The 108,432-nt window shown below is 40.8% G+C and overlaps 2 protein-coding genes across 3 annotated transcripts in view; both read left to right on the forward strand.

Moving 5' to 3' along the window:
- Positions 1-25,833: 25,833 nt before the first annotated feature.
- Positions 25,834-96,000, forward strand: pear1.L (platelet endothelial aggregation receptor 1 L homeolog). 2 transcript variants are annotated; one of them, XM_041573536.1, is made up of 24 exons: positions 25,834-26,194; positions 56,260-56,373; positions 58,017-58,121; positions 58,687-58,787; positions 68,469-68,561; positions 70,302-70,548; positions 73,067-73,184; positions 74,675-74,811; positions 76,725-76,937; positions 77,816-77,990; positions 78,209-78,329; positions 79,490-79,653; positions 79,904-80,006; positions 82,190-82,336; positions 83,597-83,725; positions 84,125-84,253; positions 86,304-86,432; positions 88,124-88,252; positions 88,626-88,844; positions 90,953-91,071; positions 92,322-92,457; positions 92,577-92,633; positions 94,107-94,319; positions 95,183-96,000. In XM_041573536.1, exons 2-24 carry the CDS (start codon positions 56,261-56,263, stop codon positions 95,344-95,346), a joined length of 3,261 nt encoding a protein of 1,086 aa, XP_041429470.1. In that variant the 5' UTR covers positions 25,834-26,194; position 56,260; the 3' UTR covers positions 95,347-96,000. The 2 variants fall into 2 exon arrangements, with proteins under 2 accessions (XP_041429470.1, XP_041429469.1); XM_041573535.1 differs by having other exon boundaries at positions 25,836-26,194; positions 95,180-96,000.
- A 5,589-nt stretch (positions 96,001-101,589) lies between these two features.
- Positions 101,590-108,432, forward strand: part of LOC108699390 (leucine-rich repeat-containing protein 71) — a 33,318-nt gene continuing 26,475 nt past the window's right edge. The window contains exons 1-4 of the mRNA XM_018231427.2: positions 101,590-101,658; positions 104,477-104,571; positions 105,571-105,606; positions 108,062-108,202. Coding sequence (XP_018086916.1) covers positions 104,496-104,571; positions 105,571-105,606; positions 108,062-108,202 — 253 coding nt within the window. The 5' untranslated portion in view covers positions 101,590-101,658; positions 104,477-104,495. The remainder of the gene's footprint in view (positions 101,659-104,476; positions 104,572-105,570; positions 105,607-108,061; positions 108,203-108,432) is intronic.

Here is a 108,432-nt window from a genome sequence, read left to right on the forward strand (position 1 = left end):
CACAGTATTTAGTAGGGCAGTTATTCTAGTCAGTGATACAGAAACTGATAGGGTCCATAAATATTTTAAAGGCTGGAGACTGGCTATGGCAAGGTTTGGTACAGCACAGAAGTAGTCTTGGAGGTGGCTATGCGAAAAGGTTATTATAGATGAGGACAATAGAAGGTCATTGATGTTTACTTCATCTTCCCTGAAAAATTGATTTTATGGTCATCCAGACATCCCCCATCAGGCTTAGACCAGCACATGCGCAGTATCTTGCAGGCAAGACTCCAGTTCCCACAATGCCATGCACCTATTATGATTAACAGGCCTGTCAAGAAGCATGCAAGGAATTGTGGGAACTGGACTACTGGCCGAAGGATAGCTTGCTTCTGATACTTAGTTTTAACAGTACGGACAAGCCGAAGGGAGACTAGAAATGGCCAGATGAATTCCAATTCCAGTGGAACATACATTAACACATCACACACAAACCATTTAAACATTTGAATTAATGTATATTGAGAAATTAAAACACATAAAATTTCATATTTATTTCATGATTTAGGTTTTTGGCACCATGAGAACAGTGTACAGCACCATGAGAACAATGGATTTGTCAATCATACATGATGAAGCAGTTAATATTTAAGAGAATGGGCACTGTAAAAACGACTACAGGCATTCTGCGTGTCCTGTCCAATTTAGAGTCCGAATTTCTGATGTAACTCTGCTATTGGTGAGACCCAGAAAGAGGTTTTAATGGTCGTGATATGTCATATACTGTAAGAGAGGCACTTGTTAAGATATTGCCTGGACATGGCCAGATCACCTATGCACTTGGTCATCTGCCCAACAGTAGCCACAAAATAAAAACTTTATGCTGAGGAAACCAAGAGAGATTTCAACTCTTGAGGGCCACAATCAAAACGTTCATCAAATAAATACTAAAACCCCTTAAAGAGATACTGACACCAGAAATTGTCATCTATCATAGTATTGGCTTTGTTTGTTACTTATAATTTTGCCATAAAGTATTTGCTCAAAGCTCGTCTATGAGGGGGCGGCCATATTTGTGCAGCAGAAGTCCGTTAGCATTAGAAACTCTAACTGACAGACTGAGATGGGAGAGTCAGGTTGGCAAAACAGTCAGGTTTAGAAACATCAACTAATAAGTATTTACAAAAACAAACCTCTCAGCAAAAAAAAGGATCAACATGACCTATAGGTCACTTTAAGGGGCACATTTACTTAGGGTCGAATATCGAGGGTTAATTAACCCTCGATATTCGACTGTTGAAGTTAAATCCGTCGACTTCGAATATCGAAGTCGAAGGATTTACCGCAATTCATTCAATCGAACGATGGAAGGAAATATCATTCGACAAAACGATTAAATCCTTTGAATCAAACCATTCGAAGGATTTTAATCCATCGATCAAACGATTTTCCTTCGATCAGAAATTTGTTAGAAAGCCTATGGGGACATTCCCCATAGGCTAACATTGATGTTCGTTAGGTTTTACCTATCGAATGGTCGAATAGTCGAACAATTTTTAGTTCGAAACGTTAGATTCGAAGGTCGAAGTAGCCAATTCGATGGTCGAAGTAGCCAAAAAAAACGTTTCGAAATTCAAAGTATTTTTTCTTCTATTCATTCACTCAAGCTAAGTAAATGTGCCCCTTAATGTTCATTCATATTTTAAAAAGTAGTTTTTTAGTATCAGTATCACTTTAAAATAATACAATTGCATTGGCCTGAGGCTCCTCCCCTCTGAATGCCTCTCCTCAATCTTGACTGATTTACAAGGATCCCGTGTGGTTTACCAGGACCACAAGGTTACTGTTTCCATCATGCCCTACTTTTGGCTTTATATTCTCATAGACCTATATAACCTCACTCTTCTTCTCACTGTTACCTTAAAGGGAAGTTACCCAGGACAGGGAGGTGGATTATGATGTCAAGTCCTTTTTGAAAACGGAAAAAGCAGAAGAGTAGTTGAGCAGATATTCTTATACCATCTGCATGTGAGAAGGTGCCCTTGCAGTGCCAATCGGTTCCCCCTTGTGCCATTATCTTTTCAGACTGGTAGAACGAGACACGCCAGCCCTCAGCACTACATTAATATCTTGACAATGAGAGTAGATCAGTCATGATTACCTGTAGAACACAAAGTGCTCCAGGGAGAGAGGCTATGTCGCCAGTGGTGACTGTAGAGAAGCAGATGGCCTTGGCTCATCATCTTACATCATGGTTTTAATGACTGTCACTAAGATTTAGTGGCAAATGAAAGTTAAGTTTCGCCAGGAGCTCATCAAGAGACTGAAGGAAAGCTCCTAGGTATGGTGTGCTGGTCACAATTCAAAATAAGATCCTTCTCTCCCCTGGCCATGGTGTCAGAAGCTCTTAGTATCAACTGAGGGACATGAGAACTCTCCCACATTATATAGATAACTAGTGATGGGCGAATTTGTTCTGTTTCACTTCGCTGAAAAATTTGCAAAACGGGGAAAAATGTGTGAAACGGATTGAAGTCAATGGGCATCAAAATTATTTTGAAGTGTGTCAATTTCAAAGCCTGCAACAATATTTTTTGACGATGTGGATTTTTCACCCCGGCAAATTGTTGGCTCAGTTTCGCAAATGTTTTTGCCGGTGGCAAAACACAGAATTTCACCATAATTTTGCGCCCATCACTATAGATAATCAAGAATCTCCACTCTACAGTAGGTTTTCCGTTTTCAAGAATGAAGCATAGATTAACTTACATTTATATTTACAAGCACATTAGAACAATTTATTTGGAAGTTCACAGCATCTATCTGCCTATTGGTATTCCCTTCACCAATAGTCCTGACTACATGCACCAATGAAACATTATTGCAACAATGGCTTCCCCCATCCAAGACTCCAGTTCCCACAATGCCTTGCACACTTCTCTTTACGGGTCTGCTGGTTTCCCCAAGGGACCGAATAGAAGGAAGGAGGACCAAGGAGGAGATACTTCATGTAAGGAGGGCGCTGCCCTTTCTGAGCTTATAATTTCATGGATGGGGTCATAGCGTATCATGGAGGGTTTAGATCCCCTTTAAACAATACAATCCTGTCTGCTTTTTCACTTTCCCCCTTGAGCTTTATTTAAAGTGCCTGCATGTTTACGCTGAATTTAGTAATCAAGCAGCCCTAACCCAAGCACCACCCCATCCCCCATTGTAGCATATGGAAATTTTGATGGGATCCATTAAAACTGTTTCCATTTGGAAAAAAAAAACAAGTACTTAAGACCATATCACATTGTGCAAGTGGTGCCCGGGAACATCAATACCAATGTGGAAAAATCCTTAACCTGTGAGCTGCTCTTATGGTAAACATTTGCTCTGATCGATAAGTCTGAAAGGGTTAAACCCAACTCTTTTTTTATTTCATATTCAGGTGAAAAATATAAACACACTGTATATACATTGCCCACATTTGCAGGAATTACAATCAATTTGCTTTAATCAAGGTTCTGTGTTTTTATGGACTCATAAATCTGTAATTCTATTCTACAGCAATTCATAAGCGAGCAGTCGGGTTAATGTGCCCTCTACTGTCAATAAAAAAGATTATTAGAAGCCAGGCAGGAGTTAGGTGGCTATATAGGGAGATGCTTTTACAGAATCATGTCATGAGGGTCCATGAGTAGGTCATGGGGGTCCATAAGGAAGCCTTAGGCATTGGACCCATTAACTTTTAACTATTAATTTACCTTCTCTTCTATCTTCTCTGTTCTATTCTTCTTAAATCTTGTTTTCTGGTACCTGTACTTATATTTACATATTTTTTTACATATTTCCCATTGCTCACAAATATTGTGTCTCATCTTCTTTTGTCTCTACTTCCAAAGCCCCATGTCCCTTTACTTCTCATTCCATATCTCCTCTTCTTTTTCATTTTCTCTTTAATGCCCCCTTTCTCCCTCCCTGACCTGTCCAGATGGTGGGCCAAATTGGGCCAAATCTAATAATTCAGCCCTCAGGCCAACAGTTAGATTACAAGAGGACCATCTAGCTGCTGACCATATTTGCAAGGGCAAATTTTAGGATCAAGTGTAGATAGTGACCCACAAGCAGCCCACATGGACATCTAACTCTTCTGAGATTGAGAAAAGAGGCTGGTGGAGTAAAGAGAGGCCAGTGAGGTCTGAGCAATGCAAGGTACCAAGCAGTAGAAGAGTCATGATCAGATGGCTCCAGTCATGGTCATAGTTGGCTTCATGGCATCCTCAACACTATCAAACATGGCAACGTTCAAGGAATGTGGCAATAAACAGAAGTCAGGTTCCGGGGAAGCAACCAGGATGCCAGGCTTCAAGGAGGCTTGATAACCAAGTACTGTTCCCTAGGGTTGGTGTCTTTAAATACATTTATGGGCAAAAGCATCAAGATGCACACAGCAACATTGTGCAGGAATGGTTATGTTGGCATACATGCATTGAGAAGCCGAGGTGAGAATGACAATGCTCTAAAACACGTACACGTGAGTGAGAACACAAAGTCATGTGCTGCTAAGTTCTCTTAAAATATGCTTTTTGCAGTATGGTCCTAAACTCAAGAGTTTTTCAATCAATGAATATCTGAACATACCATGTGTTTGGGAACCTTAATGTGAGAGTATCAATGTGCTCTGCAGAATGAAGTGAGGCTGCAACCCAAGGCCATGAGCACAATGGAGTCATAGGAAGTAAAATCTGATGCAGGGCCACCTTCCATTCCTTACCAGAACACAGTTTGCATATTAATTGTTCTGAATGTTTATTATTGAGTATAGTACTATGAAATGAGTGCACGGCATCATTGTATACATCTAGGTCAGGGATTACCAACCTTTTTTTTACCCGTGAGCAACATTCAGATGTAAAAAGAGTTGGGGAGCAATACAAGCACAAAAAAGTCAAACAAGGGCTGTGATTGGCTAATTAGTAGCTCCTATGTGGATTGGCAGCCTACGGGAGTCTCTGTTTTGCAATACACCAGGTTTTTATGCAACTTAAACTTGCCTCCAAGCCATGAATTCAAAAATAAGCACCTGTTTTGAGGCCACTGGGAGCAACATCCAGGGGGTTGGGGAGCAACATGTTACTCACAAGCTACTGGTTGGGAACCACTGATCTAGGTTCTCAACCTTTTGGGGGGACAACACAGAACCCAAATTAAGAAAGCTGTTTTTTCCCTCAAAGGACACAGACTATGAGTAAAAAGCTGAGTAATATGGTACTCACAGTATTATAGTGTATAAATAATCATCACACACTCAAAAATGGGAATATTTTCAATGTATCTCTTTCTGGTAAAACACTATATAAATAAGTAATGCTATGATATTGTTAAATGGATATTCTAGGATAACTGTACTATAGGGCTGCCCTGAACATGCATTATGAATCCCAAACAAGTTTTAAAGCTGAAGATAAAATCTGTGGACAAGACTGGGAAACTGGTAACAGAAAATACTTTGTTCACACAGATGCATTACAGGAAGATTATAACAGAGAGAACAATTTGTAACTCACCCAAAAATTCACACCATAGCCATTAAACTATCTCCACAAAGTGCGCCAAATAACTGAAATTCTAGATTTTAACTGTATGTTCTGGATTACAGTACAGATATGTCTACGGAATCAGTGGGCGTCATAAAAAATGGCAGCAGCTATTCCAGAGCAATCTAAGTCATATTATTATGTAATTATATTTTCAGGTGTGATGAACTGAAAGTGGGCAAAGGTCAAACAAAGGAAAGAGATCTAAGACATGTGTATGCCTTTACCCTGTACCAGGCACAATTTCAGTTGGTTAAAAGCTCTATAAAAGTCTAATGGCTGGTTCTAGACCTGTTGAATCGACTCACTGGCTTCAATTTGGTCCAGGCCATATGAAAGTTCTAATACTTTTATAATGTATTAATAGGTTGGTTCTGTATTTTAAAGCTTTAATATTTGTATTGGCTGTGGGTGGTTTCTTTCTCTAAAGTGTTCTTTGTCCACAGGAGGGTTCTAATATGATAATTCTCCAAACGCTTGTTGCCTTCAGGATGCTTCTAGCATGATGCGCTTCCTACTACCAGGTTGGTTCTGGTTCCATAACTTCTCTAACGTGTACCTTGCCAATAGTTTAATTAACCATATTTAATTCTCTAATAGTATGATTCTAACATGCTGTAGTCTTTAATATGTTTGTCACCTACAGATTAGATCTAGAGTGATACATTCTCTAATGTGCCTGTTTCCTTTAGATTAGTTCTAGCGGTTCTGGAACCATTAATTCTCTAAAATGCACCGATTGTTTGATTTAGCACAATTAATTATCTAATAATATAATAACTTGGGTTGAAAAAAAGACATATGTCGATTAAGTTCAAACATTTATGTCTATATATAACCTGCCTAACTGCTAGTTGATCCAGAGGAAGGCAAAAAGCCCAATTTGAAGCCTTTGAAATTCCTTCCTGACACCAAGATGGCAATCTAACCACTTTATACTAAGAGTTACTGTATGTTCAATAACCCTGTATTCCCTCACTTGCTAAACACCATCCAACCCCTTCTTATACCTATCTAATGTATCAGCCTGTACCACTGATTCAGGGAGACAATTCCACATCTTCACAGCTCTCACTGTAAAAAAACCCTTCCAAATATTTAGGTGGAACCTCCTTTCTTCTAATCAGAATGGGTGACCTTGTGTCAGCTGGAAAGCCCTACTGGTAAATAAAGCATTAGAGAGACTATTATATGATCCCTTTTATATTTATACATAGTTATCATATCACCCCTTAAGCGCCTCTTCTCCAGCGTTTCCATACATTTTACCAGCTTAGTTGCCCTTCTCTGTACCCTCTCTAATACAATAATGTCCTGTTTGAGTGATGGAGACCAAAACTGTACGGCATATTCTAGATGGGGCCTTACCAGTGCTCTATACAGTGGAAGAATGACCCCCTCCTCCCGTGACTCTATGCCCCATTTAATACAGCTCAAGACCTTATTTGCCCTTGATGCTGCTGACTGGCATTACTTGCTACAGACAAGTTTATCATCTACAAGGACTCCAAGGTCCTTTTCCATAATGGATTTGCCTACTGCAGTCCCATTAAGGTTATAAGTGGCTGCATATGTTTACATCCAAGGATTGAATCTTATTTGCCACTTAGCTGCCCAGATTGCCAGTTTGTCAAGATCCTACTGCAAGGATCCTGGATGGAATTAATTGGGCTGGATAGTTTTGTGTCATCTGCAAACACTGATACATTACTTACATTACTTAAGTCATTAATGAACAAGTTAAATAAAAGTGGACCCACTACAGAACCTTGAGGGACCCCATGAAGAAGCTTACTCCAAGTAGAGAATATACAATTGATAATGACTATAGTATGAGTCTAGTATGATACATTATCTAATGTGCTTCTGCCCTACAGTTTGGTAGTAGCACAATTAACCTTCTAATGTGCTTCTTGCCTACAAATCTTTTTACAATACATTTTACAGCACCTTTACAACACATAATAAAATGAAAAAATCTAACCTAGCATTAAAATCAGCTTTAGGTAAACGTTCCCTTTAAATATTACATTTGCTTAGCAGTCATGTTTCTCTCTCTCACACTCTCTCTGATTTTAAAGTGTAACTGTAAATCTGCGTCTGACTTTGTCTCATGTAAAATTCATTTATTGGCAATAACAATATCTATTTAAGAGGAGCATAAATGCTTGGCGCGCTAGCAAGGCCAGGGCTGATGATGAAGCTCGGCTCATGAAATTAACATTTATCCTATTTAACAAGTGAGCTGGTGATACATCTGTTAATGAGACATTAGAGAAGCAGAATTTATTGAACCGAATCTGCTTCCCTGAATCCTTTTCTCTACCTTTATCCCTGTATGCCCCCAGGTGGTTGGACAAAGGATTTCACACACTTGGCATTCCCTTGGGGAGAAAAATGGTCTTCCAGCATAGAATTGGCTGAATACATAAAACTACCAGGTCCACTTCCAGCAGCTCTTGGGGCAAGACAATGAAGTTGATTCACTTACCAAACATTATATTGAATAGAACATGAATAAGGGAAAGTAAAGCCCCATATAGCGTAATAGTATCTCTGTGTACAAACTGTGAGCAAACCATTGAGCTGTAAGAGAACAAGACACAAGCAATTGGTGAAACAAAATAATGCAGAATCTACAATTAAACATATATCTGTAACTTTGTTATAAGCTAAGGGGGCCCATCCTGAAGGCCAGTTAGGGGGAGATTTGGGGTGAGTGCTTATTTGTACCCTGGAACTATAGCAGGGTGACTGTTACCCCAATGTTTCTATATATCTGTAACCTTGTTATGAGCTAAGGGGGCCCAGCCTGAAGGCCAGTTAGGAGGAGATTTGGGGTGAGTGTTTATTTGTGCCCTGGGTACCCCTGGAACTATAGCAGGGTGACTGTTACCCCAATGTTTCTATATATCTGTAACCTTGTTATGAGCTAAGGGGGCCCAGCCTGAAGGCCAGTTAGGAGGAGATTTGGGGTGAGTGTTTATTTGTGCCCTGGGTACCCCTGGAACTATAGCAGGGTGACTGTTACCCCAATGTTTCTATATATCTGTAACCTTGTTATGAGCTAAGGGGGCCCAGCCTGAAGGCCAGTTAGGAGGAGATTTGGAGTGAGTGTTTATTTGTGCCCTGGGTACCCCTGGAACTATAGCTGGGTGACTTTAACATCATTTTTCGTATATGTTACCTGTTAAGATAAAGGAGTCCTGATTAAATATGACTGCAAAAGGGACCTCCCCTATGGCATAAATACAGTACCTCTGGTCTATTGCCTACATTTTTGGCTTAGGTGGATGGTTTAGCATATTAATACCTGGTTCATATAACACAATTGTATATACTACTCTATATGCCCTAGTGAATCAGTTAACTCATGATATAATTGTTTTGTTTCCCCAAAATGCAGGGGCCTGTTGGTCCATGGAAACCTCAATACTAATTAGGGGACTATATTGTCAGCCCCATTATTCCTGCTCTCGTCTTGCTCACCCTTATCTGTTCCCTCCCTTCGTTCTTCTGACCAATCAATACACAGCTGGATTTATAGGCATTAATACTGTTGTCTCTGTAAATGGAGTGCATTATCTCTGACCACAATGAACTTAGGGCGTCTAAGGCTGATGATGGGACACGGTGAAGGGAAAAAAATAAAGACTTCTTCTTTGTCTGCAGTGCTACTCATCATAATTTAGAACAGCAAAGTCTTGACTTGGGTCCCAGCAGAGTTGTAATAGGGAAAAAAGATACCTTTACTTACATATGTATCTATGTGCATGCTCAGAGCAATCCATACTGTATTTAATCATCTAACAATGCATCAGGAGGGTTTCTTCTCTGCTGTAAAGAAACAATGGGGCTAATTCAGGGGCGTAGTTAGAGATATCTGGTAGCTGGTGCAAAATGTTAAAGACTCTTAGGTACCCATGCCCCCAATCACCACCAGTTACCAGTTACTGTAAATGAGCTTCCACCAAGTGCAGACTGAACTTGTATCCCCCAACTGTTGTGGAACTACAACTTCAAATGCTTTCGTAGCCTTCACCTCAACAAGACCTGGTGGGCAAAGCTTTGTGCATCTACCCTGTACATGGTGCTCTTAGTATTAAGGAGTTGCAGTAGGCAAAACTGCAAACAGTAACGACATTTTATTTCCTCTCACACTTAAAGGAGAACTAAACCCTAAAAATTACGAGTGGACTAAAAATGCCATATTTTATATATTGAATTTATTGCACCGGCCTAAAGTTTCAGCTTGTCAATAGCAGCAATGATCCAGGACTTCAAACTTGTCACAGGGGGTCACCATCTTGGAAAGTGTCTGTGACACTCACATGCTCAGTGGGCTCTGATTGGCTGTTGAGAAGCTAAGCTTAGGGCTCGTCACTAATTATCCAGCAGAAAATGAGCTTCCCCTGTAATATAAGATGATGCTACAGGTTTGCTGATTATTAAATTCTGATGCTAATTGCACTGGTTTCTGTGCTGCCATGTAGTAATTATCTGTATTAATTACTAATCAACCTTATATTGTGACATTTCTATTCTATGTGTACTGTATATTGTGAGTGGGTCCCTAAGCTCAGTAAGTGACAGCAGCACAGAGCATGTGCAGTGAATCAGCAGAAAAGAAGATGGGGAGCTACTGGGGCATCTTTGGAGACATAGATCTTTACTGCTAAAGGGCTATGGTTGCCTTGGGCTGTTACAGAAGTCCAGAACATATTGTACAATGTTTCTAGCCTACTTCGTTAGTTAAGCTTTAGTTCTCCTTTAACTTGTGCCACTCCCACTTGTTTAACAACAGGACTCTATGATGGGCTGCCCACAACATTAAATATAATGTCCGGGCTGGTGTCTCTGATAATGAGGTATGAGATGGATTTTGGCCCAGGGAAATAACGGATACCAGAGATGTCAAGCTCTTGAAATCTGACATATGGGATGTTCTAGGCTCTATAAACTCAGCTTAGTTGACATTCCTGGAGTACTCCCTCCCTAGTCCCTAGGGATGCCCAGTTGTTTTTACCCTTGAGTCATAAAGTATAAAAAATGTTGGGGAGCAACACAAGCATGAAAAAAGTTCCTAAGAGGTGTAATTGGTTATATGGTATTCCCTTTGTGGACTGACAGACTACAGGTGGGTCTGTTTGGCAGTACACGTGCCTCCAAGTTAGAAATCCAAAAGTGAGTAACTGCTTTGAGGCCACTCAGAGTAAAATCAGAGGGCTTGGTGAGCAACATGCTGCTCATGAGCCACTGGTTAAGGATGACTGCCCTAGTCTATAACAGGGAAGGAATACTAGAATTAGATCTCTTTGGCCTACGCTGTATGGCAGACAGTACAAGGAAACCTAAAGGAGGACTCTTAGGTGGGAGAGCACCTCAAAGGAAGTCAGGGAAAAGGACCCTTTAAATGAGGACTATTAAAGGGGACCCGTCGCCCAAACCAAATTATTCCAAATCCTATTTTATTATGTTAGTCAAGCAAAATGAACTTTAATTACACTGTATACATTATTTGAATATTGTTTCCATCAGTCTGGGAACTCATAATTATAGCAACCAGGAAGGAGCCATTTTGTGGACATTGTTATTAAGACAAGCCTTGTATCATCTCAGAATCTTGTTTGTGCACCAGGGGACAGGGACCCAATGTCCATCCCCATGCCCTGGTTACACAATTAAATCGTTAAGAGAGCTGGGGAATGTGGGGAGAGCAGTGACATGTAGGAAGTGCTGAATGGAAAGTGAAAGTAATTGTCTGCCCCGCCTCTATGCCATTGGCATAGAGGAGGGGCAGACAATATTTGATTGACAGCTGATATTTTTAAATGAGTTTACAACAGCTATGAATGCTGTAATAAAAAAAAGAAATTGGATTTCATATTTAATTTAAAAAGGACTTTTATTATACAGATTTTTATGTCTGGGTGACGGGTCCACTTTAAGGTGTAAAGAGGTGAAATATATTTTTGTACATAGTTATAGTAAAGTTTCATTTACCAGCTGATGAGGTGATGGCAGTAACCTCTAAGGCCAAATCTCCTGGGAAGTTTCTAGAACTTCTGGTTCTGCCCTTTATTAGAGAATGAAAAGAACTTAAACCTCTTTGGCCACAATACATCTAAGAGTAAAGGTTTGAGAAGCCTACAGAACCCATTCAGGTGAAGGGAAATCAGGCTGTTAGGGGGCTGTTAGCCACTGATAACTCGCCTCAGAGGTGACAGAGAGCTCGGCTAACTAGTAAGGGCAACTAGGTTAGATATGCATAAGGAAAACAGGAACTGTGAATGAGCCACTGAAGCAGTACTAGCTGCAAAAAGTGTTTATTCAAACAACATGTTTCGGGCACACAGGCCCTTTATCAAGTTACTAGGTTAGATAGTAAGGACAGCTCTGGCCCATTAAAGGAGGTTTCTGGGGCAATGACCTCATAGCCCATAGAAACCAGATGCACTGCAGAAGACTTATCCATTAATCTGAAGTGATGTTATTTCTGAGTTGTGGTGTTTATAGGTTGTTAATTGTACCAATTGCCAGATTGGGTCTAGTAACCCTTAGCAACCTTCTAAGACAACTTATTGTTTAGTAGCCAGACCAGAAACAAAGCCTTACAGTACAATCAAGGGATATACAGTAAATATTAAAAAATCATTGCAAGTATTGGTCATTATATTATAGAGTATAGATAGATTATTATTATAGATGTAGATGTATATACTGAGAGCTATTTCTTATATGATTGGCTGAGCTGTAATATTTTTTTAAAGAAGTCAAAGTCTATTTTCCTTCTTTATCAGAATATAGATACCTGTATATAGGAATTATGTTTAATGGGTACTAGCTGGGATAAGCTCTAAAAATGGTTGATAAACACTGACGTACAAGATCCATGGGAATTATCTCAACAAAGACTGTTTTTTTCAGATTCTCTACTATGCTAAGTGAAACCTTACTAAACTGCAGTAAGATGGAGAGACAGCCAAATAAATTACTATACAGAGAACGTCTGTTCCTTTCACCTGTTATTACCAATTTCGTCCCTCCTCTCTCTCTCTCTCTCTCTCTCAGACTCATATACCTGGTGTATATCAGGTGTCTTGCGGAGACTGGGAAAAGCCTCATTAACAGAGCAGGGAGACATCTAAGTGCAGCCCTCTGTCTCCTGAATGGCATTCAAACTCTTGTACATTATAGAGAGATCATTTAGCGCCTCACTAGCCCATTTATATGGCGGGCAACCCTCTGCGGGACTATTTCACAAATGCTTTGGGGGTGAGTTTGCTTCCGATGCCAGCCTGCTCCGAAGCCGTCCATCCTGGCCGCTGTCCGAGAAATCAATTCTCTTTAAGAACTCCTAATGTGCTCCTATATTATTCTTATTTATTATGAAAGGACAAAGCCATTGGGTGTGAGAGGGGGGCTCTTTATAGCCAAGTTTTACCTGCTCAGTAAATCAGTCATTTCCTAGAACTAGACAGCAGCCATTTATTTTCCCTTTATTGTGTTTGTACCCTTCTCATTTCATGTATTTCTGCCACTCAAAAAGGTTACAGCCATAGGTTTCATTATTAAAAGTTGCTGATTTTAACTTTGGGGGAACCGAAGCTGCATAAGGAAAGAAGCACTGGCCTAGTCCTTGTATGAAACAAACCCTTTACCAAAAAAAAACCCTACCCCACGTAGAACCCCCCTCCCTCCTCCACCCAGCCTAGCTCCCCCCTCCCCAGGGGAAATTCCCCCTAAATTTCTACTTACCCCTTGGTGCAGAGCTCAGCATTGGAGTTCACGACAGCCATCTTCCGGGTCTTCGGTAAGCTGAGATGGAGACCAGCGAAGCGGCGCATGCTCAGTTGGAGCAATTTTCCGTTTTTAGACAATAGCGCATGCACCGAAATAGACGGAAATTGCCGAAGTGCCGAAAGAAGACACGAAGACCCGGAAGATGGCAGCTGTGAACTCTGATGCTCAGATTATTGGTAAAGGAGACAAAGGCAGTGATGTTACGAGCAGCCAAAAAGTGCACGTATTTAACATAAATGGGTGACTGTTTTGCCCCGTTCCCACAATTATGGACAGTTGAGGGCTGCATGCTGTTTAGTGGAAGGCGAAAGGGAGAAGGTATACACACAGGCGATAGTTTCCCATTTTCATGCGCCTAAGGACCTGGATAAAAACTGCTGTCTCCTCAAAGGAACAGCAACAAAATCAAAATATTAAAGTGTTTTAAAGTATTAAAATATAATGCAGTGTTGCCCTGCACTGGTAAAAAGGCTGTGTTTGCTTCAGAAACACTACTATTGTTTATATAATTATATTATATATAGCTATGGGGGCAGCCGTTCAAAGGAGAAAAGGCTAAGGTAAAACAGCAGATAACAGATAAGCTCTGTAGAACATAATGGTGTTTTCTGTTATCCACTATTTAACCTGTGCCATATAGACTTTTTTCAATTTCCACCATTGCTACACAGCAGCTTGTATTGAAAGTTTTGGGCACGTACTGAACTGAGAACTTTTAGGGAAGAGACGCATGCTCAGATTCGGGGAGATTAGTAGCCCAGCGACAAATCTCCTCTTCTTCGGGTCGACTAATCTCCCCGAACTGCCTCCCGCCAGCTAGAACAGAGGTGCCCAATAAATAGATTGGGATCTACCAATAGACCTTTAGCTGATGATCAGTAGATCTCAAATCACTGTCAATAAACAGCTTGTCTATATCACCCTCCTGTTTCATGCCTTTTATTCACATATTTATGTTAAGGTCACATAAGAAATAGTTGTTTGTTAAATACAGCAATATAAATTCTCTCATAAAGCCATATAATATTTAAGTAATATTTTCCATGGAACAGAATGCTAACAATGTTTTTATGGCTGAGGATCATTATGGGACAGCATCACTAAGGGGCAGATTTATCAATGGTCGTGGTGAATTTTCTAATTAAAAAAATTCGAATTTCGAGCTATTTTTTGTGTACTTCAACTAGGGAATAGTCCAAATTCGATTTGAATTTGAAAAAAAAAATCGAAAATTAGAATATCTAAATTTATTATCTACTGTCTCTTTTAAAATTCGACTTCAACCATTCACAATCTAAATCCTGCCGAATTGCTGTTTTAGCCTACGGGGGACTAATTTGGAGTCAATTGGTGGACAAATCTACGTTTTTTGGTGAAAAACTGCAAATCGAATGCGATATTCCTTCCATTCGTACGATTCGTATTTGGCCGAAAACTTCGACTTAATTTCTGTTGGTCTTTTTGAATTCGAATTTCGACGTTTTTTCAATTTGAAATTCGACCTTTGATAAATATGCCCCTAAGAGTAGACCTCGCATTAGTAAAGTAGGGGCACTCCTGGGCTAGAATGTAAATCGCCAGCGGGATGGCACTCAGAGCGCTTCGTTTTCCAATGTTGCCTCACGAGGAAACTTTGGGCAACTTCAGAAAACAAAGCTCTCCAAGTGCCATCCCACCGGTGATTTACATTCTAGCCGGCGGGAGGCAGTTTGGGGAGATTAGTCACCCCGAAGAAGCGGAAATTTGTTGCTTGGCGACTATTCTCCCCGAATCTGAGTGTATGTCTCTGCCCTTACTGTGGCTACAACTATATATGGATAATCTGTAGGGATGCACTGAATCCACTATTTTGGATTCGACCGATCCCACAAATCCTTTATGAAAGATTAGGCTGAATACCGAACCGAATCTTAATTTGCATATGCAAGTTAGGGGCGGGAAGGGGAAAACATTTCTTACTTCCTTGTTTTGTGACAAAAAGTCATGTGTTTTCCCTCCCCTCCCCTAATTCGCATATGCAAATTAGGATTTGGATCCGGTTCGGCTGGGCAGAAGGATTCGGACGAATCTGAATCCTGCTGAAAAAGGCTGAATCCTGGCCGAATCCCGAACTGAATCCAGGATTCGGTGCATCCGTAATATATTGCACTGCATAGGAAATATCGAATTTGCCAGTTTTAAGATATTTCTCAATATCCTGTGGATGGGGGACGTCCCTTCTGTATTCAGGATCTAGATGCCTGTATGTCTAGGCACCTTAAGTATTTATTGTGAATGAGGGTGGGGATTGGAGCCAAGGGTGTGGTTACATAATAAATGATGCTCAGCAGTGATGTGCATAAATCCCTTCCTTTTATATTTTCATTATTTATACATGAGAGCAAAGCACCACCCCATAACTCGGTATGTAAAATATAGCTAACGGCAGTTATATTATTACAAATATGTAGCCAACTCTATGGTTCAACTTCCACCTAGGGGTTAAATCAGTAAAGGGTCTACTCGTTCTTAAAGTGACTGACAATTCATAACATCATTTATTATCCCATCCCACAAAAGGAACCATTTTTTTTTTCTCTTGCAGCAATTGACACTGACCAGCGAGACCAAATGGTCCATAGGTGCATCAGTACAACCCCTATTAAATCATTTAAAAGCTTGGCTTGAGTTATGCAGTGCGCATGCCAGGGCCTCCATCCATCTCAAACCACCAACAGAGAGAGAATGAAGGGGAATATGGGTAAATTAACGGCCATCCCCATCTAAAGGGCCCAACAGGTTGGATCTAATCCCACGCTCACCGCAGGAAGGTGCTCGCTCTAACGCCATTGTACTTAGAGAGAAAGGCCCATATCAATTATTGCTCGTTTAGGTCAATTTCCGCAATGTAAAAAAGAAATGGACTCTTCATTTGAAATGTGGTTAACGTCTAAGTGTAAGTAAAGGCTTCTTGTGGGTTCCTATTTGCTGGGTCAGCAAGTTTGGTTGGGAGGAATGTGGGAAACGAACCTGATATTGGTTAAAGGCTAAGTTCAGTTTAATATTAAAGTATATTAAGGAGAGGCTCCCCTGACAATACACAAAGGCAGAGAAGGGGAATGAATGCATAAAGTAGAGAAAATATAAGAAAATATATCCGTTGATTTGTCTGTGATACAAAGGATTCGAAAACCAGTTGGTGGTGGAAACTGTGAGACTTGCACCAGATGAAGAGAATTTTGGAGGAATGAGTGCTGACTAAACTCTTGCTGCATAAAGTAGGCCATAAATAATGTTCAGGGGTCCTTTGCCGTTCCCTAAAATCAGCCCTGTTAGAAACATCGCCACTGAAATTGCCGTTTGGATTGTAGGTATCTGTGCGATTATATAAACATTATTACATATTATACGTGGGTGTTGGTGGTCACTATCTTTAGCAGCGTCACATCTCCCTTGTACCAATAGCCGTGCAAAAGGGTGCCCAGTGGAAGCAGACCTGGTGCTGGTGCTTCACAACATATTCTCCTGGTCAGTGATCAGTCGAGGAGTTGTAGTTTCATTAAGAAGCCTTATCTAGAGAGATGTCAGTCTTTGCAGATATCTCCCCTGCTAATTAGTGTCATTAAAAAAAGCCTTATTCTTTCTAGGAGCTTTTGTCTCCTGCCATCAGCCCCCTCAGGAGGGAATCTTCCATCTCAGGAACCATCAGGAGTTTCCTCCAGCGGCACATTACTGCTGCACTTGATGGGAACTGGAAGTCATTTAGGGTGGGCTGGGGGGCTCAGCACAGATGCACTTATATATATATATACTGTATATCATAGGTCTGGTTATGACAAATGAGGGGGGAGGTTTACAGTTTAATGTAAAGATCAATCAGAACTATTAGTGTTATTTCTTCAAATATATCTGTACATATACTTTATTTATACTGCAGAGAGAAGAACTAGAGAACTAGAGAAGCAGAGGATTTTGCAACCAAGACCTTACGATAGATAGATAGATAGATAGATAGATAGATAGATAGATAGATAGATAGATAGATAGATAGATAGATAGATAGATAGATAGATAGATAGACGGACAGACAGATGATAGATAGATAATAGATAGATGGACAGACAGATAATAGATAGACAGACAGATAATAGATAGACAGACAGATAGACAGACAATAGATAGATAGATAGATAGATAGATAGATAGATAGATAGAGGATAGATAGATAGATAGATAGATAGATAGATAGATGGATAGATAGATAGATAGATAGATAGATAGATAGATAGATAGATAGATAGATAGAGGATAGATAGATAGATAGATAGATAGATAGATGGATAGATAGATAGATAGATAGATAGATAGATAGATAGATAGAGGATAGATAGATAGATAGATAGATAGACGGACAGACAGATGATAGATAGATAATAGATAGATGGACAGACAGATAATAGATAGACAGACAGATAGACAGACAATAGATAGATAGATAGATAGATAGATAGATAGATAGATAGAGGATAGATGATAGATAGATAGATAGATAGATAGATAGATAGATAGATAGATAGATAGACGGACAGACAGATGATAGATAGATAATAGATAGATGGACAGACAGATAATAGATAGACAGACAGATAATAGATAGACAGATAGACAGACAATAGATAGATAGATAGATAGATAGATAGACAGATAGATAGACAGACAATATATAGATAGACAGATAGATAGACAGACGATAGATAGATAGATAGATAGATAGATAGATAGATAGATAGATAGATAGATAGATAGATAGATAGACAGATAATAGATAGATAGACAGACAGATAATAGATAGATAGACAGACGATAGATAGACAGACAGAAGATAAATAGATAGACAGACAGATAGATAGATGATAGATAGATAGATAGATAGATAGATAGATAGATAGATAGAGATAGTTGATAGCTAGACAGACCCACAGATACACAGACAGACAGATAGATACCTATCCTTGTCATCTTTTGGTCACTGGCACCAGTACATTTTAAAAAATAAAGTCACAACCCTAAGCAGGCACTTAGCACAATGTATACTCTTTTATAAATATACATTATATAGCAGCCCCTATTTCTGCACTAAGAAACAAGGCAGAATATATCACACGCCCCCTAGTGGAGAGTTTAGACTGGACAGAAAGAGGCAAAGTTTGTACAGACACAGCAGGGTGAGATTTCAGAGCCTATACACTGTATGACAGTCTGGGAAATGTACAGAATGTGAGTAATAAATGGGGTGAATGAAATGTATGCAGGAGGAGAGGCTGCACCCTGAGAATGAAGAGTAATGGCCCCACTAATTATATGTCAGGGGGCAGGCGTGCCAATACTTGATCCCTAACCAGAGCGAAGAGGGAAGCAGGAGGGGGGCGAGGCCAGAAAACATCAATTCCTCTCTGTACAAATGCCCCCAAGGGGTCCTCCTGCTAAGCATCATGGGTAGCTTGCAATTGGTTGATGGGCGGCCTGGGAATAGATGGATTATTTCTGAGTACAGGCGAAAGGTTTGCTGGTGCCGTTCCAAGAGGCTGTCACCTTCCTCTGACAAATGGATTTTAATAAGAAAGGAGAGCCAGGCCCTTTCGTTTCTTCTCCCCTCTCTGAGACTCCGCCATTTGTGCAATTTCAAAGAGGTTGTTACCCCCAAAATGTTGCACTTTCCCAATAGACCTGCAAGGGCTTGCCCCTGCCTTGTGCGCCAGTGAAACTTCTTCCCGTTCATCCCAATATCAATGACGTCCTATAAATCATAAACTCAGACTTCCAGGCCGCTGCAGCACAATGATTGTATTCACAATGTCATGCAATGATGTCACCATTCACAATGTCATGCAATGATGTCACCCATCATCACTTATTCATAGGGCAGCAGCATGTTACACAGCGCTTTACTAGCCTCCATGATGTCATGCGGAGCAGAGGGGTCGGACAGGGTTTCACGGCACTCGAGGAGCTGAGCAGAGACCTGGGGAAAGGTGATACTGGGGGATTCTGTTCTTGTGTATGGCCATACATACTTCCCAACTGGCCCGTTTTTCGCGGGACAGTCCCGATTTTGACAGCTCAAACTGCAGTCCCTGATTGTTACTGAAATGTCCCGACTTTCTCTGTGATCTCCTGAACTGAACAGACAGAAAAAAGCTTTTGGCAGAGAGCCCAGAATATGTGGCAGGTGCATTTAGATACTTTTGTAACAATTAAGCAAAGAAACTATTGTAATAATTTAAGATAAGCTAAGAAACTATTGTAACAATTTAAGATAAACAAAGAAACAATTGCAACAATTTAAGATAAGCAAAGAAACTGTTATAACAATTTAAGATAAGCAAAGAAACAATTGTAACATTGTGTATGGCCATACATACCTCCCAACTGGCCCGTTTTTCACGGGACAGTCCCGATTTTGACAGCTCAAACTGCAGTCCCTGATTGTTACTGAAATGTCCCGACTTTCTCTGTGATCTCCTGAACTGAACAGACAGAAAAAGGCTTTTGGCAGAGAGCCCAGAATATGTGGCAGGTGCATTTAGATACTTTTGTAACAATTAAGCATAGAAACTATTGTAATAATTTAAGATAAGCTAAGAAACTATTGTAACAATTTAAGATAAACAAAGAAACAATTGCAACAATTTAACATAAGCAAAGAAACTGTTATAACAATTTAAGATAAGCAAAGAAACAATTGTAACAATTTAAGATAAGCAGGTCTCTTGGGGAAACTGTGACAGGCAACTTAAAGGGCAATTCACCTTCATTAGAAAAACTATAACAACACATAAAAACCACAGAAATGTCTTCAAACTTTTCATAACCTGCCAAATTAAAATGGTAATTAGGGGCTATGGCCCAGGTACCGGCTAAACCTTTTCTCTAGTGAAAACTGCCCCGTTTCGCTTTGCTGAAAAATTAGCGAAACCACAAAAAAATGTGCAAAACACATTGTCAATGGGTGTTTTTTCTTATGGCGACTTTTTTGTCCAAATGCATTAGTCAATGGCTGTTTTTTTTTTTATGGGCGTTTTTCCTCTGCAAATTTTTCTGCTGCAAATTCTTGCCACAGTTTCTCAAAAAAATGAGCATATGGTGAAATGCAGAATTTAGCCGTGAATCCATGGTTGGTGAATAAATTTGCTCATCACTACTGTTCTCCGTAAACATCACTGCACCAAGTCTCATCTATAGATATTTGTTTTATTACTTAAGCCAACGTGTTGTTCCATGCGCTGAGTTCAATGGACTTTTATTAGCCCACTAGGCCTAGTATGGCACATTTGGGTACCAGCCTAACACAGAATGCAAGAACAGCACTTGGCACTAATCATAAATAAGCCCCTTTAGCTGAAAGGTGTGTAGTTTTATTTACTGGAAAATCTGTCTCCAGGGGGGAAATTGTGCTGAGTGTGTAATCAAAGCACAAAGTGCAAGTAAACAATTAATGCTGTCATGAATTCTTTGGATAGCGTACAAATGCCATCTGCTGGTAAGACTTGAGATCTACAGACACACTAACAGACTCACTAACAGACTCAGAGCAAAATGAGACTGGAGATCCATATTCTGGGCCAGGCTGACTGTATTTGACAGAAATCAGTCCCCTCCCCATGCTGTTTGTAATCATAAAAATAATCACAAGTAAAAGCCTAAACCTCTGTAAGTACTGAATTCTAATGGGTACTAGTTACAACTTACAAGTTTATTGGGGTAACAGTCACTCTACTACAGTGTCGGACTGGGATACTAGGAGCCCACCCAAAAACCTTTGACCAGGGGCCCACTCTCAGTACTATTATTATTCCTCTCCTCACTCAACCTCTATTCGCCTAGTCTCTTTTCTTTACATGCTATAATCTATTATTCCATCTATTTAGCCTCTTTGTTCTTATAGAAATAGGGAATGGCCATGAAATAGGCCAAATGGTTAGAAGCAAGAAGCCCACTGACACCTGGGCCCACCAGGACTTTTCCTGGTCTCCCGGTGGGCCAGTCCGACACTGCTCTACTATAATTCACACAGGGCACAAATAAGCACTCAACCCAAATCTCCCCCTAACTGGCCTTCAGACTGGGCCCCCTTAGCTCATAACAAGGTTACAGATATATAGAAACATTGGGGTAACAGTCACCCTGCTATAGTTCCAGGGGTACCCAGGATACAAATAAATACTCACCCCAAATCTCCCCCTAACTGACCTTCAGACTGGGCCCCCTTAGTTCATAACATGTTTACAGATATATAGAAACATTGAGGTAACAGTCACCCTGCTATAGTTCCAGGGGTACCCAGGATACAAATAAATACTCACCCCAAATCTCCCCCTAACTGGCCTTCAGGCTGGGCCCCTTTAGCTCATAACAAGGTTACAGATATATAGAAACATTGGGGTAACAGTCACCCTGCTATAGTTCCAGGGGTACCCAGGGCACAAATAAGCACTCACCCCAAATCTCCCCCTAACTGGCCTTCAGGCTGGGCCCCTTTAGCTCATAACAAGGTTACAGATATATAGAAACATTGGGGTAACAGTCACCCTGCTATAGTTCCAGGGGTACCCAGGGCACAAATAAGCACTCACCCCAAATCTCCCCCTAACTGACCTTCAGACTGGGCCCCCTTAGCTCATAACAAGGTTACAGATATATAGAAACATTGGGGTGTCACCCTGCTATAGTTCCAGGGGTACCCAGGGTACAAATAAGCACTCACCCCAAATCTCTCCCTAACTGGCCTTCAGACAAAGCCCCCCTTAGCTCATAAGAAGGTTACAGATATATAGAAACATTGGGGTAACAGTCACCCTGCTATAGTTCCAAGGGTAACCAGTAATTTGGCTGCACCACAATACAGTTATTTATTAGTGCAGAATTAATGTTACAGTGCAGGGTTCCAATGTATTCCTCATTGGGATTCCTTTCAATCCAACATGCTCCCTGGGGGCGGGGCTGTTTAGAGAGGAGCTATTTTCCTGTAACCTCCCATCCCCAGTGAGTGATTTGCACGAGAGGAATATAAAAGGAAATATAAAATTCTTGCTATTCTGGCATTTTGTGTCTTTCCTAAGCCGTCACTTACACAATCAGTGCACTTTAGCTTTTGGGGGGGGGGGGAGAGGCACACACCTTCCCGGCGCTTTCCAGACATAATTAAATATTCATTATTTAAATAAACAATTTATTATTCATACTCATGCTGACTTGATTTCATTTTTTAAAGGGACAGTATTACCCAGGCACATGTGCTTATAGGGGAACTGTGATCACTATAAAAGCCTGTTTCACAAATAGTATTTCAGTACTTAGAAAAATTGGAAAATTCAATAATATATTAGTGAGACCCTAGAAATTACATGAATTGGAGCAAAATAACAATGTATAGGCACAGTGTGCAAATGGAGGCCTGTAGAGACCAATTACAGTAATACAAGCACTTTATGCTACAGGCACAGGTTTGCATACCTTTTTGCACCAAACCTGATAATAGTAAATGAGACCCCTAAATTTCCATTTAGGATTATGGGTAACCAATAATAATGTGAATCACAAAAGGAGGCAGCCAAGGCTTGTGATAAACTGATGTGCAATCCTATTTACTACTGTTCATAAATCACCTCTAAATGTCATGTTTCTGGTATTGCATGACTGGCCACTAGATGGCAGCCTTTCATCAGTTCTTGACTGGTCCACAGAAGGAACATTCCAGTTCAGGACATAATGTAGCTGTGAAATCACATTGCCTATAGGGAGGGATTTTCAATCAGAAATAGACGTGTGCTCTGGCTCTTGAGCCCGGGGTATTAATAAATGAGGCACCTGATTTCATTTATCCATTCATTAGTATCAGTATTGGTATCAAAATCAATTTATGGCCCTCTATACTTTAAGAATAAAACATTTTCATGTATGCATATTGAATTGCTTATCAGTCAGTGCATCAATAGGCCCCTATTCTTGTGGGGGCCCCAGCAGTCTCAGGGTCTGATCTCTCTATAATTCTACTCATGATTATCATCATTATTTATGATAAAAGTGAATTTGTGGTGGAGATCAAGGAAATCGCCCCCCCCCCCCCTCCCATTGACAGACACTAAGGCAGGTATCATGGGGTACAGGAGAGTGGACTGGCCCATTGAGGCTGTAGCTTAGGGGGTCCTCACAATAACCTGATGCTGACAGATATAAACCAGTGAATACAAGTTGTATGATCTGGCCCCAATTCCCACCTCACTGCTTGGCCCCCTTGTCCTGATCAGATTCCCAACTAAAAAACAATTTTGTCATAGGCACAGGGTCATGTTTTAATTTGGGAAAGCTAAGTAAAGAGATTTTCTTCACAGATTTCTTCCTAGTAGCCCAGGGCAAATTCCAGAGTCGGACTTGGGGGCCCGGGGCCCACCTGGGCTGCTGTCTTGAGGAGCCAATTCCATGTATAATACCCCAGAACACACAGCAGGATAAATACAGTGCCAATTCCATGTATAATACCCCAGAAAACACTGCAGTATAAATACAGTGCCAATTCCATGTATAATAACCCAGAAAACACTGCAGTATAAATACAGTGCCAATTCCATGTATAATACGCCAACACACATGCCAAGATGAATGCAGAGTCAGCCAATTCCATGTATGTATAATACCCCAGAACACATGGCAGGATAAATACAGTGCCAATTCCATGTATAATACCCCAGAAAACACTGCAGTATAAATACAGTGCCAATTCCATGTATAATAACCCAGAAAACACTGCAGTATAAATACAGTGCCAATTCCATGTATAATAACCCAGAAAACACTGCAGTATAAATACAGTGCCAATTCCATGTATAATACGCCAACACACATGCCAAGATGAATGCAGAGTCAGCCAATTCCATGTATGTATAATACCCCAGAACACATGGCAGGATAAATACAGTGCCAATTCCATGTATAATACCCCAGAAAACACTGCAGTATAAATACAGTGCCAATTCCATGTATAATAACCCAGAAAACACTGCAGTATAAATACAGTGCCAATTCCATGTATAATAACCCAGAAAACACTGCAGTATAAATACAGTGCCAATTCCATGTATAATACGCCAACACACATGCCAAGATGAATGCAGAGTCAGCCAATTCCATGTATGTATAATACCCCAGAACACACAGCAGGATAAATACAGTGTCAATTCCATGTATAATACCCCAGAACACACAGCAGGATAAATACAGTACCAATTCCATGTATAATACCCCAGAACACACAGCAGGATAAATACAGTGCCAATTTCATGTATAATAGCCAGAACACACAGCAGGATAAATACAGTGCCAATTCCATGTATAATACCCCAGAACACACTGCAGGATAAATACAGTGCCAATTCCATGTATAATACCCCAGAACACACTGCAGGATAAATACAGTGCCAATTCCATATATCATCCCCAGAACAAATAGTAGAATAACAGGACAGAGTTCATGGTTGTCTCCCCCTATTTTCTCGTTGATCTTTCTTCTGTGCTGTCCCCCCTGCCACAGCTGTTGCAGGGGTTTATTCCTCCCTATTTCTTATTTATTGTCTAACCCCAGTTCTGTGATCTTTCCCCTTTTTGGCAGTACCTGCCTGTGACGGCTGCATGTTCATGCAGAAACAGCCCTTTAAGACAACTACACACATATAGTGACTTCTCAGCTTTGCACAAATGTCCCATGATGCCTCTCTCTACCCCCCGGTGCTGCATTGTGGTTAAGGATAAAGGTGCAGCTAAAGCTGTGACCAACCCTCTTGTGCACATTGTATAATGAACATATAATGACACGCTCAAGTGCCCCAATTACAATGTATCCCAGGGTTTTGTGGGAAGGTCGCCATCTACTGTTGTACTGTGGAATCACTATCACATAAGGTTCACTGGGGAATTCCACATTCCACTTCAGTTATCCCAGGTATCTCTCACCTTGCAAATAATGATACAAACACCAAAATGCCCAATCTGTGACCCTTCAGCTCTCCCTGCCAATGGTGATTGGTGCAGATTGCATAGTACATAGCTTGGGAGATGCAGTTCGGCTGGATAACTACCATACCCTGTATACTTACCAATGATTCATTGATCCAAATTGTAATATATTGGGGAATGTGACATATTACAAATATTAAATATTATATAATCATGGGAAAATACATATTATTTTAGCTGCTCTGGAGAAGCCTTTAGATAACTGGCCTAATGAGTGTAGCCCTTCTCACTAGGGCTTACAATCTTACAATTCTGCCCCTGCTCAGTTAGCACCCACCAATTGTTCCTCTCTGTGGCAGCACAGGGGTTAAACCCAACCCACCCCAAATCCTCATTCCATGGCTTCCCCACCCATCCCTCTGCTAGATTAGTTCATTCCTAATCGCTGCTTGAAAGTGTATGTATAATTGCTGCCAAGCACAATGTTCTTTCTCTCGCTCTCTCTCCCATTGCATCCTCTGTAGAGTTTCCTTGTCAAAACTTCCTGTAAATTCTCAATTCCAAGCGTTTTCCTGCACCCCCCTCCTCCTCCTCCTCCTCAGGAGCAGATAATAATACACAGCACTGCCCCACTAGTTATGTTATTACTGCTTTGCCTCCAACATCGTGCTGTCTCTGTCCACAGAAGGGTTAACCAACCAGGGGCTTAAAAAATCTGAAATTCATTTGTGTCCACCTTACACCCATAGTGGATTTCATGCTCCCCTTGGATTGTCCATCAGAGGGTCCCGGCTCCTAAACCAATCCTATTCTTCATCAAGTCTACTGCCAGCCGAAAGGTAAAGTACTGCTTTATATTGCCCCACTTAGAGATAAGGGATAGGGCGAAGTTAGCAAGCAAAGGATTATGGGTAGCTGACACCTGAGATGGCATAAATTGATATTAAAAGTAATAATCACCCAAAAAATGTATGTAATAAAGGAAAATGTAATTGTAAGAAATGCTCCAATATACATTAAATCATGTTATATGTAAATGTCATTGCTACTGAAAGCAGTGTATGTCCTTTGCACTGTCGGTTGTAGCTTTTGAAACAATGTAGCAGACGCCAGCTGGTTAACTGATCTGTCACGGCTGGAGGAGAGATGTTACATCTAAGGGGTCGTTTGCCTTTGAGTTAACATTTAGTATGATGTAGCGAGTGATATTCAGAGACAATTTGCAATTGGTTTTTATTTTTTATTAATAATTAATATTAATATTTTTTATTATTTGTGGTTTTTGAGTTATTTAGCTTTTTATTTGGCAGCTCTCCGGGCTGTAATTTCAGCCATCTGGTTGCTAGGGTCCAAATTTCCCTAGCAACCATACATTGATTTGAACAAGAGACTGGAATAAGAAAGATAACTAAGCAATAAAAAGTAGCAATGGTAATACATTTGTAGCCTTACAGAGTATTTGTTTATCTAGATGGGGTCAGTGACCCCCATTTGAAAGCTGGAAAGATTTAGAAGGCGGCAAATCATTTTAATAAAAACTATAATTGCTGGCAACGGCATGCAAATGAATTTGTACCAACTGTAGCCTGTAGGCTTTCTTCCAGTCATGTGACCCTAGCTGAGTCCAAGAGTCAGTGGTCCTTTGTTCTCTTAAAACACAAACCCAACAGCCTGATCGTTTGTTTAAACATAAAAAAGTGTAGGACTTTGCCTTATCTCCCCAGCCTGTAAAGTAAATATTAATGATTTATATAAGGGTCCTGAATCACACATTTGTTGCACTGAGCAAGAAAATGAAACCATTTTCCCATTAGTACTTCCTGGTTCTGCCGAGTCACTGTTTGCAGAAGAGAAGCTAGTAACCGTACCAGTCCACAGATAAATCCTTGTGTTATGAGCTGCTTCTTGTCTCACTCAAACAAAGGCTGATTAAGGCTTGTATTTTTATATTAATACAAAAATTATCCCCTTTACTGTGGCAGGGGGGAGTTTTACTTGACTGCTTTATAACGGTAAATAAATACTGAAATATGCGTGTTTTTAAATATTATTAAATATTATATAAATTAAATATAAATATTGTCACCTTTATGTTAACTTTTCCTATATTATAGAATCATACGTAGCTTTTCAATTGGTCTTCATTTTTTTCTTTCTTTATAATTTTTGAATGATTTGCCTTTTTCTTCGTACTCATTCCAGCTTTGCAGTCTCCTAATCAAATCAATGTGTAGTTACCAGGGTAATTTGTACCCTAGCAACAAGACGGCAGAATATGCAAACTGGAGAGCTGCTGAATAAAAAGTGGCATCATACTACGGGGCTGATTTATCGAGAGTCAAATAGTAAATTCGAATTCAAAGTTTTGAGTTTTATAATTCATAATTCACACAATTGAATTTTAATCCGTCTATTCGCATGCAGATTCAAATGTGAGATTTATCACACCTCGAGCATGAAAATGGTCCTAATTCGAATATCCGCCACCTAATACCTGCAAAGTGCATGTACAAGTCAATGGCAGAGGTCCGTTGAGCCATTTGGAGATGTTAAAGGAGAACTAAACCTTAAAGTTAAAAAACCCCAACCCCCCTACCCTACATACACCCCCTTCCCTTCTCCTCCCCCCCAGCCTTGTTGTTACCCCAGGCAAATGCCCCTAAGTCTTTACTTACCCCTCAATGCAGATTCTGTCCAGAGGAGTTCAGGGCAGCGATCTTTTTCTCTTCGGTAATCTTCAGAATGAGACCAGCGTATCGGCGCATGCGCAATTTTCTTCATTCCGAAGATTACCGAAGCGGCTAAAGATGGCGCCTCTGAACTCCGTTGGACAGAATCTGCACCAAGGGGTAAGTGAAGACTTAGGGGCATTTGCCCGGGGCAGCAACTAGGCTGGGGGGAGGAGGGAGGGGGGTCTATGTAGGGTAGGGCAGTAGGGTTTTTTTAACTTTAGGCTTTAGTTCTCCTTTAATAGCCTTCCTGACATTCTATTTTTTTTGGGAGAAAAATTCCATTCGTACAAATCTAATACGATTCGAATTTTCAGGCCAGAACCATTCGATTGAATATTAGCCAATCATATTTTTTCTTAAATAACCTCCCAGTATTTTCGAATTTAAAAAAATGCACATGAATTTGCAATTCGACCTTTGATAAATGGCCTCTGAAAGTTAATTTAGAGGTGAAAAACCCCATTCAAAATCCAATTGTGTCTTTGAGAAGATTTGATATGATGCTGACTGTTCTGATGGCTTTTAATGGGCCAAACAACCCAGAATGAAGCAAGAGGTTCCATTGCACAACACGGGATGTGTAGCAACTTCAGCACTGGGGACACAATGATTGGAACAGGGTGGAGGAGGGAATGGAATGCAGCTCAGGAGCTGTCAAACTGGGGGTCGGAGAAACAAAAGGGCTCAGCAAGAGAACCAACTAGAAGCATCTGAACATTAGGTCTAAGGTTGTGAAGCTTAGGGAGATGCTTACATACAGTATATGTTACATGTGGGCAACAGATACACAGAGCTGGGGCTTATTCAACTGTACATGTGAATGAAGGGGCCTAATGGGGGGAGTGAACACAACATTTCAATATATGTCAGTCAAACACATCATCCTTCCATAGGTTTGGGGAGGTGGGAGCACAATGTTTGAACTTTGAAGTCCAGTTACTTGCAGCTGTCAGTTGGCCATAGTTAACACCTCTGTAGGGGGTTAGACATGCCTGATGTGGATATATTGGGTAGCATCAATGTATCTTACACAATATATATATAATATTCCAATGCTATCCACAGCTAACACTTTCCTACTTATAACACTGCCATTGAGTATCTTTTTTACTGGTTGGGCTGTAAAAAACTACACCAAGTGATTGTGCCATGGTCATTTATTTTTTTCTCTAGTGGAGTTTATAAAACTAGCCATATCATTTACAAAGTCTGCTGTGTTGGCATAGACAGGTTTATTTCCTATTTATCATTGGCTTTCCAAGAATCTGCCATATGTTTCAATTGCGAAAAGATCAGATGCTTAAAGAAAGTGAAAGTGAGATTCCCTCTGTAATCAGCCTTGTATTGTGGATTTTATATTGTATATCTACTGTATATTATGAATTGGTCCTCAGGCTCAGGTTACTGCCTGGGGAAAGTGCTTTATTAAAGAAGATGTTAGTTAATGGGGGGACATCTTTGGAGGTCCATTCATGGGTCTGTACCCAAAACATAAACCATGCCGGTCTATGTGCCAGCCTATAGCCAACCCTGTATAGAGCCAGGACAATAGCTAAGGGTAACCAAGGCAAAACTGGTTGTCACCATTTCCAACCTCAGCTCACCACCTGCCACCAACCTTATCACCTGCCTGCCTGTTGTCTGGATGTGCAGGGCTGGAGATAAAGAGGTCTAAGGTCCAGAGAAGTCTAAGGTCCAGAGGAGTCTAAAGTCCAGAGAAGTCTACGGTTCATAGAAGTCTAAGATCCTAGGGTCCTTTCCTTAGTTCCAGGCCTGACCTTGTAGTACAGAAGAACTTTGGAGGCGATGTCATAATTCATTGTACAACCAATTTCATTGAGCCTCCTACCAAGTCAACAATGATTTGTAGGGGCTCACCTTAACTGTGGAAGATAGCTCCTAAGTGGCTACAACTACTGTACATTATATAGAACCGTGCTAGGCGACCTGTTTGCTCATGTGACCCCCAACCTTAAACTCACTGCTACCTGTCCATAGTCATTTCTGTTGTGCCATAATTTGATATGATTTATTGGCTACATGGTCTGCTATGCTCTTGTTATTGAGAAAATCCAGAAAGTATTCATGTAAATACACATTCTGACTTCAGATAAATTGACAGATTGGAAAAAATGCTCCTTTTTGGTTTATTATTTCTGCGTTTTTTAATTTTTCTTCCATGGATTATGAAAAAAGTGAATTTCAAACATTACAGTTCCTTTATTTTGCTGGGCACGGAGCCCGATGAACTAAAACAAAACCGCGGCGCTTCCTGAGCCATGTGGGAAGTGACAGGCTTATCCTCGTTACACTTGTGTCTGGGGACGAGCCAACACAAGAAAAGTAATGATCCACAGCATGAAATGGCTAATGTGGGAAAGACCACAGTGATACCGCTGCTATTGTACATGTGTGTGACACGCTACTGGGACTTTTTATGACAATGGGGGTTGTGACGGATGTGGCCCTATCAGGCAGAACTGCAGGGGTAATAGTGCCTAATATATGTGCAAATTAAACCTTCCAGTCTTGTATTTAGCTGACCACGCAGGTCATTTTCACATCTACCACCATAAATATCCATGGTCTTTGGCCACCTTAAAGTCCTTTCAACTGAACTCCAACTCTTCAAGGTGGCAGTTCCTTGGCAGAGAGCAATGTAAAGCATTAAAAGTGCAACTCCGCTGAGTTGTTTGTGTCCTCTGACATCTCCAGCAAACATTAAACTTTCCCATAAAATGACATTTATACTGGAACAACATGAACCAGTTTTCCCATCAAGCATTTTAACTGAAGAACATGACGTTAAGATGCCAAGATGTTTCTCATAACCCTTCGGCCGGAGGTTAAGATCATTTGTGTGAAACCATTGGTGATGCTTTACATCCAGTCAGACAAACAAGGCATCAAGCCATTCCGATTGGGACAAGGCTTATGAACAATGTTCTTGTACTATAGGATCCATCATATTTTTGTGACATCAACATGAGACATTAGAAGAAGTGAGTGATGACATTTGCTGGTGTCCCTATTATTAGCATTGTAGTTTAATCCCGACCTGGAGGGGCACATAGATATCAGGGTTTTTCCATCACATGAGCATCCAGAGGAAAGAATTGTAAAGTTGTTGAATTGGAGCCAATGCACAGCTTAGGGACACATAGGGTCAGTTTCAGAGCTGCCATAAAGAGGCAATTACATATAATAGCATAAGAGCCATAACGAAGATCAAAACCCAGAGGACAACCCTTACAAGAGGCCTCCCTCCTCCTGAATAGCACCACTGGAGACTCACAAAATAGCAGCTATTGTTATTCTTGGCTAAAAACTGCACAGTAGCACAGATGGGTTGGTGAGTGCCATTTTTCAATGGTGTGGGTCCTATTTAATATGCAGTTGAAGCAAAGTCTGGATCATCTTTAACTTTACATGCTCTGGTGGGGAGATCATAGAGAAGAGGACCTGAAGTGACACAAGGTGGTGCCTGCTAACTACTCTCTGCTGATCTGCATTTATTAGCTAGACAAAGCAATAGCTGCTGTTTTGTGACTCCCCAGTGGTGTAGGTAAGGAAGTAGGGGAAGTGGTAGACCTCTTGAAGGTCCTAGGGTTGTTCTCAGGGTTTTGTTCTCCTCAAGTCATTTAAAATGGGGTCAGACATTGGTTGCATCTACACACTGATTACATTGTATAAGTACAAGTTGCATCTGCCTCCCAAAACCAACTCCATTTATAATGACCCAGAACACACGGCAGGATAAATACAGTGCCAGTTTCATGTATAATACCCAGAACACATGGAAGGATAAATACAATGACAATTTTATGTATAATACCCCAGAACACACGGCAGGATAAATACAGTGCCAATTCCATGTATAATACCCCAGAACACACAGCAGGATAAATACAGTGCCAATTCCATGTATAATACCCCAGAACACACAGCAGGATAAATACAGTGCCAATTCCATGTATAATACCCCAGAACACATGGAAGGATAAATACAATGACAATTTTATGTATAATACCCCAGAACACACGGCAGGATAAATACAGTGCCAATTCCATGTATAATACCCCAGAACACACAGCAGGATAAATACAGTGCCAATTCCATGTATAATACCCCAGAACACACAGCAGGATAAATACAGTGCCAATTTTATGTATAATACCTCAGAACACACAAAAGGATAAATACAGCGCCAATTCCATGTATAATGCCCTGGAAAACATGGCAAGATAAATACAGTGTAAATTCCATGTATAATACCTCAGAACAGATGACAGAATAAATAGAGAACCAGCTCCATACGTAGTAATACCCCAGAACACACAGCAGTATAAATACTGTTCCAATTCCATGTATAATACCCCAGAACACATGGAAGGATAAATACAGTGCTAATTTTATGTATAATACCCCAGAACACACGGCAGGATGAATACAGAGCCAATTCCATGTATAATACCCCAGAACACACAGCAGGATGAATACAGAGCCAATTCCATGTATAATACCCCAGAACACACGGCAGGATGAATACAGAGCCAATTCCATGTATACTACCCCAGAACAGATGGCAGAATAAATACAGAACCAGCTCCATAAGTAGTAATATCCCAGAACACACAGCAGTATAAATACTGTTCCAATTCCATGTATAATGCCCCCGAACACATGGCAGGATAAATACAGCACCAGTTTCATACATAATACCCCAGAACACACAACGGGATAAATACAGTGTCAATTGCATGTATAATATGTCCTGTGTTTGTAGGTCACTGAAGACCTTCTTGCTTCTTATTTGATCCATCCCCATTAGGTGGTCAAATTATTAAATCAGTGTGAAGTGACCAGCCAGGCATGTGACCAAAATGTTCATTACAGTTGTGGGAGTGCAGTGCTGAACTCTTCTAGGACTCTGCTGATCCATTTAATCATTGCTATAATCAAACACACATTACAGAGGGAATGTTTATTGGCCACCCCACAGAGGCACATTCACACACAGGAAAATGGGTTCAATGAATGATAGAACGAGGAAGTGTGAAAAATGAATTCATACAAACTACGGTTGTAAACAGGAATATGGAAAAATCTGGGCCAGATGGGAATAATGGCTTGAGCAATGGAACAATTGGCAGCCTTCTCACGTACGTATTGTACCGTGTATCATAATTATTATTATTATGGGTGACACCTTGGTATAGGAGACTGGCCATTGTACAATGTGATAAATTTCTGAAAGCATAAGGCGTAAAAATTTCTACTAAAAAAATGCTCACTTTTTCCAGCATTTAGAAACTCATTGTGGTCTACTTAGTCCAAGTCAGTTAAGATGAGTTGCATCTAGGGTTGCTACCTTTTCTAGAAAAAAAATACCGGCCTTCCTATATATTTATCTGTTTTCCCTATTAATAACATTGGGATCAGCCATCATATTTACCGGCCAGGTGGCAACCCTAGTTGCATCTTGAATATGGAGGTACATGTGGCTGCTCACACTATTACTTATTAGATGTGTGGTTGAAGAACAAGACAGACTAGGAAAGAAGGATGAGAAGTTCACTCCCTTGTTTCCAGATTTTTCACAATGTCACTAACTGAGTAACTAACTGATGTTCCAAAATCAAGTTCAAGTCTTCCTGACTGATATCCCAACAATCTCCGATCAGATATGGATCACGGAGACCATTCACAAGAATGCTACTGACTTGTTCAAGAGTGGTGGAGCCAACAGGCAATATGTTCCGTAGCCTTGAGAATTTACAACTTCATTTGCGATTGTACAGATTTCATCCCATGGCAATAAATAAGTAAATAAATGTAACTCTATGATAAATTATTTATGGTTGGTAATTAATTAAGTATCTGTTTCTCAAGGCCTATTCCCTAATAGACAAGCAATGGTTTTATGAGAGACTAAAATATGAACAGGAGAAACTCTGAATAGAAAGATAAAATAACAATACAAAACCTCAGAATGACTTTTCTTTTGGGTGGGGGGGGTCACAAACCACAGTTACCGGAGTATTACATTTTAGACTAGAGAGTAGAATAGAAAGGCAGAAAGACAACTATATGGCAGGTGGGCTTTCAACTTTCTCTTATTGTGGCATGCAAAATGCTCTAGTTGGCGTCTACAGAGGTCTGCATGAAAGGAGATTTTCCCTGTCAAAGTTAATCATGTCCTGTGCAAAGTGGGGATGTGGCCAATGGTGTTTCCCCAGTCTAGGTTATAGAACAGAACAGAGTAACCATATTAAGCCTCTCTGAACTCCATTCATGGAGGAGAGTGGATGGTGTTTGGAGCTTGAGGCAAGGGAGACCTCAGTGGAGAAGAGAAGACCATGGAGTATGATGACCTTAATGAAATTGATAGCTTTGGGACCTTGTGAACAAGAACTAGCTAGTGCAAGGTTAGTTGTGTAGTTCATTTTGAGTGAGAGATAGACTAAGGTTGTTAAAGTAGAGTAGATGTCTTCTGCCAATGTAGGGACACAAGCAAATAGACTCTGGGTACAAAGCAGTCCTTTTAAGCATGGCTGAGAGGGCTTGGTTATCTGGGGTATGTGTGTAACAGCCAGAAAATTCTTTCTCTAAACTGTAAATGCGAAAGTTAACTTTGGACAAGAACATATCCTTTAGGGTAGGGACACACTGGGCGATTTGGGGAGATTTAGTCGCCTGGCGACTAATTGCAGCGACTTTTCTCCCCGAATGCCTCCCCTCACTCTGCGCCTGGATAAAATGAAAAATCGCCTGCGCTAATCACACACGGCGATTTGTTTTCCGAAGTCGCCCGAAGTTGCCTCACGAGGAAACTTCGGGCGACTTCGGAAAACGAATCGCCGCGTGTGATTAGCGCAGGCGATTTTTCATTTTAGCCAGGCGCAGAGCGAGGGGAAGCATTCGGGGAAGATTGGTCGTGGAAAGTCGCGGCGATTAGTCGCCAGGCGACTAAATCTCCCCAAATCGCCCAGTGTGTCCCAGCCCTTAAAGCCAGTGCCACACGAGGCAGTGGACAATGTGCCACAAGCCTCAGGGAGATAAATTGAATGGTGTCACTGGTGCTTTTAAAGAAAAATAAAGGAAACCATTATTATATATAGGGGATATTGTCCTTTAAAAAAATAAATGGAACAAAAGAAACATATCTGGGTTAATGTTGGTTCCTATCAGTGCTGATAACGCTTCAAAGACATCTTTGCAAACCTCCCTGATCTCACAGAGTTTATCCTCTGCTGCTTCCGTTTCTTATCAATGATTTATGTCTGTGGAGCGAGTGTTGGAATCACCAAACAGGACGCCGCTCCCTAGCCAATCACATCTCTTGTTCTTTATACAGTCAGTAGATAGTAAGACTTAGTACAGCACTGCCCCAGAGCCACACATCAGTATCTATACCAAGCACATACTCACAGGAGACACAACTCTGCAGAAGGGATTATGGTCTCAGTTGTTGTTTTTACTGCAACAAACACATGAAGAGAAAGGTCACAAAGCAGACACAAGAGCTTCCACCTAATTGTGACAAATGTATTCCCACTCTGACACTTTCAGGAAGTGACAATGTCCTGAAGAAGAGCAGATTCCAAGCTGTCCCTTTGTCCATCTAGTATTAAAAGTATCTGGTTGAGGATGAGACATTTTGTGAATACCTTGTTTGTACATCTGGTTTCATTTATTATTTGGATATTTATGGTCTTAAAGGGATGATGTTGCAACCATAGCTATTTGTTGAGAGCCAGAACTACCTAGTGAAGGTCATAGTGCTGCTCTTTATATTGCGTTGGGTTGGAAGGCACCAAATACATGCAATGTTTACTTTATACTGGAGGTACATTGTGTTAGGGCAAATACAATCACGGTATATCATTGCATTAGTGTAGCTGGCAAAAGGCTTAGAGCTTTTGCAGGGCTTTTCCATAGTCAGAACCACTGACTTTAAAGCCTCTGTGCTCCCTAGAGGTACCCTTGGCCCAGTCCTCAATGTCAATGTGCAGCCATAAGTGGGTGTTATAAATGAGTATATATATTAAGTATTAGGGATGTCCCAATATCCCAACTTAGGATTCAGATAAATACTGAACCACCACAAATGATTTGGCCCAAACAATATGTGATATTATGGATTGCATTTGGTTTGGCCAAGTCTTACTTCTCAAACCAGATCTGGAATTCCTATCAAGTATCCTACAACCTGGACACAGTGCACTGAGCATCTCCTAGCTCTAAAGCTAGCCATAGACATGCAGTTTTTAGCCTCATATGTCATATCTGATAAAGGATCGTACGTTGCTATCTTCCGATCTACAACTTACCATTCAGATTAAATAAAGTAGTAAAATAACGAATCAGACGATGTTCTGGAATTGTACATTTATAACTGACAAATATGTCCGACAAATACTAGTGACCCATTCATACTGTCAGATAGTCATTACATGCAGAGATCTTATCGTTAGCCGACAGATATCTTCTAACCTGTCCCATCGACTAAACGACCGATCGCCATAGCATGAAAAATGTCGGGACAATCCACACATGGTTCGAAAATCGTACATAATAATTTTTGTGCGACTTTGATTTAGCGTCTATGGCCAGCTTAAAGGGATCCTGTCATTGGAAAATATGTTTTTTTCAAAACGCATCAGTTAATAGTGCTGCTCCAGCAGAATTCAAAGTCTAAAGTAAAGTGCCACACTCACCCAACTCACTGTTTGAAGCCTCGGGTGCATGCTGTACTCCTCTCTGCACAGGTCCTCTACACATGGGTTAAACAATTGCAGCAGCACTCCGATGTATGATCAAAAAACTTTTTATTCGTGCAACAACGGCAACGTTTCAGACTATTCCAGCCCTTTATTAAGCCCTTTATGGCTTGATAAAGGCTGGAATAAAAAAATTTTTGATCAAACATCGGAGTGCTGCTGCAATTGTTTACTCCAGCAGAGTTCTGCACTGAAATCCATTTCTCAAAAGAGCAAACAGATTTTTTTTATATTCAATTTTGAAATCTGACACGGGGCTAGACATTTTGTCAATTTCCCAGCTGCCCCTGGTCATGTGACTTGTGCCTGCACTTTAAGAGAGAAATGCTTTCTGGCAGGCTGCTGTTTTTCCTTCTCAATGTAACTGAAGGAGTCTCAGTGGGACATGGGTTTTTACTATTGAGTGTTGTTCTTAGATCTACCAGGCAGCTGTTATCTTGTTTTAGGGAGCTGTTATCTGGTTACCTTCCCATTGTTCTTTTGTTTGGCTGCTGGGGGGGGGGGGAAAGGGAGAGGGTGATATCACTCCAACTTGCAGTACAGCAGTAAAGAGTGATTGAAGTTTATCAGAGCACAAGTCACATGACTTGGGGCAGCTGGGAAATTGACAATATGTCTAGCCCCATGTCAGATTTCAAAATTGAATATAAAAAAATCTGTTTCCACTTTTGAGAAATGGATTTCAGTGTAGAATTCTGCTGGAGCAGCACTATTAACTGATTCATTTTGAAAAAAATTTTTTTTCCCATGACAGTATCCCTTTAAGAGTAGGAGAAGGCCTCACCAATCAATCATAGGAGGTAAGCTTCCGGGGCTTTAATTTAGAGGCATAATGCTGCTGGGAATGGCAAATAACACAACTGCTCCATGTATTAAGACTATTAAGATACCACAATTTTCAACCAGTGTTTCAGTGACCCTGTAATTACCCAACACAGAATGGAGGTTAAACCCCTAACGATGAGGAAAGTAGATTCTGCCTTTACTTTAATTACTTTGATGGTAGGAGTATTTGCCAGAATATATGTCTTCGCCAAAGACTCGTCAGCATTCTTGTAGGATCTAAATCCATAGCCCATAATCCCCTGCATCATTTCCGCTACTGGCTTCCAACCGTCTGAAACTATCTGCAATGTAAATACATATTGGCAGCAAAGATCTTATTTGATTCAACACATTTCTGCTGAGGAATGTATGACAGCCGCCGGCTATTAATAAGAGCATTAACATATCAGTAACTGTTTAAAGTAGATGAAATCCCTATGAGATCGGTCAGCTGGTGGACAGAGAAGTCCCAGCTGAGCTCAAGTGTGTAATGAGTCTCAGAGCTTCCATACTTGCATTAGGTTTCATGTCTATTTCGTATTAAAAGACACAGTTCCAAGGAAGGTCATCATTGGTTTCTTTTTATTCTTGGAAATATTGACTGCCACAGGCTTCATGGTAAGTCTTTCACTGCTTTAGGCAATTGAGAGAAGCATCTACCAAATAAGTGTGGGCTGTAGGACTGCATATTAGTCAAGGGTGATACAGGTCAACCAGCAAAGACCTATCTAATGGAGCTTTGGTTAGGAACTAGCTACATCATAGCTCAGCACTGGAACATAAAGCAGAAGACTTGTGATGTTAGCAATGACATAGTAAGAAAGACCATATATTGCAGAGCAGTCAAACACTATGTGGGACAATCACTAAGATGTGTAATTGCGCCAGCATTCGCTTCGCCGCACTTCGCCAGGCGTATTTTGGCCAGCGCTACGCAAATTCACTAAAATCCGAAGTTGCGCTCAGGAGTAGCATAAGGTTGCGAAGTTGCGCTAGCGTTAATTCGCCAAGCAAAGCAAAGTTACGCTAGCGATGGTTAATTTGCATACGGCGCCAAATTCAAGTTACAATGGAGGTATACAGTATGTAGCATCACTACACAAGCCTAGGAAATCTTCAAAACAGCAAATAAAATTTTTATTTTGCCCTACACATGTGCCCACTGTATAGTTAAGTTGCCATGAGTTAGGAAATGTAGGGGGGAAGGAGAGTAGCCCCAAAAAAAAATTCGATCTTTTTCAGCCTATCACCCATAAAAAATGAAAAAAACTTTTTTTGAAGCAATCCCTATCTACTCTATTGCACTTCGCCTGGTCTGAGGTGGCGAAGGAAGTCTGGCATAAACGGTAGCGTTCAGAATCATTCGCGCGTTAGTGAATTTGCGTAGTTACGTCCGTTGCGCAAATTCGCCAGGCGTAAGGGTGCGAAGTAACACTAGCGAATTTACGTCAGCGTTCGTTAGTGAATCTGCGAATTAACGAAAATGCCCAACTCTGGCGAATTCACGCTAGTGTTAGGCGCTTCGGCGTTTAGTGAATTTGCCCCATAGGTCGGGACTGGCCATTCAGAATTCAACCTTCTGAGTGAGAAACAACAGACACCATAAAGACTTGTCCATCGTTCCTCAGCTCTTGAGAGCAGGTTCCTCTAATTCTACAGTTTTATTCTATAGCCCTTGTGGATAATTAGTTGCAAGAGCTCTGTTGTGATGATAGAGGCAGTAAACCAGGAATGGTAGCTTCTGAGTATGTAAATATATACAGCAGATAAATAAGAATCTCTGTGCAGAATAACCAATGCTCATGTGATTTACTAACATTTTAAGGAAAAGAAACAGAAAAATGTGGCTCATCAATCTCGTATTGGGAACATAGGGTTATGTATAATTCAGGAAATCTAAATGGTTAATTAGAACACAATAAATAAAGTAAAAGGCTGTACATGAGGGAAAGGCACGTGGATTGATAACACAGGGCTGCCCAAACTTTGCATATTAAAAAGGGAACAGTGTGGCTGCTTGAGATAACCTTGTTGTGTGATTGTTATGAATGCCAACGCACCACTTCCCTGTCATGTGCCTCCTCTCAGGCACCCAAGGAAATGAGCAATGGTTATAGACTTGATATAATGCTCAGGGCAAGTCACAGTGACCAGGATTACTAAATATACACAGAGTTTTATCATATGAGTCACCCAAGTGTAATCTGAGGAATTCAGCTACAAACCTAGAGCCTCGCAAACAGGACACAAGCCCAAACATCAACGTTTAGTGTCTTCTTCTTTATGTAAGTCAAATAGAGCCATGATTGAAAGGATGAGAAGATAGTTAGTGATACTTAGTGAAACTGATGAGTATCACTCATGCATTATAAGTAGGGTTGCAACAAATCCAGGATTCGGTTCGGGATTCAGCCTTTTTCATCTGGATTCGGATTCAGCTGATGGCAATGCCGAACCGAATCCGAAACATCACGTGATATTTCACCAGACAAACAAGAAAGTCAAAAATATTTTAGCCATGCGCTGTTGCAGGCTGAGTTATACAGGGAACTCTGAGTATCACTCGTGTATTATAAGGAATAATGTACCCCCTACTGTAAATGATAAGGATATTAGAAGTCACTGAGGGGTTGTTCTGTGACCATATAAAGGCACAAGGCTGCAGGCTGAGTTATACAGGGAACTCTGAGTATCACTCATGTATTATAAGGGATAATGTACCCCCTACTATAAATGATAAGGATATTAGAAGTCACTGAGGGGTTGTTCTGTGACCATATAAAGGCACAAGACTGCAGGCTGAGTTATACAGGGAACTCTGAGTATCATTCATGTATTATAAGGGCTAATTATAAGGATATTTGAAGTCAGGAGGAGTTCTGTTTAATATTCTTTATTAGAAAAATGAATAGTTGTGTATCCACAGAGATAACTCAAAGGCACAAGGCTGTAGGCTGAGTTATACAGGGAACTCTGAGTATCACTCATGTATTATAAGGGGTAATGTACCCCCTACTGTAAATGATAAGGATATTAGAAGTCACTGAGGGGTTCTGTGACCATATAAAGGCACAAGGTTGCAGGCTGAGTTATACAGGGAACTCTGAGTATCACTCATGTATTATAAGGGATAATGTACCCCCTACTGTAAATGATAAGGATATTAGAAGTCACTGAGGGGTTCTGTGACCATATAAAGGCACAAGGTTGCAGGCTGAGTTATACAGGGAACTCTGAGTGTCACTCATGTATTATAAGGGATAATGTACCACCCACTGTAAATGATAAGGATATTAGAAGTCACTGAGGGGTTCTGTGACCATATAAAGGCACAAGACTGCAGGCTGAGTTATACAGGGAACTCTGAGTATCACTCATGTATTATAAGGGATAATGTACCCCCTACTGTAAATGATAAGGATATTAGAAGTCACTGAGGGGTTGTTCTGTGACCATATAAAGGCACAAGGCTGCAGGCTGAGTTATACAGGGAACTCTGAGTATCATTCATGTATTATAAGGGCTAATTATAAGGATATTTGAAGTCAGGAGGAGTTCTGTTTAATATTCTTTATTAGAAAAATGAATAGTTGTGTATCCACAGAGATAACTCAAAGGCACAAGGCTGTAGGCTGAGTTATACAGGGAACTCTGAGTATCACTCATGTATTATAAGGGGTAATGTACCCCCTACTGTAAATGATAAGGATATTAGAAGTCACTGAGGGGTTCTGTGACCATATAAAGGCACAAGGTTGCAGGCTGAGTTATACAGGGAACTCTGAGTGTCACTCATGTATTATAAGGGATAATGTACCACCCACTGTAAATGATAAGGATATTAGAAGTCACTGAGGGGTTCTGTGACCATATAAAGGCACAAGACTGCAGGCTGAGTTATACAGGGAACTGAGTATCACTCATGTATTATAAGGGATAATGTACCCCCTACTGTAATTGATAAGGATATTAGAAGTCACTGAGGGGTTCTGTGACCATATAAAGACACAAAGCTGCAGGCTGAGTTATACAGGGAACTCTGAGTATCACTCATGTATTATAAAGGTTAATGTACCCCCTACTGTAAATGATAAGGATATTAGAAGTCACTGAGGGGTTCTGTGACCATATAAAAGCACAAGGCTGAGTTATACAGTGAACTCTGAGTACCACTCATGTATTATAAGGGATAATGTACCCCCTACTGTAAATTATAAGGATATTAGAAGTCACTGAGGGGTTGTTCTGTGACCATATAAAGGCACAAGGCTGCAGGCTGAGTTATACAGGGAACGCTGAGTATCGCTCATGAATTATAGGAGATAATGTACCCCCTACTGTAAATGATAAGGATATTAGAAGTCACTGAGGGGTTCTGTAACTATATAAAGGCACTCATGAATTATAAGAGATAATTTACCCCCTTTCTCCTCCTATGAGATGCCCACACCCTGCTTCCACTGGGCTCCCTTGGGATTAGTAGCCTGGAGAGATTTTATGGGGGGTCGACCACTGAAACAAGGTTTTATAACAGCATTTTAAGATTGTCTGCTGGTAAGGTGCTAGTTCCGGTGGCATGATGGCTCACAGTGCTGATGTCCTGAATTAATTTCTAACCTCGGGGAGGTTGGACCCTATTGTGCATCTTGCAAATACGATTTGAGATTGCAAGCTCCACTGCGGCAGAGACATACATTGGATATGTACTAAAAAGGTGTTTGCATTAAAGAGCATGTTTGTAAACTGTATAATAACCAGCAATATTTTATATTTATTTTATGGATGTTCAACCTGGGGCTCTTGGTATGTTGCTGAGCTCAGCCCCTACGGGCCTATTAATTTGTCACTCCAGCCCTGCTAATATCCTTTTCTGACCTTGTCCTTGATATGCATATTGTTTCCTCATTAGTTACAGTAGGTCCCTACCATTAGGAAGGCTCTGATAGTGTATGAAAGTCAAACACTAAAGCCCTTTCCCATTTCAAAGCATTCCAGCTACATTCCATTACTGCTTCAGGGCTGGTACCACCTTTCCCTTCCGCTCATTAAGGAAAGTCTCGTGTTGCGCCATCTCTCCCCTCCCATTTCTCATGAACTGAGCTTTGCTCCACCCACCAACCGTCAGCAGGCAGAATGGCTTCCGGCTTTGTTTCCTAGGAGAGGCCTGCTCAGCATTTCCTCCTGAAATTCAGGAAAACCTGCATGTAAACACGTTTACTGATACCGACTGCCCTCAATGCCTCTCTGGCAAGCGCTCTTTCTACTGTTTAGAAAAAGGCTTTTCCTGGAATAAATTAAAAGGAAACATAACTTGTTGAGAACAAATACATGCAGAAAATAACTAGCAAGCCACCCCTCATTTTGATTCAGTATAAAAACCAGCACAAACGCCTTCTTTATCTTCCCCCTGTAGCTGTTTATTTATTGTATGATATCTTGGAAAACACTACTATTATTATATTATTAGTATTATGCCTTTGAATGGGGAACTGGTTTGGAACAAAAACTAAATACATAAGCTCTATTTTATTGTATATGAGGCTTAAGGTGAGTGGCAAAGATAAAAAGTGGGTGTATTTCCCCTTTAATTGAGGATATTCTCAATTAAAGGACTACTACACCTTTATTTTATTTCCTTTAGATCTCTCCAAGAACATTTTCAGACTATATTAATAATCAATCATATATTGTATTATGCCTTTGAATGAGGAACTGGTTAGGAACAAAAACCAAATACATAAACTCTATTTTATTGTATATGAGGCTTAAGGTGTGTGGCAAATGGTAACAAGTGGGTGTATTTCCCCTTTAATTGAGGATATTCTCAATTAAAGGACTACTACACCTTTATTTTATTTCCTTTAGATCTCTCCAAGAACATTTTCAGACTATATTAATAATCTATCATATATTGTATTATGCCTATGAATGGGGAACTGGTTTGGAACAAAAACCAAATACATAAACTCTATTTTATTGTATATGAGTCTTAAGGTGTGTGGCAAATGGTAAAAAGTGGGTGTATTTCCCCTTTAATTGAGGACATTCTCAATTAAAGGATTACCACGCCTTTATTTTATTTTGTTTAGATCTCTCTAAGAACATTTTCATACTATATCAATAATCAATTATATATTGTATTATATCTTGGAAAACACTATTATTATTATTATATTATTATTATTATGTCTTTGAATGGGGAACTGTTTTGGAACAAAAACCAAATACGTAAACTCTATTTTATTGTATATGAGGCTTAGGACAGAGACACGCTCAAATTCAGGGAGATTAGTCGCCCAGCAACAAATCTGCTCTTTTTCAGGACAAATAATCTTCCAGAACTGCCTCCGGCCGGCTACACTGTAAATCGCTGGCGGATGGCAATCAGTGCGCTTAGTTTTCTGAAGCCGCCCGAAGTTGCCTCACGAGTGCCCAAACTGTCTCCCGTCGGCTAGAATGTAAATCGCCGATGGGAGGCAGTTCAGGGAGATTATTCGACCCTAAGAAGAGGCGATTTATCACCGACCGACTAAATCTCCCTGAATCTGAGCATGTGTCACTGCCCTTAAGGTGAGTGGAAAATGGTAAAAAGTGGGTGTATTTCCCCTTTAATTGAGGACATTCTCAATTAAAGGACTACTACACCTTTATTTTATTTCCTTTAGATCTCAGACTATATCAATATGTAGTTTGATTTTGGCCTATGGTGGGCATAAAGTCCAAGACCACTAAGTGTATATGGCTTGCCTAAGCTGCCATTGTCTTTCAGGATGGTTGACCCCATGATTCCTTATATCCTCCCAAAGTCCTCTATTATGTTCTAATGTCATAATAGGAAGACAGAAGGGGGAGTGGTGTGATATAAAGGGGTGGAGCCTTTTAAATGGGGCATAAATAGACAATAAGACAGATTCTGGAGGTGCAGGTTTTTGGTTTAATGCCCTAAAACACCTGGGCACAGGTAGCAGAGTACTGCGCTAACCCTATTAGTATGTCAATTGCTCCACATTGATATTCCTCCTGGAATTTTCCTGCTGTCTACTAGGGTCAGTCCTACCATAGAGCGACTGCAAGATCTGCCTGATCTGAAAGACTGCACAATCTCTGAGCTATGTTATATAAATAAAAGGATAATTATAACCCTAGCTGAGAATCTTGGCACCCCTGCAGTAAGGCGTGAATGGTCCAGTCTGGTGATTATTAAAATTTCTGACTTGTGTTTAATTTCCCATCCTCGCTCTGCACAGCTGCTCCATGTTGCAATATAGTTCCAATGCGACAACCGCACCCCCCACTATTACACACAAGGCGATACCAAAAGTCTTTGCCAACCGCCAGAGCTTAACATTCGGGTCACAGTGGTGTAAGAGAAATAGAGTAGTGTATGGAGTCCTTGGAGAAATATAAATCAGTTTGGCAGGAGAGCAATGTGCAGTCAGCATTCTTCCCTTTACATTAGGGTTTGTACAATTAAAAGCAGATTTTGGCACATTGCAGGGAGAGGTCATCAAACTCCCACTCGCACCACTCCTTTGGCAGGCTGACATTTTTCTCTGGGAGTTATCTCCTGCAAGAACATGGGACATGGAACATTTACATTTTTATTATTAATTTGAAATAGTTTTTGGTAATATCATTGTTTTATTTGTGCCTTAAAACAATGTGTAATGTACAGCAAAGATGAGAAGTGTTGTAAAAAAAGACTGATGCCAGGGCCCTCTAATTCTATTGTACTCTATAAACCCTTGTTTGTTATCCACTGTTTATTCCCGTTTGTTATAACCAGGGTAAATCACTGTGTATTGTGTCGGTGCTACAAATAAATGATGCTGATGATGCCAACTGAAATTTAGTCAGATCCTCAATAATTAGGGTAGAGGGTTCCTCTCACAAAGCTGTAGCCTCACCTTGCTTTATGGCTGAGATTCTAGCTATCTGTATAACAGAGCATTCTGTCCCAGTGGCTGCACAGATCCTATCTGATCCCCATTGTAAGCAGCAGTCCTGTCCTGCTTTATGGCAGCTGAGATTCTATCTATCTGTATAACAGAGCATTCTGTCCCAGTGGCTGCACAGATCCTATCTGATCCCCATTGTAAGCAGCAGTCCTGCCCTGCTTTATGGCTGAGATTCTAACTATCTGTATAACAGAGCATTCTGTCCCAGTGGCTGCACAGATCCTATCTGATCCCCATTGTAAGCAGCAGTCCTGTCCTGCTTTATGGCAGCTGAGATTCTAGCTATCTGTATAACAGAGCATTCTGTCCCAGTGGCTGCACAGATCCTATCTGATCCCCATTGTAAGCAGCAGTCCTGTCCTGCTTTATGGCTGAAGTCATCAATTAGAAGTCACTCTTGGGTTCTGGATCACCCAGTCTCACATCATAGGGACACACTGCTGTGCCTGTGACTTCCCAAAGGAACACAGAGAGAGGCGTGTGGGGATAATAAACAACATATTGGAATCCTACACTCTGTTCTGCTTCCCACAGGAGACAAATGTATAAATCCAACATGTGAAATGCTGATTAAGTAACAGCCCCAATCTATAGCCAGGGGAATCAGCCAAACATTTAGAAAGGAGCGGGCGCCACAGAGCACCAGACTTATGGCCTGATTATGAGATATACAATCTGGTTCTCATTGTAGCTGAAATGTTGCAGCGCTAGAATGATGGGCTCCAGGAATCCCACATACAGCACTTGGATGTAAAAAGACACTTGGAATAATAATGGCTTTAGCTTCACTGAACGCCAGCCGACGTGTTAACATAAACACGATCTGTCACATTTCCCAGGAATCCATGGGTAATTTATTGCTTATTTTAATATAACTTTTATGTTCAATTTTTACTTAAATGTGTTCGATTCACCTTAGACTAACAAACTTCATTGCTATCACTAGGTCTGCCAGCCTCCATTCAGCAAGATTATTATAGGAGAGAATAAAATAATCTCAGGAGGCTGAGGTGTTTCATTTACAAAATGGTTAATTCTTCTCAAATATCCTTAAAAATGTCAAGGCACCATAAACAGGAATTTTGGGTGCAAACTGCAAAAAACAGGCACTATTCACTAATCACTTTGCTCCCTGCCTACCAACTCAGTTTCAGACCTGTAAATTATGTAAATTATTGCCTATAGGAATCTTTAGTACAAGGGTGTGATTATCCCATCACCAAAGCAAACAGGGTTGGACTGGGCCAGCAGGACACCGGGAAGCTGGAGCTTACTAATTAGGAATTCCTGAGGACAAGATGCTAACTAGCAGTATTTCACCTACAGTATCTAGTAGAATTAAAGGAACAATAAGACTAAAAAATAAAAGGATTTTAAAGAAAAGATCATGTAGTGTAGCTCTACATTGGTAAAAGTTATGTGTTTGCTTCAGAAAGACTATTATAGTTCATATAAATAGGCTGCTGTGTAGCCATGGGGGCAGCCATTCAAGCTGAAAAAGGAGAAAAGGCACAGGTCATTTTGCAGATAACAGATAAGCTGTGTAATAGAATACAATGGTATTATAGAGAGTGCATCTATTATTTCCTATGTAAACTGTGCTTTGAATGGCTGCCCCCATGGCTACACAGCAGCTTGTTTATATAAACTACAATAGTATTTATCTGTTATCTACTGTGTATCCTGTGCTTGAATGGCTTCCCCCATGGCTACACAGCAGCTTGTTTATATAAACTACAATAGTATTTATCTGTTATCTACTGTGTATTCTGTGCTTAAATGGCTGCCCCATGGCTACACAGCAGCTTGTTGATATAAACTATAGTAGTACTTATCTGTTATCTACTGTGTATCCTGTGCTTGAATGGCTGTCCCCATGTCTACACAGCAGCTTGTTTATATAAACTATAGTAGTACTTATCTGTTATCTACTGTGTATACTGTGCTTGAATGGCTGCCCCCTTGGCTACACAGCAGCTTGTTTATATAAACTATAGTAGTACTTATCTGTTATCTACTGTGTATCATGTGCTTGAATGGCTGCCCCCATGGCTACACAGCAGCTTGTTTATATAAACTATAGTAGTACTTATCTGTTATCTACTGTGTATCCTGTGCTTGAATGGCTGCCCCCTTGGCTACACAGCAGCTTGTTTATATAAACTATAGTAGTAGTTATCTGTTATCTACTGTGTATCCTGTGCTTGAATGGCTGCCCCCATGGCTACACAGCAGCTTGTTTATTTAAACTATAGTAGTACTTATCTGTTATTTACTGTGTATCCTGTGCTTGAATGGCTGCCCCCATGGCTACACAGCAGCTTGTTTATATAAACTATAGTAGTACTTATCTGTTATCTACTGTGTATCCTGTGCTTGAATGGCTGCCCCCATGGTTACACAGCAGCTTGTTGATATAAACTATAGTAGTATTTATCTGTGATGTACTGTGTATCCTGTGCTTGAATGGCTGCCCCCATGGCTACACAGCAGCTTGTTTATATAAACTATAGTAGTACTTATATATTATCAACTGTGTATCCTTTGCTTGAATGGCTGTCCCCATGGCTACAAAGCAGTTTGTTTATATAAACTATAGTAGTACTTATCTGTTATCTACTATGTATCCTGTGCTTGAATGGCTGCCCCATGGCTACACAGCAGTTTGTTTATATAAACTATAGTAGTACTTATCTATTATCTACTGTGTATCCCCATAGGCTTAGCAATCTTTATTTGGTCAAACAAAAATCCTTCGAATCGAACGAATAGCGCTAAATCCTTCGACTTCGATATTCAAAGTCGAGGGATTTAACTTCGACAGTCGAATATCGAGGATATTCGACCTCAAGTAAATTTGCCCCTAAATTTCCAGTTGCCTTTGACTTATTTCTACTAGATACTGTATATCATGACCTGGATAAATGAGAATCTTCATAGACAGTATTTCACCTACTTTCTCCAAGCGAGGGACAGATCATTTTGGTGGGTTTTTTCCCGTTAGTGGATCTCGTACAAAATGCCAATGCAGGGGACATTTGCTTAGTTCTCACCTGTAGGCTCCATACACTTCATGGTATGGTCTCATCATCTGAAAATAATCAATCAATGACTACATGAAAAAACAGTTGGACTGCATTTAATGTATTTTAGCATTAGGGTTCTACTCATCTACTGTAGGTCAAGTATTGACACCAGTGCAGCTAGTTAGTTGTTAGCTTATTGTGGTTTTCCTGATATCTGTTACATAAGGGTTTGACCTCTGGGGGCCTTGCTAATATCTGATATAAGCTACCTGACCTATAGAAGCCTTGCTAACAGCTGTTATACATTACTGGGCCCATGGTGAGTACGGAGACCTGGCTTGTTACAACATTCTTGGCCTCTTGTTGCGTTGCTGATATCTATTTCAAAATATTTGGCCTACGAAGGCCTAGCTAATATGTATCACAGTCTGTTTGGCCTGTTCGGACCATGCTACCAATTCTTGCAAACGGTTTTGGCCAACTGTTTTTTTCAAAACACATCAGTTAATAGCGCTGCTCCAGCAGAATTCTGCACTGAAATCCATTTCACAAAAGAGTAAACAGATTTTTTTATATTCAATTTTGAAATCTGACATGGGGCTAGACATATTGTCAGTTTCCCAGCTGCCCCCAGTCATGTGCTCTGATAAACAGTCACTCTTTACTGCTGTGCTGCAAGTTGGAGTGATATCACCCCCTCCCTCCCCCCCCCCCAAGCAGCCTAACAACAGAGCAGCTCCCTAGCACAAGATAACAGCTGCCTGGTAGATAAGAACAACACTCAAAAGTAAAAGCCAAGTCCCACGGAGACTGATTCAGTTACATTGAGTAGGAGAAATAACAGCCTGCTAGAAAGAAGTTCCATCCTAAAGTGCAGGCACAAGTCACATGCCTATGGCAGCTGAGAAACTGACAATATGTCTAGCCCCATGTCAGATTTCAAAATTAAATATAATAAAATCTGTTTGCTCTTTTGAGAATTTGATTTCAGTGCAGAATTCTGCTGGAGCAGTACTATTAACTGATGCTTTTTGAAAAAGCATGTTTTCCCATGACAGTATCCCTTTAATTGTTCTTAGTACAGGGAAAATACCTATTCTGGCATTTTTTATGGTAGATCTTTGAACTTTGTATTGGATCTGCCTGACTGTGCCCATTTTGTCACCATAACACTCCCGGTACAGCCCTTTCAGATTTTCAGACAAAAGACCTGGACTCAGAGTCAATGAAAATACAGCGCAAGGAGGAATCAAATTAGAAATATATTTTCAAACATAAAAGTAAAATGTGTAATAATTGCATGAATAGGAATGGGAATGTTCAACTTTATACGGTTCCAAAAACATGATGCTTTACAGAGTGAAGGTTAGACACCCCAGGAGATGTTGGGAGCAGTATCTCCTGTTTGTCCTTCAAACACCTATAAGCCCCAGCACCTTATAAATGTCTGTCTAACCAATAAAGCTACAGCCTGGGTGAGGGAAAGCCTACAGGGAACACTTATATATCCAAAGTTGCTAAATAATATCTCATATTCAGTACATGAGACCCACGGGTCTCTACAGCTGAGGAATAAGGATAGTGATTCACCGGAAAATGGACTGGCCAAAAGTGGACTTAGTCATTTGCTCCAACTGAGAACATCTGTGCTACTGGTCCCAGGGGGGCATTTAATAACGTGGCATTTTTACTAATCCAAAATACCAAAGAGGACGGCACTCCGATATAAAAGGCATGTTTTATTGCAGTATCCTGCAGATATCAATGGCCTAACGCGTTTCGGGAATTAATCCCTTAGTCATAGGCTTTTTACTAATCCTCCCAAAAATTAATCCAGTCTGACTAGAATTCCCTTTCTTAAAGGAAAACTATATCCTAAAAATGAATATGATAAAAATGGCATATTTTATATTCTGAAATTATTGCACGAGGCTAAAGTTTTAGCTTGTCAATAGCAGCAATGATCCAGGACTTCAAACTTGTCACAGGGGGTCACCATCTTGGAAAGTGTCTGTGACACTCACATGCTCAGTGGGCTCTGATTGGCTGTTGAGAAGCTAAGCTTAGGGCTCGTCACTAATTATCCACCAGAAAATGAGCTTCCCCTGTAATATAAGATGATGCTACAGGTTTGCTGATTATTCAATTCTGATGCTAATTGCACTGGTTTCTGAGCTGCCATGTAGTAATTATCTGTATTAATCACTAATTAGCCTTATATTGTGACATTTCTATTCTATGTGTACTGTATATTGTGAGTGGCTCCCTAAGCTCAGTAAGTGACAGCAGCACAGAGCATGTGCAATGAATCAGCAGAAAAGAAGATGGGGAGCTACTGGGGCATCTTTGGAGACACAGATCTTTACTGCTATAGGGCTGGGGTTGCCTTGGGCTGGTACAGAAGCCCAAAACATAATGTTCAACATTTATAGCTACTTCTTTAGTTAAGCTTTAAAATATAACAATTATGTTGAAATATCAGCTAGAAATATACTCTCAATCATTATGCCCTTACAGTTGGTTTACTAGAGGGTTCAAGAACAATAAAATCACTCATCACTACTATAAGAAAGATATTTAGGCCTTCAGAGAGGAAAGGTCCTCCTCATGTGGATTGGGTCAATATCCAACCAGATTTTCTGGCTTGATACCACAAAACATTCACACGGATGAATAGTCTGCCAGTTGATTATTTTTAACGGGGTAAGACATCTTATATAGGGAGGTGCTCATTCCGGATTCCCTGATACTTACTGGGGGTTATATACAATAGTGCAAAATTATTTCTGCACTCTCCGACAAACAAATGTGTTCAAAGGTACAGTTTATTTTTATGATATCCCGGCAAATGTTTTTTTTTTATTAGCTGCCTTCATCAGGATAAAACACTAAGTCGTAATACTGCTGGCGAAGGGATAAACTGGCTTATGGCGATTGCTTCCATCCCATTTTAATTCATATTTGTTTTGATTCTAACCCATATGCTCTGCACTCGTTTAATTCTATCAGAGTTCTCATCGTGTATAAAGACAAGAGAAAAGCCAAACTGCGGCTAGAGGTACAGATGGCAGAAGAGATCTGAGCATAATAACTGCCACCAGTTGCCAAACACACTTTTCCCACACTGCCATAAACTGGCAACAATGGATTTGGACGGGGTTGCTTCCTGCTTCCCGTAATTTGAGAACAGAGATGGTGGGGAGGATCAGTTTCATTAAAAAACCTTAATTCAGTCCAGAGCTTGTTGCAAGCTTGATGGTGCCCTGCCCCTCCAGATGTTTCATTTCCATGTTCTTCAGAAAGCCTGTTGAACCTTAAAGACACCAGGGTTTTAAAATGATGAGCACTGCAATCCTATGGACATGCATCCCCGGGTGCACTGGGGCCACTGACGGATTTGCTTTAAGGCAACACATTTTTGAACATAACCCAATCCTTTTATTAATGAGATTATGTACTCCTTTTTATGTAAGTCTCAGATTTACAAGTAGGGGGAGTTCATTTCCCTTCTGTATGAAGGTCTTAGAGTCAGTAAAGTATTTCAAAAGGTAACACTTCCACATGAGTACAATAGCTATACACATTTCCCAAATTCAAGAACATGTTTAACAGATTTGTTTACAATTGTTTTTGCAATAGGGTAGAGAGAGTCCTAAAGAATGCAAAGATCTCATTGGTTACTGTGGGTGGCAGCACTAGTGCAATGTAGCACCTGGGAATGTAGTAAATCAGGTCTACAGGTAACTGCTGAAATCATCCAAAAGGTTTGGTTCCTAAATTAATGCAACAGTTAGCAAACTACTCAGCATTGGACTAGAGGGGAGCAGCAACCCCCTGTCCCCTCGCCCCAGCCACAAGCCTAGTGGCCCCCCCACCCACAACCACCTCCACTCCCCACATTTCCTCTCACATGGCTGAGGTTAGGGGGCAGAACACAAGATTTCAGGAGAGGAGCAGGTCTAAGTAAGCAGGGCCCACCAGGTTTTTTTCTGTGTCCCCCCAACCCAGTCAGACCCTGAAGCCACTTGATTTAGAGCCATGAATAAAAGTGCCTGCAAGGAGAGAGGGGGAATATAGAAGTGTCATTGGCATAACTAGAGAATCATGAGCCCAGGTGCAGTATGTGCACCCAGGACTCCCCCAATTACTAGCTTCCATCTTCCTTCTATCTTCTAATCTTGAGCCATGTCTCCAAAAGGTCCCATGGGGGTGGTGAACGGGAGCACCCATTGTTACCCTATGAGATATTTCATGGAGTCAGGTGGTAGTGTGCATCGTTAACTAGAAGTTTGTGTCCTTATTCTGTAAAACTAACTGACGACTGGTTGCTGTGGGTTACTACACCTGTTAAAGCTGTGGCCCTTTATAAAACCCCTCTTTATGCCATACCTTCATTCTGGCAGTCACACATGACCCCAGTAACACATATGACACCAATTACCACCAGTCTGTTTTTCTCAACACCCTATTCACCCATATACATTAGCCCATTTATGTGACATTGAGTTTTCGCCTGTTTAAATAATGAAAGATCACCTTCACTGTGCCCTGGTTCGTCCATCTTAGGTCCAAGGGTTCACCATTGCATCTTCTGTTGACGTTGTAGTTGCAACCATAGGTGGAGGGTGATGTTTGTGTTGCTTGTGGGCAGGCTATGTAAAGACATGGATTCCTTCACAGTATCTCAGGACCAGCTCCATGTGTAATACTCCAGAATACCTTGCACATTACAGTAGCCTGAGCAGGTTCAGAACAATGAACTATCTATACAAACTATTCCTATAATACTTGAGTATGGTATCTCCACCTGGTAGGCACTTTATCAGCTGGGGGCATGGTACCTGGTGACAATCTTTTTTTTAAAGATGGCAACTCTGCACAAGCCTTGACAATACCATGAGATTGAAATGATATCTAGACTGGTTTCAGAATAATGAGTGTCAATAACAAAAAGAAATGCTGAGTCAGTGAGATGAACTGGCGTATGATCAGAAGTCTCCCCCGCACCATGTCCTGTCCGACACTCCTTACTGTACCTCTAACGGCCTTGGGCGCTGATCCAACACATGTGAACTATACAGATTCATCAAACCAAGCCTAGAATTCCTTCCCTACCAAGGGGCCCCTGTAGTCCCCCCTATCACTGCCTCCCACCTTTTTAATGGATCTGGGGAATATAATGTAGCCTGCAGCATGGACACAACCTGGTAACTTTATCTAGACAAGTTACATTGCTCCTAATACGCTGGGTGGTCTCCTCTCACAATAGAAAAGTTCTGCTTCAGATCACACCACAGAAAAAAATGGTATTTTCAGCCTCAAAGTCAGAGGTGGAATGGGAGGCCAACTTCTCCTGGAAATGGAAATACATAAACTCTGTAACTGAATCAAGCTGTCCCAGTTGGATTTTATTAGTTCCATTCACATTTTCTTTTTTTGCTTTACAAGTAAGCATGGGAACTGAGATTTTAACTTACACCCCCGGGTTCAGGAAAAGATTTTGTTTATCAAAAAAAAAAGAAAGAAATAAAAGCACATGTTTAATTTCTTATTTTTGCTAGAATATTAAACAAAAATTTAATTTAAAAAGCTACATTATTCTTATTATTATTGCAATGACTTATTAGGTATGTACCAAATCTGGGACTCGGTTTGAAATTTGGCCAAAATGTAGCACCTTTTGCAGGATTCCGATTTGACCAAATATTATAGGGTAGATTGATCATACTGTGAGATTAGAGCTCACCACAGGAAAACTACCCACTTTCCATTTATTCCTGTGGGATTTTTAGAAGCATATTTATCAATGAGTGAATGTTAGAGTTCACTTTTTGATCAATACACATCTAAAAATAACATAGTAATGAATAAAAAATGGGTGAGTTTTGCAGTGGTGAGCTCTAATCTCACACTATGATAAATCTGCCCCTTAGCTTTCAGTCAAACTAAATATAAACCAAATCCATAAGCCAAACAGAGGCCGAACCCTCAGACGACTACTTTAACTGTAGAGGCCCACTAAAAAAAAAGAACTGAGGAACTTAGTCCACTGTTTAGAGTCAACATTCCTCAACTGTCATTTGCTTAAAATACCAGTGATACAAGATGGATTTGCTGTTTTGTACTGCTACCAGTGATAAAAGATAGATCTTTCACCAGTGATACAAGATGGATGTTCTACTTTGTTCTGCTTCCAGTGATACAAGATTGATCTGCCATTTTGTTTGGCTATCAGTGACACAAGATGGTTCTTCCACTAGTGATACAAGATGTATGTGCTAGTTTGTTCTGCTACCAGTAGTACCAGATGTATCTACAATTTTGTTCTGCTACCAGTGATACAAGATGGATCTGCCATTTTGTTCTGCTACCCGTAATACAAGATGAATCTGCCATTTTGTTCTGCTACCAGTGATACAAGATTGATCTGCCATATTGTTTGGCTACCAGTGATACAAGATGGATCTGGTACCGGGATACAAGATGGATCTGCCACTTTGTTTTGCTACCAGTGATACATGAAAGAACTGACACCAGTGATACAAGATGGGTGTGCCACTTTCTTCTGCTACCAGTGATACAATATGGATCTGCCATTTTGTTTGGCTACCAGTGATACAAGATGGGTCTGCCATTTTCTTCTGCTACCAGTGATACAAGATGGATCTGCCATTTGTTTGGCTACCGGTGATACAAGACCGATCTGCCACCAGTGATACAAGATGGATTTGCCATTTGGTGCTGCTATCAGTGGATCTGACACTTTGTTGTTAGCAGATATATTAGGTGGATCTGCCATTTCACACCACCACTATTCATCAATAAAACAGATTTTGTTACAAAGCCACATAAAATAACAGTTGAAAAAAAAGACATTTACTATGGGGTGACTATTCAGCAATTCTGTTTAAAAGAATTTAGAGAGGGAAAAAATCATGTTTGTCTGGAGGATTTTTATGGCCACCAGTCTATTTTCCCATCTGTCTGCATACAATTCCAACACAGAGACATAACATCCTCCGCTTGGGATGCTTCCTGTTTTTCACACACTAACTTCCTGTCTTTATAGCTCAACAGGAGAGCTGATTGGTGGGAAGTTGCCTATACTTTTTATTTATGAGCCAGTCATTAGCACATAAGGAAGGGGGTACTCTGTATTTTTTTTGGTAGTTAACTTAGGACAGACGCACACATTAATTCAATAACAAGTCTTTTGATTAATTAGTTGACTGCATGGTGAGGCTTGTTTTTGTCTTTAATGTACAGATACATTGAATATTCTAGTGAGTGATCTATTGATGATGTTTCTAAACTGCCTGTCTGGATGGGATACAGGGGAAACAGCATATTGATACACTGGCACCAATTTGATAGGTTAATTTAATTATTTAAAAATCAATAATTATTTAAAAATCTATAATTATTTAAAAATCGATAATTATTTAAAAATCGATAATTATTTAAAAATTTATAATTATTTAAAAATCTATAATAAAACCACGTTTCCAAGCAAGTATGGTGCCTACAAGGATGCTGGTGATTCTAGTTGTTGGTAACTATATATCTCATTATCTTACAGAATGAAGATGTCTCAGGCATATATCATAATACCGATCTTATGGATATTGGTCCATATCCAGTCTGGCAAATCTCTCAATCCCAATGACCCCAATGTCTGCAGTTTTTGGGAAAGGTAATTAACTATTCAGCTGATAATGTCGTGCCACGTTCTGTACATTAGGTGGGCTCAAGTACACACTCAGTTGCCACAATCACAGACAGGACACAGCTGGAAACACACTTTTTTCTGCTTCCAGAGTCTGGTTATCTGTCCTCCAATTTAACATTCATTAGGAACTAAGCTTAACCTTGCGTTTACAGAAGAATATAAATTCCTAAACATTGCAATTACGGGATCTACACAACTGTAATGAGTTACATAAAATAAAATCAGGCATGAATTAAACAGTTTTTTCTGCCTAATTCCAGGTCTTAGTTGGAGGTCTTAGTTGGAGAAAAATCTGCATCAAAATTTGGGCTGAAATTCTTTTCTATAAAAAGATATAAAGAATAATGTAGCTTTATAAATATGCTGAAACATTCATAATAGAAACAATTGAAAAAATGAACAATTAAATCCCAGATGAGATTTCTAAATATTCAAAATGGAAAGAATTTAAAGTAAAAATATTTTGCCCATTTATTATCTATTTATAATGTGAATATTACAATGAATGTCCAATACAGGTATGGTACACAGAATGCCTGGGCATTCCAGATAATTTGGATATTCAAATTTTGTCTATTAGAAAATCATTTAAACATTAAATAAACCCAATGGGCTGTTTTTTCTTCCAATAAGGATTAATTTTATCTTAGTTTGGATCCCATACAAGGTACAGGTATGGGATCTGTTATCCGGTAACCCGTTATCCAGAAAGCTCTGAATTATGGAAAGGCCATCTCCCATATACTTCATTATATTCAAATAATCTAGATTTTTTCTCTGTTATAATAAAGTGGTAGCTTGTACTTGAACCCAAATAAGATATAATTAATCCTAACTGTAAGCAGAACCAGCCACTTGGGTTTATTTAATGTTTACATGATTTTCTAGTAGACTTAAGGTATGAAGATCTAAATTACGGAAAGATCTATTATCCTGAAAACCCCAAGTCCTGAGCATTCTGGAAAACAGGTCCCATACCTGTACTATAACACAGAGAAAAAAGGAAACATTTTTAAAAATTTGGATTATTTGGATAAAATAAAGTCTATAGAAGACAGCCTTCCCATAATTCGGAGATTTATAGATAACACATTGCATGCTTATAATGTCTTGGTGTCTGTGGACAACACTTAGGGGCAGATTTATGAAAGGTCGAGGTGAAGTTTCTAATTGAAAAACTTCGAAATACGAGATATTTTTTGTGTACTTCGACTATGGAATAGTCCAACTTCAATTCGAATTTGAAAAAACGTTGAAATTCGAAGGTCGGATTTTTTTGAAGTACTGTCTGTCGACTTTGACTATTCGCCACCTAAACGGTGCCGAAGTGCTGTTTTAGCCTATGGGGGACCTCCGAGAAACTGTACGGAGGCAATTGGGAGAGTTTGGTAAATCGAAGGTTGAAGTTAAAAAAACTCTGAATCGAAGTATGATCGTACGATTCGAAGTATGATCGTATGATTCGAAGTAGGCCAAATTTGGCCCACTTCGACCCCAAAAAACTTCGACCTCCATTCGGTTGGTCTTTTTGAATTCGAAATTCGATGTTTTTTTAACTTCGACCTTTCATAAATCTGCCCCTTACTATTACATCCTATTGTTCGTAGTTTCACCACGGCCGTGAAGGAGTCATATGCCCAACCCTACAGTCAATTATCCCCAGATTCCTGTGACAGCTCATGGAACTACTTCAAGGACTGCACCCCTCAAAAGTAAGAAGATGTCTACTCTGTCCAATACCTTTCCTACCCTGCTTACAGCCTGACAGTTTCTCCTTGCCTTTTCATGTTCAGCCTAAATGTGTCCAGATAGTCACTCCCTTTATTTCCACCCCTGGTCCCATTATCTGTTCTTTCCATAAGCCTTATGAGAATTTGATTCTTCCAGTTCTTACTTACTATCATCCTAAATGCATCGTAGCAGTTTCTTCTTTCCCATCACCACTGAAAATCTCTTGGTTCCTCTCTCTCTTCCATCCCAACAGTTTGATAGTTTATCTGTCAATTTCCATCAACGATTGAGATAGTTTTGCACTGCTCGGCTCTGTTACAAAGAGCTGGCCAGACTAAGATTGGTATCTACGATGTATAGGCATTAATAGACTTGTTCAAGGTCTAGAGCAGTTGGCCGGAATCAATACAAAAGACAGACCATTTCTGAAGTCAGAGTTACACTTTTAAAGAGAAATAATACATGATATTATGTAATATCCCCTACTTTGGTAAACTGTAACTTTGGTTCCCTTTAATCTAAACTGATTTTCCGCTCTTAATTTAGAATCCTGTATCGGACAGCGTACCGACATGGGGTAAAACTGGACTACAGAAAGAGATACCGATGCTGCAAGGGATATTATGAGAGCAACGACATCTGTGTTCGTAAGTCCATTCCTCCCACGAAATGAGTGTGCCTATAGTTATTCCCATATGTTGTATCTCTTGCAGCTGGACAGGCCATTGGCTATTTATCTTCTGGAATAATCCTGCCAATTCCACATTATTCAATGGTTCCTGCTGGGATCTCCCCAGTGGGGCGCATTCCATGCAAAAGATGTAAAACAGCATTTTTTTTATATTTTGCTATGTACCTATACCAGGGTTGTCATCTGATATCACTTTATAGTGCTAATATACAGAAAATAATAAAGGTTCCACCGTTACAGGGTGCTGCATGAGACATATTTCATAGTGTATTTAATCAATTCTATATTATGTGCAGACAAGTAGGACTTTCAGTCAGTTTGATTTAGCTGATCGCAGTTTAATATCCCCCCTCTGTTTATCAGTAGGGTTCAACAATAGGTTGGATTTCCTGCGAAATTGGGAGCACATAATTGAGATGTGTTAAACAAGCAGTAGTTCTGGTTATAGGGAGTAATCTAATTGACATTTTGGGGTCAGATGTTTCCCCTGGGAGACGAAATAGGCAGCTGCTCTGCTGGGGGGGGGGGTGTTTGTCTTCCTCTGGATCAAATGCTGTTTTAGAAAGGATGAAACTGAAAAATTTTCAATACCGTAGAAACCTTTTTATGTCATGCACCTTTTTTTGCTAGCTAATGACATTGCTGTATCAGACATTATAATTGTGTTCCAAAAATCTTACTCTAATATTCATAGTGGGCTTCTAGGATAATATAGTGGAGAAAAAACTGCATTCTATGTGATAATGAAGAGACTATAATAAAAGCAAAGTAAAATTGTATATATAGGTTCACACTTTTGTGTGTATGTGTGTGAGTAGAAGGTATAAGTACAGGTGTGGGTATAGATGTGAACAGAAAATGAAAAAGGAAAAGCTAAATGAGAAGTGTAATAGGTGTAGTGTATGTGAATTAGTGCAGAGGTGTTACCTAGTGACAAGTGCAGCACTTTGCCTTTATTATAGTCTCTTCATTATCACATTTTTTTTTAAAAAATGGGCGTTGGTTTGGGCAGTCTCCCTTTTAAAAGACGCATATGCAGGTGTCGGGCAGTGGTGTAACTAGATATTACTGGGCCCCACAGCAAATTATTTTTCAGGCCCACAAAATTTTTAGCAATTGACTTGTTTTACCAATATTTATTGAAACTGTATATGAATTAGGGCCTCGTGGGGCGCCAATACCTCCTGGGCCCCCCTGCAGGTGCAGGGTCTGCTTCCTCTATTGAACCCAATCTTCAGGAGATTTTTACTCCAAGTAATGCTGTTAAGCAGAGCGGTATATGACCTTTTATATTTTAATTACAGGTACACAAGTTTAGGGACCACCGTATGGGGTTTACCTTGACGTGGTATGGTGGCTTATCAACTTTATGATCATAACTTTGTGACAAAAAACCCTGTTTTTCTTTTTTTAAACACATGCACTTGCATATCCATTGAATTATTTAGACAGGGGATTATTGTACTTAAATATGTTTTTATATGGCCTTAGGAGTGTACCCACAACCCTCCTTTTTTGTACCATTCTAATTTTAAGCTTCCTTGCAATAAGGCCTTTACATACCTCCCAACTGTCCCTTTTTCGGAGGGACAGTCCCTCTTTTGACAGCTCAACCTGAGGTTCCTCATTTGTACTGGAAAGTCCCTATTTTCTCTGCACTGAACAGCCAGGAAAAAGAAACAAAGTTTCTCACTTAATTGGCTTTTAGCAGAGAGCCCACAACAGCTAACAGGTGCAAATAAGATACTTTGTAACAATTTTGAGACACAAAAAAAACAGTTTAGATAAGGAGAAATATTTTCAAACTTTCATAACCTGCCAAATTTTGTAAAATTAACATGGTAATTAGGGGGTGTGGCCACAGAAAGGGGTGATGTCAAAAATTTTCGCTGTTCTACATGCGAAAAAAAATTTTGTCCCTCTTTTTACTTCCAAAATGTTGGGAGGTATGCCTTTATCTGCTGCTCGTGGTGTACATTATTGATAAACCAAGGAGCACACTGGACATCTTCTAGAGTTCCAAAACACTCACCAGATAAAGATGCCGAATCCCAGGAGTGTATGGCTGATGCTCAAGGCATAAAACACTGCACATTTAGTCCCTTCAAATATTTAATTTCAGCTATTAAATACTGATTTAAGTTAAAGAAGAACTAAACCCCCCATGGTGATAAGTCCCTACTGCCCCCACTCCCTGCCTCTTACCCCTGAATTCTGTCCCCTCTAGAAATAACGACCGCACATGCAGAGTGAGTGCAGCGGAGCTCATGGGCGCCATGTTCTTCTCTTTGGTAATCTTCGTGTCTTCTTCCTCCCCTTGGGCAATTTCCGTCTCTTTGGGCGCATTCGCAGTTGTCGCGAACCGGAAGATTGCTCCAACTGTGCATGCGCCAATATGCCGCTCACTTCACGAAGATTACCAAAGAGAAGAAGATGGTGCCCGTGAGCTCCACAGCGTTCAGTCTGCATGTGCGGGCGATATTTCTAGAGAGGACTGAATTCAGGGGTAAGACTGTGCAGGGCAAATGCAGGGAGGGGAGCCAGTGGGGACTTATCCCTATGAGGGGTTTAAATGATTTATTACTCTTAAATCTATGGCACATGAAGCGATAAAAACACCACTTGATCAGTGATCTAGGGGCATTTTATATGCTGTATGGGACATAGCTCTTAGCTTTGGCCAATATAATTACTACAGAAGAATCTCCATGCTTACACTACCCTTTTAAATACATATTTCCATAAATTAAGAACATATGAGGTGATTAAAATATAAATATACTGTATACGAATGAAACACAGCTCTATTACTCAGCTACTTGGCTTTGGGAACTTCTCTATATGTCTGGTTATGCCAGGAAACTCCCCACCCCCTGCCACTGGAACATATACACATAAAGATCCAATTTTCTGCCCTGTCTAGCTTCATACGGTATATTATACTGTATATTTACTCTGCCTGTCAGCTTGTAAATTCCATGTTACTCAAAGTATCAGTGGAAAAGTCTATAGCATGTCTCTATAGGGAAAGTCTGAGCTACAGGGCTTACAGTATATGCTATCCAGGCCAGGAACTAGGGGTAGGCAGAAGAGGCAGCTGCCTAGGGTGCAATGATATGGGGGCACTGGGCAGCTACCTCTATAATTGTCTTCTGCCTACCCCTAGTCCTCACCCCTCAGTCTTACTCCACTTCCTTCCCTCCTGTCACCCACCCCTCCCTTCTGTCACCCTCCCCTCCATCGATGTCCCCTCCGTCGCTCACCCCTCTGCCGCTCTTCCCTCCCTCCCCTCCATCGCTGTCCCTGCCCTCCTTCCTCTTCGTAGCTCACACCTCCTTCCCCTCCCTCTCCCTCCACTCCTTCTCCTCTTCCTCCCCTCTGTCTCCTCTCATTCCCCTTCGTCTGCTCTCGTTCCCCTCAAACTCCTCTCCCTCCTCTCCGTATTCTCACTCTCCTTCTCTGTCTCCCTCAGTCTCCATCTCATTCCGTCTCTTCTCTCTGTTGTGCTGGTTGGGGATGGGCACAAGGGGCAGGGTGCCTAGGGCACCCAGCCAGCCTGGCCCGGCCCTGATGCTATCCCAACTATAATAGCCTGGTGGCTTTTATCAGCTATGTTCTTTTTAAAAGAATAGGGATACCTTATCTAGAAAATAACCCTATTATCATCCACAGTACCTAGTTTCTTGGGATTCTTTTTTTTTTTTTTTTTTTAAATGTTCAAAACAAAGGAGCACTTAATTTAACCAACCAGACTTTCAGGCCTGAGGACTACACATGCGACATACATTGTCTTGTTTAAGGGGGTGACCCAGACACTATTTTATAAGGTGTCAAAGCCCCTTAATTTCCCCCATCCAACTTTTGTGATCTACAGTACTACTCCCAGCAGGGAGGCCAAGGGGAACATAACAGAAAGATGTGAATAAACAACAGGTACAACACCAGAGCTTCTGCACATTTCTAGACTGTTGGATTTATTTATTGGGCCCCCCTTATCGTTGTACCTCCAGTATCCCCTCTGATGTCTTCCCAACTTGTAGGAGCCTTCTCTCTCCACCCCAAAGTGGAAAGTAAGGAAGAAATCCTTAGTGCTTCAGTTCTGACTGTATGACCAAAAAGCCATATTTTGCACATGTTCACTGTAGAACAATAAGACAATGGATACGGCTACACAACTGTCAGTTTTGTATGTTTGCATGTGTTGCACTACTCCAAGCCTTGCTTGCTAAATCATTTTTTATGTTACAAGGGTAATTTTCCATTGCAATTGGCTACCCTTCTTGCTGCACTGCTGTAACACTTCTCCTTGGTTCTGCTATTCTCCTCTATAAAACTCTGAGTGTCAGATTTATGTACGTAACAACTCTGCGCTTCTTTCTCAGGCAGATTTAGATCAATGCTGAGCTTGTTTCCCATTGAAGAAATGACTCAAAATCATCACTGCCAGATATACAGACTTTCCCTTTAGCAGTTCACATGCCTGGTATTAATTACCACGGCAGCACGTGCTACAGTCTGTTGTTCTTTTACATGGAGCTTTGACTCGTTACAGCCATGACTAAAGCTCTCTTGTAACACAAGGAATAATTATGGGTACATTTCCTATACTGAGAAATCTACAAATGATTTTTCTTTTCTATTTTAATTGAAATGTGACAGTAAAACCTCATGGTGTTTTCTCATTTGCAAGGCTATAAATATAGTACGTTCAAGTGCCATCTGGTAAACAACACATTAGAAGGAGGTCCCTGCCCCAAAGAGCTTACAATCTAAGTGAGTGGATAATATAAAGGCACAAAGTGGAGGCCAAAAGTTCAGAAAGGTTTGGGCATTGGCCCTTAAGTGCCAGGACTGGACTAGACTGTTCTAGTACTCCAAGGTAGGATCTGAATTTGTTTTTGAAGGGTCTGAGAGAATGTTCCTTACAGAGGAATTCAGAGATAGAATTCCAGAGGTAAAAATATGTAAGATAAAAAGTTTTAAGACGAGAGATAGCATTGGGAAGAAAAGGTTCTGAGAGGAATAGAGGAGACGGCCAGAAACATACAAAGAGATGAGTGAGGAAGCATCATGAGAGGCAGAGGAGTGAAAGGCTTTAAAATGAGCAGAAGGATTCTGTATGATATCATATGCTTAACAGGCAGCCGTGAAAGGGTTTTGCTACGGAATAAATAGGTTCCCTCTTAGGAGAGTGCAGGAGGATTCGTACAGTGTAGTTTAAAGGAGTCACCCCCAAGTTACTGTATTTACTTACCTGATACCCCGGGTCAGTATTCCTATGAGCAAAAAAGTGCACCGGCCCAGGGTTCTACCAGAGAGCAACATGGAACAATCCTGTTCCTGCTTCTTATTTCTTATCGTGGCTGCACATACACAGTCGAACTTTAACTAAAAAGCCAGCTATTTCATGTTGCACATGCGTCTGCCCTGGGAAATTTGAAGAAAGAAGCACAGAAAATGAGGATCTCTCTGTGGTGCTCAATTGAAGAACCCTGGGCTGATGTAGTTTTCTGCTGATAGGAACACCGGCCCCGGGCATCACGTATGTAAAATACAATCACTTGGGGTGCCTAACTTTTGGCACCCCCAAATTGAAAAGCATTTCTTTCTCCTTTAAAACTAATTGCAGCGGAGGGAGATGGGAGTCTGTGAGACCAGTTAGTAGAAGGTTGCAGTAGTCTAAACTGGACAGGATGGGCATGGATTAAGGATGTGGCTGTTACTTGTGAAAGTGAGAAGGGCCAGAAATAGGTGAGAAGACATGAGATCCATTTTAGCTAGGTTCAGTTTTAGCTAGGTTCAGCAGTTGGTGATCTGGGTCTGAATGTCGGTGGCTCATGATGGGTTGTCTAACTATATCTTGATGTTCTCTGTATATAAGTGATATTTAAGGCCACATTAAGATAGAGAAGGATGAATTAATCATACCATGTTTTCTGGGGTATTATATATGGAATTGGCACTGTTTTTATCCTGCCATGTGTTCTGGGGTGTTATACAAGCAGGGGCGCGCCGCCAATGAGGCGAGCTGAGACGCTCGCCTCAGGCGGCAACGCCGAAGCGGTTTCCAGGGGCGGCAAAAAGCCGCTCCTGCACCTTTAAGAGCCGAATTTCCGGTTTTTAAACCGGAAATTCGGCTTTACTAATGCGAGAGAGCGCAATTGCGCTCTCCGCATTAGTGTTCCTGCCTCCCCTCCCGACAAGTAAGTCAGCGAGGGGGGGCGGCATTGCAGGAGCCGCCTCAGGCGGCGCTTAGGTCTGAATCGGCGCTGTATACAAGGAATTGGCACTGTATTCATCCTGCCAGGTTTTCTGGGGTATTATACATGGAATTGGCACTGTATTTATCCTGCAGTGTGTTCTGGGGGTATTATACATGGAATTGGCACTGTATTTATCCTGCAGTGTGTTCTGGGGGTATTATACATGGAATTGGCACTGTATTTATCCTGCAGTGTGTTCTGGGGGTATTATACATGGAATTGGCACTCTATTTATCCTGCAGTGTGTTCTGGGGGTATTATACATGGAATTGGCACTGTATTTATCCTGCAGTGTGTTCTGGGGGTATTATACATGGAATTGGCACTGTATTTATCCTGCCATGTGTTCTGGGGTATTATATATGGAATTGGCACTCTATTTATCCTGCAGTGTGTTCTGGGGGTATTATACATGGAATTGGCACTGTTTTTATCCTGCCATGTGTTCTGGGGTGTTATACAAGGAATTGGCACTGTATTCATCCTGCCAGGTTTTCTGGGGTATTATACATGGAATTGGCACTGTATTTATCCTGCAGTGTGTTCTGGGGGTATTATACATGGAATTGGCACTGTATTTATCCTGCAGTGTGTTCTGGGGGTATTATACATGGAATTGGCACTGTATTTATCCTGCTGTGTGTTCTGGGGTATTATACATGGAATTGGCACTGTATTTATCCTGCCATGTTTTCTGGGGTATTATGGATCCTAAGATACAATAAATAAGCTATGTTCTAAATGGTTTTGTTACCATTTAATAAGTATTTTCTCATTTTTACAAAGCCCATGGGCCTCCTAGTGAGCTGCCTGAAGCAAACTGCTTTTCTGCCCCTTATTCAGCCCCAGCTAAACCTTTAAATGAATTAAAGGTGGTTATGAGACCTTGGAGTCTCCATGGGACGGAACCGTGCATGTGTGAGCAGACTTGTTACTCTAACACTGAAGTGATATCAGATGTTAACTTCACAATGTTGAAAATACAGGATTTTCGCCAGCTGTCTCAGTGTAAGGATTATTATTCCCTATTCCTTGGTGGCAGGGATCAGACACAAATTGGGCCTGTTGCCCACACTGCAGCCATTTTATGGCGATAGCTAGCTCCGACCGTGTTGTTTTTGGCACCACTTAAAGCAGCTGCTGCTCCCAGCTGGGATTGTGATTGGTTAAAGCCGGGAGCAGGTGACACTGATTAGACTGAGGTCACAGCCAATTAAGATCAGTGGCAGCATGTTTACTCCAAGATGGCCGCCTACTGATATCACTCCTGTGGGGGTTTTCCTGTATTGTACTTTTTGAATTATTTGCCTTTGAAAACAGCCAATAAAAATCAGGGTAGTAAATGTTGTAAGAAAGCCCCACCTTCTGAATGAACAGAGCTGGGAAAGCAACCCAGGGAAGATTTTACTTCCTCATAGTAACATGTTGTTACTATGCAGCCTGTTGTTACTATGCAGCCTGTTGTTACTATGCAGCTGGTAACAAATCAGGGCACTGTTGCAATATACATTCTGAATTTTCAAGTAAAAACACGCAGTAGGTTTCCTGCCGCAGCACAGTTTGCTGCATATTGTGAAGAAAATGGCCGCCAAAAAGGAAGAGTAATTCCCATAATGCCTTTCAGTTACTTGTACATGTGGTTTCTGCAGCGATGCCTGAATATCATAAGCAGTAAGGCTGCCAGTAGATATTCTTGGAAACCACACATTGAAGCCTCCCGAGATCTGCTGTGTACTTGCCGGAGGTCATGTTTATATCAGCGTATTGATAGTCTGTGTCTGCTTCTATTTTGGTTCGTAATAAGATTAGTGCTGAAACCGGGCCATCTTGCAACATAGCCAGTCTCTAATTGGATGTCAAATTAGTCTAATCTGCTCAGGCCAGACAACACAAACGCTGATCATTACTGCAGGCATCTTCCTTAATATACATTTTCTAGTGTCACACATGGAGATGGCAAATGTGGCACTTCCAACGACCCAGATATTGCTCTACCACAGTTTCCAGCTGCTCCTGACAAATGAGTTCCCGTTTAACAACATCTGTCGGATCATAGATACCCCATGCCTGCCTGTATTTATTGCAGCCTCCCTTTACATTCAAGGGATATCATATTGCAGGTTATTTATATTTAGACTGTCCAACTGATTATCATTCAGCTGTTGGTGTGTACTGGGACTTCCACCTAAATATTTTGAGGTCTGCAGGGTGGGCAACACTGATATAAAGTACTACTGCTGCCATCTTATTACACTTATTGTGTATCTTGTTACATTTTAGTGCGCAGTTGTTGCCATCTTGCCCTACTGTCACCATGAGCCCTACTGTCCCAATCTTGTCCTATTGTTGCCATCATGTCCTGCTGTAACCTCTTGGACCTACTGTCACTATGAGGCCTACTGCTGCCATCTTGTCTTACTGTCATCATCTTGCATGACTGCTGTCTTCTTGTCCTACTGTCACTATCTTGCATGACTGTTGCCATCTTGTCCTACTGTCACCATCTTGCATGACTGCTGTCTTCTTGTCCTACTGTCACTATCTTGCATGACGGTTGCCATCTTGTCCTACTGTCACTATCTTGCATGACTGTTGCCATCTTGTCCTACTGTCACCATCTTGCATGGCTGCTGTCATCTTGTCCTACTGTCACCATGTTGCGTGACTGTTGCCATCTTGTCTTACTGTCACCATGAGCCCTACTGTCCCCATCCTGTCCTGCTGTAACCATCTTGACCTACTGTCATTATGAGGCCTACTGCTGCCATCTTGCCCCACTGTCTCCATCTTCCATGACTGCTGCCATCTTGTCCTACTGTCACCATGAGTCCTACTGTTGCCATTATGTCCTATAGTCACCATCTTGTTCAATTGTGGGCAACTTGTCCTATTGTCGCCATCCTGCCCTACTACCACCATCTGGGCCAGCTTGTCCTACTAGAAGCATCTTGCTGTACTGTTGTTATTTTGTCCTAGTGTATCAGCTATCCCACCCTCTTCCTTCCCACAATAGCTGCTGAGCAGGACCTCAATATGTGGGGTGCAAGGCAGTCGCCCCTATTTGCACTACTTTGAGGAAAATATGTGCAATTCTCTACACATGAAACAAGACAATACAAAAATGTTTCATTATTTTATAATGTTTATTTAAAAACCTCTTGTTAAAGGTAGAACTGGGAATAGCAGCTATGACTTTGGATTAGTGGAGTTGGACATGCAGTGGCATGGAGGCATATCCCAAACAATAAAAGGACAGTATATAGATCAGTTTTAAGAATAAACACAACTATGCAGAAAACTAAAGCAGTTAATTTGCCCACATTGCTGTATTGATTTTCTTAGAGAATGACCTGACCCTAATCTCTACTCCCCAGCTCGTTGTACTCAGGAGTGTGTTCATGGGCGTTGCGTTGCGCCAGACCAGTGCCAGTGTGAGCCCGGCTGGAGAGGAAAAGACTGCTCTAGCGGTAAGTAAAGGTGATAGTCACTGCCATAATATTGGTGGCAAAGGAATAGGATGAATACAGAACCAACAGCAATACAGTAGATATAATAAGGATCGGCCCAAGGTGGATAGTGGCCTTGGGATTGTTGGGTTACTGGGGGGGGGGTCCATGAGACTGCACCCCTGCATTAAAGGAGAACTAAACCTTGAAAATAAATATGGCTAAAAATGTCATCACCAGCCTAAAGTTTCAGCTTCTTAATAGCAGCAATGATCCGGGACTTCAAACTTGTCACAGGAGGTCACCATCTTGGAAAGTGTCTGTGACACTCACATGCTCAGTGGGCTCTGAGCAGCTGTTGAGAAGCTAAGCTTAGGGCTCGTCACTAATTATCCAGCAGAAAATGAGCTTCCCCTGTAATATAAGCTGATGCTACAGGGCTGATTATTAAATTCTGATGCTAATTGCACTGGTTTCTGTGCTGCCATGTAGTAATTATGTGTATTAATTACTAATCAGCCTTATATTGTGACATTTCTATTCTATGTGTACTGTATATTGTGAGTGGGTCCCTAAGCTCAGTAAGTGACAGCAGCACAGAGCATGTAGATGGTTGGGAGTAATATCCAACTCCCCTCCACAATGGCTGATCTGTCAGGAAGTTCCCATTCGTAGAGCTGAAAGAAATTGAGGCCTATTTAGAAAGTGGCTAAGATATTTGTTAATACCTTCTTGTCCTCTATTTCTGACTCCCAAAACAATGTAATCAGCTCCCTTCTGCTACATTGTTTCAGGAGTCCCAAATAACTTCAAATTATCACTGCAAATGTGTAATTAATATAAATTGGAAATATAAATGTTCCTATTTATAAACTATATCTATACAGCACCAAAGCATTTATAGTTCAGATGTTCAGTTCCTACTGTAGCACTCTAAGAGCAGGAATTCCATGACATGACCAGATCTCTAGTGACGGAATGTTCTTAAACCTCTAAACTCTAAAGGGCAAATTGTTTGCTCCCTGGCTCTCTGTTCCCATGTACTGAGCGTTCCCTGGGGAAATGCACTTTAGACTGGAGCTGCTGCACCGCAGGAATGATGAAGTTCTTATAACGACACTTTAGGCTCATTCCAACCAAACGGACATCTGCTTTGCCTTTCTAATAAAAACATCAATTATTCCAGAATGTACTCCATGCAATCAGCAAAAGGAACGTTATAATCCCCCTAAGAGGGAAATCGTACTGCCCCCTGGGTTAAACCACAAGCACAATGACACACACCTGCACCAAATTGCATCCCACGTGGGCAACAAAACGCCGAATAACACATTGCAGGCAGTGTTAATGGCTCAGTTCAAGCACAGAATTCCATGAAAATATATTGCCTAATCAGTCAAGTATTTTGCTATTTTCATAAAAGTCTAAGCATCGGGATTTTACTACTGCTGTGGGAATTCTCACAGCATAACGGTATGGCAGCTCCCACTCATATCAATCAAGGGAAATATGTAGGTCACTAGGGACACCGTTACTGGTTAGAGGCAGGCTACGAGGTATCGCAGCAAAGAAACAAGCCTAGGATAAGGAGACATCAAGCAGTGAGGTCCAGAAGAAACTGGGTCAAAACAGAAGGTCGGTCAGGAGAAACACTGGGCTCAAGGAAAGGCCAAGTTAACATATTGAATAGCTATGGTTACTAAACATCCAAATATAGCTTTTTAAGTTTGGTGCAGCGTCATTTGTATTTCTTATTTGCAGCTTGTGAGGCCCATGTATGGGGGCCTAAGTGTAACGCCACCTGCCCATGCCAGAACAGCGGGGTGTGTGACGCTGCCTCCGGAACGTGCATCTGCCCTGCAGGCTTCAAGGACCCTTTCTGCGAGAAACCCTGTGACCCGGGGACTTATGGAAGTGGCTGTTCACTCAGTTGCCAGTGTGAGAATGGAGCTGGGTGCCACCCTGAGAATGGAGCTTGCCTGTGCCCAGAGGGATACACTGGACCATAGTGAGTTTCACTTATAATCATTTTTCTTAAAGGAAAACTTTACCCCCAAAATAAATATTTAAGCAATGATTTATATCAAATGAAGTGGAATATTAAAGTATCTTACCAAACTGGAATATATATTTAAGTAAATCTTGCCCTTTTACATCTCTTGCCTTGAACCACTGTTAGGGTCATCCATAAGTACAAGAAGGGATGTCAGCTGCAGGATGATTGCATGCAAGAGAACAGACGCAGACCAGGAGTCTTATTTGTTCTGTTCTACCATATTGGTGGACAGACCGTTTATTTATCGGTCGAGTACATACAGAATTAGTTAATGATTATGCTTTAAGGTGGGTTAGGGTGGTTTCCCACCACAACCAATTAGAGAAGAGTATTTAGGTTTAGAAATAACAAATATGACATGACCGTTCACCTAGTTCTGTCTCATGGGTTTGTCCCTGAATTTGGATATCATTAACTTAGGGGATGTTTACTAATGATGATAAGCCTGATGGAAGTTTGGGGACTTTCTACTCATGTCATGCTGACCTAGAATATTATAGAATATTATGCAAGAAAGAGACTTAGCTTAAAGTGGTATACAGGCATATATTAGATATAGTATATATGTGACTACAATAAAGGCTACCTTATCACCACCATTTTCTGATGGCCTGTGTGCTGCCTCAGAGATCACCTGACCAGAAATACTGCAGCTCTAAATGTAACAGGAAGAAGTGTGGAAGCAAAAGACATAACTCTGTCTGTTAATTGGCTCATGTGACCTAACATTGAAGTTTGTGTGCACCGTAAATCATACGATCCCAGGGGGCGGCCCTTATCTTTTAAAATGGCAATTTTCTATTTATGATTACCCAATGGCACATACTACTAAAAAGTATATTATTATGAAAAATTTACATGAAGCAGGGTTTTACATATGAGCTGTTTTATGCAATATATTTATATAGAGACCTACATTGTTCAGGGGGTATAGTTTCCTTTAATCTAATTGTTATGTATAATAAACATATTGGGGCAAGTGATATACATAGTATACATGTCATTTCTTAACTACTTTCACTAATACTGGTTACAGACTACAGGCTCATGTCTACAGGTGCCTTCTCTGTGAAGTACCAATGTGCGGCAATGCAATAAAGGGAAAGCTCAGAAAAGGCACCAGCATGCAAGAGCCCTATAGCTGATCCATAATCCTCCACCCCTGAAGGAGGTCTGGAATGGGAAATAAAAATGGGCCCTGGCATTTCAAGTACACAGAGGCACAAATACCCCCCCCCCCACAAGCCCACTTAATAGTGACTGTCTATGGCACCTTACAGCAGCCCCTCTGGCATTTGCCAGAAACCACAGATTGCCAGTCCGACCTGAACACTGTGTGGCAAGAACAAATGCTGCTGGGAGAAGGGAATGGCTGGCTGCCACACCCACTTTTATAGAAAAGGGCAAGTAAACCCTATGAACATTTAAAGGAACAGTAAATGTTCCGGACCCCCGAATCCTTCACGAAAGATTCGGCCAAATACCGAACCGAATCCGAATTTTCATATGCAAATTAGGGGTGGGAAGGGGAAAACATTTTTTACTTTCTTGTTTTGTGACAAAAAGTCACGCAAATCCTAATCCTAATGCAAACTAGGATTCGGATTCGGTTCCGCTGTGCAGAAGGATTTGGCCGAATCTGAATCCTGGCCAAATCCCGAACCGAATCCTGGATTCGGTGCATCCCTAATTAAAATATAATGTATTGCTGCGCTGCACTTGTAAAACTGGTGTGTTTGCTTCAGAAACACTACTATAATTCATATAAACAAGTTGCTGTGTAGCCATGGGGGCAGCCATTCAAGCACAGGATACACAGTAGATAACAGATAAGTACTACTATAGTTTATATAAACAAGCTGCTGTGTAGCCATGGGGGCAGCCATTCAAGCACAGGCTACACAGTATATAACAGATAAGTACTACTATAGTTTATTTAAACAAGCTGCTGTGAAGCCATGGGGGCAGCCATTCAAGCACAGGATACACAGTAGATAACAGATAAGTACTACTATAGTTTATTTAAACAAGCTGCTGTGTAGCCATGGGGGCAGCCATTCAACCACAGGATACACAGTAGATAACAGATAAGTACTACTATAGTTTATTTAAACAAGCTGCTGTGTAGCCATGGGGGCAGCCATTCAATCTGAAAAAGGAGAAAAGGCACAGGTTAAATAGTAGAAAACTTCTACAGAGCTTATCTGTTATCTGCTATGTAAACATGGCTGCTCTCATGGCTACACAGCAGCTTATTTATATAATCTATAGTAGTCTTTCTGAAACCAACAAAACATTTTTTTACCAGTGCAGGGCAATAGTACATTATACATGAATTACTTTAAAAATTTGGTGTTACTGTTCCTTTAAGCTTTATTTTAAGGCATGTTAAAAAGTGGCATATAAGGAAGCAGTGTACCCAATTATGCAGACTGCAGTAAAAATTGTATACTATCTTCTCTACTTTCAGCTGTGAAAAACGATGTACAGAGGTCCAGCCGGCCAACTGCTCAGACCACTGCTTGTGCCAGAGTGGGGGCATCTGTAACCAGAGCTCAAGCGAGTGCAGCTGCCCACCGGGATGGATGGTAGGTACTTTATTAAAGCCTAACCGGATCAAGATAAGCATGCAGATCATACAGTACAGAAGGAGTGTACTCCATGTAGATCCAACCAGCACAAGTGACAATGCCCACTGCATAGGCAAATTTACTTACCTCCCAAATTGCGCCAGCGACGGCTTCGCTGACATCACAACACTTCGCCAGGCATAGATTCGCCAGGACATTGCTAATTCACGAAAATCCGAAGTTGCTTCCAGGGTTCCGAAAGCTAGAGAAGTTGCACTAACGATAATATGATAAGAAATTCGAAGTTACGCTAGCCATGCCTAATTAGCATACGGCGTGAAGTTAAAGTACAATGGACGTATATGTTGCAGCAACTACATTACACTACACAAGCCCAGGGAAACTTAATAAGATAAAATTGAGGTATAGTATTGGCCTACACATGTGCCCACTATATAGTTTATGTGCCATATATTCAGGGTCGGACTGGGGGGCCCGGGGCCCCCCGGGACTGCTGTCCAGGGGCCCCCCTCCGGCCCCCTGCACCCCTACCAAAATGCGTCGGGCCAGCAACACCGCCGCTTGGCGCGCATGCGCAAGAGCGCCGTTCGGCGCGCATGCGCAACAGCGGCGTTCGGCGCGCATGCGCAACCGCGCCGTTCGGCATGAATGCGCTGGCGGCGCTGCGCATCGCCAGAAAATTTTTTTTTTCCCACGATTCGAAATATATAGAGAAGGGTTCTGGCCCGGCGGGGGCCCACGAGGGTCGGGGCCCACCGGGTTTTTTCCCAGTTTCCCGCCGGGCCAGTCCGACACTGCATATATTAGGAAATATAGGGGGAAGGATTTTTTCAGCCTATCACCCTGTAAAAAGTAAAAGACACCAGCGTTTTTTGGGACTTATATAATTTTCGACTATTTCTGAACAAACTCCTATCTACTCTATTGCACTTCGGCTGGTCTGAGCTGGTGAAGTAAACTCTGGCGAAAGAGGTAACGTTCAGAAAAATCCGCATTTTAATGAATTAGCTTAGTTACGTCCCTTCGGCAGAGTTCAACTTCGCATGGCGTTAGGTAGCGAAGTACCGCTAGAATCTATCTACTTCGCTAGCGAATTGACGCCAGGGACCCTTAGTAAATTGGCAAAATCAGCGTTAGCTACTTTGCACTTTAGAGAATTTGCCCCATATAAATCTGCATAGAAATAGGTTCACAAGCTAGATCTCGGCATGGCTGTGACTGCAAATATTTTGTATTATTATGGATGAAATCTAAAAAAAATGGAGGTGTGGTTTACAGATGAAGTACTGGATGGAGAAATGTGCACTGATTGTTCCTCCTGGGCCTTGTTACTGACAATCTTGTTATACTAAGTTCACAGCATAGACGACTGCCCTGAATGTTACACCTTGCTCACACTTAATAAATGAAGTCCAAGATATGGTCTTAAATATCAAACATTACAGCCTTCAAGCTGGTCTTTACTTTGCAATTCATTCCTCCAACAGGGCTCTATCTGCTCCATTCCTTGCCCAGAAGGCTACTATGGACGGAACTGCAAGCAGGAGTGTCTTTGCCACAATAGCGGCCAATGTGATCCAAAAACTGGGCACTGCTTGTGCTCTGAGGGCTACACTGGTGATCAGTAAGTAGAGTAATATCAATGAAACTCAAGTTACTGTATATCTGTATAGGAATGCAGCTTGATACTGAAAACATTTGTGTTTAGATTTCTTTTTACAAACATTAGGGCATTAAAGGGGTTGTTCACCTTTAAATTAACTTTTAGTATGATGGAGATATTGATATACTGAGACAATTTATGGTTTTTCAGTTACTTAGGTTTTTGTTTAGCAGCTCTCCAGTTTGGTATTTCGGCAACTTGATAATTACCCTAGCAAACCAGGCAGAGACTAGAGACCAAAATATGAATAGGGGTGAGCCTGCATAGAAAGATAATTAATAAAAATTAACAATAACAATAAACATATAGCCTTAGAAAGCAATAGATTTTGGCTGCCAGGGTCAGCGACCCCCATTTGAAAGCTGTAAAAAGACATATTAGCAGGCCCGGATTTGTGACGAAGCACGCAGCTCCGCAGTGCTCCGGTGCGCCTGAGCTCCCTGGAGCTGAAATCCGGCCCTGCAAGATTAGAAAAAACTATAAAAAATAACTAATTAAAACCAATTGCATTGTTGCTAGGGATAGGGCACTCTGTGACATACTAAAAGTTAATTTAAAGGTGAACCACCCTTTTAATGATATTATTTCACATTTCGTTTCACAGCTTGAGAGACTATTGTACTTTAAATGGGCACCTACCTCAATGTACTTGGTCTGAAAACCAACAATTGTCCCTTTCACTTCTTTTCTAAATATGCCCAATTTTCATAGGGAGGCACCAAATGATTCATTTTTGCATTCAGACAAACAGGGTCAGACTGGGCCTGGAGGACCCCCAGCCCTAGTGGGACCCTTTGTGCTTTCAGCTCCTTCTGAAGGACAGAGGGGAATTTGTAGTGGGGCCCATGCAGGTAGCGGGGGGGGGGTCAGGGCCCCATGCGGGTCGCAGGGGGAGGTCAGGGAAGTGTGTGGGCCCCTGAAGTGGCAGCCCCAGTGGGCCCAGACCCCCCAGTCCGACGCTGTAGACTAATACAGAATCCCCCACAGATTTACTTGTAAACAAACCAAATTAGAAGCCTATTTTGCATATTCAAATGAAAAAGAAGAATGAATCAAATTGTATCATCTGTGGACAAATATTGTCACATTCTGTTGTCGAAAGCTTTAAAGTCACATGACATAACGGTTCAACAAATCCCTGGAAAAAAAAATGCTGAACTGAATTGAATCCTGGATTCGCTGCATCCCTAGTGTTTCCTGAGGTCTCTCTAGCAGCTCAACTAATGGTTCTAAATATTTTTCAATAATAAAAAAGGCACAATGCTTCTCACACGTTGCAGACCAAAATATCTTTTGGAAAATATTAGCAGTGCAGAGATCAGGGGGTCACCAGCTGCAAATGTCCCACTAAAGAACCAAAGCCAATATCTACACAATGGGATCATATTTTTATTGCGTACAAACACATGCCTTTTCGTGGCTCGGCCACAACAATAACTCCAGCACAAGGGATAGGTTGTCTATGTCACCAGTAGCACAAACATTGGCAGTGGAAGCAACTGGGAAATCTACTCAAAATGCTCTTCTGCTTTCTGTTGAGCATGAACATCCTGCAGTGCACGTTCCTACATTATCCAAACGTCTATCTGTCCTACTCCATGATCATTCCATGAACTCTGATCTTTCTTTGATGCATGAGAATTAGGTGTTCCAGGTCCCATGGCTCTAGGTGTGAGAACATCACTTATCCAAGTTCTCTACAAATCTCACCGTGACCCCCCAGTCTCCCAGACCCCTCTAGTGGTCCAGCTTCTAGGCTGGGAACCATATTCTACACCACCTAAGCACCATTAGTGATGATGTTTCTGTAACGGAGAGCTACAGAGCAGCTCCCACATTCTGATCCTGACTTTTCTCCCGCTTTCTTTCCCAAGCTGCAGAGAAGAATGTCCTATTGGAAAATATGGGAAGGACTGCGGTGAGAAATGTGACTGTATTAACGCAGTGCGGTGCTACCACATTAATGGGGCCTGCCTATGTGAGCACGGATTCCAAGGGGTGACTTGTGAGGAGCGAATGTGCCCCCCTGGCTTGTATGGAATGCCCTGCAACCTTCGTTGTCTGTGTGACCCTATGCACTCCCAGAGGTATGTTCAAGCACAAACTAATAGTGGCTCTATTCTATTGCTGCCTATATAAAGATGGTTTAACCCTAAAAATGAATATGGTTAAAAATGCCATATTTTACATACTGAACTTATTGCACGAGGCTAAAGTTTCAGCTTGTCAATAGCAGCAATGATCCAGGACTTCAAACTTGTCACAGGGGGTCACCATCTTGGAAAGTGTCTGTGACACTCACATGCTCAGTGGGCTCTGATTGGCTGTTGAGAAGCTAAGCTTAGGGCTCGTCACTAATTATCCAGCAGAAAATGAGCTTCCCCTGTAATATAAGCTGATGCTACAGGTTTGCTGATTATTAAATTCTGATGCTAATTGCACTGGTTTCTGTGCTGCCATGTAGTAATTATCTGTATTAATTACTAATCAGCCTTATATTGTGACATTTCTATTCTATGTGTACTGTATATTGTGAGTGGGTCCCTAAGCTCAGTAAGTGACAGCAGCACAGAGCATGTGCAGTGAATCAGCAGAAAAGAAGATGGGGAGCTACTGGGGCATCTTTGGAGACACAGATCTTTACTGCTAAAGGGCTGTGGTTGCCTTGGGCTGGTACAGAAGCACAAAACATAATGTACAACATTTCTACCTACTTCTTTAGTTAGGCTTTAGTTCTCCTTTAACAGGTGGCACATAGTACTGCAAGTAACTATACTATGGTTTTAAACATTGGTGGCAGCTGGCAGGAGACATATATCTAAGCATGTGGTCTGCCATTTTATAGTATTTTTGAGCCATAATTAATACATATTTTATAAATCTAAGGATCTGCCTTGGCGAACCATAAGCTGGGTCGTGCTTGGCTAAAATGAGTCTATTTAATTCTGGGTTTATCTCTTCTCAGCTGCCACCCAATGAGTGGGGAGTGTGTGTGCAAACCAGGCTGGGCTGGGCTTTACTGCAATGAGACTTGCCCCCATGGCTATTTTGGAACCAACTGCCAAGAGCCGTGTGTCTGTCTGAATGGTGGATCTTGCGACAGCGAGACGGGGGACTGCATCTGTGCTCCAGGCTTCACGGTAAGTCTTTATTATGACAGTTCAATTCACCAGCCAGGAAGGAATTTAATGTTCCACTATACCTTATTCTGGATTGACTGGATCTGTATACGGTTGGGTAAGTCAGTCTCTTTTATAAGCCCAGCATGTAAAGTCTCAAAAATGTGGCTGTAATAAGAAGTCATGTTCCAGTGAGCTGGTTTGTCTGTAATCTTTGGCAAACTACTCTCTTTCCACAGGGACCCCAGTGCTCCAGTTATTGCCCAATGGAAACGTATGGGGCCAAATGCTCTCAGCAGTGTGGATGCAAGAACTCCCTGGCCTGCTCGCCTATTGACGGCTCCTGTGTGTGTAAGGAAGGTATGCACTAAGCTAACTGGTGCCCCCAGTCATGTGATAAACTTCAGTCACTCTTTACTGCTGTACTGCAAGTTGGAGTGATATCACCCCCTCCCTTTTCCCCCCAGCGCCAGAACAATGGGAAGGTAACCAGATAACAGCTCCCTGGTAGATATAAGAACAGAACATAAAATACATGTCCCACTGCGACTCTTTTAATTACATTGAGTAGGAGAAACATTAGCCTGCCAGAAAGCAGTTCCATAGTGCAGCACTGGCTCTTTCTGAAAGCACATGACCAGACAAAATGACCTGAGATGCACCTTCACACCAATATTATAACTAACAAAAATACACTTGTTGGGTCAGGAATTCAATTTGATATTGTCGAGTGAATTATTTGCAGTATTAAAAGTGTAATTTAGAAAGACAATGACACCATAAAAACTAGGGATGCACCGAATCCAGGATTCTGTTCGGGATTCGGCCAGGATTCAACCTTTTTCAGCAGGATTCAGATTCGGCTGAATCCTTCTGCCCGGCCAATCCGAATCCTAATTTGAATATGCAAATTAGGGGTGGGAGGGAAATTGCGTGATGAAACAAGGAAGTAAAATATGTTTCCCCCTTCCCAACCCTATTTTGCATATGGAAACTAGTGGATTTGGCGCATCCCTAATAAAAACCATGACTCAACAATATAAAATTTAATTCCTGAACCAACAAGTGTATTTTTGTTAGTTATAATATCGGTGTGTAGGTGCATCTCAGGTCATTTTGTCTGGTCATGTGCTTTCAGAAAGAGCCAGTGCTGCACTATGGAACTGCTTTCTGGCAGGCTGTTATTTTTCCTGCTCAATGTAATTGAAGGAGTTGCAGTGGGACCTGGATTTTAAATTCTGTTCTTATATCTACCAGGGAGCTGTAATCTGGTTAAATTAATCCCTTTAAACTGTACTAAACTGCATTCCTAGCATGTACTAGTGCAGTAATTCTAAGCCTGTGGGTTACCCAATGAAAATAAAATGCCCAGAAGTACCTGGACTGTACTGGGTCGATATGTTATGGTCTTTGCCTGCAGCAAACTTATATTCTTTGTTGGATATATTGCAAAGAAACCATGTTGGATGTACAGTTTATCATGCTCAAGTGCATTACTAATAGTATTGTTCCCCATATAGGCTGGCAAAAAGGGGATTGTTCCTTACCCTGCCCCAAAGGAACATGGGGTTATAACTGCAACAGAACATGTGAGTGCACCAACAGTGCTTCCTGCAGCCCCATCAGCGGTCTCTGCTCCTGCACCTCAGGGTGGTATGGTGACAAATGTGAACAACCGTGTAAGGTAAGTAGCGTTCATACATGTGAAAAGTCTCTGGAATAACATGTTGGACAGGCAGGTGTCTACATAATAATGCCATGCAGCAAGAGGCTTTGAACTATTATGAACTACTATGAAGTTATTGTTGGGTAGACCAAAGCCTACGTTCCACAATTTTTAATAATGATTGGCCAACACACCATAGAACAATAACTGGTTGCTTTAGAATAAATTATTACTACTATTTACTGTACTTTTTTTTCTACTTTTTCAGGATGGAACCTTTGGTCCTGGGTGTAGGCAACAATGTGAATGTGAGAATTCAGATAAATGTGACCCCATCACCGGGCAGTGCCGATGCTTACCAGGATGGACTGGTTAGTGGCGATATATATAGGCAATGCCATGGTGTTGTGTTCTACTCAATGGCAAATCATAAAAAGCAAAAAGAATGATTATATCCTAGGTTAGCGGTACTTTCCAAATACAGGTATGGGACCTGTTATCCAGAATGCTCGGGACCTGGGGCTTTTCCGGATAATGGATCTTTCTGTAGTTTGGGTCTTCAAACCTTAAGTCTACTAAAAATTCATGTAAACATTAAATAAACCCAATAGGCTGGTTTTGCTTCCAATAAGGATTAATTATATCTTAGTTGGGATCAAGTACAAGCTACTGTTTCATTATTACAGAGAAAAAGGAAATCGTTTTTAAAAAATTGGATTATTTGGATAAAATGGAGCCTATGGGAGATTTTTCGTAATTCGGAGCTTTCTGGATAATGGGTTTCCGGATAACGGATCCTATACCTGTACTGATCAGTAAAGCTGGCTACAGACTCAAAGACACAGTGGTACAAATCCTCGATTTGAAGTTATAAGCACTGTTTGGATGAAGTGATCCTCTGTTACCAAGTGTACAGGGTTCAACTTCATAGATAATATCACTCTGGAGAACCAATTGCATCAATCAGTAGTTTCTTTTATTTCAGAAAATTTCTGTCAGCTAATGATAATGTGGGACATACACTAAGATTCGTAGTTGCGCCAGGCATAACTTTGCTGCACTTCGCCAGGCGTAGTTTCGCAAGCGCCTTGCAAATTCACTAAAATCCGAAGTTGCACTCAGGGGTAGCGTAAGGTTGCAAAGTTGCTCTAGCGTTGATTCGCTAAGCGAAGCGAAGTTACGCTAGCGATGGTTAATTTGCATACGGCGAGTATATAGCAGCACTACAAATGCCTGGGAAACCTTCAAAACATCAAATAAAATGTTTACTTTGCCCTACACATGTGCCCACTGTTTAGTTAAGGTGCCATGAGTTAGGAAATGTAGGGGGGAAGGAGGGGAGCCCCAAAAATTTTTTCGATCTTTTTCAGCCTATCACCCATAATATAGAAAAAACGCCAGCGTTTTTTGGGACTTAGAAAAATGTTTAACTTTTTTTGAAGAAATCCCTATCTACTCTATTGCGCTTCGCCTGGTCTGAGGTGGCGAAGGAAGTCTAGCGTAACAGGTAGCGTTCAGAACAATGCACGTCAGGCGTAAGGGTGCGAAGTTACACTAGCGAAGTTACGCCAGCGTCCCTTAGTGAATTTGCGAAGTAACGAAAATGGCCAACGCTAGCGAATTGACGCTAGCGTTAGGCGCATAGTGAATTTGCCCCAATATCTCTGCATGTATCAATGGGTGACTGTCACTTCTATTTCTCGATTTGTCTATTTCATACGATTGCTGTCAGTGACAGAACATTGCCTGATTTGTTATTTTGCTACTTTATTTGATCTGCATGGTTAGTGGTATATTAGGAGATTACAATGCACGATCGTTGGTCCGATATTAGGCTATATCTGCACGTCTATGGCCAGCTTAACTCCCAAAGTTCCCTTCCATACACAACCGATTTCCTAAACTCTGCTACAATCTCATATGAGCAGATTAATCAAGGGTCGAAGTGAAAATTTGAATTTTCGAGTTTTTTATGGCCAAAACTGTCAAATTCAACTAGGGAATTGTTTAAATTGGATTCAAGTTTTTTAAAAAAAAATCGAATTCAATTTTCGAGACTTATCATACACTGGCCATTTAAGAACTCAAATTTGACTATTTGCCACCTTAAACCTGCCGAATTGCTGTTTCAGCCTATGGAAGACGTCCTGGGGTCAATTTGGACTTGTTTGCAGCCTTCCTGACATTCAAATTTTTGGGCAGAAAAAAACTCGAATCGAGTTTGAAAAACTCAAATTGAATTTGATTTGAGTTTTTGGGCCGATCCTATTCACCCGACTTCCAGTGGTTGAATTTCGAGTTCATGAGAGTTTATGGGAGTTTTAAAATTCGAAATTCAACCCTTGATAAATCTGCCCCATAAACTCTTTATAGTCACAACTGCTACAAAACAAAAAGACAGATCTATCTGCTCCATGATCATCCAATTACATTCCAATTTGGTAGTAGGCAAGACTGTAAAGGGGGTTGGGGTTATTCAGTGACTACAAAACCCCCCATGACAAAGGAAAGACAACCTATTTTACTAGTTACCCTGGTGTTGTTCATCCCATAGGTCCAGACTGTAAACAGAGCTGCCAGGAAGGATTTTGGGGAAGGAACTGCAACATGTCCTGCGACTGTAAAAATGGAGCCAACTGCTCCCCAAAGGATGGATCCTGTACATGTGCCGCTGGTTTCCAGGGCCCGGACTGCGACAATAGTAAGATAAGATGCCTGTTGTATGGACCAAGCATGCTCAAACTCATTCAACAACCGTGGCTTGTAAAAGCCCTATACATTTTTATAGAAACAAGATTATTCACCGTAGGATTGACAGTATGGCTTAATGCAATGGCTTCCAAACAGGCAGGGGTCAATTTGGATGAAATTGAGTTGAATGCTTCTTTGCTGTTCTAGATATTGTTGGGATTATAATTGAATGGCCAATACAGCAATATTTTCATGTCTGTAATCTTGTTATGAACTAAGGGGGTACCATGACCAAATTTTGGACTTCAAATGAGGAAATCACAAAAGTCTTTGATCCTATGCAAATAAGATTAGATTGTTGCAGATGGTGGCAGATTGGGAGATTAGACGCCCAGCAACAAATCTTCCCTATTTTGAGCTACTAATCTCCCCAAATGCCGGCAAGAATACAAGTCACCAGAGTGATGGCATACGAATCGATTCGTATTTCCAACATCCCCTGAAGTTGCCTCATGAGGAAACTTCGGACGACTTCGGAAATCCGAAGCGATTCATATGCCATCCTGCTGGCGATTTGTATTCTTGCCAGCATTTGGGGAGATTAGTTGCCCGAAGAAGAGAAGATTTGTAGCTGGGCGACTAATCTTCCATCTGCCACTACTCTAACTGGTCTTCCACAAACTCTTGACGATCTTCTGATAGGCTACAAGTACATCTGTATCACTTTCCTTTAGACAAGTGATCCCCAACCAGTAGCTTGTGAGCAACATGATGGTCTCCAACCCCTTGGATGTTGCTCCCAGTGGCCTCAAAGCAGGTGCTTATTTTTGAATTCCAGACTTGGAGGTTTTGGTTGTATAAAAACCAGGTGCACTGCCAAACAGAGTCTCATTGTAGGTTGACAATCCACATAGGGGCTACCAAATGGCCAATTACAGCATATACTTGGCACCCCAAGAACATTTTACATGCTAGTGTTGCTCCCCAACTCCTTTTACTTCTGAATGTTGCTCATGGGTTCAAAAGGTTGGGGATCCCTGCCCTAGACTAACAGTAGTGTGTCCAGTGTGTATGAATCCCAAACAGACAACCACTAAACTAGACCATCATACACATGACTGAATGTAGAGACGGACTTTCCAAATAAGCATAAAGGCCCCGGTCCCTTTTCATCAGGCACAAGGGAATGTTGGTTTTGTGTAGATAAGGAATCAAAGGTACAGCATGAGCCAAACACCTGTGGTCACATTATTGTTTTCTTTCACTACAGTTTGCACCCATGGACGCTACGGGAAGAGGTGTGTACTCACCTGCAAGTGCTCCAATCACTCCACGTGTAACCACATCGATGGCTCGTGCAAATGTTTCCCTGGTTGGAAAGGCAACGACTGCTCAGAGCGTAAGGCTTTCTTGTTTCTACATTAAGGGTAAGGACACATGGGCAGATTCGGGGAGATTAGCCGCCCTGGAGATAAATTGCCTCTTCTTCGGGGCGACAATCTCCCCGAACTGCCTGCCCCTACCGTCCCGCTGGCTGTAATGAAAAATAGCCAGCGGGATGGCACTCGCGGCGCTTCGTTTTCCGAAGTCTCTTACTGACCGGGGCAACTAATCTCCCCGAATCTGCCCGTGTGCCCTTACCCTAAAGCTCTGCCAGACTACTAATTTTTTGTTTAATATCCCATGCATGACACACTTTCCAAAAAGTGCACACAATTAAAGGCCGCCCTAACTCGTTCATCAAAAGCCAGAGGGCAACGGATTCATTTTAACTTCATTTTCTAATTATGTGTTGTAGCTTGTGCGTTTGGTTTCTGGGGTAAGAACTGTGCCAGTATTTGCAACTGCCAACATGGAGGACACTGCAGCCCCACTGATGGCACCTGCATTTGTCCCATTGGATGGACTGGGAAAACTTGCTCGGAAGGTATAGTAACAAGCATAAAATCCTATCAGGAAAAGTTATGGTATATGTTATCCGGAAACCCATTATCCAGAAAGCTCCGAATTACAGACAGGCTGTCTCCCATAGACTCCATTATAGCCAAATAAACAAATTTTTAAAACCGATTTATTTTTCTCTGTAATAATAAAACAGTAGCTTGTACTTGATCCCAACTAAGATATAATTAATCCTTATTGGAAGCAAAACCAGACTATTGGGTTTATTTAATGTTTACATGGTTTTCTAGCAGAAGGTATAAATATCCAAATTATGGAAAGATCTGTTATTTGGAAAACCCTAGGTCCCAAGCATTCTGGATAACAGGTTCCATACCTGTATTAATCATTGTTCTCTGTTCCTATAATTAAAACAAAACTTGGATCCAGTATATTAAAAGCTTACCTTTATCTTTCTATCCTGCTTCCCACCATCTTGGACATGGTCTTGCTTGATTTAAAAAAACAGGAATCCCACAGTTCTATTAAAAAAAACCAAAAAAATACAAATGAACGCGGGACGATTTCTTCACTTGATTGGTTATTTTTAAATATTCTGTTCAACTGACCGATCAAGTCTGTTCAACTCTATAGGCTACGTTGATCAAGTTGATCAAGTTGATCATAATCCATACAGGTATGGGACCTGTTATCCAGAATGCTCAGGACCTGGGGTTTCCGGATAATGAATCTTTCTGTACTTTGGATCGTCACACTTAGGGGCAGATGTATTTAGGGTTGAATTGAAAAACTGTCAAATTTGACTAGGGAATTATCCAAACTCGATTTGCGTTTTCTTAAAAAATTTGAATTTGCTTTTCAAGATTTATTATACTCTGGCCCTTTGAATTCGAATTTGACTATTTGCCACCTAAAACCTGCGGAATTGCTGTTTAAGTCAATGGGAGAAGTCCAGGGATCAATTTATTTTAGAGAAAATACTTGAATTGAATTTGATTCAATTCGAATCAAATTTAATTGGAGTTTTCGGGTCGTTTATATTCGTCCGAGTTTTAATAATTAGATTTTATTAATACATTTTGCCAAGTCGAATTTAAAGGAGTTTAAAAAAACTCACATGAATTCGAAATTTGACTTTAATAATTCGATTTTATTAATAAATTTCGCCAAGTCGAATTTAAAGGAGTTTAAAAAAACTCACATGAATTTGAAATTTGACCCTTGATAAATATGCCTCCTAAAGTCTGCTAGAAAATGGGGCATATTTATCAAGGGCCGAATTTCGAATTGAAAAAACTTTGAAAATTAGAATTCAAAAAGACCAACTGAAATCAAGTCGAAGTTTTTGGTTAAATAGGTCAGTTTTAGATCGAATAGGTCCGTATTCGGCCAAATTCGAATAGTTCGAAATGAAGGAATAGCACATTTGATCAAATTCGATTTGAAGTTTTTCCCAAAAAACTTAGATTTTTCAAACTCCACCAATTGACTCCAAATTGGTTCTAGGAGGTCCCCCATAGGCTAAAACAGCAATTCAGCAGGTTTTAGATGGTGAATGGTCAAAGTTGAATTTTTAACGAGACAGTACATGATAAATTTCAATATTCTAATTTTTTTTCAAATTCGAATTTTCAAATTTGGACTATTCCCTAGTCGAAGTACACAAAAAATAGCTCAAAATTCGATTTTTTTTTTTTAATTCGAAAATTCACCTCGACCTTTGATAAATCTGCCCCTAAATAAACCCAATAGGCTGGTTTTGCTACCAATAAGGATTAATTATATCTTAGTTGGGATCAAGTACAAGCTACTGTTTTATTATTACACAGAAAAAGGAAATCATTTTTAAAACTTTTGATTATTTGGATAAAATGAAGTCTATGGGAGATGGCCTTTCTGTAATTAGGAGCTTTCTGGATAACAGATCTCATACCTGTATTAAATATTGTCTGAGCCTTCCATGGATGTGATACCATCGACCCCCCCAAAGACGTTGGTTGTTTATTTGAATGAAATTTTCAAGTTTATCACTGATCTCACTTTGTTAATGTTCCTTTCTGTTTGGCTGTGGACAGTCTGCCCCCTGGGGTCCTATGGAGAGAACTGCATCCACAAGTGCAGGTGTCAGAACGGAGCCGAGTGCAACCACATGACTGGCAAATGTTCCTGCCTGCCTGGATATCATGGGGCCCTCTGTGAAACCAGTAGGTGAAGGGTGATTGAGGGAACGTTAGACTGACATGTATGGTTTAAGAAAACTAAATAAGGTTGATGTAAGAACACAAGCATCCAGTCTGCTGTTTGAAAGTGTAGCGCTATAGTAAAATGAGTGGCACTGTCTGTACTAAGAGCTTAGCCATATATATATTTGTGCTCCGGATGAGACCTTTCTCTCAGGTGTAAGCCCTCGCAACGGTGTGGATACAGGGTGTAGTGCAACTGTAACAAAGTGCTATGCACAATGATTGGGCACCAGTCGTTCTTTATGCTTAACCAGAGAACAGAGTTTATTCAACAGAATAATCCATTTAGGATTTCATAGGAATCATCAAGAACAAAGAGCATAGAGGATAGCATATACTCACAAGCACCAATGATCAGCTTAGTCCCTGTAGGCAAGGAGTTACAGCAGCAGAAGTGGAACCCTGGGGAATCTCTACATCCCGAAGTCTGTACACTTAGTCCCTACTTCTGGGCAATTAGTACACGGAATCTTAATCCCTCTGACTCTCCTCGTTGGAGCCTTAGGCTGCTCAGCTAAATAACCTGTCTGTCACTCCTAGAGTGACCTATTACAGAGTATAGTTTATCCTTTACTAGGCCTAATGTACCTAGGTTCCACTACCCATTCCCTTCCTGCCTGCTTGGTAGGGGCTAAAGCAATGGACCCAGAGCACATGGTTACTCAGACCTTTATACTATAGCACAGTGCCATCTACTGTACACTGGGAGAACACAAAGAGGCATGGCTTAAGGCAGAATAATGAAATAGGTCCCCCATTAGGACCCATTTAGGTGTCTATAACACTGGGGATTTGCCTGCCAATATTATTAAGGATGGCTAATTTACCAGATCCCTTCAAAAGCAAATAACTAATTGGTTGCTTTGGGTTACTAGACCTATAGCATTCCCAGACTGCTGTCTTTTGTGCCGTTTTCAATATTTTGCTCCTCTATCTGCTAGGAATTCACCAAACCCTACAGACAAAGGCCGAATCCCGAACCGAATCCTGGATTCAGTGCTTCCCTACTATCTGCACATTACAGACCCACACACACTCTTCCTACCCCCAGCTGCTACAATAATGTAGAAAAAAGTTCATAGAGATCAAACTCACAGTAAATAATATATATAGTGAATAAAGTCCCCCCTCTTGTAATATATAAGGATATTATAAGTTACTGAGGAGTTCCCTGCTCATATAAAAACATGAGGCCGTAGCTCCTATTATAACCGATGACAGGTTCGTGTTTGGGGTGTGGGACCGAAATCTCAGATCAATAAACCTACTTTCTGATTTCAATTGATTGGTATGGTGTAAATCCTGTAGGTGCCATCATGGACGGTTTAGTCTACACTTTTGAATGAGCACCAACCACGTGCTGCCCCGTGGAACATGTGACAAGAACTTGTACCCTTTTTAAAAGGATAGATGATCAACATCACACAAACCACATCACAAAACAATGGAGAATACAAAGTCCAACCCACAAGCAAATATGTATCTATAATTACTATTTATAAATATATATATATATATATATATATATATATATATATATATATATATATATATATATGTGATGGAAAAATGCCCTAAAACGCCCCATAGCCACCAGTGGACTCTGATCTACAGGCTTTAGGTATAATGCTCTATTATCTTACCTCCCACAGAGTGCCCTGACCGAACGTACGGACTGAAATGTCACCAGGTCTGCGAGTGTCTCAATAACGCCACGTGTCACCATGTCACCGGGTACTGCCAATGTGAAGCTGGCTGGTCCGGAATACACTGTGATAAAGGTGGGTAAAGTTATTTTCAGTGGCGGAACTACCGGGGGAGCAGGGGGTGTGAGGGCCATGGGCCGCACCCCCTCAGGGCCCCCCAGCAGCCCGCGCCGCTGAAATGCGGGCCGAAAATACGAGTACGGAGGGGGTGGGTGGGGCCCGGCTGCGAGTCACGCACCAGGGCCCGCCCCCCTCTAGTTACGTTAATGGTTATTTTCACTGGGCCATTAAACTCTTTTTCTGTACTGATTTAATATAAAAAAAAGTTTAATAATTAAAGGCTCGGTAACAATTTAAATATAAAACATTTCAAATACAACAGCCCTTATATGACTTAAAAAGCAAAAAAAACCTAAAAATTCCTCTGCATTGTTCTTTTTCCGTACAGCCCTCAATGTGGAGGTTCCATTTACAATGGTGCCAAATTCACCTGCAGCCACAGATTCCATAGGCCCCATAATTGGCATTGTTGCCCTGGCAATCCTGGTGGTGGTGCTGATTGGCTTCTTCCTCTACTACAGACACTGGCACAAAGATAAAGTGACCCGCAGTCTGACTGTCGCCTACACACCCACGAGGCCAGCCAGTTCAGTGTATGAAGTACCAGGTATTGTACAACCAAAACCTTATATTCTCACAGAACCCTTCAGTGACTTGTATTATCCTTATCATTTACAGTAGGGGGTACATTATCCCTTAAAATACATCAGTGATACTCAGAGTTCCCTGTATAACTCAGCCTGCAGCCTTGTGCCTTTATATGGTCACAGAGCAACCCCTCAGTGACTTCTAATATCCTTATCATTTACAGTAGGGGGTACATTATCCCTTATAATACATGAGTGATACTCAGAGTTCCCTGTATAACTCAGCCTGCAGCCTTGTGCCTTTATATGGTCACAGAACAACCCCTCAGTGACTTCTAATATCCTTATCATTTACAGTAGGGGGTACATTATCCCTTATAATACATGAGTGATACTCAGAGTTCCCTGTATAACTCAGCCTGCAGCCTTGTGCCTTTATATGGTCACAGAACAACCCCTCAGTGACTTCTAATATCCTTATCATTTACAGTAGGGGGTACATTATACCTTATAATATGTGAGTGATGGTCAGAGTTCCCTGTATAACTCAGCCTGCAGCCTTGTGCCTTTATATGGTCACAGAACAACCCCTCAGTGACTTCTAATATCCTTATCATTTTCAGTAGGGGGTACATTATCCCTTATAATACAGAGTACCCTGTATAAGTCACCCTGCAGCCTTGTGCCTTTATATAGTCACAGAACCCCCTCAGTGACTTCTAATATCCTTATCATTTACAGTAGGGGGTACGTTATACCTTATAATACATGAGTGATGGTCAGAGTTCCCTTTATAAATCAGCCCACAGCCTTGTGCCTTTATATGGTCACAGAACAACCCCTCAGTGACTTCTAATATCCTTATCATTTACAGTAGGGGGTACATTATACCTTATAATATGTGAGTGATGGTCAGAGTTCCCTGTATAACTCAGCCTGCAGCCTTGTGCCTTTATATGGTCACAGAACAACCCCTCAGTGACTTCTAATATCCTTATCATTTACAGTAGGGGGTACATTATACCTTATAATACATGAGTGATACTCAGAGTTCCCTGTATAACTCATCCTGGTCACAGAACAACCCCTCAGTGACTTCTAATATCCTTATCATTTACAGTAGGGGGTACATTATCCCTTATAATACAGAGTACCCTGTATAAGTCACCCTGCAGCCTTGTGCCTTTATATAGTCACAGAACCCCCTCAGTGACTTCTAATATCCTTATCATTTACAGTAGGGGGTACGTTATACCTTATAATACATGAGTGATGGTCAGAGTTCCCTTTATAAATCAGCCCACAGCCTTGTGCCTTTATATGGTCACAGAACAACCCCTCAGTGACTTCTAATATCCTTATCATTTACAGTAGGGGGTACATTATACCTTATAATATGTGAGTGATGGTCAGAGTTCCCTGTATAACTCAGCCTGCAGCCTTGTGCCTTTATATGGTCACAGAACAACCCCTCAGTGACTTCTAATATCCTTATCATTTACAGTAGGGGGTACATTATACCTTATAATACATGAGTGATACTCAGAGTTCCCTGTATAACTCATCCTGGTCACAGAACAACCCCTCAGTGACTTCTAATATCCTTATCATTTACAGTAGGGGGTACATTATCCCTTATAATACATGAGTGAATAGGAATGAGAATTACAGATTTTACAGAAACAAATCCCCAAAAGATTTCATTCACATACTGATTAATAAGGTGGAGTAATATGTGAATGTAAAAAAAGTGAATCTGAGGCCACACAAAATGACAGGCTGATTGAGTAAAGAGGGGAGTAACATCTTTTATTCTCTTTTTTTCATATAAAATATAAATTCTTTGTCTAGATAAAGCCTCAACCACCAAAACCTCCACCCACCCTACATCACCCCCTTATTCTTTATCCCCCTATAATTGTTAAAAACAACAAAAAACAACAGAAATGATCTTTATTCAATGTAATGTGATGCAAAAGAGAAATACATAATGTAACTATGTGTAAAACTTCAATAAATACAAAGTTAAAATATATATATATATATATATATATATATATATATATATATATATATATATATATATATATATATATATATACATTCTATTTCTGTCTGTTTTGTGTAGATGTTCCCCCAGTTGGATATCTGCATTATTATTCCAACCCGAGCTACCATACACTGTCCCAGTGCGGCCCCTGCCCACCTCCTGTTCCCAATAAGCCAGAGAGACCCAGTTCAGTAAAGGTAAGGGGGGGGGGTTTGTGGTATTCTGCTGATATTGTCTCGTCTCCCACCGAATATCGAAGAAAATTCACTTTGTACGATATTATCTGTGCGTCTATAGCCACCTTTATGAATCAGCTTTTGTTTGCTTACCTTTGATAGTTGCCTGTGCCACTCTCTCCCACCTCAAAAAGGACCAGTCGTAAAGATTTCTTATGAAGACAGATTGTTATTGTTCTCTGTTATTTATCTTCCAGTCTGCTACTTAAACCACTGCCTGGTCGCTAACGCAGGTGGGACCCTGGCAACAAACACAAATGCTCTGTAGGGCTCCAAATGTAGTTATTGCTACTTTTTATTACTAATCAGGCCTCTCCCTATTCATATTCTAGTCTTTTATTCAAATCAACGCATGGTTGCTAGGATAATTTGCATACTAGCAACCAGGCTTCTGAAATTGAAAACTGGAGAGCTGCTGGATGAAAAGCTAAATAATGCAAAAACCACAAATAATAAAACTTGAAAGCCAAAAGCAAATTGTCTTAGAATATCCCTCTCTACGCCATATTAACAGGTCATTTAAAGGAGAACTAAAGCCTAACTAAAGTAGGTAGAAATGTTGTACATTATGTTTTGTGCTTCTGTACCAGCCCAAGGCAACCACAGCCCTTTAGCAGTAAAGATCTGTGTCTCCAAAGATGCCCCAGTAGTTCCCCATCTTCTTTTCTGCTGATTCACTGCACATGCTCTGTGCTGCTGTCACTTACTGAGCTTAGGGACCCACTCACAATATACAGTACACATAGAATAGAAATGTCACAATATAAGGCTGATTAGTAATTAATACAGATAATTACTACATGGCAGCACAGAAACCAGTGCAATTAGCATCAGAATTTAATAATCAGCAAACCTGTAGCATCAGCTTATATTACAGGGGAAGCTCATTTTCTGCTGGATAATTAGTGACGAGCCCTAAGCTTAGCTTCTCAACAGCCAATCAGAGCCCACTGAGCATGTGAGTGTCACAGACACTTTCCAAGATGGTGACCCCCTGTGACAAGTTTGAAGTCCTGGATCATTGCTGCTATTGACAAGCTGAAACTTTAGCCTCGTGCAATAAGTTCACTATATAAAATATGGTATTTTTAGCCATATTCATGTTTAGAGTTTAGTTTTCCTTTAAAGGCAAACAACCCATTTAAATATACAAGTTGTGTGTGGTATTAGCTCTCTCAGCTTGTGCTGATCAGAAAATGGTTCATTTGCAGATGGCGGGTAAAGGGCATTTCCCTAAAGTGAAACACACAGAAAGGGAGCGTATTGGAGGCTACGGGACTGATTACAACTCCACGCTGCCGGCTGACTGGAAACAACATGGCGTACCATTGAACTCAAGAGATTTGGGTAAGCCCATTGTATTCCATTTATTATGTTTAATATGTATTCTTGGGGACATGGATACATGTATGTATTGTTATGCTCTATGGGGCTTTAGGTAAGAGCTCTCTGACTTCTCATTGCAGGAGGGCACCGGATCGATAGAAGTTACAGCGTTGGTGTGTACTATAATAAAGCAAATTGTGAGTACACAAGTACAGACAATAACAAGTATGGCGGAAGGGATTCCTGCTGAAATATTAGAGTGACTGCCATCAGGGGCAGTAAACTGATATGGCTTCCCACGTGTGAACTCCCTGTATCTGGAATTTTGTATTTGGAACCTTCTAAATTGGTGTTTGCTCCCTATTCCTAGACAGTGTATTAGAGCAAACGGTCTTTTAAAATAACCGACACTGACACAAAGCTGCATGTAGAGAGACAGATTGCTGAGAGGGGGGTTGTAAATATATTTTCTTTTAATATTCCTACTACATTAACCTTTACATCTGGGGCACTTGTAGTGAAGCACCTGACTTCCAAGGACCATAGAGTCTGCCTGTAGGTTCCTAATCTATAAAGGAGCTGGCAGAAAAAAACTGGTTTAACTGAATGTTGTTAATTGCTGATTGGTCTCTATGGGTCACTGTATTGGTGCAAATAAGCATATCATTCATACTAGCGGGGTAATATAACAAGAAGTTTGCCCACATCTAATAACCCATTGCAACTAATCAGATATTTGTTTTCAAACAGCTGCCCAGTAAATCCTACCTGCTTATTGGTTGCTATGTTACTAGACAAGTAGCAAACTTAAAGGGATACTGTCAAGAGAAAAAAAAAAGCAAAATGCATCAGTTAATAGTACTGCTCCAGCAGAATTCTGCACTGAAATCCGTTTCTCAAAAAAGCAAACAGATTTTTATATATTTAAATTTGAAATCTGACATATTGTCAGTTTCCCAGCTGCCCCCAGTCATGTGACTTGTGCTGAACTGCAAGTTGGAGTGATATCAGACCCTCCTTTCCCCCCCACCCAGCAGTCTAACAACAGAACAATGGGAAGGTAACCAGATAACAGCTCCCTACCACAAGATAACAGCTCCCTGGTAGATCTAAGAACTGCACTCAATAGTAAAATCCAGGTCCCACTGTGACACATTCAGTAACATTGAGTAGGAGAAACAACAGCCTGACAGAAAGCAGTTCCATCCTAAAGTGCTGGCTCTTTCTGAAAGCACATGAACAGACAAAATGACCTGAGATGCACCTACACACCAATATTACAATTAAAAAAAGATACACTTGCTGGTTTAGGAATGAAATTTTATATTGTAGAGTTAATTATTTGCAGTGTAAACAGTGTAATTTAGAAATAAAAAAAAACGACATAATAAAAATCATGACAGAATCCCTTTAAGACCTTATTATCCCCTATGTCTTCTTTCTTGATCACAATAGTAAATGCCTTGCTTCTTTATTACAGACAAAACTGTAAGTTATTACAGTCAATGCCTTACTCCATATTGCTTCCATGACATCAGAGTAGTGATACCGATTCCCAAACCAATAAAAGACCAACTGAAATTTGTTTCCACCATAATAAAAGTTAATTTTAGTCTGAACAACCCCATTAAATGCATCTAAACAGCTATACGTTTCTGTGACCGATCCAGATTACGTGAAAGACTCCGGCCTGAGCACCAGCTCCAGCTCTCTGAACAGCGAGAATCCCTACGCCACCATCAAAGACTTCCCAATGCTGCCGGGGAAGCTGACTGAAGGCAGCTACATGGAGATGAAGTCTCCTGTCCATAGAGAAATGTCTTACGCGGAAATTGGACTCTTCGACGAAGATGCCCAGTACCAGCAGGATCTTATGGAGGAAGGTAATTGTCTCAGTGGTATATTAATCAACTTGGAAGTGGAGGCCAATAAACATTAGTCTTGAGCATGCCGGAGTCCTCTAGTGACCAAACAGAGGTACAACCATATTTACTTAAATAATTCTCCAAGGCATGCTTTCAAGTTAAAAAATGGAGTTTATTGCATCAAAGTATTAAAAAAACATTAGAAAAAATTCCCTTATAGCGCTTAATGCGTTTCATGCTTACCTAGCAATTTTGCTAGGTAAGCATGAAAAGCGTTAGGCGCTATAAGGGGATTTTTTTGTAATGTTTTTTAATACTTTGATGCAATTGTCCCAGTGGACCTATTTAGGAAAATAACATATAACTGGAGCAAATGTTGTTGACATCACAAGCTCAGAGGAGCTTTATGGTACATCTCACATTACTCGGTGGAAGAAGAAGTGGCATGGTAAGTCTAGATAGTATAGATCTCTAGTGGCCCCCAACCAGTGGCTCGTGAGCAACATGTTGCTCGCCAACCTCTTGGATGTTGCTCCCAGTGGTTTCAAAGCAGGTGCTTATTTTTGAATTCTTGGTTTGGAGGCAAGTTTTAGTTGCATAAAAACCAGGTGTACTGCCAAACAGAGCCTCCTGCAGGCTGCCAGTCCACATAAAGGTTATCAAATAGCCAATCACAGCCCTTTTTGTCATCCTCCAGAACTATTTTCATGCTTGTGTTGCTCGCGACTCTTTTTACATGTGAATGCGGCTCATGGGAAAAAAGGTTGGGGACCCTCGCTCTATCCATCAGTTAACAGAAGCATTTTGTATCAATGTGTCAATGTGTTATTGACCAAGTTGGAGATTTCATATTAATATTTATCTGTTTTGTTTTCCAGAAGAATTCCCTCTAGGGGCAGAGGGTGTCACCACTATCCGTCAGAACAACGCGCCACCAACTAACCATTATGATTCACCAAAAAACAGTCACATTCCCAGTCATTATGACATGCCACCGGTACGGCAATATCCTCCATCGCCCCCAGCAAAGCAACAAAACCGATGAGGCACCTTCTTGCAGCAGGTGGAGAGTCTTCAACTGGACCAATTGGTAGAACTGCCGTATATATATATATAATATCATTAAGACTTCAATAAGACTGAAGAGCTTTGCAGTTGCCTTCTGGAAGTGTCCGGTTATTTGTTCCTCCAAAGCATGAATTTCTCGGTGGGACTCTATAGAGTTTTCCCACCATCTGTTTACATGCAGCACTCATCAGGGCTGTTACAACACTAGATGGGGGACGGCCCTTCTGGATTTAAAGTCCAGTTTCAATGTGAATGGACAGAAACACCTTTGTTGTGAATATTTCTTACAATAGTCCAGTAGACTTCAACATATACAGAAACTGCCTTCTAAAGACCACTGTGCTTGACTCTACATGTCAACCAATCCTACGTTGTTCTTTCAAACAGGGCTTTCTCAGCAGCCAATGATCCAATGATATCCAGCCAATGGATTGTGGGCCTTTTTAAGGTTTCTTCTGTTTTCTCCAACAATGCCACATGGACAACTAAGTCTTCATTTTATGGAGGGTTAGGGATACATGAGCCACAGATTTTGTACCCTTTATATAATACACAAGATCCATGAATATCCTGTAAATGATACGGTGACTAGTGATGTCATCAGTTCTAAATGATGAGTAGTGATGTCATTTTTGTCACATGACTCACTAAAACTTGTGTATTATAATAAATAAAGTACCCCTTGCTGGAAAATATGAGGATATTAGAAGTAACCTTGGAGTTCCATGAGCTGTATAAAAGTACTCGTGACTTATAATATCCTTATATTTTACAATAGGGGGTACTTTATTCTCTATATAATGAACAGAAGTTATTTTTTATAAATGGTGCTAAGTGATGTCATCAGTTATAATCAGCGCTTAATGATTTCACTTGTCACATGATTCACTAAATGTTTTAATCTATGAAAATAGCACCCCATTCAAATGACTATACAGATATTAGAAGCCACTTGAGCTTGACCAGGACTCTTGCTTTAATTAAAGGTGATGAACATGTACAAGGTGTATGTGAAAACAAGCCCTATAAATATTTGCTCTACCCTAGCCCTGCCCAGAACAAGCCTGTTAGCCACTCCCAAAAATGATAATCATGTCCCACCTCCTCCTCTAAATCTCAAAAATTTATAAGCAATAACAATACATTTGTAGCTTTACAGAGCATTTGTTTTTTAGATGGGGTCAGTGAAACTCATTTGAAAGCTGGAAAGAGTCAGAAGAATCATTTAAAAACTATAAAAAGACCAATCGAAAAGTTGAAAAGGTCTTTTTTTCATTTTCTTCTTGTTTTGCCACCAAACTCAAATAGGACTGTTTCAGTCTCTGATTGGACAGAATGTATTTCCACAAGTCTGTAGTGGAGATTTCACAGAAAAGACTGTGGTTTTGAGATGATTTGTACATAAGATTTGCACTATATCTGATTTGTTTCCAATGCCATGGTTTTTGTTTTTTATTAAAAATAACAGCTGTAAAATGAAGTTGTTCTGTCAATGGAGTTTTAATGCTCTAACTTACTTACATGAAGCAGCAGCCACCCAGCCAGTTTCCCTGGATTAGCTGAAAACAGCCAGCTAAAATGGGATCTGTTATCCAGAAAGCTCTGAATTATGGGAAGGCCATTTCCAATAGACATTTTATCCAAATTTTCTAAAGAAAAAACCTGTAGATTGTACTTGTACATTTGTAAACCCTCGTCCCTAGCAAATCTACCCCATTAAAATCCCAATCTGCCTAAATGCATGCTCATATACCAGCCAACCCTCCTGGATCTGATAGGCCTGTCCCCCTATCCCCGCCTCCACTGCATCCCTGCCCTGCCCACTTCATGGTCAGACTTTAAAGGGATACTGTCATGGGGAAAAAAAAATTTCAAAATGAATCAGTTAATAGTGCTGCTCCAGCAGAATTCTGCACTGAAATCCATTTCTCAAAAGAGCAAACAGATTTTTTTATATTCAATTTTGAAATCTGAAATGGGGCTAGACATATTGTCAATTTCCCAGCTGCCCCAAGTCATGTGACTTGTGCTCTGATAAACTTCAATCACTCTTTACTGCTGTACTGCAAGTTGGAGTGATATCACTCCCCTCCCTTTTTCCCCCCAGCAGCCAAACAAAAGAACAATGGGAAGGTAACCAGATAACAGCTCCCTAACACAAGATAACAGCTGCCTGGTAGATCTAAGAACAACACTCAATAGTAAAAACCCATGTCCCACTGAGACACATTCAGTTACATTGAGAAGAAAAAACAGCAGCCTGCCAGAAAGCATTTCTCTCCTAAAGTGCAGGCACAAGTCACATGACCAGGGGCAGCTGGGAAATTGACAAAATGTCTAGCCCCATGTCAGATTTCAAAATTGAATATAAAAAAATCTGTTTGCTCTTTTGAGAAATGGATTTCAGTACAGAATTCTGCTGGAGTAGCACTATTAACTGATGTGTTTTGAAAAAAACATGTTTTCCGATGACAGGATCCCTTTAAGAAAGGTGGCAAACCCTAGAACCAGGGTACTGAGCAACACAAAATAAATCATTTAATATCAACCCAAATATCAAAATCCACTCCCTACCTATATCCAGGCCTACATGGATGCAGCAACTGTGTAACGACAGACACCATATAATTTCTCCAAAATGTAATACCAATCCAGGTTTTTTGGTTACTAACCCTAGCAACATGGCAGTTTGCCAAAAGGTCTGTAAATAGGAACCGCTGACATGAATACGAGACTGGAATATGAATAGGAGAGGCATGAATAGAAGGATGAGTAATAAAAAGTAGCAATAAATTTGTAGCCTTATAGAAAGCTGGAAAATGTCAGACGAATAAGGCAAATAATTAAAAGGGGTATTGTCAAGGGAAAACATGTTTTTTTTCAAAATGCATCAGTTAATAGCGCTGCTCCAGCAATGAAATCCATTTTTCAAAAGAACAAACTGATTTTTTTATATTTAATTTTGAAATCTGACATATTGTCAGTTTCCCAGCTGCCCCCAGTCACATGCTCTGATAAACTTCAGTCACTCTTTACTGCTGTACTGGAGTGATATCAAATGCTGCTTAGAATTGGCCATTCTATAACATACTTATAGTTAACTTAAATGTGAACAATGACGTACTCACATTCAGTCCAGGCAGTTTCATATCCAAGCTGGAGAGAAGCCAAACACCAGTGACAGTGGAGCTTACAATCTAAGGTCTGTATAACATTCACCCGCACTATAAACACCCGCCTGTATGATTATAGCAGTTGGGAGGGAACCCGGTAGCTCCATCGAGATAAAGCGAGGGAGACGCTTGAATAAGCAAGGTCTCTTGTTTGTCCCTGGGATGGTGTAATTAATAAGTAAAGCTCCCCGTGTGTGTGTGATTATTGGCTTTCCAGACAATAGCGCAATGGGGATGGGACACTATTAGATTTCCTTAGTGTCAGTAACAATAAGGGATAGTCTTTGCCATAGCTGAGCCCTCTCCAGTATATACCCCTGCTAAACGGGATTACGTATATACCCCTGCTAACGGGATTACAGACACACTATTATTAATTTGCAGGGGTCCATAACCCGTCACCCCTTAATTTCTTACACCCCGCTGGGGGCATCCAGGGCACAATGGAGATCACAAAGGAGAAGTGGAAGAGGTAAGTTGAATAATCAGTATTCAGATAAATACCTATATAATCAGGACTTGTATTTGGGGTGCACCAAGCTGGACATTATCAGGATCAGACTGGGCCAGTGGGACACCGGGGAAAACCACAGTGGGCCCTGTCCTAGATACACTGCCCAAAACTGGGTGCTCCCGGACCTCCCCCCGCCCCGATCGATAAGAGGAAAGAAGGCATGTGCTTTTGGGGGAGGGGGGGGAGGGGGGTTTTGTGGCTGGGGCCCATGGAGGTAGCAGAGAGGGGTTGGGGGCCCTGAAGTGGAAACCCTAGACCCCCCAGTCTGACACTGGACATTGCCCTTCTATAAGGATATGTATGTTGTACAAAATATAACACTCTAAGTTACTAGGGAGAAATTTATAACCTTTGTACAGGTATGGGATCCGTTATCCGGAAACCCGTTAACCAGAAAGGCTGTCTCCCATAGACTCCATTTTATACAAAAAAATTTTAAAATGATTTCCTTTATAGCTTAAAACAGTAGCTTGTACTTGATCCCAACTAAGATATAATTAATCCTTATTAGAAGCAACACCAGCCTATTGGGTTTATTTAATATTTACATGATTCTCTAGTAGACTTAAGGTATGAAAATCCAAATTACGGAAAGATTAGTTATCTGGAAAGTCCCAGGTCCTGAGCATTTTGGATTAACAGCTCCTGTACCTGTACATTGTTTTGTTTTTTTAAATTGTCAAGGGGCCAACTGCTTTATACCCAAAGGCTGACCCCATATGTAACAAATAGCTAAAAGCATGGGATGGCAGGGAGTAGTTCTGAGGCCCAGTCCCTCCGACTGCTGTTGAATTATGATATTTCTTTGTCCCTTGGGGGAAGCTGGGAATTGTAGTACAACAACAGCTGCAGGTTACACATTCCTGGTACAATCTGAATAATTGTGTAGCTGGAGGTGAAACCTTTTTACCTACTTAGCATAGATTTTCCTAATGCAAATAAACTTTAAACACAGATATGGGACCTGATATCCAGAATAGGGATGCACCGAATCCAGGATTCGGTTCGGGATTTGGCCTTTTTCAGCAGGATTCGGCCGAATCATTCTGCCCGGCCGAATCCTACGTTGTATATGTAAATTAGGGACGGGAGCAAAATTGCGTGACCTTTTGTCACAAAACAAGGAAGTAAAAAATGTTTTCCCCTTCCCACCCCTAATTTGCATATGTTCGGGTTCGGTATTCGGCCGAATCTTTCACGAAGGATTCGGGGGTTTGGCTGAATCCAAAAAAGTGGATTCGGTGCATCCCTAATCCAGAATGCTCAGGACCTGGGGGGTTTATGGATAAGGGGTCTTTCTGTAATTTGGATCTCCATACCTTAAATCTACTAAAATAATTTCAACGATAAACCCAATAGGATTATTTTACCATCAATATGATTTCAAGCAGATTTTAGTAGCTGTGTATTTTTATTACAGAGAAAAAGGAAATTGTTTTTTTTAAATGAGTATTATTTGATTAAAAATGAGTCTATGGGAGCTGTAATTCTGAGCTTTCTGGATAGCGAGTTACCGGATAATGGATCCTATACCTGGATAAACACTGGAACAGAAATTCTACCTTCCTTGTATATTTGTATTAATACATAGAAGCTGGAGCTGCCATGCTGTTTCTCTTATAATGTACAGTGTTAGGCTGGTGTGTACTAAAGTGTTTGTGTCTGGGAGACATTCTAAAACAAAGTCCGACTCCTAGCCTTGTCTGTTCAAGTTTTAACGGGGTTAAACCTTTAAATTAATGTAAATTAAATACATATGATGTAGAGAGTGATATACCGAGTCTATTTGCAACTGGTTTTCATTTTTTTATTTGTGGTTATTTAGCTTTTTATTCAGCAGCTCTTCAGTTTGCAATTTCAGCAATCTGGTTGCTAGGGTACAAATTCCACTAACAACCATGTATTGATCTGAATAAGAGACTGGGATATGAATAGGAGAGGCCTGAATAGAAATGAGTAATAAAAAGTACCAATAACAATATATTTGTAACCTTACAGAGCATATTTTATAGATGGGGTCAGTGACCCCCATTTGAAAGCTGGAAAGAGTAAAGAGGAACAAGGCACATAATTAAAAAATATATATTTTAAAAAAATGAGGGCCAGTTGAATGGATGGTAAGAATTAGCCTCTATAACACATAAGAATGTAATTAAGGTGAACCGCCCCTTTAAGAGCGGCTGCTGTATTTTCTAATAGTATTTCCCGGTGCGACCCCTAGCGGTGCGCTTGTATATCGCAAGGTGATGCCACAGACTATTGCTCGGAGCAGCAGCGATGATATTACCGTTAGTTTTTCTTGCAAAATAACTTCTGGCTCAGCACAAACAAGGATAGCAAGTCTTTACACGCTCTATACACGCGTTCATCGCAGTTTCACAATCACGTTTCTTCAATACTCCACAGCGCCGCTCTTACTCCCGCTCACACTCACGTCTTTTCGAGGTAGTTAAAGCGCTTACGTACATCCGCCCTTCCCATTGGTGCCTCAGTTTAGTCCCGCCCTCGCCAAGCGATAATTGGCTGCCGCTGACTGGCCCTGTAGAAGTTATACGTCTACGTTCGGTTACTATGGAAACGGGACGCTGAGGCTGCTGTACGCGTACGTATGTATAGCTATTGTATAGGGTTAATGTGTGTGCGGTATAGTTTCAGAATAAATCCTATTTATACAGTCAAGGAATAGCAGGAAACATATAGTAACAGATTCAGTGGCACTTGTTATAAGACTCATCAGGCAGCAGGCGGTCTCTGTCCTATAGTCTGCAGAGCTGACAATCTAAGTGACGCCATAACTACTCTATTTACTAACAGGGGGCGTAAGCTCCTTTGGGCATGGCCTGCTTTAGCTTTTTTTTATTTTTATATGTTTTATGGTGTGTTTATAAGCGCAGAATATGTGATTTCATTAGAAATACTTGTTAATAATAATTAATAAATATAATCAATGTCACTGGGACCCTTGGGGGGAGGTGGATATAATCACATAATTATGGAGATATTTCATTGTGTAACAATTGTTACTGTAGAATAAATAACAGCCAGTGGGTTTCAAAATGCCCCTAAATCATTCTGCTTTGATTGGGGGGTCCCCGACCCCGTCTTCTGTGACACCTGGGCCCAATATATCTACCTCTATCCCTGAGCAGAATTTGTTGAATAAATGTGGTATTGTGGCACAAATCTAGTTAATTTTTATAGGTAAATAAGAGTAATTATTCCGATGCTTCGTCTTTTTGTTTTATTTTGTTTATATTATTTATTTGTTTCCTTTTAAATGTCAATATGGTGCTGGGACTCCAGAGAACCTGAGATAAATACTACTGGTGTTATTTAGGGTGGCAGGGGCATAACTACAGAGAGGAATCAGACCCTGTGGCTGCAGGGGCGCCCAGGAGGTATAGGGGCCCCATGAGACCCTAAGTCATATACAGTTTCAATTAGGGATGCACAGAATCCAGGATTCGGTTCGGGATTCGGCCTTTTTCAGCAGGATTCGGATTCGGCCGAATTCTTCTGCCTGGCTGAACCGAATCTGAATCCTAATTTGCATATGCAAATTAGGGACAGAAAGGGAAATCGTGTGACTTTTTGTTACAAAACAAGGAAGTAAAAAATGTTTTCAACTTTCGGTATTCTGCCAAATCTTTTGCAAAGGATTCGGGGGTTCAAAAATAGTGGATTCGGTGCATCCTAGTTTCAATAAATATTGGTAGAACCTCTAGACATTTTAGGGGCCTAAAAAATGATTTGCTTCGGGCCCAATAATATCTAGTTATGCCAGGAGTTTACTAATGTGAGGTCGACGTTTTAGTGATGTTGTCCCATTATGATCTACATCCATAAAAACATTGTTAGCATTCTGTTCCATGGAAAATATTATTTAAATATTGATCTATGGGATAATGTATATTTAACAAACATCTAATTCTTATTTATGGGAAAATGTATATTGCTATATTTAACAAACCTCTAATTCTTACGTAAACTTAATATAATAAATATCTGAATGAAAAGCATGAAATAGGAAGGTGATATAGTTGATTTGTTTGTTGACAGTGTCTTAAAGAGAAGGAAAGGCTTTGTGCACTTGGGGGTGCCAAATGTTAGGCACCCCTAAGTGATTGTATTGATTTACCTGAAACCCCGGGCTGTAGTGATTTGCGGGTCAGGGTTTTCCCGACCCACACCCGACCTTAACCTGTCCTGCTGCAGCCCGCGCCCGCTTGCACCCGTGCTTCCGGGGTCCATTTATAGACCTGCGCCGACCCGCCTCGCTGATGACGTCACAATGACGTCACAAAAGGGGCAGGGCGAGCAGACGCGAGACTATAAAACCAGAACCCGGAAGTTGGATGCCGGCATTTGAAGGTGGCGGGTGGGGAGAGCAGAAGAAGGAGAAGAGCTCAACCCGCACCCGCCCGCCACCCGCGAGGAGCAGTGCGAGGTCGACCCAAACCCACCTGCGGGTTTCGGGTCGGCCCGCACATCACTACCGGGCTGGTGCTCCTATCAGCAGAAAACTGCACCGGCCCGGGGTTATACCAGTGAGCACCACTCCTTCCTCCTTCTTTCCTCGGCTGTGCATGCGCAGTAGAATGAAAAGCCGAACTTTAACTAAAAAGTTGGCTATTTCGTACAGCGCATGCGTCTGCCCCGGGAAATTTGAAAAAAGAAGAAGATGGAAGAGGATAGCTCTGTGGTGCTCACTGGTATAACCCCGGGTCGGTGCAGTTTTCTGCTGATAGGAGCACCGGCCCAGGGTTTCAAGTAAGTCAATACAATCACTTGGGGGTGCCTAACATTTGGCAACCCCAAGTTCACAAAGCCTTTCCTTCTTTAAGATCTACTGATCACCAGCTAAAGGTCTACTGGTAGATCCCCATCTACCCTTTGGGCACCCCTGAGTTACGCCATTGGTTGATGGGCATTGTCTTTGATGAAGGCCCACTGGGAGATCCTTTGGTACCTTCCAGATCATTATAAGAAGGGCACCGTTTTATGTAAACTTCTAAGTCCCTGTTATTTCTACAAATGAGGGAAAGAAGGACAGAACTGTCTTAATGGACACCCTGTGCCAACAACCTAATTCTTAGTAGTGCTTGGGGCTAATTTGCCCAGTAGCTCTCACTGTATATAATGTGCTCTAGATATCACTGCCTCTCACTGTATATAATGGGCTTGGGATGTCAATACCCACTGCCTCTCAATGTGAACTCCAGCACTGAGACAAATTGGAGAGGCTTCAGATGGGTTTTTTCCCTTCCTCTGGATCAACTGGCAGTTAGGCAGGTTAAAAAAAAGTTAAAAGGCTGAACTTGATGTACGTGTGGCTTTTTTCAACCTAACTTACTATGTTACTGTGTTACAAGGCACTTGTATTACTCACAGTTTTCTAATTCAATAATTCTAATTTTCAGAATAATTAAAAGAGTGACTATGGGTAAAAAGACAGAGAAAGTGCAAAAAGACAAAGTAGGAGCGGGGAACATTGACGACGAATCCAGAAATTCAGGTAAAACCACTACCTTGTTATCACCTTTCTCCCGATTTTGACAGCTCAACCCGCAGCCCTGGATTGTTACTGAAATGTCCCGACTTTCACTTTGAACAGCCAGAAAAGGATACAAAGTTTGTAAAACTTAATTAAATAAGAGGCTTTTGGCAGAGAGCCCAGAATATGTGGTAGCTGCACTTATATACATTTGTAGCAATTTAAGATAAGCAGGGGAAACTGTGACTTGCATCTTTAAAGGGCAATTCACCTTCATTAGTAAAACTGTAACAACACATAAAAACCACAGAAATGTTTTCAAACTTTCATAACCGTCCAAATTTTGTAAAATGGACATGGTAATTAGGGGGTGTTGCCATAAAATGGGCGTGGTCAAATGTCTGCCGCTATTTTCAAAATAGTGGGAGGTATAGTAAAACTGAGGGTGCCAGAGATTTTAAAAGGCATTTCATTTTCCAACAATGAAGATTGATAATTATAGTCAAAAAAGTGGTTCACCTTTAAATTACCTTTTGGTATGTCCAATTCTAAGCAACTTTTCAATTGGTCTTCATTATTTAATTCTTTCCCTTCCGACTTTTCAGTTTTCCAATGGGGGTCACTGACCCCATCTAAAAACAAATGCTCTGTAAGGTTACAAATGTATTGTTATTATTCAACGTTCTGTTCAGGCCTCTCCTATTCATATTTCAATCTCTTTTTCATTTCAGTGCGTGGTTGCTAGGGTAATTTGGACCCTAGCAACCAGATGGCTGAAAGTGCAAACTGGAGAGCTGCTGAATAAAAAGCTAAATAACTCAAAACCACAAATAATAAAAAATGAAAACCAATTACAAATTGTCTCAGAATATCACTCTCTACGTCATACTAAAAGTTAACTCAAAGGTGAACAACCCCTTTAACATTTATTTATTTACATGTCTGTTCTAAGTTGTTATTGGTCTTACAACTATTCCAGTGATCTCTAGTGATGCATATTGTTTACTATTTGTATTTTAGCCCATGCTTCTGTGGAAAGGGCATCACTGACAGTTGGTAAGTATAAAGAATCAGATACACAAGCTAGTTATGCCAGTTATGCTGGGATGCAAGGAATATATAAATATAGAAGCAGTCTCTTTTTCAGCCATTTGCTTTCCTTCTGTCTGTCATGCAAAATCTCATTTTATGGCACAGCAAATTAGTCGATATAGACAAAGACAAGAGGTCTCCTGCACTTCCCCATTATCAATATATATGTAATGCCCTCCCCTTTAAAGGACAAGGAAAGTTAAACTAAAGAAGTAGCTAGAAATGTTATACATGATTTTTTGTGCTTCTGTACCAGCCCAAGGCAACCACAGCCCTTTAGCAGTAAAGATCTGTGTCTCCAAAGATGCCCCAGTAGCTCCCCATCTTCTTTTCTGCTGATTCACTGCACATGCTCTGTGCTGCTGTCACTTACTGAGCTTAGGGACCCACTCACAATATACAGTACACATAGAATAGAAATGTCACAATATAAGGCTGATTAGTAATTAATACAGATAATTACTACATGGCAGCACAGAAACCAGTGCAATTAGCATCAGAATTTAATAATCAGCAAACCTGTATCATCAGCTTATATTACAGCCAGGGAAGCTCATTTTCTGCTGGATAATTAGTGACGAGCCCTAAGCTTAGCTTCTCAACAGCCAATCAGAGCCCACTGAGCATGTGAGTGTCACAGACACTTTCCAAGATGGTGACCCCCTGTGACAAGTTTGAAGTCCTGGATCATTGCTGCTATTGACAAGCTGAAACTTTACGGCAATTCAATGACAGGCAGGTACCACTCCGGAACATCGATCGAACAAATAGAAGAATCCAAGAGCCAAAAATTGAGTATAAAAAAAATATATTTCTTTATTTTACATTATATCTAAAAGGATAAAGCCTTATGCGTTTCATGTCACCCAGGGACACTTAATCATAGGCTAATTTTCTTTAGGTACAAACAAAGTATTTAAAGGAAAGGGAGCCAATAGGAAATCACTTTGTATAAATATGATCAATATGAGTATATAAATATATAAATAAATAAATACAATACATAAATATATATAAATAAATATATATATATATATATATATATATATATATATATATATATATATATATATATATATATATATATATATATATAGTTTCATTAGATAAGGCAAGAGATATCAAATTAAAAATTTAACCCCATTGGTTGTCTGGTTGCTAGGTGAAAAATCCATTTAGCTTCTTTTTTCAGAAGATATGGAGTTCTACTTCCTCTTCGAAGATTTGGAACAATTTTATCTATGGCTGTTACATTTAAAAAAGACAAACGTCTGTTATTGCAATCCGCAAAATGTTTTGCTACAGGAGTTACACATGTTTCTTTTGAAATATTGAGTATATGTTCTCTAATCCTATCTTTCAGTTTGCGGCCAGTTTGACCGACATATTGTTTTTGGCATCTAGTGCATGTTAATAAATAAATTACATTCTTAGTATTACAATTAATGTAGTGTTGTATATTATAAATTTTATTTGTGGTGGGGGAAGTAAAAACTGATGTTTTCTTTAGAAATTTGCATATAATACATCTACTCGCACCACACTGAAAATAACCTTTAGTTTGTAACCATGTACTTTTTTGTTCTTGAAATTTAATAAAACTGGGTGTAAATGTATTCCCTAAGGTTTCTGTTCTCCTAGGGATAAATTTGTGTCCTCTTTTAAGGATTTGTTTTAGTATAGGGTCAGTTTCTAGAGTCACTAGATTCTTCTGGACAATGTCTAGTGCCTTGCTGCCAGATACCTTTGTGATGTGGGAAACTCCCTGCAACTCCCAGCAGTGAGTGTGTGTGTCCCTTTAAACATCTTACCCTGTAGGTGTCTCCTCTTCCTAGTAGGACAGCTATACTGCCAACTGTCTTGAGCCAATAAGTATGTGTGTTTGCAACTGCCATATTGCTTCATAGCTAAATCTACTCACTGGCTCACTCACTACTCACTCACTACTCACTCTGCACAATAGGCAGCACTGCCATCATCTGTCCTTAGAACTAGAGGATTAGAACCTTTCTTTTGTGTGTGTCTCAAAGAATCAGTTAGCTGGAATGAATTCAACCCCAGTGTGTGCTTTAAGGTGGCCATAGACGCAAAGATCCGCTCGTTTGGCAACATCGCCAAAAGAGCGTATCTTTCTCCGATATGCCATTAACGAGCATGGCTATATCGGGGGTAATCAGATTGTTCGGCCGTATGGCCGAACAATCCGATTACGATGCGCAATGGGCTCCGACGGGATCGGTCGGGTCAAAATCAAACCTGACCAATCAACCAAACGACCGATCTCCGCCAGATGAAAGATGTCGGCGCACTCCACACACGATCCGGAAATCGTACGAATCCTCGATTCGTACGATAGGATCTGTGTGTCTATGGCCAGCATTAGAGTTGTACCTCACATTGAGCTATTGTCATTTGCCAGAAGATTACCAATGCACAGGCTTCCTGGAGCAGGACTTTACTGAGCTGTGCAGTCGAGCAGGTTTCAACGAGAACGAGATCCCCAGAATTACAACGGGTCACCGATCTGCTGTTACTCCAACATCCGACAAAACCACTCTAGGTGAGATTTATTATTATTATTATTGTTTACATGGCACCATCATACTCTGCAGTACATTCATTTTCACATTCATTTCTCCAGAACTTTTGATTTTTAGGTGAAAATGTATAATTTAGCCTAATGAGAGTCCTGAAAATAGTGTATGGGTTTTTCTGTATCCTAAACCTAATCATGGATTTGGCACATCCCTCTTTATCTTGTGCTACCCATATACATATACGTTATCCAGA

The sequence above is a fragment of the Xenopus laevis genome, chromosome 8L (assembly GCF_017654675.1).
Source record: "Xenopus laevis strain J_2021 chromosome 8L, Xenopus_laevis_v10.1, whole genome shotgun sequence".
Lineage (NCBI taxonomy): Eukaryota > Metazoa > Chordata > Amphibia > Anura > Pipidae > Xenopus > Xenopus laevis.

Bases quoted from the DNA above. Each gene is read 5' to 3' on its own strand.
- pear1.L (XM_041573535.1), top strand. From the start codon at position 56,261: ATGAAGATGTCTCAGGCATATATCATAATACCGATCTTATGGATATTG. The intron at 70,549-73,066 runs GTGAGTTTCACT...CTCTACTTTCAG, and splicing joins GAGGGATACACTGGACCATA to CTGTGAAAAACGATGTACAG. The intron at 78,330-79,489 runs GTATGCACTAAG...TTCCCCATATAG, and splicing joins CTCCTGTGTGTGTAAGGAAG to GCTGGCAAAAAGGGGATTGT.